Below are 121,896 nucleotides of genomic sequence, written 5' to 3' on the forward strand. Positions count from 1 at the left end.
AGCAGGCCTGGGTTCAATACCAGTCGGCGCCGCCGGGATGTTCTGAGGCATAACATCTCTGATCACGCCTTCCTTCGGATGGGAAGTAAAGCCGTTGGTCCCCGGTTCATGAGTTGATGGGTCGATAGGTAGGGTCCAGGTGTGGGAGCTGCCTTCCTGGCACGTCGGTAGCATTGGAACTCAGCACGGAAAACAAGATCGACTGAAAAAACAAACCAAAGGAAAAAAAAAAAAAAATTCAGAACCAAACGCAAATTCTCCGAGATAACCGCATTCGGTCGTGTGGCTCGCCGTGGCGGTGTCTGACGTATCTCCGGTCTGATTTACGAGGTGTGCTGAAGGTGTTCCTGAAAAATGAGATCCGTGATGCTGCCACCTACACCAAACACGCCAAGCGTAAGCGTCCATGGATGTCATCTACGTTTTGAAGTGACAGAGACGCACTCTGTTTGGTTTCGGAGGTCAAATCATCACCAACTTTGGCAACAAAACGGCTCTTTTCAGGGCCACCAAGCTTATTACAGTAAAGAGTAGGAATAGAATTCTTCTGCCTGTTTGTCCATATTCAGAACCATTGATCACACAAAATGCTCATGTAATCAAACTGGAAGCAGGGGTACAAATTATTTTGATCAACCTTGATCAACTTTGAATCGCCACGGCCGGATATTTCCGATGGAAGAAGCATTAATCTAGCATCTAATTCGACGAAGACGGCAGGAAGCATTTGTGAAGCCGAGTTATTTACGAAAGAGAGTGTCGATGAAGAGAATCGATCAATGTAGATAGGACCTATTGAAAAGTGACGCGAGATTTGTTTTCCGTACTGAGCTCCAATGCTACCGACGCTAGGGAGGCAGCTCCCACATCTGAACCCTACCAATCGACCCATCAACTCAACCGGGGACCAACGGCTTTACTTCCCGAAGGAAGGCGTGATCAGAGATGTTATGCCTTAGAACATGCCTGTGGCGCCAACTGAGAGGGGTGAGAGGTAATCACGCTAACCACCGACGCCGATATCTTTCAAGGTGATATCACGGCGAATGAGATCGACCCAAATTTGAGTTTAGTTATCTCAGAAATAAGAAATAAAGTGCAGGAACTCAGCAATGAGTAAATTTACCTCATGTTTTCCCAGGTTTTTCCAGGATTTTCCAGGGAAAATCTCCAGAATTTGAGAAAAGTAAAGATTGGATTCACTCAGTCTATTGGTAGGACTCCGAGACTAAATAAAATTTTCGTCAATTTCCTCAATTTCTGGCAGATTTTTTAGGTTTTCCACAGGAAACCATGAGACAAATTTAGTCATCGCTGAGTTCCTGCACTTTTGGCGATTATGAGTAAACTAAACTCAAATTTGTGTCGTTCTCATTCGCCGTCTACGCAAAAGGAAAAGAGCCAGTGTGGCTTCTTGATAGCAAACTACTCATAATGGGAGGAGTCTTTGTAGCTTTTATACCACTTGTTTGCACATCATTCTGCTTTAACCTGAAAAGATATAAAAGAGCGCTGCTGTATGGCATTAGCTCATTTTCCTTCGGACGGCGTGGTGAACAGCAATAGCAGCAGTAGGAAGGTGGTGGCTAGTCCACTCCTTCACACCTAACAAGCAACAATTGACTGGTCGAGGCAAAGCAGGAAAAGGTCTGGTAAAGGAGGCGCCAAGCGTCATCGCAAAGTTCTTCGAGATAACCGCCATCGGTCGTCTGGCTCGCCGTGGTGGTGTCAAACGTATCTCCGGTCTGATCTACGAGGTGTGCTGAAGGTGTTCCTGGAAAATGAGGTCCATGATGCCTGGCGTAAGTGGCCATGGATGTCCTCTTCAATAAAACGGCCCTTTTCAGAGCCATCAAGCTTACATCAGTAAAGAGTTGGAATAGAATTTATCTGTGCTTGTTTGTCCATATTCAGAACCACAAGCCCCCAACGACCACACAAAATGCTCTCCAGAGTTGTAATCTTGTAACCAAACTTGGAAGCAGGGGTGCAAGTGATTTTGATTGATTCTCTTAATCAACTTTCTCTTTGAAAAAGATTACTACAAATTTAGTACGCCTACAATTCAAAACCGTAAAGAATTGAGATAATAGATAATTGATCAATTAAAAGAACTAAATGCTCTTCACATATATCCCGTCCACTAGCGGTCCTACGTCAAGCTTCCGTTCGTGCCCCTAGGCACAGACCCTTCTACTTTTTTTTTAAAACAATTCAGCTTTTTACGTTCTTGCCAGACTATAAAAAGGTTTTTAAAACAGCAAACAGCTGAATTACTAAGATGGAATGTTTTACACTTTGAAATGCTTTATTTATACAAAATGGATTGTTCTTTGCCGTTATAAAACCATCATAAATCCGAGTGGATGAAAAATGGTTACTGAATTGTTACTTGGCTTGCTTGGTAAGTTATATTACTTTTTAACTTTATTTTTCACTATTTTGACAAGGTGACAAACCAGAACACAATATCAACAACTCTTTTTAAAGTTTAGACTTTGTATTACAAAGTAGAGAAGGTTTGGTTAGCGCCAATTGATAAATAAGTGAATAGGGTCAAGTTGATTGGTTGCGTGTTTTGCCATTTTCTTATACAAAAACGAGCCAAACTACTAATGCTTAGCAGTTAGTCATTTAAAAACTGTGGCAGTCTTCTAAAGACCACGACCCCGAGAAGATCTGCATTGCTAATTTACTTCAAGCCTCTCAAGATATTACAATGATGTACTTAACGGATAATTCGTTTCATTGGACAGCAAGACTGAAGCCACCTGAGTTTTCCATCAATTTTGCTGGAAATTTCCTATCCAGTTCCCTCGCATTCCATGCAACCGACAAGCAAACCGTACAGCCCCCGTCCAACGGATCTATAAATCTCGCTAAGATAATGACAACATAGTCATCTTCTTTCTTGTCATCCTGGCGTTCTTGTTGCTTCTGCTACTGCCGTGTGCTGACCACTTTGGCGTAATAATGGCCAGATAATGACAAACCATAGAGGTAAGGAAGATGCCTGACTGGGGGAAGATTGATCTCTAACGATTTCGAACAGCAGTGACCTCTCGGCAGCCAGCAGTGCCAGTGTGCTGAAGACGTCGATGATGACGACTGGTACTAGTTTTATGTCGGCACACAAACGGATGTCGCTTCGTGCGAATCTTATAGTCTCGTACGTTTGCGTTACCTAGGCATTAGGAGCTAACGAACAATAAAAGGTCCATTCGTGAATGAAATTAGGAAATAACTTCGGCATATAAACATAGAGAACGATCCCCCTCCACCACGTAACTACCACTTACACGTGATAGGATCAATCAATTATCGCAACAAGGTACCGTTCATTTTCGTTTGAGATTTCATTATTGAGAGCACGGGACTTCTATCTCGTCTGGTGGGCGGGAATTCACTTTCCGAACGGCTCCTTGTTGATCCAATTTCGAGAAGTGTAAAATTACTGCTTTCCGATAATGATCGGCTACGGTTGCCATAGAACGTACCGAAATGTTTTAGTTTAATAAAATAATGATTTCTGCGTGCGTCATTCGTTCTCATCAAGTCGCCACTCAGACAGCAACAGGAATCGATCGATGTTGTTCTGGGTAATATGGAAAGCTTTCTTTGTTGTTTGATTGGGGCGAAAGGACCGCACTAAAATCTGGGCTTTTCTTCGTTCCTTTTCATCCGATGCACAGTGGAGATTTTAGGAACAAAGACATTGCCGCCGAAATCCCAAGTTTGTTATGCATTAAATATAAGCTTACAGTCGAATTTCGCTTGCGCACACTACGGTAAGTTCTGTTTTGGCCCAAACTTCCGAATATTAAAGATTTTAATTTAAACACGTTTAATAATGTAGTTAGTCGATAAACTTTGGGATAATATTGACCAATTATGTTTTAATAGTCAAAAGGTGAGCGTTGAGAAACTATACGAGCATTTCCAGCCCAAAACGCTAACCGGTTGCACATAAGTGTTTTCGATTTGAATGAAACATTACTCATATGTTCGCTGCTACAAAAAAAATTGCATTTTTCAATTAAATGTGATTTTTTTCTTCACAGTAAAATCATAACATGCATTTTTTTTCCTTGATTTGTTTTTCGTCGATCTTATTTTCCGTACTGAGTACCAATGCTACCGACGCCAGGGAGGGGGGACGCCAGGATTGAACCCAGGCCTGCTGAAGTGGGAGGTAATCATGCTTACCACTACACCACCAGCGCCACTATTCTGTAAGTTAATTCCATCTAAATAGCAGCAACATTACACTACTCAAATTTCACTGAGAAGCTAATTTTACGAGCTAATCAGGTTTTCAATGAATATCTAAAGACTGTACTAAAAAAAAGGCAACAGACAAAAATGATCACCAAAAATTCATTTTTGGTCGGATATTTTTGAAACTCTCAGCGGATAAATAAACACATATTAGCTACACACTAAAAAAATCTGAATTTTACTGGTAATGTAAACATCCATGCATGCAAACATTCATGCATGTAAACTTCCTTTTCACGTAAACTAGAAGCTTGCAAGAAATATTGCAAACAATGGTGGAAAGTTGCATACAATATATGGAATATTGCATGACATGTCTCATAAATTTACACGATTTATAATGTAAATTTGTATGATTTATGACGCTCCATTTATGTGCATCATATTAACGGAAATTTACACTACTTTTTTTTAGCTGTGTATATTTTTGCAAAGATGGTTTATTCAACCTTCACTCCTAGGCTAACTACCCGCACCTTGGACTTATCATGCTACTTATCAAATCCTGTGCAACACTTGCGCCATCTTGCTTACACTCTTTTATTCACTCTTTCTTCAAATCCTTGTCGTTTTTGAAGACCTTCCCTGCTTCCCTTCACAAAAGTTATTTATTTAATGCATTTGCATAAGAGAAAAATATAACATTATATGTTCAAAGTGTTTTTATGTTACTTCATAAGCGAAGTTAGCGATTTTCAGAGTTGGTTAGAAATGCTAACATGAAGCTTTAGTGTGATGATTTATTAGCTAGAGAATGATCTTTAGAAGAGGGTAGGGGGATAGTTCCGTTAGAGCACGGCAGTATGAAAATTGAATAGAAGTTGAAAATGAGCGAAGGGCCATTAATGCGACAGTTTTTTGAAGATAGACGCACATCTTTTGCCTAACCCGTACGATGTACGCGGAGACTTGAAGTATGTCTCCAAGTCTACAGGCAAAAAACATAAAAACACTTTGAATGTAACAACTCAAGGCGGGAGTAGCCGTCAACAATGCTGATGATGGTACAGCACGCAACAACCACCCTACTGCTTTCTCTCTGACATGATCACGTTGGTCATGACGAGAGGAGCAACACAATAGTTGGGTAAAGAAGAACTGCATTATAACACACCATCGACTGGAAATGCTCTCGCAACGTGGGGCTTAGGTAGTGATGAAAACGTCGCTAGAACTATTCTACAGCCACAGTCAGTTTATGAGCAAAAGAAGGACGCACATTTTTTGCCTGTAGACTTGGAGACATACTTCAAGTCTCCGCGTGGATGGACCATTATTATGATGAGAAACTTTATCGAAGACACAAAGTCGCGGAAATGCTTCGTTTCGCCCAAGCCCAGGACTAAAAGTCTCCTTACTAAAGATATAGGGGCATTTAGGCCGACATTACATCAATTTCCCCTACATTACATACCCCGATAACCTAGAATCAGGAGAATGTTCAAAGTCCAGAAACTAACAATATATTTACTAACTAAAGCTCTTGTAGCATTCGCCATGATAACAGTTCCAGGTTTTTTAGCATCAGATTTATATATTTTGAGCACGAAAACTTTCATTGGACGCATTTCGCGCCAAATAGAATCGAAGTTGGCAAGATCCTCTCAGATTTCAATGAAATATTCTTGATGGATTTTGCATACTCCGTTTTTCAAAAATTTATCTAGACTATCATTTGAGAAGGGCCAAACTTTTTCTGCCGATTTTTTCAAAAAAACATTATGGAAAAATGACAACTTCTACAAAAATTTGTTGTATCGATGTATTTTAGGAAATTCTCCAAGTTTTCGAAAAAAAAAATACTTAAAAAAAAATCAATTTGAGACCTACACTGAAAAAATTGATTTTTTAAATTTAAAGTTGATTTTAAATCAATGGCCATGTTTGATTTGGATGAAACTTAGGTAATTATGTTTACTACCAAGTGCAAGACGGGCACTTTTAAGGAAAAAAAAATTGTAACAAAAACTTTTTCATGTTTGAACTGATTTTTTTAACGTACCGTAAAACGGGGTATATTTGATAATGCGGGTAACTTTGATAGTATAATGTAAAGATTAAATTTACTCGTTGCGCTTTTTCCAAATTAGAAACCGTGGTTTCATATTGTAGCTTAGGGTATTTCCGTTGATATTGTGTATAGTTTTTATATAGTATGTTCAGATCAACATACACCAACAACACCTTTTTTGAAGCAGGCCGTTTATCGCACAGCTCAAAAATTCAATAGTGTTCTTTTGTTTACGTCTTTGACCTGACAAATTCAAATAATTTCGCTGACCTGAGCAAATCCGAAATAGTAATTTTATAAGTTCACTTGGTAGCAATAGCAAATGAAATTAAATCGTAGTAAATTAGCTTTCACTGATTTGCTTTTCTGTTGACACTTCGACTCCTTTTTCTTCTCCTTTCCTCATCATCGATCCTTGCGGTTTGACAGCTGTCTACCCAGACAACCAGAAGTCGTATAACAATGAACACACAATATTGTAAATGGCTACGGCTTAAGTCAAAATCGCATAAAAGAATGGCATACCTCGCATTATGTTTAAGTTAAATCGTATAGAATACAAATTTTCGACCTATATGCGATGACTCATTTTTCCGTCAAACTGTACCACAAATTAAATCGGATTACATCGTAAGACTTTTCAAAATGAATTTGTTATTACAAATTAAATCGTATATGATGTTAAATCAACTCGTTTAAATTTAAATTAAAATTTGCACGTATATGGCCTCCACTTTTGTACGCATAAGCCATTTATTTGCATTCTATACGAATTGTTTGTTTGCATATATGTTTGTATATCACGAAAACAACTTTGAATATACGTGCATTCTGGTTGTCTAGGTAGGCCGCCCTTGACGTTCGCTTCTTGTTCTCACTTCTTAACACGCAAACCAAAAATTTATTACATTGAATGTTAGTTCCATTTTCTATCATCCTCTGTTCATGAACATCGCAGCGAATGTTAGAAGTTGACCTTGCAGGCGATGTAATGGTTTTTTGTCTTTTTTATTTCGTGTTCTGTCTGTGCTTTCATCTACACAAGCAAGCCAAGTATTATCAGATTTTGCCTCAATAGTAGACAACAGAATGTGGGGATGATGTTTTTTTTTTTGACAAGATCTACATGTCCAGAAAGTTTTATTGAACTCTGAGAGGGTGCTGCCAATTCCGAATACGATTTGGCGAGAAATGCATCATGAGCCCTTTTCATATGAAATGCTCGATTAATCAAAGTGAACTTAAGTGCTGATTAGACAAAATTGAATCGCAAATTGAGCTTTATTGGATTCTGAGATCATTTTGAGTTTCACTTGTTTAGTTTTGTGTGAAAATGTCAAATTAAAAAAATCAGCTCAGCTGCTTCCCCATCACAGTCGTCAGAGAGTAGTAAGTAGACGAAACAAGTCGAAGTGGCATTCGCCTCCGATCCTCGGGCGCGTGCAAATAGGGAGGATGAATATGCGTAATATTTTCCACACTCATCCGAGGGGGACAACTCTATCTACGATGCAGGAAATATTTTGTTTTGCTGTGGCTAGTTGCGCGTACGCTGAGTAGATAGAAAGAAGATTTATCTTGATTTTGAAGATTTCCTGCTAAAAGATGATGCACGATGCAAGTAGATGCGAGAAATGAAAGAAGATTTTTCGAAGATTTATTCGCTAGTGTGAGATTTTTTGAGCATCTAGAATTGAGATTTAGATGTATCGCCCCCCTCGCACTCATCGCCATACTCAGAACTACACGCTCCCAACGACCACACCACTGTGTGGTGGTGTTCGGTCGTCGAAATTAGTAGCAGCAGTAGCAGCAGTAGCAGCAAAGATGAATACTAAGATGAAACTGTCGGAAGAAAAACTTTCTATTTTAGTGTCTTCTTTCACGGTCCCTTTTATCCAATGAGACCCCCCCGTATTCAAGGTAATTTTGTGGTTTTGCTGCCCCCTCGGAAGAGATGAAATTTTGCGCTCATTTTTATCAAAACAATCACACCAAAAACAGAGGTGTCCCATTTTCTAATTACTCGATTAACAACTAATCGATTATTTTTTGTTCGCTGTGCTGCCATTTTTCCTCATTGGTGGAGCACATGTTTGAAACGATCGGTGATGATCCTGTGGAGATGTTAATGCTTATATCGGCATGATCGAACCGATTATAAAAAGTTTACTTTTCGGTTCGTTAATCGATTAAACGATTATTCGAATGAAAATCGGACATCACTAGATGAATGTGAAACGTCATTTCAAATATAATGATACAATTTGAAAGGGACCAATCACAAATTACGTCTCCATGGTAACTGAAATAAACACGAGTGTTCACCGGTTGGTAGCAGTGCTTTCGGCGTGTGGCGTTGAAAATTCTTCTCTCCAGTAACAACGAAAGGCTGCCTGCAAGCAGCGAGCTGCAGAGCCCACATAAGCAACCATCAAAGGAGGAAGATGCTGAAAATCGATATTCGATGCTATTTGTAGGCTATTTGACACGTCTTCTGAAATCGGTAGCCACCATCTTGAATTTTAAGATGGCGTCGGACATCGATTTCTTTGACGGTATTTCACAGTTTTTCTGAACCAAAGCCCCCATATTGGATTTAAAGACGGCGTGACATCAATTTTTGGCATCAACGTCTCATCCCCATCCTGAAAATAACCATATTTTAGGATATTTGACATTTTTCCGCAAATCAGAAGCAGCCGTCTTGGATTACAAAATGGCGTCGGATATCGATTTACGGCTTCTACACGTTACCCTAATTCTAAAAAAAAAAACGTTTGTATGGGTATTTGTTAGAATTTAAAACTTTCTCTCCAGCCGGAAGCCGCCATCATGGATTTCAAAATGGCGTCGGATATAGATTTCCAATCTCCAGACGTGACCCCGATTACAAAAATATCAATATTGATGGAACGGCATCAGCATTTCCCATTTTTTCTGAAACAGGAAGCCGTCATATTGGATTTCAAAATGGCGTCAGATATTGATTTCCGGCCTCTAGACGCCATCCAATTCCAAAAATACCTATATTTATGGATATTAGACAGTATTTCCCACTTAATCTGAAATCGGAAGTCGCCATCATGGATTTCGAAATGGCGTCGGATATCGATGTTCATCCTCTAGACATCATCCCGATTCCAAAAATACCTTTATTGATAAGTATGTGACAGAATTTTCCACTTTTTCTTAAACTGGAAGCCACCACCTTGGATTTTAAAATGTCGTCGCATATCAATTTTCGAAATACCCATATTGATGGGTAAACAAACCACCCGACAGTGATAAATTTGACATCCACGTGCACAAATCTATGCGCATACGCTTAAATGAACCGAGTGAACAAGCAACAAAAGTCATAAAAACTGCACGAATTTGGATCGAACAGCTTCGCTTCAATGCAAAAGTACGTTCATTTGACAATGAAAGAAGAAATGAACACGAGTCAAACCAAAACAAACAGCATGAAAACTGATCGAAAGTGGTTCTGTTGATGTTGACGGGGATCTGCTTGAAGAGAAGACAGAATGACTTTCAATTGAAAGTGATGGTTGACAGCTTCATCGTCGCTTGACGATTTTCGATTGAAAGTGACTTTGTGGGGCCCTGATGCCAAGCGTATCACCCTCGCTCCAAACGACATACAGCTCGACAGCCTCATCCGTGTTGAACACCCAGCTCAGAATTACTCAACCATCACTACAAAACGGTCCTTTTCAGGGCCACCAAAAATTTGTTAAAGAGTATTATTTGGACATTTGTCAAGGTCATCAGTTCCCGCAAGCAGCTAGCTATCAAGGCTCAATCTGTCTATAGAAGGTGTGGAATTGTAGGCCTGAATATATTGGTGCAATTAGTTTTTCCTCGGCTTTCATTCCGCATGATTCGTTTATTTCGTTTAATCAATCACCCTTGTAGTGACGTCGAAAAGATTGTTTCAATCGGCGCTGACATATGAAATTTCATTTGGATTATATAATTTTTTGTATGTTACCAAAATTTATGCATGATTTGCAACTAAATGTTGAGATAATTTATTGATTATTGAATTATCACACTGTATACCATGAAAAGCAGCCTGTTTATGAGTTTTTGCCTGTTTTCAAGTAAGGAGTTATCATAAAAAACAAATCGCCAGCTGGTATTTCCCGGCGAATTTACAAATAAAAAAAAAATCAAACGAAATCATCATGCAGAACTAGCTAGGATTTGTTTTACTTCATATTTCACAAAATTGCTTTCGAGTGTTAAAACATCGTCTCCCGCAAAGTTTACATTTTCCCCTCTACCAACACATACAACAGGGCTAGATACATCTCCACAGGATCTATAGATTCCACGCAATTTCAAAAACCAAAATGCTCAGCATTACGAAAAGAGGTCAGGTTTCGACCAATAGAAGATAGATTTCAATTCTAAACAAGCCAAATGATTGGAAATTTATCTACCAATCTGCTAAAATGAACACTTAGTTAATTTTCAATAGGTCACTTTTGAAAAATACCAAAATTATCACCGAATGTCTGAAAACAGCGCATTCCCTAACACAGACTTAAAAATCGAATTAGATGCGGTCCCACTGAACGGTGCTCATTCAATCACCGTAAGTGGTGGTGTCCAGTCCAGCAGCAGCAGCGGAGTGCTTTCAACAACAACAACAACAACGAAAGGCTGCCTGTAAACAGCGAGCTGCAGAGCTCATATGAGCAACCATATAGAAGGAGGAAGAAGTCCCACCGCTAGTATAGGATCGGAATCAGTAGCTCGTTGTGCTCAGCTCAGCATTACTCAACCATCACTATAAAACGGTCCTTTTCAGGACCACCATAAATTTGTTAAGAGTATTATTTGGACATTGGTCAAGGTCATCAGTTCCCGCAAGCAGCTAGCTATCAAGGCTCAACCTGGTCTCTATAGAAGGTGTGGAATTGTAGGCCCGAATGTATTGGTGAGATTAATCATCGTCCGACTATTTTCCAGAACACGCTGGTAGGAAGTGTTAAAAATCCATATAGAATTTGAGAAAAGTGGGATTAATTCGCTTTGGGTATATTCAGCCCCAGAAAGCCAATAAAATCAAATTTGTGAGAAAATTAGCTCTCACGAGTTCAATCTCTCGAAGTCTCTCCTTTTTTAAATATTCTGCACAAACGATACTTACAGCCCCGCACCATTCATATAATTCGGAAGGAAATCCTGTGAGGGTGACACTTTAATACCAAAATGCACAAAACTTAAAAATTCATAAATAAAAAAAAAAAATCAAAATACACCTTTTACAGTCGGGTAGATGAATCGAAAATACTCAAGTTGACAGTCCCTTGGATTCTCTTCATCAACTTTCTCTTTGAAATAAATACTACAAATTTGATGCGCTTATAAATAAAAAACGGAAAGAGTTAATATAATTGATGATTGATCAATTAAAAGAACTAAATGTTCACATTTGTTCCGTCCACTAGCGGTCCTACGTCAAGCTTCCGTTCATGCCCCTAGAGACAGACCCTTTTACTTTTTTCTCTAAAAGTGCCCATCTTGCGATATATGGACGGTTGGTAGTAAACATAAATACCTAAGTTTCATCAAAATCAAACATGGCCATTTATTTAAAACCAACTTCAAATGTAAAAACCCGAATTTATCCACCTATGGTGTGATCAGACCCTTCTTAATTATTCAAGTTTATTTATTTTATTGTCATTATCAGTGACCAAGCCCCCCACCCCCGTGTCATCCAGTGACGCTACGCCACTGCCTGGGGGTACCCGGAATATATCCGGGTGTAGTCTATTTGGTGAGGCTACCAATCACCTTATCATCGTATTTTAATGTGATTTAATGGGTTTTAATTCAATTCATATTCAAGCAACTTCCTCGGGGTACCCGGAACATGTCCAAGTGTGTCCAATGGGGTCTGAAACACTTAACACGACTTGCATTGATCTTATTTTTGAATTCTGTAGTAATTTGATGTGTCGCATGATGGTTTTGATACGTTTTCCGTTAAATCCAGCGTGAAGGCCCATATTCACCGGATCTTATTCTGGCCATATCTCCGGAACCGGTTCACCGATTCCAAAACCGTTCAATAGCGTTCAATGGGACCCCAAGACCTATCATTTGGCGCCGAGTTTGTCCAAATCGGTTGAGCGGTTGCTGAGAAACGTGAGTGCATTCATTTCGTTACATACACACACATACACACATACACACGTACACACACACACAGACATGTTCCGATCTCGTCGAGCTGAGTCGAATGGTATATGACACTCGGCCCTCCGGGCCTCGGATCGATAGTCGGTTTTTCAAGTGATATCTATACCCTTCTTTGTAAGAAGGGTAAAAATCGATTTTTTTTCATTGTAGGTCTCAGATGGAATTTTTTTTTCAGTATTTTTCAATAATTTGGACGATTTCCTAAAAGTCATCGCTACAACACATTTTTGTAGGAGTTGTCATTTTTCCATAATATTTTTTTTTTTTTGAAAAAGATCGGCTGGAAAAGTTTGGCCCTTCTCAAACGTTAGTCTAGATAAATTTTTGAAAAACTAAGTATATGCAAAGTGGCTTATTCAGTCAAGGTCCACACATCCGGAAACTTTCATTGAAATCTGAGAGGGTGCTGCCAGCTCCGAATACGATTCAGAAATGCGTTATTGGCAGCGCAACAATCTCACTTTCATACCTGCGCCATTTTTTACTTTAGGAAAATTTTGATTAGATTTATTAACCCACAATCTGGATAGATTCTACTAATCAGAACAAAACTAGTTAACCCAGATTTTGACAACTCCTTACTGGCTATAAGACTGGCTGCCATCTACCCAGCTTCTGGGTTGATTCAAGATAGCGTGTAACGCATCATGGCATATTTTGAAAATATAATATTAATGTAATGAATCAATGTACCGAAAATCGCGGTTATTTGGACATGAGACATTATATTTACACCCTACAATTCTAATCATACTGATGCAAAAAAAAAACTTAATCACAGCACTCAGCTCCAGCTGGATTGTGTAGATTATCTGTATAATCTGACAGTTACCCTTTTCCTCTAATTTTAGTGGCATGGTTCGATGTGAAACAAAAAACCGAAAAGTACATCTGGAGCTACAACCGTTGAGCTGCAAGTCCGCCAGGAGCACGTCGTTTTTCGACACGGTTTAACATTTTCCGGATCAAGTAAAATCCAAACTTGTTTCGCTTGTTAATTGAATCATTCATTATTTAGTTGGGCACGTTTGCACAGTTCCACAACAATGATATAATAATGGATTGCCAGAATGGCTCTCAGGTGTACCATTTTCCTAACTGTTCCTGCCTGCCATCTGCCTAGATATCCAACTTTCTGAACAACTTTACAGATGTGCTTTTACGACGATGCTCGTTTGCTTGCTTCCTCGATGATGATAATGATGATGACGATGACAACGAGGGGACTTATCCAAGCAGCGCGCATAAACTATCAATTAAATTTCCGATCCGACAAATCTCCGCGTCCGATCGTTTGTTGGTATAAACGGAAGAGAAGAACATAAATGCGTTAGGAAGAAAAGATAAAAAAAAAAAAACAATAAATGCAAGATCCTGCCGACTCTCCATGGGGTTCTGAGCGAGGAAAGGGGGAGGGGCGGTGTACTGAGGTCATAAATTATACACATCGAATCGGAGGGTTCGTCTTGTAAGCCCAAAGGCGATGACTTGGCTGCTCGCTGAGATCCTATTAAAATCCTCTCGGTCTCAACGACGGCAAACGATCATCGGAATGAAGACTTTGAAGAAGGGCCAGCAAAGGAGGTGTGGTGGGACGACAAGCGCGAAATACGAACGCGGGGCGGGGTGGAATGGTTAGTGTGGAACCTACGGGAAGAAGAGTCTTCATCACCATCCATCGCCACCACCGCCGCCGTCTTGGTCTCGGTGGTCGCTCGTGTGGTGATGATGCCAATGGACTGAAGAGGAATAAATAAGAAGCAAAACGGGCAAAGAACGCACCACAAGCGGAAAAAGCTCTTCAAGAGAACAAACGATCGCGCTTCGCTGCTGCTGTGACCCCCGTCGCCGTCGCCGTTGTCGTTGTCGTAGTATAGGCCAGTACCTACCGTCAACCACGAGCAGCAGAATGGTGGAGGAATAGAACCGAAGAAATGCGCGAAAAAGTGGGAACAAAGAAAGGGGATAATGGACGGAATGCGCGGTAAAATGTTCGGAAGAGATTTGTATGCGTTAGAAATTTGTTGCGTTAAGATAATTAATTGGGTTGTTTAGGGGAATTGAGGTAAGTACATATTCGTTATCTGCATTAAAAATGGAACCAAAATCCAAAATTTCATCAATTTTGGTACACTGGAACTATTTTAAAGTAGGATTACTTTAGCAAAAATCACCATCTTTGCGCCCCTTGGTGGTACTTTGTATGGTAGCGAGCTGTCAACGAATAGATTTAGTGACAACGATCAAAAATTTAAATCTTGATTTATAAATCGAGATGAATGTCTTCGGGATCGATAAAAATATCGTTGTGCTCAGAAAACGAAGCTCTATCAGATGATGTATAAAAATCGGTATATTTTTTGAAGTTAAACAACCCAATTCAATAGTCACATTCAATCAATCAAGAGTGCTGTACGAGCAGTCGATTGAATCGGACGCATTTATAATTGTTCTCAAGGTCAGCGTGCGATAATTTGATATATTTGTTTTATAACATAAGGCAGGGAACTACTTTGCTAAAACAGCATATTATCAATCGGTCAGCACTCGTCGTTTTTTTCAGTAACCGTGTGGACGTCATTTGTGATTAGCCCTGGTCCCTTTCAAATTGTCTCATTATTCATGATTGGCTTTTATATTTAACATTGACGTTGGATGTGCTGATCTGTATTGTGTTGTGTGTTTGGGACACTCATCTAGCTAAGTAGTAGAACAATATGATATTTAAGAAGTTTTTGTTCTACACAGAGCATTCATCATTAGTTTCTCGAGATGTCTATACTTTAAAGGCTTTATAGATGTAGCAAACGACGATTGCGGAAATGTCAACGCACTTACTGTTGGTTTCAGTTAATGGCGTAAACCTATGCAAAACTATCCAGGAACTTTCAGAACTTCGCGGAGAACGCAAGCACGCTAATGTAAACACAACCACAAACACAAGAGTAAAGCCGTCAAACGCAACGTGGTCATCAAAACAACATGGTTACTACACCCAACCGGGGGATGTAAGATTCGCTTACAATTACCTATGTGGGATTCATCATCAGAGGATGTGGAGACCGCATGAACCGAGGATGCGATATACCTAGCTGCGGTCCAATGCAAGAAAATTGGAGACCAAAAAATGTAGAGTGTATTAGTGAGTGAAATTAGTTATCTAATCTAATATAATCTAACATCAACACAGCCAGTTCTTGAAAGCATCATGGAAAATAATGGATATACCTCCATAATTTTTCTTGTCTATTTGATATATGCTTCACACATATCAAAACGGCCAGGCCTACTGTGCAGCATTTAAAGGGCAAGAGGATTCAGAAAACATCGTTCCTATGCACGATGCTTCAGAATCCAATAAAAGAATGAAACGTGGATATCTCGTACCGTACGTTTCGATTTTGGCAATTATATGATTGGTTGGTCGTTGGAAGCATCAAAGCTAAACAGGTTAAGTGATGCTCCATTTTCTTCTGACGGTTGGGACATGAGCACTAACTCTTGTCCTAGCCTTTTATGGCTTATGGCTATAGCGCCATTACTCGCTTTCTGAAAAGAGAAGAGGGAAAGGAAAAGGAGAAGGAACTAATGATGGGACGCTTCGTGGAGGTTCTACTTGTCTTCGGAACAGCTTCTCCGCGGCAGAAATTGTCTCCTGGGCCTGGTTTTGGCCAGATCAGCAACAGCAAAAAAAAAACCTGTGCTTTCTCCATGCTTCTGAATATGGATAGCCTAAAAGCAAACACGAAGCGCTCATTTTCTCTCATACTCGACTTCGTATGCTTTTTCTGCTGGAGAGATTCGAGGCAAGTGTGTTCGTCGTTCTTAGCTCAGTCGGTAAAGGCGCAGCTACAAAGCAAGACCATGCTGGAGGTGGCTGGGTTCGATTCCCGGTTCGGTCTAGGAATTTTTCAAGTTGGAAAATTTCTCGACTTCCGTGGGCATATAGAAGTATGATTGGACTTGCCACACAATTATACCAATGCAAAAATGGTACAGGCATCGAAAGCTCTCAATTAATAACTGTGGAAGTGCATCTAGAACACTAAGTTGAGAGCACGCAATAAGCTAATATGCGATATGCAATAAGCTTGAAATGCGAAGAAGAAGAAGAAGAAGAAGAAGAAGAAGAAGAAGAAGTGTGCGTCGTTCTACAATGTTCTACAATGTGCGTCGTTCTACAAGCTTACTGGTATAGTCGAAAGCGTAGATATAACACGAAATAAAAAAGACAAAAAACCATTACATCGCCTGCATGGTCAATTTCTAACATTCGTTGCAATGTTCATGAGGATGATAGGAAACGGAACTAACATTCATTGTAATAGATTTTTGGTTTGCGTGTATATTTAAAATTAACCGTCAACTGCAGAAACTATATAAATTATCACGTATCTATGTTGCTCATTACATACCAAGTGGTTTTGAGATGCTCAATACCCTGGAGAGATCGTTTTTGCTTTCTGACTAGAACATCATGGGTAGTATTATATTCTTATATTCTATTATTTTCATATTATCATACCCAAGCAACACAGAAAACATCGTCAATGTTTGATTTTTTGACGTAGGACTACGTCTTTGATTTCTAAATGGGGGTACACTTTATGAAAACCGAAAATGGAACATATAACAAATTAAGAAAGATTTTGAACGTTAATAACTCAGCTGACCCTGGTCCAATTTCAATAATTTTATCACCAATCGATCAGAAATATGGCTACGCATCAATAACAATGCAAATGCTGATTTTTAACAAGAAACTATTGAAAAACTGGTAAATGTCCAGCATTGTCCCAAAACTGCTTCATACGTGAGTGACTACCGACTGAGTCGGACGTGTGTGCTGTTTGCTGCTGCGTTCAGGCTGTTGCTGGTTCGAGGAAACTGTTCGACGGAAGGCTGGTTCGGTAATACGGATTAGGAGGCGGATTGGTGGAGTGATACGAAGATAAGGTGGCGGTTAACATCCGCAGGTGATGCGCTATAACTTGCGTGACGGTTTCAATCGGTGGCGGTGATAGAAGAAGAAAGAAAAAGCGTGATTGAGACTGCTTTTGGCAGGATTGCTGCTGAAGGGGCGAAGGGTCTATGCGGAGAGGCCCAGTGTGCATATGTGTGCGAGGGGAGCGCAAGGGTAGCTGCGTTTAAGAGTGGAAATTGTGGATTCCACGCCGAACGGTAGCGATAATTTCGAGTGCGAGAAGGCAGGAAAGGGGAAAAAAGAAGAAGCTGATAGTGCGGGGAAAATAAAAAGCCCAAAACATAGCGGCAAACAGTAGTGTGTGAGTGAGCACCCTAAAGGAATACAGAGTAAAGCGGTGGTGAAATTCTGTGAGACGAAGAGAGTAGAAAGAGAAGCAAAAAGAAAACGGTGAACGAAAGCGGCAGCGGTTTTAATGCAGCGACAACCGATAGTAGGAGAGTGAGTGCCACATAGGTGTTTCATCTTCTCGTAGTAGGGGTTAAAAGAGAAAAAGAAGGAGAAGAACAGTGAAGTCCGACCGCAGCGCGGTCCGCAAGAAAATAGTTTCCCTAGAAGCCCTTCAATTTAGAAAAGAGGAAGAAAGTGCTGAGTGGATGCGATGATGCGCGTTGGTGTCGGCCAAATGTTGTAAAGGATCGTGATCGGATTTACCGGGAAATACCGATTGGAGCTTACGGCCATTAAGGACAGGTAAGTAATTGGTCCATCAAGGTAAGATAAATTAATAAACATATAAAGTATCCGTTCGATTTTGGCAACACGTTCTCAGTGTATTTAAACTAGGAATGGGCGATGTCGATGCGATTTTTACAGAATCGATTTTTTTGCCTCGAAAAATCGATTTTTTTCATCCGATCTTTTTCTGTTCGATGTTTGACAGAATCGATTTTTCAAAGTTGATATCGATTTTTTACTCATTTAAACTTGTTTATAAAGCATTTAAAAAACAAAACGCCTAAATTACCAAAGGAGAAAATAAAATCGCCGAACTCTTTTTATGTTGTTGTTGATTAACAGGGTGGCCAGTGAATTTTCATTTTGAAATTCCCGGTTTTTTCCCGGTTTTCCCGGTTCAAATCTTTAAAAAATCCCGGTTGTTAATATTCAACAACGCGGAGATGAACCAGCGTCTGGCTGAAAATCTCCTTAATAAAGATAACCAACCATTTTCAACAAAAAAAAAAATTAAGAACGTGCTGAAAGGAATTTACTGAAAACATAAAAAAGTGATTTAAGAAGATTCACAAGATTCTGGAGCTTTAAAATTTGTGTAAAGTCTGAAACTAGCACTAGAAATTTGTGATTAATAACAAAATGTGAGATTTAAAAAAAAATCAAGATCACAGATTTAAAAAAAAAATATGAGTCGTGGAGTCATAATTGTCACGCTCTGAGACTTGAAAGCATTTTAAGGGTTATAAAATATTACATAACAATCTATAAAATCTAGCGGGAAAACCCTGGAATTTATAGTAATATTTAAAAGAATTCAAAGTGTTGATTTCAAACAAATATTGAGAAGGACTCCCACACAGTTTTCGATGGAGAAGTTCTGAGCAGATTTCCAGAATTATTCTGACATGAAATCCTTAGAAATTGTTAGATGAATTTCGAAGGATTTCTGTGGAGAAGAATGCAAGTTCTGAATTAAATGGTTAGGTAATTTTAGAAGATTTAAAAAGGAGTTGTGAAAAACAAAACTTTGTGGAAAATCCCTACGTGATTCTGAGGAGATTTGTATGATGTATGATTTTAAGAAGAATTTCAAGAAAATTATGATCATAATTCAACAAGAAACAGAGTTCTAAGAGTGTTCTGGCAATAATTTCAACTCTAGTGTGAAAGATTCATCACAGAACTCCAACAAACTTTATTGCAAAAAAATTTCTGATAATTAGAAAGAAATTCTGTAAAATACTCGAAAGATTTCTGCTGTTTTAAATAGAGTTAAAATAATTTTTTGTAAAGATTTTCAAAGAAATAAAAGCCTCCAGATAGGCTCAAGGAAATTCTAAGAAGGATTCTAATTATATTCTTAGGAGGGGTTGCAAGCAAATTCCAAAAAGAATTAAACGGTAATTATTACGCGGAGTGTTTTTTGGTTATTTCCGAACAATTTCAAGATAATTCAGAGCAGAATTCCAAGTTAATTCTGGAATTGATATCATGAGAATTTTGAACAACGAAAAATTAAAACCCCGAAAAAGATTAATTCAGTTCGGTTATAACAAATATTTGTTACCAAAGTCCAGCATCTTCAAAATTTTCTATTAACGACCATGCACTTTACATCTGAAATTGAGACGACAAAAATCAATTTCCAATATTGCTGAGTGATTAAATTCTAAAAACAATAAGACGAGACACTGAAGAAAATTATACAACAAATAGAGCAAGACATTCATTTGTTAATGGATCACTCTGCTTTAATGGTTTATTCTGAAATTCTGGTGTAAAAATTTGTTCTTATGGTATTATGGTTAATTCATTTTTCCCGGTTCTCTAACTGAATTCCCGGGTTTTTCCCGGTTACTTTTCAAATTCCCGGATATTTCCCGGTATTCCCGGTTTTCCCGGTTTGCTGGTAACCTTGTGATTATGTTGAATCAAATGTTATCATTGAATCCTTGAAAAAAAAATGATAAACAAAATGGTATTTCACTATCCCAAAAATATATTTTTATTAAAAATCAAGCGATTTTAATTTCTTTTTAAATTTAAAGCGATTAATTATTTACAGATATCTGTGAAAAATTTGCAGATAATTGTGAAACATTACAGGAAATCTGCGAAACTGTTAACCGAACGTTCAGCTGTTGAGATTTCGGTAAAATTTTACAGATTTCTTTAAAAAATTTCTAGTGTGTACAGAAGATTTTGAAAGCTCAGATATAGAGTTGAAGTTGAATAACACACTTAGAAAAAATCATGTAAATTTAGGTGCTCTGAGCCTGACATATACGAGCGTCAATTTTGACATAAAATTGTGTCATAATAGACGTGAAATTCAACTCAATAAAACGTATTTTTCGTCGAGTAACGAACTTTTCTGTCTCGGAGCATTTAATTTTACATTACATGTTTGTTTACGTCTCATCTTTTATGTCAAAGATGGATTCCGTCACATGTAAAATTAGGTATTTCTAACTGTGAAGCTAAATATTCGCAATATTTCTTAATAATTCGGTTTCAATATTTAAATAGAGTGCAATTGCTTTTGTGAATTGATTTTATACAAATAAATGCTCACACTCATACACTAAAACAACAGGAAGAGGAATATTTCGTCTAATAGAAGATTATAAAGCATAATTCAAATATTTAAAAAAATCGATTTAACTCGAATCGATTTTTTTTCTTTCGATATTTTAGAGGATCGATTGTATAGTCAGTTTTAGAATCGATTCGACAACATCGATTTTTTGTTTCAAAACGCCCATTCCTAATTTAAACTGCTTGTGCTTTGCAGTTATATTATTAAATTCTGTTTAATAATTTTCTTAGATTTTCAGTAAAATTGTGGAGCTTTAAACGTCACCTGCAGGCCTGTTCTGCGAGTAGTATGGCTCTCGTCGCTAGTAGGGTGGCGGTGGTCGCCTCGTGTGAGGTGACTCTTCATTTGATTGCACGGAGAGTCACCCCACTAGTGCGTGACTTTTGTTGACTCATTGGTGGTGGAGATTCGCACGACTCGCGGAATAGGTCAGATGATAAGATTTGCATTTATTAAAGATTTTGAAAAGCTAACAAGGCAAAATTGTGTTGACAAAATCTAACGGGTAATGCCGATATTAAAAATATATATATTTACACACATTAAATGCAAAGGGGAGGGATGGGACCACCAGGGCACCGGATTGAAGCGATTTGGATGGGGAGAGTGGAATTGCCAACTCCCTGTCATTAACATTTCGTGAATTGACGGCGGGCTCTTCTCCCCACTCATTGGGACGTTCCCTCGTATGATGGCTTGTTCTACATCGGGTTGTAGGATTTTATCATTGGAAGGCGATTCTCCTGATCCCGCGGATTGCGCGTAAGTGTATCTGCTTACGGGTCCGCCCCTCCGTTTTTGGCCCTTCTTACAATGGTAAATTGAATACAACCGGGTATCGTACTTGATCAAGTCATACTTGGAGGATGATCCACTGTCTAATGGCTGTGCCTTGCAACAATGAGTGGTATCCTTTACATACATACATACATAGCATTGTCCCAAAACTGCTTCCCCAGCACAGTCGTCAGAGAGTAGTAGGTAGACGAAACAAGTCGAAGTGGCATTCGCCTCCGATCCTCGGGCGCGTGTGAATAGGGAGGATGGAATTGCGTAATATTTTGCACACTCTTCACTATATTCAGAACCAAACGCAAATTCTTCGAGATAACCACCATCCGTCGTCTGGCTCGCCGTGGCGGTGTCTGACGTATCTCCGGTCTGATTTACGAGGTGTGCTGAAGGTGTTCCTGAAAAATGAGATCCGTGATGCTGTCACCTACACTAAACACGCCAAGCGTAAGCGGCCATGGATGTCATCTACGTTTTGAAGTGACAGAGACGCACTCTGTTTGGTTTCGGAGGTTAAAACATCACCAATTTTGGCAACCAAACGGCTCTTTTCAGGGCCACCAAGCTTATTACAGTAAAGAGTAGGAATAGAATTCATCTGCCTGTTTGTCCATATTCAGAACCAACGATCACACAAAATGCTCATGTAATCAAAGTGGAAGCAGGGGTACAAATTATTTTGATCAACCTTGATCAACTTTGAATCGCCATGGCCGGATATTTTCGATGGAAGAAGCATTAATCTAGCATCTAATTCGAAGAAGACGGCAGGAAGCATTTGTGAAGCCGAGTTATTTACGAAAGAGAGTGTCGATGAAGAGAATCGATCAATGTAGATACGACCTATTGAAAAGTGACGCGAGATTTGTTTTCCGTACTGAGCTCCAATGCTACCGACGCCAGGGAGGCAGCTCCCACACCTGGACCCTACCAATCGACGCATCCACTCAAACGGGGACCAACGGCTTTACTACCCAAAGGAAGGCGTGATCAGAGATGTTATGCCTTAGAACATGCCGGTGGCGCCGACTGAGATTGGACCCAGGCCTGCTGGGGTGAGAGGTAATCACGCTAACCTCCGGCGCCGATATCTTTCAAGGTGATATCACGGCGAATGAGATCGACCCAAATTTGAATTTAGTTACCTCAGAAATAAGAAATAAAGTGCAGGAACTCAGCAATGAGTAAATTTGCCTCATGTTTTCAGAGGATTTTCCAGGGAAAAATTCCCAGAAAAGCAAAGATTGGATTCACCTATTCTATTTGTACTACTCCGAGACTGAATAAAATTTTCGTCAATTTCCTCATTTTCTGGTAGATTTTTTAGGTTTTCCACAGGAAACCATGAGACAAATTTTACTAATCGCTGAGTTCCTGCACTTTTGGCGATTATGAGTGAACTAAACTCAAATTTGGAGCCTTTCTCATTCACCGTGTACGCAAAAGGAAAAGAACCAGTGTCGCTACTTGATAGCAAACTACTCATAATGGGAGGAGTCTTTGTAGCTTTTATACCATTTGGTTGCACATCATTCTGCTTTAACCTGAAAAGATATAAAAGAGCGCTGCTGTATGGCATTAGCTCAAATTAGCTGCTTGAACGTCAAGCAGTACAGTTCGGTCTTTGCTCGCTCTGTCGAGTTGTTCGATTAATCTATAGTTTGTTACAAACGTTCGCAGATATACTGCACGTCGCGTCGTCAGTAGTGTCGGTCGCATCGCGTGATGGGAAGACAGCGCTCTCGTAGCAGACTCCGTGAGCAAGCGGAGAAGAAGAACAGTGGTGAGGGTAGCTCGGTACCTACCTCAAATAGGTACGCTACTCTGCCCACCGATGTTGGAAATACCAACCCAGTCCCGGTGAAGCGGACGAAAAAGAGGAAGAAGAACCTAGGACAGTCCGATGGTACGAGCGGACGCGACGATGTTACCGCGACGAACGCCAGCGACATCGGTGATTTCGGCGACGCCGTCGAAACCGAGAATTCTGCCGGCCCGAGTGCGGCGAAAGTCAAGCTTCCTCCACTGGTGGTGAAGGTAGTGCCACTCAAGACGCTCATTGGCGATTTCGCATCGCTGGGCATCGCAGCTGAGTACAAGATCAGCAGGATCGGTACTAAGGTGATGCTCCGGACGAAAGCGGAATACGAAATCGCAGTCAAATTCCTGAAGGATTCCAATGCGGAATACTTCACGCACGACATCCCCGGTGAAAAGCCCTTCAAGGTAGTCATCAGGGGTCTACCGGATGTTGATCCCAAGGCGATCGAAGAAGAACTCAAGGACCGGTACAAGCTGGCCCCAATCGCTGTCTTTCGGATGACGAGGCGAGACGAAAACGTGAAGACGTACCCGGATTGTCTTTTCCTGGTGCACTTCCAGAAGGGAACGGTGACGCTGAATGCGCTGCAGGCTATCCGTTCAATCTACTCCATAATCGTACGATGGGAGCCATACCGTGGCGGCCATCGCGATGTGACCCAGTGCCAACGATGTCTGAACTTTGGACACGGCACTCGCAACTGCAACATCAAGCCACGCTGTAGCAACTGCGCTCAAGAACACGCCACTTCCAACTGCCCTGCGGATGGAGCCGTGGCGTTAAAATGCGCCAACTGTGGTGGTGCTCATCAAGGTTCCGACAGACAGTGCTCCAAACGCGAGGACTTCAAACGCATCCGAAAACAGGCGGCAACTAACAACCAACCAGGACGCAAGAAGGACAAAGTCCCGGCATTTCGGACGGAGGATTTCCCACCCCTTCGTGCTCCTCAGCAAAGGCAAGTGAATTCGCGGGTGCATTCCGCTCAAGCAACTTCCGGTGATTCTGCTGGCCAAAGCTCTCCATCCCCCCCTGGATTCTGGAGACAACCAACAGCGCAAAACAACAACCCCGATCTGTTCTCAGCGGATGAACTGATGGAAATTTTCGTCAACATGTCCGGTGCTCTTCGTAAGTGCCGCAATAAGCCCGAACAGATCCAAGTGCTCGGTAAGTTCATCATCTAGTATCGCGTCTAAACCGCTAACTATCGTCACCTGGAATGCTTGCTCTGTAAGAGCAAAAGAGATTGAGCTTGCCGACTTCCTCCGCAAGCACAGCATCGACGTGGGTCTTCTAACCGAGACCCATCTAAAGTCCGGCGACAGCTTCTGGTTGCCTGACCACAACATTATCCGGCTTGATCGCACCAGCTCCAGGGGGGGTGGTGTTGCGGTCGTCGTCAAGAAAGGAATAAAATACCACACTCTGTCCCATATCCGCACCACTATCATCGAGGCCCTTGGTGTGGAGGTGGAGTCGTCGACTGGATACGTCCAGTTCATCGCCGTCTACTGCCCTCGACAGTGTGCCGCCAGCAGTGGACTAGCGGCTAAATTCAAAAAGGACCTTTCCACCATCACCCGTAATGGTTCCCGCCTCGTAGTAGGAGGAGATCTAAACGCTCGCCATGAGGCCTGGCTTAACTACAGGCAGAACCAGAACGGTCGTCTGCTGTTCGACCACTCACAGCATGGCCTGTACTCCGTTTGGTTTTTTTTTTTTTTTTGTTTAAATGATCTTTATTTTAGTTTAACTTGGACGATTACCATATAAATTTTTATAAATTTTTACTAAGTGATTTAATTGCTTTCTTCATCTTTAGGTATGGGCAAAATTTAAAATTTGTTTTACAGGATTAGTCCTAGACTTAGTACACGGTCGACCACCTTGGTGGGATTGGTTTGTTTTGTTTTTAGAATTTGAAGAGAAACTACTTAATACTACTATTTACAGCTTAAAACTAACCTACTCTACTATATACACTTAACCTACTATGTACAAATTGCTTATTAAAGCATGTTCAGAAAGATTGCATTTTTGAATAAATTTAGTTGTCATATCATCAATTTTGGAATCTACTTTGGGAATTTCTGCCTCTTGATGGAGGTCTGCTATTTTTGTGTCGAATGGACGATCTAGGATCATCCTCAACACTCTATTCTGTGCAACCTGGATTTTGTTCCTGTGGGTCTGAGCGCACGATTCCCACACCGGGGCGGCATATAAGATCGCGGGGGCTATGATCTGTTTGTAAACAGCCAGTTTGTTTTGCCTTGAGAGGCGGGATCTGCGGCAAATGAGCGGATACAAACACCTAACCAAGGCGGAGCACTTAACTAGGGTTTTCTCTATGTGCGAGCGGAACAGGAGCTTCTCATCGAACAACATCCCGAGATAAGTAACATCAGTGGACCACTCGACCCTTGTACCATCCATTATTACGGTACAGGAGGGAGACGGTTTAAGTTTTGGTGATTGTCTGTGAAGGAACATGATCGCTTGGGTTTTCGAGGCGTTGATTTTGATTTTCCACGAGGTGGCATAATCAGTAAAGGTGTCAAGGCATCGTTGCAGCTTGTTCGTAATTTCACGAGGCATCCTACGTCCGTTTGGTTTTCGGATGAGCCAACATTTATCTCACCGGCGGGCAACCCATCGACGCTAGACCTGTTCCTGACAAATATCGGCTTGTCCAAGCCGGTAGCATTGAACGAACTCAGCTCCGACCACCAACCGGTGGTGGCTGAACTGGGCTGCAACGTGGCTCCTGCTTCAACCCTGCGCAAGGACTACCATCGCGTAAACTGGGCCCAGTTTGGACGCGTGGTAGACAGGCACATCATCGACAACCCGTCGCTTGACACCGTGGAGGACATCGACCGAGCGTTGGAGGGACTCCACCAAGCCATAACCGTGGCTGACGAGGCGTGCGTCCGACGAGTTCCTGTGAGGGGTAAGTTTATTGCTATTGATTCCCACACCCAACTCTTAATTCGCCTGAGAAATGTTCGTAGACGCCAGTTTCAGAGGACTGGAGATCAAGCGGTGAAACGTGAAATGGCCGATCTGAACAAGGAGATTGCTTCCAGAATGGTCTCACTCCGGAACGAAAGTTTCGGGCGGCTTGTCCAGAATCTGGACAACCGCTCCAGACCATTCTGGAAAGTTGCCAAGGTCTTAAAGACGCACCCTAAACCCATTCCGCCACTAAAAGATGAAAATGATGACGATCGGCTCATAATAACCCCTCAGGAGAAAGCAAATGCGATTGGTGAGCATATTGCCAAATCGCACTTGCTTGGCTCCAACATCCAAAGTCCGCTCGAAGGTCAGGTTGAGCAATGCGTACTCAACCTCGATTCCTCCCCTTGTGCCATCCCTCCGGAGGATAGAATCACAGTGGAACAGATTTGCTCAGCGCTGAAATGCACCAAAAACATGAAGGCCCCCGGGTTTGACGGAATATTCAACCTAGTTTTGAAAAATCTCAGCATGAAGGTTCACTCTCTGCTGGCTGCTGTCTTCAACAGATGCTTGGAACTGCACTACTATCCAAGTATCTGGAAGACAGCGAAAATCATACCTATCCGCAAACCCGGGAAGGACCCAACGCTAGCTTCAAGCTACAGACCAATCAGCCTCCTTTCAGCGCTGAGCAAATTGTTCGAGAAACTCATTCTCAATCGTTTGCTCAAGTTTGTCGAGGAAAATAACATTCTCCTTCCGGAACAGTTTGGGTTCAGAAAGGGGCACTCCACCAATCACCAGCTAGTGCGGGTGATGAATAACATCCGAAGTAACAAAGCTGTATCCAAGTCCACAGCCATGGCCTTGTTAGACGTTGAAAAGGCGTTTGACAATGTTTGGCATGATGGACTTGTGTACAAGCTTTGTAACTTCAACTTTCCTTTACATCTTATTAAAATCACCCGTAACTACCTCCAGCAAAGGTCGTTTAAGGTATCGTTGAATGGTTGTCTCTCAGACACGTTTTCGATCCCAGCAGGAGTCCCGCAAGGTAGTCTGCTGGGCCCCTTGCTTTACAGCATTTACACTTCCGACATTCCTCCCCTCGGTGACGGTTGCGTGTTTTTCCTGTTCGCAGATGATACCGCAATAGCCGTCAAAGGAAGGATGCCTCGCGAAATAGCCAACAAACTTCAACGATGCCTTAACGCCTTTGCTGATTATGCCACCACGTGGAAAATCAAAATCAATGCTTCCAAAACACAAACAATCATGTTCCTCCATCGACAATCACCCAAACTAAAACCGGCTCCCTCTTGTACTGTAATCATGGATGGCACAAGGGTTGAGTGGTCCGCCGAAGTAACCTATCTCGGGATGTTGTTTGACGAAAAGCTCCTATTCCGCTCGCATGTGGAGAAAACCGTAGTCAAGTGTTCCGCCTTAGTTAGGTGTCTGTATCCGCTGATTTGCCGCAGATCCCGCCTCACAAGGGTGAACAAACTGGCCGTCTACAAACAAATCATAGCACCTGCGATCCTCTACGCAGCTCCGGTGTGGGAATCATGTGCACAGACTCACAGGAACAAAATTCAGGTAGCTCAGAATAGAGTGCTGAGGATGGTTCTTGATCGTCCTTTCGACACTAGAATAACAAATTTACATGAAGAGGCAGGCATTGCCAAAATAGATTCCAAAATTATCGAAATTAAGACTAAATTTGCACAAAAATGTAATTTATCAGAACATGCTTTGATAAGCAATTTGTATATAGTAGGTTAGGTGTACATAGTAGTTGTAGGTTAGTTGTAGTTGTAAATAGTAGTTATAAGTAGTCTCCTTTTTCCAATTCAAATCAAACCAATCCCACCAAGGTGGTCATACTTTAAAATAGACCTGATAGGACTAGGAACTGTAAATAATAATTAAAATCTGAAATGTACTAAAGTTGAAAAGACGCATCTGTGTCACTTAAAAAATTCATACATGTAAACCACACAATCACAAGAAATAAAGATCATTTAAATGGCAAAAAAAAAATGGCATTAGCTCAACACCACAGTCGATCGTTTGCACTTCACTCATTCAGTCCAGTTGATGTACATTTATGGTTCCAACTGAGGCTCGAATAGTGTAGTAGTCAAGCAGTTTAGTCCGGTTTTGGCTCGCTCAGTCGAGTTGTTCGAGTTGCGCGTTCGTGTCGTAGTGCCGGTTGCATCGTGTGATGGGAAGGCAGCGCTCCCGGAGCAAGCTCCGTGAGAAAGTGGAGAATAATGGTGAAGGTAGCTCGTGCGTACCTATCACAAATAGGTACGCTACTCTTTCCACCGATGTTGGGAATGCCCTACCAGCGGAAGTGAAGCGGACGAAGAAAAGGAAGAAGAATCAGGGCCAGTCCGATGGTGCGAGTGGCCGTGACACCATGACGAACGTCAGCGACATCGGTGAATTCGGCGGTACCGTCGATCATGAAAATTCTGCCGTCCCGAGTACGGCAAAAGTCAAGCTTCCTCCACTGGTGGTGATGAAAGTGCCACTCAACACGCTCATTAGCGATCTCACATCGCTGGGCGTTGCAGCTGAATTCAAGCTGAGCAGGATCGGCACCAAGGTGATGCTGCGTACCAAAGCGGAGTACGAAGCAACCGTGAAGTACCTGAAGGAATCCAGGGCGGAATACTTCACACATGCCATCCCCGGTGAGAAGCCCTTCAAGGTAGTCATCAGGGGCTTACCGAATTTCAACCCCAAGTCGATCGAAGAAGAACTTAAGGACCGTTACAAGCTAGCCCCAATCGCAGTCTTCCGGATGACGAGGAGAGACGAAAACGTGAAAACGTACCCGGATTGCCTTTTCCTGGTTCATTTCCAGAAGGGAACGGTGACGCTCAATGCGTTGAAGGCCATCCGCTCCATCAACTTCATCATTGTTCAATGGGAGCCATACCGTGGCGGCCGTCACGACGTCACCCAGTGTCAGCGTTGCCTGAATTTCGGGCATGGCACCCGAAACTGCTACATCAATCCGCGCTGTGGCAAATGCGCCCAAAATCATGTTTCCTCCGAGTGCGTTGTCGACGAGTCGGAAACGTGCAAATGCGCCAACTGTGGTGGAGCTCATCAAGGGTCCGACAAACAGTGTCCCAAACGCGAGGATTTCAAGCGGATCCGAAAGCAAGCGTCCACAAGAAGCCAACCAGGACGGAAGAAGGAAAACACTCCGGCATTCAGGGTGGAGGATTTCCCGCCTCTTCGTGGTACGCAACACGGTCAAGCAAATCCACGGGTGCAATCCGGCCCCCGTCAAGAAACGTCTGGTGCCTCAGCTGGACAAAGCTCTCCATCCCCCCCTGGATTCTGGAGACAACCAGAAGCACAAAACGCCAATCCCGATCTCTTCTCTGCGGATGAGCTGATGAAGATTTTCGTCGACATGACCAGCGCTCTTCGTCAGTGCCGCAACAAACCCGAACAGATCCAAGTGCTCGGTAAGTTTATCATTCGGTATGGCGTCTAAACCGTTAACTATAGTCACGTGGAACGCTTGCTCTGTACGAGCCAAAAAGTTCGAGCTTGCTGACTTCCTCCGCAAGCATAGTATCGACGTGGGCCTCCTATCAGAGACCCATCTAAAGTCCGGCGACAGCTTCTGGTTGCCTGACCACAACATTATTCGGCTTGATCGCACCAGCTCCAGGGGGGGTGGTGTTGCGGTCGTCGTCAAGAAAGGAATAAAATACCACACTCTGTCTCATATCCGCACCTCTATCATCGAGGCCCTTGGTGTGGAGGTGGAGTCGTCGACTGGATACGTCCAGTTCATCGCCGTCTACTGCCCTCGACAGTGTGCCGCCAACAGTGGACTAGCGGCTAAATTCAAAAAAGATCTGTCCACCATCACCCGTACCGGTTCCCGCTTCGTAGTTGGAGGAGATCTGAATGCTCGCCATGAGGCCTGGCGGAACTACCAGCAGAACCAGAACGGTCGTCTGCTGTTCGACCACTCACAGCATGGGCTGTACTCCGTTTGGTTTTCGGATGAACCAACATTTATCTCACCGGCTGGCAACCCATCGACGCTAGACCTGTTCCTGACAAATATCGGCTTGTCCAAGCCGGTGGCATTGAACGAACTCAGCTCCGACCACCAACCGGTGGTGGCTGAACTGGGCTGCAACGTGGCTCCTGCTTCAAGCCTGCGCAAGGACTACCATCGCGTAAACTGGGCCCAGTTTGGACGCGTGGTAGACAGGCACATCATCGACAACCCGTCGCTTGACACCGTGGAGGACATCGACCGAGCGTTGGAGGGACTCCACCAAGCCATAACCGTGGCTTACGAGGCGTGTGTCCGACGAGTTCCTGTGAGGGGTAAGTTTATTGCCATTGATTCCCACACCCAATTACTGATTCGCTTGAGAAATGTGCGTAGACGCCAGTTCCAGAGAACCGGAGATCTAGCGAGGAGACGTGAAATGGCCGATCTGAACAAGGAGATTGCTTCCAGAATGGTCTCACTCCAGAACGAAAGTTTCGGGCGGCTTGTCCAGAATCTGGACGACCGCTCCAGACCATTCTGGAAGGTAGCTAAGTTCCTAAAGACGCACCCCAAACCCATTCCTCCACTCAAAGATGAAAATGATGACGATCGGCTCATAATCACCCCTCAGGAGAAAGCAAATGCGATTGGTGAGCATATTGCCAACTCGCACTTGCTTGGCTTCAACATCCAAAGTCCGGTTGAAGTTCAGGTTGAGCAATGCGTACTCAACCTTGATTCCTCCCCTTGTGCCATCCCTGCGGAGGATAGAATCACAGTGGAACAGATTTGCTCAACGCTGAAATGCACCAAAAACATGAAGGCTCCCGGGTTTGACGGAATATTCAACCTAGTATTGAAAAATCTCAGCATGCAGGTTCACTCTCTGCTGGTTGCTGTCTTCAACAGATGCTTGGAACTGCACTACTTTCCAAGTATCTGGAAGACAGCGAAAATCATACCTATCCGCAAACCCGGGAAGGACCCAACGCTAGCTTCAAGCTACAGACCAATCAGCCTCCTTTCAGCGCTGAGCAAATTGTTCGAGAAACTTATTCTCAATCGTTTGCTCAAGTTTGTCGAGGAACACAACATTCTCCTTCCGGAACAGTTTGGGTTCAGAAAGGGGCACTCCACCAATCACCAGCTAGTGCGGGTGATGAATAACATCCGAAGTAACAAAGCTGTATCCAAGTCCACAGCCATGGCCTTGTTAGACGTTGAGAAAGCGTTTGATAATGTCTGGCACAATGGGCTTGTATACAAGCTTTGTAACTTCAACTTTCCTTTGCATCTTGTTAAAATCACCCGTAACTACCTTCAGCAAAGGTCGTTCAGGGTATTGTTGAATGGTTGAAATTCAAGCACATTTTCCATCCCAGCAGGTGTTCCCCAAGGAAGTCTGTTGGGCCCTTTCCTATACAGCATCTACACTTCCGACATTCCTCCCTTGGGTAACGGTTGCGTGTTATTTCTGTTCGCAGATGATACTGCTATAACCGTCAAGGGAAGGCTGCCTCGTGAAATAACAAACAAGCTTCAACGATGCCTTGACGCCTTTGCTGATTATGCCACCACATGGAAAATCAAAATCAATGCTTCCAAAACCCAAACAATAATGTTCCTCCATCGGCAATCTCCCAAACTAAAACCAGCTCCCTCTTGTACTGTAATCATGGATGGCACAAGGGTTGAGTGGTCCGCCGAAGTAACCTATCTCGGGATGTTGTTTGACGAAAAGCTCCTATTCCGCTCGCATGTGGAGAAAACCGTAGTCAAGTGTTCCGCCTTAGTTAGGTGTCTGTATCCGCTGATTTGCCGCAGATCCCGCCTCACAAGGGTGAACAAACTGGCCGTCTACAAACAAATCATAGCACCTGCGATCCTCTACGCAGCTCCGGTGTGGGAATCATGTGCACAGACTCACAGGAACAAAATTCAGGTAGCTCAGAATAGAGTGCTGAGGATGGTTCTTGATCGTCCTTTCGACACTAGAATAACAAATTTACATGAAGAGGCAGGCATTGCCAAAATAGATTCCAAAATTATCGAAATTAAGACTAAATTTGCATAAAAATGTAATTTATCAGAACATGCTTTGATAAGCAATTTGTATATAGTAGGTTAGGTGTACATAGTAGTTGTAGGTTAGTTGTAGTTGTAAATAGTAGTTATAAGTAGTCTCCTTTTTCCAATTTAAATCAAACCAATCCCACCAAGGTGGTCATACTTTAAAATAGACCTGATAGGACTAGGAACTGTAAATAATAATTAAAATCTGAAATGTACTAAAGTTGAAAAGACGCATCTGTGTCACTTAAAAAATTCATACATGTAAACCACACAATCACAAGAAATAAAGATCATTTAAATGGCAAAATGGCATTAGCTCATTTTCGCTTCGGATGGCATGGTGAACAGCCGTGGGAAGTGCACTCCTTCAACCTAACAAGCAACAATTGACTGGTCGTGGCAAAGGAGGAAAAGGTCTGGTAAAGGAGGCGCCAAGCGTCATCGCAAAGTTCTTCGAGATAACCGCCATCGGTCATCTGGTCCGCCGTGGTGGTGTCAAACGTATCTCCGGTCTGATTTACGAGGTGTGCTGAAGGTGTTCCTGGAAAATGAGGTCCATGATGCTGTCACCTACACTAAACACGCCAAGCATAATTGGCCATGTATGTCCTCTTCAATAAAACGGCCCTTTTCAGAGCCATCAAGCTTACATCAGTAAAGAGTTGGAATAGAATTTATCTGTGCTTGTTTGTCCATATTCAGAACCACAAGCCCCCAACGACCACACAAAATGCTCTCCAGAGTTGTAATCTTGTAACCAAACTTGGAAGCAGGGGTGCAAGTGATTTTGATTGATTCTCTTAATCAACTTTCTCTTTGAAAAAAAAAAAAATACTACAAATTTGGTACGCCTACTATTCAAAAACGGAAAGAGTTGAGATAAAAGATAATCGATCAATTAAAAGAACTAAATGCTCTTCACATTTATTCCGTCGGCGTCCACTAGCGGTCTTACGTCAAGCTTCCGTTCGTGCCTCTAGGCACAGACCCTTCTACTTTTTTTTAGATAAATTTACGTCGAGATGGACTCAAAACCCACAGAAAATTGACAGGTTGTTTTTTATGTAATCTATGGAAAACTTGATTTTTTTGGATTTATATATCTTTTTCCAACTTTTGGGGTGATCCATAAATTATCTAACAGACAGTGGAGAGCGGGAGTCATTTGACATTTTCGTACATACAATTTAGTAGGAAGGAAAATCACATTAAATACATTAAATGAGCCAAACGATGTGAAAATGGAACTGGTTGTTAACTGAAAACTTTACAGAGTCTAACAAGGGAGGGAAAAGATTTCATTTTCGCTCAAAAATCCTTACATAATTTGTGGATGGCCTCTTTTTAGAAAAATCAAAACGCACCGAAACAAATAATTCAGACCGGTAAGCTTCAGTTTGCTTTTCAATCTCCTAACGTTAAAAAAAAAACATTTTAATTCAAATGAATGATACGACTTTTTTTAATTCTACAATGCGCATCAACAATTTGCGTTCTCTGTTCCTTTGCAATGGATAGATAAAAAATCTGGTCGAAAATTACGTAATTATGAAATTTTTAACATGCAACAGACATTGAGGGCTCGAGTGTTGTAGTGATTGTTTGCGTTGATTTAATTTTTTTGCTTATTAGTTCCATATATTTATTTTCCTATTGCTTTTTTGTTTGACAGATTTTATTTAATTAAAAAAAATGAAATTTATTTTAAATTTGAATAAAAGGTAAGGTAACCTTATCTAGTTTCTAAGTGAAAATGTACCTGTGTTAATATATATTCGGTAAATGCGATGTTTTTCGTCAGTCGAGTATTAGTGCAAGACACTGAAGAAGTCTGCACATTGTAGACGAAATACGCGTATCTAAGACGCTCACTTTCATCAGGAAAAAAAAAAAAAAAAAAAAAAAAAAATGTCACTCTTTGCTCGACTGTTGAGCTGTTCAGTTCGTTTTCTTTTTCGATCGAGTTCTCGCTTCGATTCGGTTTGTGCTGTCGCGTTGCGCCGTGGAAGCGTCGCCACCTTCGCGCGTTCTGGCAAGTTTACTGCAACTTGCCAACACGAAACAAATGGTGCGTAAACGTACCAATGATTCAGCAGCGGGCCCTTCAAAGAAGGTGGTAATCCAGCACAGCGCGTCGCAGGATGACGCCGGAAAACGGGTACTGCAAGCCAACCAGTTTGCGGTGCTCCCCGAAGAAAATGGCGATGGTGACGTCGTTCCCATCGCTGCAAGAGAGCGGATTCCCCCGCTTTTCACGCCGGAGAAGGATGTTGCCAAGCTGCGTGCCGAGCTGGCAAAACACAAGCTGCTGCCTCGCTTCAAGCTTTGCAGCATCGGCACCAAAATCATGTGCTCCAGCCTGGAGGAGTACAATCAAACAGGATGTTTCCTAAAGGAAAACAACGTTGACTTCTTCACGCACGATCTGCCATCGAGCAAGCCACTGAAGCTGGTATTGCGTGGATTACCGTCGTTCGAGGCGGCTGTGGTTAAGTCCGAGCTGGAGCGGCTTGGGCTCAAACCTGAGGCGGTGTTCCCAATAAACCGGCGTTCCAACCACAACACCAGCTTCCGTGACCAGTTGTTCCTGGTGCACTTCACGAAAGGATCCACCAGTCTAGCGGCTCTGAGATCCAAAATCCGGGACCTGTTTCAGGTCATCATCAGTTGGGAACATTACAAATCCCAACATCGTGATGTTACGCAGTGTATGAACTGCCTCTCCTACGGCCATGGCACCAAAAACTGCCATATGAAGACTATCTGCGACAAGTGTGCTGGAACTCACTCGACTGCGTCCTGTGAGCAAGATGATGACATCGAGCCAACGTGTGTCAACTGCGGTGGTAACCACCAAGCCTCCAATCGCGGATGTCCCAAGCGAGTGGAGTTCATCAATATCCGTCGGAAGGCTACGATCAATAATCAGCCCGGTAATCGCCTCCGTAATCATCGTTCGCCTCCTGCACGCACGGAAGTCCAGTACCCAGCTCTCCAGCCCCGTCGACATGTTCCGAACTTAGAACCACTTCCGCTCAACAACCAACAAGTCAAGCATGTGAGTATTCCTAACAATCGAACAGTCCAGCATCGTCTCGCTGCTGCTGCTGCCCAGCCAATGCCAGGTCCCTCCACCGCCCCTGGTTTATCATACGCTGGTGTTGTCTCAGGTGAGCCTGTCGACGATTCTCCGTTCACCTCGGAGGAACTTGTGACGCTCGTGGCCGAGGTCATCATCATCTTGCGCACCTGCAAGACTCGATCTGAACAGCTACATGCTGCCCTGTCCCTTGTCACTAAGTATGGACCGTGAAGCCATCAAGATCGTAAATTGGAACGCTTGCTCCTTGAAGAGCAAAAACATCGAGTTTGTTGAGTTTCTCAATGAACGAAACATCGACATTGCCATCATAACTGAAACCCACCTGAAGCCTGAAACAAACGTCTACCTTCCCGATTTCCGGCTCGTGAGGCTAGATCGAACCAACTCTGGAGGAGGAGGAGTGGCTATTGCAATAAGGAGAAACATCTGCTGTCGACTGATGCCCAGCTTTCAGCTGAAGATCATCGAAGCCGTAGGGGTGGAAGTTTCTACTCCTATCGGCCCCATCACCATCGTCGCGGCTTACTGCCCCAAACAAGTTAACATCAGGGACGGATCGGCAGCAGATCTGCGACGAGATATTATCAAGCTAACACGACGACGGGAAAACTTTATCATCGCTGGCGACCTGAACGCCAAACATCAAGCTTGGGGCAACAATCGGCGCAATCAAAACGGCACCATCCTGAACAACGACCTGCAGGAAGCGCAGTACAACATCTTGAGTCCGGAAACTCCCACCCGGTTGAGTCGGTCCGGTGTTCATGCTACCATCGATATCTTCATCAGCAACATGGGCAACAACATCGCTCAAGCTATCACCTATCAGGAACTCAGCTCGGACCACTACCCGGTGGTGACTGAGGTGGGATCCTCCGTAAATCGATTTGAAGCTTTCCGGCGCAACTATCATCGTGTTGACTGGGGTCAGTTCCAACATTGCGTCGACACCGCTGTAGACTACGATGTCCAGCCGGAATCGTCCGAAGATGTTGACCGGTGTCTGCGCTCCATCGATCAAGCAATTTCCCGGGCCAGGGAGCTACATGTGCCAGTATCCAGACAGGTGAGTAATACTCTGAACCATGACAGGCCTACTAAAGACCTCATTAGACTCCGCAACACGATTCGTAGGCAGTACCAGCGTACTGGGCTGCCTAACCTGAAGACCAATTGCAACCGTTTGAACAAAATCATCCAAGCCAGGATGGTGGATCTCAGAAATATCGATTTTGCAAACAAGATTCGCTCTCTCCCAGATTGTGCTAAGCCATTCTGGAAAATGGCAAAGATTTTGAAGAATAAGCCGAGGCCCATTCCTCCCCTTTCCTCTCCTAACCAAAATTCGGACCCATCTTTACTAATAACCCCATTTGAAAAGGCCAATGCTCTTGGACAACACTTTGTAAATTCACATAACCTTGGCCACGCCATGGTGAGTCCCCACGAGCCTGCAGTATCACAGGCAATGGCTAGTGTCGCTGCCACCCCCGTAGTTGTCCCTGACGAAAGTAGAATATCGGCTGATGAGGTGATAGCAGCGATTAAATCAACAAAGAACATGAAGGCCGCTGGTGTCGATGGAGTGGTCAACCTCGAGCTGAAAAACTTTTGTGTTGACTTCTTCAAGCACCTTGCAGTGGTCTTCAACAAGTGTTTAATGCTTGGCTACTTCCCTGCATGCTGGAAGTTAGCCAAAGTTATTCCAATTCACAAACCAGGCAAAGACCCTACCAGTGCCAAAAGCTATCGCCCCATCAGCCTCTTGTCCTCCATTTCGAAGCTATTCGAAAAGTTGATACTCAGCCGTCTGCTGGTGTTTTCAAATAACAATAACATCTTTCTCAAAGAGCAATTTGGGTTTAGGAAAGGGCACTCTACCATCCACCAACTCGCACGGGTTACTAACATCATCAAGCGGAACAAGTCCGTTTCCAATACATCTGCCATGGCATTGTTGGACGTCGAGAAGGCGTTCGACAATGTCTGGCATGATGGTCTAGTGTACAAGCTGCATCGATACAACTTTCCGAACTACCTCGTGAAGATCATCAAAAACTACTTGTCGGGCAGATCATTCCAGGTCTACTTGAACAATGTCTCCTCTGATACGTTCAACGTTGATGCAGGGGTCCCTCAAGGTAGCCTGCTTGGGCCTATCCTATTCAACATTTTCACGTCAGACGTTCCTCCCCTGCCGGGTGGTGGTATCCTGTCAATGTTCGCAGATGACACCTCCATCATCTATAAGGGTCGAGTGATCCGTGCTCTGGCGAGTAAACTACAATCAGGCCTGGATGTTTTGTCCGACTATTTTAAGAGCTGGAAGATTTGTATCAATGCGCAGCTAAAACACAAACCATTCTGTTTCCACATTCGTATTCACCTCGGCTTGTTCCGCCTGCTAACGTCAAGATCCATCTTGATAGCACTCTCATTGAATGGTCGAGTGAAGTAGTCTACCTTGGTCTCACCCTCGATAGCAAATTGCTATTCCGATCCCATGTGGACAAGACATCCACCAAGTGTAACATCTTGATCAGGTCGCTCTACCCTCTGATCAACAGGAAGTCCACCCTGTCCCTCAAAAACAAGCTTGCTGTCCACAAGCAAATCATTCTGCCGGCTATTGAGTATGGTATGCCAATCTGGGAGAGTTGTGCTAAGTGCCACCACTTAAAGCTTCAGAGGATCCAAAACAAGATCCTCAGAATGATCCTTAACAGTCCACCGCGAACTCGTAATTCTGAGATTCACCACCTGGCCGGTCTTCAAACACTCGAGGAGCGAAAGACTTCCACGCTGGAAAGGTTCAGAGTCGCCTGTCTGCGATCAAACCACCAGATCATTCGTGATTTGGCAACCTAGTATAAGTAGTTAGGTGCTCAAGTAGGTAGGTTATCAAATTTTTAAATTCAAACCAAAACAATCCCACAAAGGGTATCCTGTAAATTAGCGCTAAACGCAATCATCACATTAGAATAACCAATTAACTAGAACAAAGCTGAAGAGCCAAAGGCTAACCAATTGAAATGTTAAATCAAATGTTGAAACATAAAACCCAGAAAATAAACGTAAATTTTACTACTTACATCAGGAAAAATAGCTGAATTGGTTTAAAAAATCTACACAAGCATTGTAGGCCTTAGTTACTACTTGGTAAGTATTTATTTTAAATTTGATGTGTTGATTATAATTAAGGTTTGTGGCTTAGGGTTGGACTATTAATGAAATAAGGTGCTGGTAGATGTGTTTTAGAAATCCACTGATGTAACGACGGTGTGGCATCTACCAGCCTTTCAAAACATCTTTTCGGTGATCGTCTCACAACAGTGAGCACCCCACCTTAGAGCTTAGCATAGCTTAGCTTAGACTGACTGCACATATCAATGGTTGCTACTCCGTGATTGATCAGAAAATCAGTGAAATTGTACAATGAATAAACTGAATGCTGCTGGGAGTGACCGTCCATTCTCATTGTACAAGTTTCAGTGACTCCATATTTTGTAAATCATTAACGGTGCCGGCCACGTCCTTGCAATCAGGTGGGAGTAGGGAAGGAATATTAGAGTGACCTTTATTGTTTGTGGGCCGTGTTTACCTCTGCCCCCAACAAAAGACACAGGAAAGGAGATTTTGTTAGTAAGTTGGGTTCGTTGGATCAGGATTCACCTTGATAAGTGATTGCGACCATGGTTTTAAATGAATCAGTGTTATCATGCATTATACTTGGATTTGCCTGAAGCCTAAACCATTATAATATAAATCTGAAGACGTTCCATCATCGAAAAGCTGAAAATAAACTTAGAGCATGAGCATGAGCGAAATTGACCGCCCGAGACTGCCAACACCAAAGCTGAAAACCAATTCAAACAAATCAAATCAACAAACAAAACCAGGGTGAAAGCTGTAAGATTGATTCATTACAGTATAAATCTAATGATGCTCCGTTATTGAAAAATAACAGTCTGATGCGCGGAGGGATTGACAGGATCGGGTCATAACTGTAATGTGAATATTAGGAAGATTTATTATCATCAAACTATTCTTGAATTTACCGGGAAGAATGCTTGTAAATAATTGTTATACAGATACTAAATGGTTTAAACAACAACCCCAGCCTGTAGAAAAGCTGAAAATAGAGAATCTTTACAATGTGGATCCTACGCTTTTCCACTATCGATGGGCTGAAAGTATTCAGTCTACATTAATAGATTTAGCTATTTGAACCAAATTTCCGGCTTTGGTTCAAATAGAAAGAAAAAATATACGAATCACTTACATCGTGGTAAATATGTACCACGTACCAAGCCATATGTTCGTCATATAAACGTTAAACATACACTAGAGAAAATCAAATGAGGACCAATGTTGAAAACGAAAGCAATGGCTTCTTTCGTAAATTTTTCGTAGTTTAAAGTCAATCCATGTAAAACGCTGTACAGACTGGAGAGTTATAACATGTTATAACGGTTGTCCAATAATCGCAATACAGAAACCACCATCAAGATAGCGCTATAACATGTTGTAACTCTAGTTTTAGTTTAAATGATCTTTATTTCAGTTTAACTTGGACGATTACCATATAAATTTTTTACTAAGTGATTTAATTGCTTTCTTCATCTTTAGGTATGGGCAAAATTCAAAATTTGTTTTACAGAATTAGTCCTAGACTTAGTACACGGTCGACCACCTTGGTGGGATTGGTTTGTTTTGTTTTTAGAATTTGAAGAGAAACTACTTAATACTACTATTTACAGCTTAAAACTAACCTACTCTACTATATACACTTAACCTACTATGTACAAATTGCTTATTAAAGCATGTTCAGAAAGATTGCATTTTTGAATAAATTTGGTTGTCATATCATCAATTTTGGAATCTACTTTGGGAATTTCTGCCTCTTGATGGAGGTCTGCTATTCTTGTGTCGAATGGACTATCTAGGATCATCCTCAACACTCTATTCTGTGCAACCTGGATTTTGTTCCTGTGGGTCTGAGCGCACGATTCCCACACCGGGGCGGCATAGAAGATCGCGGGGGCTATGATCTGTTTGTAAACAGCCAGTTTGTTTTGCCTTGAGAGGCGGGATCTGCGGCAAATGAGCGGATACAAACACCTAACCAAGGCGGAGCACTTAACTAGGGTTTTCTCTATGTGCGAGCGGAACAGGAGCTTCTCATCGAACAACATCCCGAGATAAGTAACATCAGTGGACCACTCGACCCTTGTACCATCCATTATTACGGTACAGGAGGGAGACGGTTTAAGTTTTGGTGATTGTCTGTGAAGGAACATGATCGCTTGGGTTTTCGAGGCGTTGATTTTGATTTTCCACGTGGTGGCATAATCAGTAAAGGTGTCAAGGCATCGTTGGAGCTTGTTCGTAATTTCACGAGGCATCCTACCCTTGACGGCTATCGCGGTGTCATCTGCAAACAGAAAGAACACGCAACCGTCTCCTAGAGGAGGGATGTCCGACGTGTAGATGCTGTAAAGCAGTGGTCCCAGCAGACTCCCTTGCGGAACACCTGCTGGGATCGGAAATTGTCCCGAAAGGGAACTATTCAACGACACCCTGAACGACCTTTGCTGGAGATAGTTACGGGTGATTTTCACAAGGTATGGTGGAAAGTTGGAGTTACAAAGCTTGTATATAAGTCCGTCGTGCCAGACATTGTCAAACGCCTTTTCGACGTCTAACAAGGCCATGGCTGTGGACTTGGATACAGCTTTGTTACTTCGGATGTTATTCATCACCCGCACTAGCTGATGATTGGTGGAATGCCCCTTGCGGAACCCGAACTGTTCCGGAAGAAGAATGTCATGTTCCTCCACAAACTTGTTTAGTCGGCTGAGGATCAATTTTTCGAACAGCTTGCTCAGCGCTGAGAGCAGGCTAATCGGTCTGTAGCTTGACGGTAGTGAAGGGTCTTTCCCAGGTTTGCGGATCGGGATGATTTTTGCCACCTTCCAGATGCTTGGAAAGTAGTGCAGCTCCAAGCATCTGTTGAGGATGGCAGCCAGCAGCGAGTGGACCCTCGGGCTGAGATTTTTCAACGCTAGGTTGAATATTCCGTCAAACCCGGGAGCCTTCATGTTTTTACTATATTTCAGCGCTGAGCAAATTTGTTCCTCTATAATCCGTTCTTCTGGAGGTACGGCACAAGGGGAGGTATCTAACGTCTGGACGCACTGCACAACCTGGTTCTCGAGTGGACTTGGGATTGTAGAGCCAAGCAAATGCGACTGGGCAATGTGCTCCCCAATTGCATTGGCCTTCTCTTCGTTGGTGATAAGCCGTTCGTCATTGACTCTAAGTGGTGGAATGGGCTTGGGGTGAGACTTCAGCACCTTGGCAACCTTCCAGAATGGTCTGGAACGGTCGTCCAGGTTCTGAACGAGCCGCCCGAAACTCTCGTTCCGGATTGAGATCATTCTGGAAGCGATCTGCCGATTCAGATCGACCATTTCGCATTTACACTGCAGATCCCCAGTCCGCTGAAACTGGCGTCTACGAACATTTCTGAGCCGAATCAAGAGTTTGGTGTGGGAATCAATTGCTTGAAACTTACCCCTCACAGGAACTCGTCGAACGCACTCTTCGTCAGCCATGGATATGGCTTGATGGAGACCCTCCAGGGCCCGGTCGATGTCCTCCACTGTGTCGAGCGGTGGGTTGTCGTCGATGTGGCGGTCGACCACGCGTCGAAACTGGACCCAGTTGACTCGATGGTAGTCCTTCCGCTGGCACGGTGCAGGGGCCACGTTGTAGCCCAGCTCGGTCAGCACCGGTTGGTGGTCCGAACTCAGGTCGTTGACGGCAACCGGCTTGGCTAATCTGGTGTTTGCCAAGAACAGGTCCAGCGTCGATGGGTTGCCCGTCGATGATGTGAAGGTTGGCAGGCTTGCTTCCACTCACTTGCTATAAAAACATGATTTTCTGAATTTTTAAAATAATTTGATGTTATAATCATATTTTGTATTTGTTACATACAAGAAAAGGTTGAAAGGCAAGTGTTTGACTCATGAAACCTGTCAAATTCGCTTTCAGATAGTCACAATCAGCGATTTTACGACTCGCGAGCGCTCACTCTGAGTGAACGCTCACGAATCATAAGATCGCTGATTGTAACACTCTGGTAGCGAAATTGACAGGTTTTATGAGTCAAACACTTGCCTTTCAACCTCTTCTTGTATCTAACAAGTGCAAAATATCATTATAACATCCAATGATTTCAAAATTCAGGAAATCATTTTTTTATAGCAAGTGAGTGGAAGCAACCCTGAAGGTTGGTTCGTCCGGAAACCAGACGGAATAGAGACCATGCTGGGAATGGTCGAATAGCAGGCGGCCGTTCTGGTTCTGCTGGTAGTTCCGCCAGGCCTCGTGCCGGGCGTTCAGGTCCCCTCCGATTACGAAGCGGGCATTGGTGCGGGTTATGATGGCAAGGTCGTTCTTGAACTGCTGTGCTGTACCATTGCTAACGGTACATTGCCGGGGGCAGTAGACAACGATGAACCGGACGTATCCGGTCGATGTTTCCACCTCAACGCCGACGGCCTCGATGATGGAAGTGCGGTAGTGGGGTAGGGTGCAGTACTTGATGCCTTTCTTGATGATGACCGCGACACCGCCCCCCCTGGAGCTGGTGCGATCAAGCCGGACAGAAGCTGTCACCGGTCTTGAGGTGGGTCTCGGTGAGAAGGCCCACGTCGATGTCGTGCTTGCGGAGGAAGTCTGCAAGCTCAATGTTTTTCGCCCCTACGGAGCGAGCGTTCCAGTTGGCGATCTTTATGGATTCACGGTCCATAATTAGCGACGAAGGAGATGATAGCTTGGAGCTGTTGTGTTCTTGTTGCGCAGGTGCGCTTGATGATGATGGCCTGGGCCAACAGTGTGACGATCTCATCCGTTGACAGCGGAGAATCGTCTGTAGCTTCACCGGTTGTACCGGCCAATCCCGGAGCAGGGGGATCCGTCGATGGCCCGGAGGCTTGACCGGGTACTGCAGCGGCAGCCAACTGGGCAGCAGCCAACTGTTGGTTGAGCGGGAGCGGCGACAACACTGGAATTGGCCGTGATTGGACCGGTGATAACGGAGGAAAGTTCTGCGCGTTGTTTTCTGGAACCTTCTTGCGACCGGGCTGGCTGTTGGACGAGGGCTTCTTCCGGATCTCGGCGTATTCGGCCCGCTTCGGACAGGCCTTACTCGTGGCCTTGTGGGCGGCACCGCAGTTGGCGCATGTGGGAGTGGCTTCCTCGATGCTGTCGCAGTTGTCGATCTTGTGGTTTTTGCCGCATTTGATGCAGCGGCTGGCCATGCGGCAATTCCTGGTGCCGTGCCCGAACAATAGGCAGTTCGAGCACTGAGTGACGCCACGGTGGGTCGGCTTATACCGCTCCCACTTCACTACGATGTGGAACAGTGTGCGTGTCGTCTGGAGATCCTTCACGGTTGTGGAGTTCTTCTCCAGATGGACCAGGTAGAGCTGGTCACGATACTTGATGGCCTTGCTGCGGGTCATCTTGTGGACTTCGACCGGCTTGAGGCCGTTCGCCTTAATCGCGTCCATTAAGGTGGTGGTGTCCATGTCGTGGAGCCCGCGCAGCACCACTTTCAGCGGCTTGGTGGCCTCGATGTCGTGGGAGAAGTACTCCAGCTTCATCCTGTCCAAGAGGGCCTGAACTGCGTTGAAGTGTTTTTCGGCCGGGACCATCAGTTTGTAGCCTTCCGTGCACCGTTGAATGGTGCAGCGAAGGCCCTGCTTAATGTAGAAATCCAGCTGCTCCCATAGCCCGGGAGGGAAGCCCTTCACATAGAAGGGTGGCAACTTAACTTTTTTCGGCACCGTCTCAGGGTCCGACTGCGGCTGGGCTCCGTTCTGCAGGGCCGAGAACGGATTGTTGCTCAGCAGCTTTTTTGCTGCTGATGCGGTGGCGCTGCTGTCTTCAGGTCTGGGTCGTTTAGTTCCGGGAGGCCCCGGCTGCGGGTCCGCAACGCCTGTCGGGATGGGCAATGGGGTTTTATTCTGCTTCTTCTGGGCTGGCTCGGTGGTCGCGCCGTCTCCTGGGAGAGTCTGTTTTCCCGGTAAACCGGCACTCGCGTTACCGCGCGATTTCTTACCCATGGCTGGGTCAGCGAGAGCGTCACTACACAACGCGGAGCTAATTCGACTTGCGAACGAACGAACGAAACTAGAGAGAATTCAAATCGACTGAACTGCTCAACAGTCTGGCAGCGAATGTTATAACTCTGTAGTCTGAACGTACTATAAGCCACCAATTCTATTAGATAGGAAGACTCTCCCTCTATACATAATCATCGTGGTGATTTACTTGAGTGGTTTTCCATTCTCGAGAAATTCGCGGAATTAGTCATTGTTTACGTTTGCGACATTGGCTCTTATGACAGAGAAGCAGATATATGGTTGCATGCTCAGTAAAGCTGGGTTTAGACAGGGCAAGTCAATTGATCAAGTCAGTTGAATTCAACTGACTTGAACGCGAATTGAACGTGTAAACCATGCCATTCAACTGACTTGATCAACTCACTTGAATTGAAAAAAGTTGAACCACGCTCAACTTTGCAAGCCAATTGAATTCAACTGAGTTGATCATTTGAGTTGCCTAGTCTAAACCCAGCTTAAGCATTGACGATTTTCGACGACTCTGCATTGCAACTCTTTACTCCTATGGTAAAATCCCACAAACATCTGTGCATGACATCTACACGCTAACTTGAAAGTACTCATTAATGAGTAAAAAAAAGACCCATTTTGAAGAAAAGTGGCTTAACTCATTAATGATTAAACAATTCTACCCATTAATGAGTATCTGTTACCCATTAATGATTAACAATTACTCATTAATGGGTAACAGATACTCATTAATGGGTAAAAAATTTACTCATTTAATGAGTTACGCCACTTTTCTTCAAAATGGGTCTTTTTCAACCATTAATGGGTACTTTCAAGTTAGCGTGTAGCGAACTTTGCATTATTTCTCTTCACTCCACCACACGGTAACCGAAAAATACCCAATAATGACTATATAAGACTCGATATTGACTACAAAGTAAGCATTTTCGAGGGAGACTGGGGCTACCCCTTAAATGAGTAAAAAGATTACCCATATACAGTGGGGGAAATTCGTTTAAACGCAATGTCATTTTTGCGTTTATTTTCAACACAAAAGATCGAGACAAAAAATCAAATATAGTTTGTCATAGCCCATCAGAAGTCTCGTATTTGAGAACACAATTTGATTGGAAGTTCATAATGACTTTTGAAAAAATCCCAAAAAAGGTGATTTTGGGGGGGAAATTCGTTTAAACGCACTTTTAGTTTTATTAATCAAATCGAGTTCACAGTTCAAAAATCAACAATAAACAATAGTTAATACTTCGTTTGCTTTCCGTTTTTCTGAATAGTTTCGAAAATTCTGTTCGGCATTGATTTCACCAGCTTCTGCAGAGTTGTATCAGGTATCAAGCTCCAGGCTTCTCTTAGGGCTGACTCAAGTTCACGAACTGTTTTAAACTGCCTTCCGCCTTTGTAAACCTGTCGTGCCAGGATGCCCCACAAGTTCTCGATAGGATTTAGATCCGGACTACGAGCTGGCCAATCCAAAAGACTGATGTCTCGTTCAGAAAACCATTTCAAAGATTGCTTGCTGACATGAATTGCTGCATTATCCTGTTGAAATACGAAATTTTCCGGCATAACGTCTTCAGTAAACGGGATCAAAACATCTTCCAGAAGCTCCAAGTACTTTCCCGAATTCATCCTGGTTGAAATGGTGGCAATAGGGGTCTTTCCATGGATCGAAAAAGCGGCCCAACACATTAGAGTACCACCTCCAAAGTTCCTGCTCAACTTAACCTGCGGAGATTTCCTCAAATCGTGCCAATAATATGCGGTGCAGTCTGGGCCGTCCAAATTGAATTTCTTCTCGTCAGAAAAAATAACATTGTCCCATTCCGTAGTCCAAGACATGTATTTTTTAGCGAAATTCAATCTGGCGCTAATGTGGGCCGGTTGAAGATTGGGTTTTTTTGCTTTTTTGGTGTACTTTAAGTGGCCACTTCCATGTAGAATCTGCCGTACACGCCTCTTAGAAATGGAAAGCCCCATTTCTTGCTTGATTTGCGCAGCAGAGAAGTTTCCAGAGTCTCCCATTTGTATGATTTGGTTTCGGACACGGTTGGTGATCTTCGAATTTCCCTTTGTTTTCTTTTTTACGCCATACGTCTTGCCTTTTTTCAGCAGGTTCCTGATTGCTGCTTCCGATCTGTGGATCACACGTGCAATTTTGCGATTGCTCTCACCGCGACTTTTGAGTTCTCGAACCAGTATTTGCTCCGACTGGCTTAAATACTTTCCTTTACCCATTTTGCCGAAAACAAGCAACAACTACCGCGCAACGCAAATTTAAACTCCTGTTAATGGCGAACGAGGGCTATACAGTGTAAATATGACAGATGCGCAAGATAACAGGAGCATAGGTACGCTCAATGCGGCTTTACGTTAGTGTGCGTTTAAACGAATTTCCCCTCTAAAATCACCTTTATTGGATTTTTTCAGAGACCACAATGAACTTCCGTTCAAATTGTGTTCTCAAATACGAGACTTCTGATGGGCTATGACAAACTATATTTGATTTTTTGTCTCGATCTTTTGTGTTGAAAATAAACGCAAAAATGACATTGCGTTTAAACGAATTTCCCCCACTGTATAAGTGTTTGTTACTCACAAATGAATACTTACTACTTATTTTTGTAGTTGTAATTTCTCATAAATGGGTAAAATTTTACTCATTTAATGGGTAGTCCTAGTTTCCCTCGAAAATGCTTACTTTGTAGTCATTATTGGGTATTTTGCGGTTACCGTACATGGTACCAGTGAATGAGACCCTTTAGCCCATTCTATTCGATAATAAAAAAAAAAATCCCCATTTTCAAATTTTGTAAATGCTCTGGATAATCAGAAAAGCTAAATTACAGTGTTAGTATTTTATTCATAACTCAACAACGGTAGATGTCACCACTTTGAAAATTTCACCAGTAAAAGAAAAAAGGATGTTGAACAAGAAAAAAATAATTTGAAAATTTTTTATAACTCAGAAAATGTTTTTTTTCTCAATTTTATTGCTATTTTTCATTGCCGTGAAAAGTTTTGAGAAAAAACATATCCAGGACATATTTTAAATCGATTACTGAGAAAATTTACTTGATTTTTTACCAGACAATGCTATTCCTACAATGTATGGTTTGAAAGTTATGAATTTTCAAAGTATGTCACATCCGGAAAAATCAGAAAACTTAAATTAAAATTTTCCGAGAAAATTAACCCCCTAGAATTTTTTAGATTTTTTTTTCGTTTTAAGAACCATGAAATCTACCAGTGAAATATTTGTTAAATAAAAATCTGAGACCTTCGGCCCATTTCGTCCGATAATAAAAAATAAAAAAAAACCCCAGTGACTTGAGGCAATGGATGTCGGAGAAAGGGATGGGATTGGACCATCAGGGTACCTGATTGAAGCGATTTGGTTAGAAAGAGTGAAATGGTCAACTTCCTGTTGTGAACATTGCGTGAATTGAAGGTGGGTTCTTCTCCCCACTCGTTGGGACATCCCCTCGTATGATGGCTTGTTCTGTATCCGGTTGGAACATTTTTACTATTGGAAGGAGATTCTTCTTGCTCCCGTGGATCACGCGTAAGTGTCTCTGCTGTTTTGCCAGAGATCATCTATCTTGTCTGATATGGTTGACTGGTAATATTGTCTGGGATGTTCACTGGTCTACTACGGATTTCGGTTCCGCACGATACTACTTCAACGCATTGCCCTCATACAGGCAAATCAACGCTTCTTCCCATCTCCTCGCGGTAGGCATTTGTGCATGGTAAGAACGCTTACGGCGCATAAGGATAAATCTTATGCTTTTACTCACTGCTCGATCGGTTGGATAATACCGAAGAACTACGCTACGACCATCGACGACGACGACGACGACGACGACGGCGATATGTTTGGACTATCGTTCGATCGTTGGTTTGTTCGCTCGCGCGAAAGACGATAGAATCGATTGAAGGAAGCACTTCACCAACGACAACAACGACGACGCCACAGAAGAAGAAACACCGCCGCGCGAAAGAAAGCACCAGAAAGGCACGGCGACGTCGGTGGAGAGAGAACTGAAGGCGAAAGAAAGAAGATCTCCGGTGCAAGATTTATGCTCGCTCGGTGGCATGCAGGGTGGGTGGCACACAGGGAAGGCTCTCGGCCGTGGCTATGCGGGTATATTGGCTGTGTGTGTATGTGTGGATGAGCTGCATTCCCACCGCCTGGGAGCAAGCGAGACGGGATGATCGCTGGAGAAGGCTCGGAGGTTCCCGTAGGATCGTTTTGTTCGTTTCGCGCACCGATCCGGGCACTTGGCCAGGTCCAGAGGAAGAGCTGATCGTCACTGGCGGCCCGGGTCGTCGATCAGTTGTGCAAGATCGCTCGAAGAAATATGTTGGATTTGGTTTAGCTGCCGAGTGGGTTCAATATTCTTTCTTTTTTTTTTGCCTGTACAAAAGAGATTGTGTGTTGAATTTGAGAAGTTTGAGCAGAAACTGTGTGAAATTGGTGAATTTGCGCGAACGTGGAATTCAGTGATTTAAGGAAAAGTTCCTGAAGCGTCCCCCAAGGGGGGCTGTTCGGTTGAACTTTTTTCAAATCATTTGGCATATTTTTTTGAATTTTGTGTTATTTTTTTTTTTTGGTTAGAAAAGGAAAAGTTTCGAAGTGTGATAGCTTTGGGAATTCGATCCTGACCGAGGAATAAAAGTGTGTATTCAGTGTCAGCGGGAAGAGAATCGCGAAGCAGAACCGTCAAGTTTCCATCTGAGGAGAAATTCAAGTCACTTGCGACCAACAGCGACCAAAAGAGGCGTCCGGACGGAAAGCAGTGAGATGAAGTCGATAATTTTATGTGTCTCGTTTGTGCTGGCGTGCGTTGCAGGTACGTGTGTGCTTCTTTCTTGTAATGTTTGAACGAGCTGTTTATAGGTAGTATCTTCTGATGCATATGGTTTCAAGGGAATCATCGGATCCTAAGCTAATATTTGAACTGTTTTCGTCTTTCGGGGAAGGTGCCAGGTGGTGAGGCAACAAGACAAGTGTGTGGGGAAGGTGTTCTTTTCGTCGACTGACGACACCCACGATGATGACGCTTGTGGTTGCACGCTCGAGGGATGGAACTTTGAGGTGGTGTTTTTTTTTTGTTTTGCTCGAGGCTCCTTTACGTTTGAAGGTACATATTAGATGGTATCGTTAGCCGGGGTGATGTTTGCTGAAAATATTATCGCACCACAGTGAGATGAAGCTGTTCCTCGTGTGGATTGTGGTTGAGCATGGGGAATTATCCTTTGGAATAGCTTGGCTGGATATTTCGTAGGAGACGTGAGAAAATAAACGAATTCTGGTTGAGAATTGCCGGTTTTGTAATTACCTTGTAAGCTAGGTTTAATGGGATTTGCTAGGAAAATGTAGGAATTATCGTTGCAGACACATTTTTAGACCAGTGTGGACGTCATCGATCAATTGGTAAAGCGACGAACCTCTGTTATGCAGAAAATGAGAAGTCATGTGGTAACATTTGCCATACTGTTGCATATCCACTATGGGGCATTTTCATACAACCAGGCGGTCAAAAATATTTCTATAATTTTTTCACAATTTCTGCTATTATTCTTGCTTTGTTTCATCAATATAAGGTGTGCGTTATCACTTTTCAACATTTTCACTACCAACTTTTGAAAAGGGCCTAACTTTTGATTAATTAAAATTTAATTTTAACGATTTTATAACGGTTACAGTTTCAAGCTTGTTTTCAGAGAATAAAATCTATTGAACAAAGACAACCTACCATGGTTTTATTGGGGGGAACACCGTAAAAAATAAAAAAAAACCTTTTTTTTTGGAAATATGTTTATTTTTTTCAACAAATCTTCTGTAAAAAAATACAAAAAGCCATGATACAATAATCAAAATCAAATATGTTTCAACAAATTTCTTTTCATTCCTCTGTTACAATATCATCATTAACAAATTCTTCTTCAATTTCATCGACTGCTTTCATAAGTTCCTCCAAGGCATTGAAGTTATTAGTATCGACTACTGAATCACTTACAGAATTTTCAAATATCATGAAACTTTTCACGATGTCGGGATAATCCAGGGGTACTTTTTTCTGTCGTCTTTTTGCCATTCAAATGGAACTGATCAGTGGGTCCGATTCATTAATGGCACGAATAAAGACATCATGTAAATTTTCTACTCTTGATCGTTTTCTTGCATTATGGGTTCGATATTTTTTCAATTGTTTATGTTGACTTTCTGCTGCCTTTTCCGCTAATGAACCAAGTGGTGCTGGTGAATGTATGATTATTTCTCCGGCATGAGCGAGAACTTTATGCACGGTTGCAGGAATTTTGTACCAATCATACAATTTAAGATAGAGCCTATATGTTTCCTTGCAATATGCATCAAATTTTTCCGGGTTTATTGGCTCTTGGCAGTTAATAGCAATTAATATATTCCGGAATCTGAAAATTAACTCTTTATCAATGTTCAGCACGGAGCTTAAAAGCTTGGGATTTCCAAATGCTCTTCGACAAACGTTTCCTGTAGTACTGGTACCTGCTCCACCCGATCGTGGTTGATCTACTCTTACTCCAAATTTTTCGTAAAGCTGTGTCGTCACATGTTTTTTTCTTTGTTCATATAGTTCTTTGAACAGTTTCGTTACCTTCCATTTTTTTAAATCCATTCTGTATGCAATATGCAGAAGGCATTCGAAAAATCTTATCCAAGCATCAAGTGGAGATATGCCGTAATGCAAGGCTTCTTCGTTTGATATAAATCCTTCCTCGAATTTCTCTGCATCATTCATTACATTTGGTGTTGCCCCACATATTGGACAATTCTGCATCGACGAATTTCCAGTGATATAAGTTAAGACTTTTCCGTCTATCATACTGAGGACAAAATCAAAATCAACAAGTATAAACTTGTCGTTTGAGAGTTCAATTTTCACTGGCGTTAGTTCACTCATTTCTTTTTCTACATCCTGTTTTGTAGCCAGAATAACTTCTTTACTATCTTTAATGAATTCAAGGATGAATGGCCTACAAAATCGAATACTTTGAGGCATGGGATTAAACCACATAATTTCCTTTCGATCATTGTACATGAACAACTGAATTGGTGTTAAAGTGGACGAAAATACATCTGAATCGTCCTGATATCCTTCTGGTTGCACTTGATGATATTGCGAATATCCAGTTGATCCGTCCATACCCCAGCTACATAGATGAACCAGTTCCGTAGAAACTAGATCGTTGCTATCCATATACTCGTTGAGCTCTGCATCAATTATTTGGACGATTCGTTTCACTGTAATTTTCCATCAGCGCCTGGAGTTTCACTCTTATTTTCAATGCACTTTCTTCGATCAATTCACTAGGAGGGGCGCATATTTTTTTCACTGCTCCGATCACATAGTAAGGTGGAAATCTTGAAGGTGATTCACTATGTATTACTTCGTATTGAAATCTACTCAATCCAGCCTCGATAAGTACACTAAAAGCCTCTTCTGGTGACATCATTCCTCGTTGATCAGTTAGTTGAGCCAGCATGGTTTTAGAGCTTTTTTGGTTTTTTTTTAAATATGCCCAATAACTTTAACTAAATTAAAATCCTTTCGATTATAAGCGGTCCGTCTTGCATATAACAAAGCTTTCTCGATGGTATCGAATTTTGGATCAACTGCTTCTTTATCAATGACGCGACGTTTTCCTCTTTCACTCAAATTTAAGAAAGGTTTTGAAGGTCGTCCACGTTTTGTTCCCGAGGACGAGGTTGAGGCAACACATTGCTCCTGTTCGATGAATTCCTCGATGCCAAATTCTCCGTCAAGCCAATTCCGAAAATACGACTCAAATCGCTCTTTCGTGCGATTAGCTTCATGCCATTTGTTGATGTATTTAGTAGCGATTTTATGGATCTTTTCATCGAGACGTTTACGTTTTTCCACCGAGATGTTATAATTTTCACAAATGAATTCAATGGCTCTGTGAACATTGTCACTATGGCTTAATTTTGCGTCTAATAGATTAATAATGGTTCTATTATCCATGCTCACACTTGGTCTCAACCGTAAATTTGAATTAAAGGGTGTCCACGATGAAATTGCCACGCTATGAAATTGCTCTAACTTTTTAACCGTTGGGTAGAATTTAATGAAAATTTTTGTGGATTTAGTTCATAGTGCATTATTTACATCCTGCAAGTTTTAAAGTCCTGTGATCAAAACTCGCGGAAATGGAGTCGAAAGAACAGCTCGTGCGTGATAAAATCTTGCGAATTCATCACGAGAACAAGGATCTCTCGCATCGTTCCATCGCTAAAACGTTGGGAATCGCGAATTCCACGGTGTCGCGAGTGATTAAGCGGTTCGAGGAACGGTTGACCACCGATCGGAAGCCCAGAAGTGAAGGAAAAAGTATTCCGTACAACACCAAAAATCACAACCGCGTAGTTGGGGCCTTCAACCGAAATCCGAACGCCTCCGTTAGGGATGTGGCTAAGAAGCTGCACCTAAGCCGAAGTTTTGTCCAGAAGGCCAAAACTAAGGCTGGGCTTCGAACGTTCAAGGTACAAAAGGCCCCTAATCGCGACGAGAAGCAGAACAAGTCCGCCAAAACCCGTGCCAGGAAGTTGTACCTCAACATGCTGACGAAAGTTGAATGCTGCATCATGGACGACGAAACATATGTGAAGGCCGACTTCAAACAGATCCCCGGCAACCTGTTTTTCACGGCCAAGGATAAGTTCAGCGTTCCGGAGCATGTCCGCACTCAGAAGATGTCCAAATTTGCGAAGAAATTCCTGGTTTGGCAAGCCATCTGCACGTGCGGGAAGCGGAGTGCACCTTTCGTGACCCAGGACACGATGAACGGACAGGTGTACATAAAAGAGTGCCTCCAGAAGCGGCTGCTTCCTCTCCTGAAGGCCCACAACGTCCCAACAATCTTCTGGCCGGATTTGGCCTCATGCCACTACTCCAAGGACGTGCTGAAGTGGTATGCGGACAATAAGATCAATTTCGTGCCGAAAATGTTCAACCCTCCCAACACTCCGGAGCTCCGCCCCATCGAGAAGTACTGGGCGATTATGAAGCAGCACCTTCTTAAACGACCTAAGGTAGTGAAGACAGTCGAGGAACTGAAGAAAGTATGGGTTTACATGCAAAAAACGGTTGATTCACAGGTTGTGCAGAATCTTATGGCCGGGGTTAAGGCCAAGGTGCGGGCATTTGCGTATGGACTGTAAATAAAATACGAGTAAAATGGTAAAATGAAGTTTAATAGTTATTTCTCAATCCCTGAAAATTTGATGGCAATCGGATGAAAACTCGAATTTTGCGAATCAATTTTGTGTGTGGCAATTTCATCGTGGACACCCTTTACACTGTAGTAGTTTAAATAAAAGCTACACAAAATACACTATGGCTTCAAATTGACACTACAGCAGGTTAAGTACAGACTCAGGTATAAATTAAACTCATCCGCGCATATGCGTAGGTACATACTTACGCATATGCTTCTATAATCGTCATAGCCCAGGTACTTACTTTAGAATAAAGCATAAACGAATGTAGTTTTACGTTCATCCAACAGTGAACTTTATGATAATGATGACTTCTATTTGTACAAAAGCTTAAGCCCTTTTTAAAAGTTGGTCATGAAATATTAGAAAATGTTCTTTAACAATATATTTCGACTATACCAACCGAATATAACTCCAAAAGTTGCAAAATAATTGTTGAAAAAGTTTGTTTCCAAGCCGGCTCTTGTACAATTTGAAATCTCCCATAATAACCGAAAATTTTCAAATCGCTTATATTTCCAATGAGGCAGGTTGGGGCAGGCAAACTCTTCAGTACTTGTTAGAGTACACTCAAAACTTCATTCAAAGCTGAGAATTAGCCTGGGAATGTACGAGACTCGAAAGTTTGTGATCAATAAAGTTAAATTTTCATTAATTTTCAATTTTTTTTTTCTATTTAAATTTTTAATTTTTTTTGTCTCCATCAAATTTCCAAATGGATTTTATTTTCGGAAAGCTTATTAAATTACCTTTCCAACGATGTATAATAATGTGGTAGTTATATGATAAATAGTGGATGAAATTTTATTTGAGTGGTAGTGTATTTTTGCTGCAAAATTTGTACTTTTCTTACTCTTTTTTGACTTCGACCACACCAATTAAGACTAATGACTGACAAGAATATCCGAGGAAAAACGCAGGAGAAAATGTGAAAATTTCCCTCCCGAAGATACTCGGCAAGATCGAGAGCCAAATCTGGCCACCCCTAGGATAAGCTTTTTTTCTTCTTTATTGTTCATTAGGTATAACAACATTGTTGATGTATCACAACTCTCGCAGAAGATATTGCTCTGATCCTTCGTTGTACGCTTCGAGATTGGATACACACGACAGTTTCAAATGATATGTTCAAAAATAAGAAGTGTGTTCTGGAATAAAGCCTCCAGTGGGACAGCATGTGGGCTAGAAAGTGAGCAGCATTGGAAAAATTTTCACGATATTTCACTAAGTTCATCATGGGAAAAGTTCGTCCTTGTGCGTTTTGGTGAACTTTGCCAATAGTGAATATGAAGATTCATCAAACTATAGATGCCTGATGCTCATCGTTCCACAATTAAATCCGATCTTCGTAGGATGCATGGTACTCTTATTTTCATACGAATAACATCATAGTTTAGGTGTTCTGCCATCCCTGTTGTATAGTTTGTTGGGATCCATTTGCTTGATATTGATAAAATTGTTGGTGTGGCCGTTCGAATTTATCATCGAAGGCAACCATCGGGCATTTTTCACAATGATTTCATCCTCAATCGAAAACGAATCGTCGAGGAAACCCGTTTCAACCGTCTTGACTGCCGCATCGAAAAGACGTTCTGGACCGGCCATGGTATACATAGATGAACTCGACTGAAGTGAGGCCCCGATAAAAGCTGTTCTAGATGAGCTAAGTAAAAAAGTCGACAATTTCTCTGCTAAGCCACAACGCAACCCGTCACTGAGTGCTACACCAGTTTGGCCCAAACCTGATATTGACGTGCCAACCGTAAATGGAACGAAAACAATTGACTTGAGTGGTCTTTCCGTTCCCTCTATTGCTCCTAGTGCACCTCCGGAGAAATTCTGGATATATCTTTCTCGCCTGAACCCGCTCATCACCGATAACGACGTGCAGAGTATTGTGTCACGCTGCTTGAGCTTAACTGAACCTGTCGATGTGGTGCGTTTGGTTCCCAGAGGAAAAGTCGTATCCAGTATGACATTTGTGTCATTCAAGATCGGTTTGGATCCTTGTTTGAAAGATGCTGCACTCGATCCGGATTCCTGGCCTGCCGGATTACAGTTTCGCGAGTTTATTGATTAGGCAAAAAACTAGCGTGCTACGTTTCTCCAGCTGTTGACACCATCGCCACAACTTCATCGGATCCGGGACACCCTAAAACAGGCACTAAGGAAGCTCCCGAGCCCCCCGACCCAGTCGCGCTTGCTGCTGACATCCGCCATCGTCATCGTCCCGGTCCTGCGGTCGGTGGTGGTATCGGGGGCTTCCGACCTGCAACTCCATGCGAGTATAATTGCGATTTCGAACTTTCGGTACCTGATTTCCCTTCAACTTCCAGTTCGCGTAGTGGCATCTTGAGTGGTCACCGGATTTACTACCAAAATGTGCGTGGGCTGCGGACTAAAATCGACCCGTTTTTCCTGGCTGTCTCGGAGGCTGAGTACGATTCGATTGTTCTGACAGAAACGTGGCTGGATGACCGGATTTACTCACCGCAGCTGTTTGGATCGCATTATTCCGTCTTAAGAACCGACCGCTCTCCCCTAAACAGCCATAAATTGCGTGGTGGTGGGGTTCTGATCGCCGTCACAACGAAACTGACCAACTATGTAAGTACCTCGCCCATTTCAAGTCTGCTAGAGCAAATCTGGATTGTTGTGGATCTGCCAAGAACCAAGCTCAGTGTAGGCGCAGTCTACCTACCAACCGACCGAAAAAACGACTGCACGATCATCCATGAGCACGTTAATTCGTTGGGCTCGATTTCGTCTCAATTGTGCCCCAATTCGCCCGCTCTCCTATTTGGCGACTACAACCAAGCTGGTTTACAGTGGCGTTTCTCTGACAGTGGCACACCATTCATTGATCCTCTGCTATCACATATGCCGGTTGCTTGCTGTGAACTTCTGGACGGATTTAACAGCACATTTTTCCCAACCGTAATGGACGTTTGTTAGATCTTGTTCTGGCAAATGACTCAGCATTACCAGACACTTCTATTTCTCTACCGGTCGAGCCACTGATCGATCTAGATGCCGACCATCCCGCTCTCGTCGTGTCACTAAGTTTATCCACTCCAATTGAATATATACCGTTTTCCGAGTGCTGCTTTCTGGACTTTCGCCGGGCCGATTACACTGCATTGAATAATGCGCTTGCGGAAATTGATTGGCACTGTATCGAAACGGCCGCTAGTGTCAATGATGCTGTGGATTGTTTCAGCTCTGCGCTGGAAGAAGTTATTTTCCGCACTGTCCCAGCAAGACGTCCCCCGCAGAAGCCTCCATGGTCGAACCCACGCCTACGGAAACTAAAACGTCAGCGCTCCGCCGCACTCCGAAGGTACTGCAGCTCTCGCTCACCGTTCTACAAGCAACAGTTTAATTTCGCAAGTCGTCGCTATCGAAACTACAACCACTTCCACTATAATCGGCACGTGAGACGCACGGAAGCGAACCTTCGGTCGAACCCGAAAGGTTTTTGGTCGTTTGTAAATTCAAAACGGAAAGAATCCGGGCTGCCTTGTTCCATGTTCCTCGGAGTTGATACGGCCTGCAGCGAAAGTGAAAAATGCAGCTTGTTTGCTCGTCAATTCAAACAAGTCTTCCACGATTTTTCCGCTTCACCGACACAGGTGTTGGTCGCAACCTCCGGGATGCCACGTGATGTTTTTAGTTTTGACATACCTCACATCACTGAAGACATGGTGATAGCCGCAACACGCAAAATGAAGAACTCATTCGCCGCTGGTCCTGACGGAATTCCCTCGTCAGTTTTAAAACGATGTGCAGTCAACCTCTGCCTTCCACTTGCGCGACTTTTTAATTTCTCGGCACAGCAAAGGAAGCCTTCCTATCTGTTTCCAATTCACAAAAAAGGAGACAAACGGAATGTCGCTAATTATCGTGGGATTTCCTCCATGTGCGCCTGCTCTAAACTTTTCGAGATTATTGTAAATGATGCTCTGTTTATGTGCTGTAAAAATTATATCGATACGGACCAACATGGTTTTTACCCCAAGCGATCGGTTTCCACGAACCTGGTGCAGTTTACCTCTGACTGTCTGCGAAGCTTGGATGCTGGATGGCAAGTTGATGCTGCATACATGGACTTAAAAGCCGCTTTTGACAGGGTGGATCATGAAATCCTGCTTGCTAAGTTGGAGATACTAGGTGTCTCGTCTACGGCTGTGAAATGGTTCAGATCGTGCTTAGTGAATCGCTCTGTACGAGTCAAGATTGGCGCGACGGATTCAAATGTTTTCTCAAACAACTCGGGAGTCCCGCAAGGCAGCAACCTGGGACCTCTGCTGTTTTCGATCTTTTTAAACGACATCGCTCTGTTGTTACCAGCTGGATGTCGTCTTTTCTACGCAGATGACGCCAAAATCTACAAAATTATCAAAAGCCTCTCGGACTGTTGGGATCTCCAGCGTATGCTATGTATTTTCGCTGACTGGTACTCGAGAAATTTGATGGGCCTGAGCATCGAAAAATGCAACGTCATCTCCTATCACCGTAAAAACGAACCAATTATGTTTGACTATGTGCTCTTTGGACGTTGCATTGCCCGTGTAGAACAAATAAAGGATCTCGGTGTTACTCTGGACTGCGGGCTCACCTTCAAAATCCATTAAATATAACGACATCATTTCCCGAGCCAATCGCCGACTGGGTTTTATTTTCAAAATTGCCGATGAGTTCCGGGACCCGTTATGCCTCAGATCACTTTACTGCTCACTTGTGCGGTCTATATTAGAATCAAGTGCAGTTGTATGGTGCCCTTTCCAAGCCCCTTGGATCGCTAGAATCGAATCTGTTCAACGAAAGTTTGTGAGGTATGCTCTTCGTTTCTTGACCTGGCGTGACTCATCGAACCTGCCACCGTACGAGGAGCGTTGCCGTCTTCTGGGCATCGAACCGCTAGTGGTGCGACGGACGGTCGCTCAAGCTATGTTTGCTGGAAAGCTTCTCACGGGTGACATCGACTGTCCAACGTTGCTGGCCCAGCTAAATATGTATGCTCCTGAGAGACCTCTTCGTCAACGCGAATTTCTGTTTTTGGAGCCACGAGGCAGAAATTATACGCAGAATGAGCCAATTCGTGCAATCAGCCGACAATTCAACTACTTTTATTGTGAATTTGACTTTATCGTATCAGCAAATGTGTTTCGTCACCGGTTACTTGACCGTTTTCGTTTCGTTGACCATAACTGTTTAGATTAAGTTTTATTCATTAAGGCATTAATTGTCAGTTGAATTATTAAATAAACAAATCAATAAATCAGCAAATCAGTTGAAAACACGATCCGCTGTGATTTTTGCTATGATTCGGAAGAGACGGACTTAGTTTTGCTAGGTTTGAAGAGATTCACGATTCAGACAATTCTTGCAGATTTTTTCGAATGATCCCCAACACCAGTGGGTATCCGTTTGTCGTTTACAACTTCTTGATTGAATACTTGTATCACCAGTTTTATGTATGACATTCTCTCACTAGTTTCGTTTGTTAGTAAACAAAGTATTGACCCGAGTAGTAAACCTTAGAAACGATTGACAAAATGTCAACACTCAACAGTGGTGCCGTTTTCTATTATATTGTTTGTGTCTTCCTTGTCAAAGTGTGCCTTAGTGTGCCGAACAATGGATCATGCTGTGTTTCGGCACAGTGTGCAGATTTGATTGCCCCTTGCAATATTCTTTATTTCTGAAATTTTGTTAATCAAATATCAATATACCCAGTTGACTCTTCGACAAATAGAAAGGGAAACTACCTTTTTTTCCAACGAGGAATCAAAGCATCTGAACATCAGATCCATGCAAAAGATTCCAAGTCCATTCGAAGCTAAAATAATGATAATTTAATTAGTGAAAAAGACGATTTGTGTTTGATGCTCAGATTGAATTCAAGCTGTTCAAATGAAAGAAAAGATTATAATTCGGAACTAAAAAATATAAAAAAAAATAGTATAACATATTTTCCCCTTATTAGAAAAATCTGAAAAATCTGTATATTTTTGAAAAATCTGTAATCTGTATATACAGATATCTGTATCAAAATTTTGACGAAAATCTGTATGATTACAGATAAATCTGTATATGTGGCATCACTGGTTGTATTTATGCTGCGATCTGACAGGAGCTGGCGTAAAACAAGGTCTCTGCGTACGAAAGGTACGCATCGGCAGGTGCGGATGTTAACTGGCGCAAGGTACAGTGAAGAGGTGTCGAATTGCACCGTTCCACATCCAAGTGTCACAATTCGAACCAGGCATGTTGAGGTATGTTTCACAGCATAAGATTCACACATGGAATGGATGTGTTTCACAATAAGTGTGACACATGAAGATGCCTTAAACTTTGGATTGTGTTTATGCTTTTTGTGTCACAAATGGAAGCAGGTTCTAATAGGCACACACGGTGCCTTTTATCTGTTATCTTCAACTGCATAGACAGAAGAGCAAATTGAAATGTTTTTAATTGGATCAAATTATGACAACCGGTGCAGAATTTCCTCTCCGTTCGTTTATGTTAGCATACGTGCATAAGCCAGAAGAGCTGTCGTTCAACAACTCCCGTTTGCCACTTTCTCCGCCCGTGGAAACTGAACGAGAAAAGAATCGTAGCTAAGAATAAATTTAATTTCCGATACATCATCTCCGCTGCCGAAGCAGAAGCAGCATGAAAACGGCAAGAACAATGCTCGGGAGTGAAATAAAAATGCACTGTCAGGTGTGAGATGCCCATTATTTAAACACCCGTACAGCGATATGATGATAGCAAAGCGAAAATTAAATTTCCATCCTTCCATTTGAAGGCATCCAGCGAAGCGAGAAATTCTATTGGATGGAAAAATTGTTCTCGGCTGTCTGTTTGGTTGTTTTCCCGTTCCCACGACGCAGTTGTCATTTTCCGGTACACAAGTCTTGTTTTGAACGGTTTTTTTTTCGTACCGTGTAACTTACTACACCGTCAAAGACAAAAGACGGCACCCAAGTGGTTGAGTAACAATCTCCTCAAGCGAGCGGAAATGGAATTTACTGTCCTCGTTGACGATCACACACAGATAATGGGGGGGGGGGGGAAGCAGAGCGACGATAATGCTGACAGAGCAGGATTATTGAATTCATTTGTGTCGCGAGATTTTCAATTTTAAATAGAAATGAGACGTTGATAGACATTTTCCCTGGAGTTGGCTGTTTATAGGAAAATGTAATTAAACTGCCGGAGATTTTTAATACAAAATAAGCAAGGTGGGGCTTCTAACGATGACAACGCAAGTAATTACCTACCGTGATCGAAAACCGCGTTGAGAAGGATTTTGACCCAGGTGAGAGATGCGAAAGCGATTAAGCGTGTTGTGGGGCTTATCTACCTACACTTCCTTTTACTAGTCTCAACCCCCCCAACATAATTTTGCTTAATATTTCTCACGTTTGGTGTTGATGGAGGTCGGTAAGGTTGCAAATCGGTTGATTTGGGTGTTTCTTGTTTAAATTATGCAGTAAAGTAATTGAGGGATCTTTCCTCGGCGTCGCCATCGTTGCTCGGGCATTCGACGGTATCGATTAGTGGGAAATTGAATTATTCGAAGACAAGTCAGATTGAGTGTTTATTGGTTGTAATCGATATCTGAGAGACGTTTAATATCCATCAATATTTATGATAATTTATTTTTTATGGCATGCATCCCCGGTGCCCAGGGGAAGTGGCCAATTCTCAACAAGAACCAAAACCCCTTCATGCGACATATCGAACTACATGATTTGACAAATTTTGGTAATGGCCTTATTGAGAGTCCACAGTAACACTAGCCCTTCCGAACATGTTCCGGTGCCCCCGGGGAAGTGGCCAATTCTCGACAAGAACCAAAACATGTTATGTGACGTATCAAACTTTATGATTTTGCTGACCTTGGCCGGTAATTCCTTGCGAAGAAGGCAAGAATGTCAACAGTATCAAAACCGAATACTTCATCATTTCTCAATAGTGATGGAGTAATACGACACTAGTATACCTCCTACAATAGATCCCCTATTATATATCCCGTACATTTGATCAAATTACTGGTCGCAGTGGTGTTATGTCCCGAACAGAGGAAAACAAAAGCTTATTGGAAGATCTGTGAACCTGTCGGAAGTTCCATCAACCATTTGGAAAGTCAGTGAACCTGGTGAAAATTCTGTGAAATTGTCGGAAGTTCGAAGTTCAATGATCCTGAAATCATGTCCATCAGATATTCTCCCAAATTGTCAGGTTGAACATGAATTATTCCGAAGACCTTCAGTCGATAAAAAATTTCATAAAATCCTTCCAAGACTACAGGTTGGTCAGAAAATTTTCCGAAGATCATCAATAGTCCAACAAGTCAAGTCAAGACTCTCAGATTTTTTTTTCATAGAAATCAGGTTGATCAGGAACTATTCCAAAGACATTCAGTTGATCAAAGATCTCCGTAAAGTATTTGGATATTTTTTCAAGACTTCAACTGTCCAACAGATCAAGTCACGTCTCTCGTATTTATTTTTTATAGATCCATTCATTCATGTATATCAGGAATTATTACCAAGACCATCAGTTGACCAAAAATCTCCACAAAATTCTTTGAATATTTTCTTGAAGTTTTCAGGTTGATCAGGTGTTATTCTGAAGATCTCAATTCATGTTTCTCAGATATTCTCTCAAGATATAAGGTCGACCAGGAATTAGTCCAAAGACCTTCAGTTGATCAATAATCTCCATAAAGTCCTTTGGATATTTTTCCAAGACTTCAGGTTGGTCGGATATTGTTTTGAAGAGCTTCAAAAGTCCAACAATTTAATGAGTAGCCTAGGCTTTTAGAAATTTCTCCTTACCCTCCGAGTAAGATTCGTTTTCAGTGTATGTACTTCCTCTCACTTCACTGTAAACATTGTTTTTCTAAATTATGGAATCAGATACAAGAAGAAGATCAAAAGTATGTGTTTGACACATAATACCCGCTTTCAGAGCGTCACAATCAGTGATTTTATGATTCGTGAGCATTCACTCGGAGTGAGTGGCGGTGGGTGGTGGCGCACAGGTCTACTCGAGCCATCTATTCTGTAAACCTGAGGCGGTATGAAAATGCAAACCCTTCAACAGAGAGCAAGTCGATTAAGTATTTACAACTGCTTCATCTCTGACAACTTTGAGACTCTTCCTCCACCACCCGGTCTCACGAAACGTTATTTCAAAAGCAATGAGCATACCCCCTCCCTCAGGGATCTGTTTGTTGTTTCAATTTAATGTTTCCATCCTCTCCTATGCCTCCAAAGCGAAGAACGGCTCCTCTTGCAACCGCGTTTCACCAAATGAGCACACACACACAGTTTTGCAGGCCATCGCTTCGCTGTTGATTCAGCTGCCTGAACCTTGGCCCACGGTGTGACCTGCCTGATCCGAAGAATACAATTAGGTATGGCTTTATGGCAGCCAAGACCACGAACCACTCCCGCTCCGTTCCGAGTGCTGGGTTGTACCGTTTCTGGTGGCAATGTTTTCAGAATTTTAAACAACATGTCCCACCGTTAGTTCTCCTCCTTCTCCTCCTCCAACCGATACATTCTGTTACCACCATTATCAAGCGAAATTGCGCGAGAAAGGTTTCGGGCGATTCAGCTGGTTAGTAACCTGTTTGTGTCTTATTCAGTGCAGTGCTGGCAGACAGTAGGTCATTGCGGGAGAGGGGGGGGGGGGGTGAGGGATTGCTGGCTGCACGATGTCGCACTGAACGGTAAGGTAACGGTTTCAGTGGTCGACACCTGCCCGTAGCTGTTGTTTGCAGATGATAAGCAGCGAAGCCCTGGAGAATCGCCCGGTTGACACCGAATGGGGTCATCCGGGTGAGTTGTATTTATCGCGGCTGCTGTTAATGCGTTCCGTTGCGTATGGAACGGGTTTCCCATTTACAGGTACTACAGGACGATTGTTTCCGCAACCAAAAGTGTCAAATTATGTCTTTCGCTCCCAAATGGAATTACGATGATTTAAGTACTCTGGAAATTAATGGGATTGTGCAGCTGATGGATCGTAAAGTCAGAGTAACATTAATTACGATAATGAATAATGGATTCGAGGAATTGAACTCGATGATGGCCGATGTGGAAAAATATTTTAAATCAAGCGTAATGAATTTGAGATCAACAATGATTGATAATTGATTTTTGTTAAACCCACATTTCTCACTTCTGAAAGTTATGATTCATATGATATAATCATATCAAGAACACTACCAATTGCAGGAAGTTCTCCTGTTGCGAATTAATGGCACATCCTTTTGGATTTTAATTATATTATTGTTCTACCAACTACCGCAAGCAATACGAAACGGTGGGAAAGACGAACGTGGCGTTAATAGAATTCAACAGAAACCGTTTGTTGCTAGAAGAGCTTCAAGACAAACCCCCCCCCCACACACCACCCTCTTCATTGCATTCATGGGCAGTGGGGATTCGATAAAAGAATAGCAAAATCGGAAAGTGGTGGTGAATGGCCGGTCAACACCCCCCGACGATCCCAACTGCAGCGTCGGTGTGATAGAAGAGAACGGTGTGAGGAATAGAAAAGGCGCAAAGTTTCCATAATTTAATGAATAATGTTCAGCAACAGCTTTTGCTTTTTTTTTCCATGAAAGCGGTAGTCGTATTAATTGATGGCCTTCCATCGTCGGAGGATGGTATGGAGGTGATTTCTGATGAAGTGCAAGTATAGGTACCGTTCAGAGCCGGATACGAATGTCTCGTGTCTCGGAAATAAAGCGTAACCTCATGCAGACCGGACAGCTGACAGGAGTTAGAAAAGGTGACAGGCTTTGAGCTTGAATGGTTCTTTAAAAACGAGTACGTGTTCCTTCATATATATTGAATTGCGTGCGATCAGCGACCGATGGAATTTAATTAAATCTAGTTGACAAACCGGAAGCAACTCGGAGGACGGAAGGTGACTCAACTTCCCTCCATGTCATTGTCATGATTGGCATTTCGAATGTTAAATTGGTTTTCTGTGGATTTGATAAGATGCTTGGATGGCGCCGGTAGTGTAGGGGTAAGCGTGGCTGCTTTCTTCTTCAATTCCAGCCGAGGTCGTAGAAATTTTTCCGAAAAAAAAAACTAAAACTGAAATCTCAGGGCACGAAATCAAACTAAATAAGTATCGCTGGATCCTTCACCAGTGATGGGCAAAACACCGGTACGTTACCGGTACGGATTTCTAAATCATAACCAATGTGCTGATCTGTTGTACCGAGTGTTTGGTGCTCATGTGTCTCACACTTAATTTTGCACTTATTGTGAAACACATCCATTTCATGTGTGAATCTTATGCTATCAACCATGCCTGAACACTATGGATTTGAATTGTGACACACTTGGATTCTATGTGCCTCATATGGTGATATCAATAGCTTTGCACATCATAGTTCAATATCCTACAATATTCTACTTTATCGACTTCTACTTTACCGACTCTAACAATTAATCGACAAATATATAAACAAAACTTCCAGAGGCCACAGCTTTCACATATTATTTTAATGGGTCTGATTTGGTCGATCATGGACTGTTGAAGTGTGCTGCTGCAGGAGTCTTCGTTCAATCTCACTGTGCCACGGCTGTTCTCATATATGAGGCGGGTTGATAGCAGGGTTGCTTCCACTCACCTGCTGTAAAAAAAATAATTTCGGAGCTATGCAATCATTAGACGGTATAATGCTATGTTGTACTTATAAGTAACAAGAAAAGGGTGTAAAGTATGTGTTTGACTTATAAAACCTGTCAATTTCGCTTTGAGAGCGTCACAATCAGCGATCTTATGATTCGTGAGCGTTCACTCAGAGTGAGCGCTCACGAGTCGTAAAATGACTGATTGTGACGCACTGAAAGCAATACTGACAGATTTTATGTGTCAAACATATACTTTGTGACCTCTTCTTGTAACTTACAAGCAGGCATGGAAAATCATTTACGTTCATTTCATACATTAATTTACATTCATTTGCCTCTAACTTTTTTCATCAACAGCATTCCGCAAAATGATGTATGTAGCTTTTGTAGGTTTTGTTATTAGCTACAACTTTTAGTCATAGCTCAAATCTGTATCTCTTATGCATCACGAACTAGATCGGGCAGAACTTGTTACTGTTTTTCAGTTAATGGAAAATACATTCACTGAAAAACAGTAGTGGCTTCTGTTCGCTCTGGTTCGTCATGCATCAGAGATACGGACTTAACTTGTTAACAAAAGTTGTAGCTAATAACAAAAGCTACAAAAGCTATTTCCATCATTTTGCGGAATGCTGTTGATGAAAAAAGTTAGAGGCAAATGAATGTAAATGAATGTACGAAATGAATGCAAATGATTTTCCATGCCTGCCTACAAGTACTAATTAGCATTGTACTATATCATGATTTCATAATTCCGGAAAACATTTTTTTATGGCGAGTGAGTGGAAGTAACCTTGGTTGATAGGATAAAGTCACAACTCTTATTTTCGATGTTTATCTTTCTGAGCAAGCAATTCACATCGTATTGAAATGCAAAACAATGAACAGTGGTGTGATTCAATGTGCAATACACTTGAATAGATAGTGAAAGATTTTCAACATTTCAAAGTTTGAAACACCAGAAATTAACGTGTATAACACATTAAACCAAGGTTAAATACATTTAAAGTAAATGTAATTGTCCATTTATAAAATCAAGTGTTTATGCACTTCGATCAAACGTGTGGAATTTTTTGAGTGTAGTTGCAAGCAACGCCGCACCGTGTTCACCAGTTTACTGAACACGGTGCGGTTCTGATTTTCCAGTACACTGTACCAAACCACCGCCCTCTGTTCGAATGAAACCGCCTTTTCGAATGATAGCTGCAACCGGATGACGGTTGTTTTGAAATCAGATGATTTTCCTCTCGAATACAGGATAAACATCAGGCTCCGCAAAGCTACAGCAAATGAGCCTGGAAAAATAAACGCATTATAAAAAAAAAAAAACAGGATGAACATCGTTATGAAAAGGGATAGGGCCTTCAGTTGGAATGCGTAATGCTCTCTGCAGAATGGTAGTCATCTTAAATTGAAATTAATTTGGTATTGGCTCAGCCCCTTAACACAAATCATTCAAAACGATGATGTAAATAATTCTATCGAATGTCATTTGTTGCTCTGAGCAGACAAACGAGGTGGAAGCATAGCCATCGCTATCAGAGGTGGTACGAGCATTGGTAAAGCGTGGAAACTGTTAATTGTCTTTTTCGCATTAGCTGCTTGAACGTCAAGCAGTACAGTTCGGTCTTTGCTCGCTCTGTCGAGTTGTTCGATTAACCTATAGTTTGTTACAAACGTTCGCAGATATACTGCACGTCGCGTCGTCAGTAGTGTCGGTCGCATAGCGTGATGGGAAGACAGCGCTCTCGGAGCAGACTTCGTGACCAAGAGGAGAAGAAGAACAGTGGTGAGGGTAGCTCGGTACCTACCTCAAATAGGTACGCTACTCTGCCCACCGATGTTGGAAATACCAACCCAGTCCCGGTGAAGCGGACGAAAAAGAGGAAGAAGAATCAAGGACACTCTGATGGTACGAGCGGACGCGACGATGTTACCGCGACGAACGCCAGCGACATCGGTGATTTCGGCGACGCCGTCGAAACCGAGAATTCTGCCGGCCCGAGTGCGGTGAAAATCAAGCTTCCTCCACTGGTGGTGAAGCAAGTACCGCTCAACACGCTGATTGGCGATCTCTCATCGCTGGGCGTTGCCGCTGAATTTAAGCTCGGCAGGATCGGCACCAAGGTGATGCTGCGAACAAAAGCGGAGTACGAAGTGGCCGTGAAATATCTGAAGGATTCCAAGGCGGAATTCTTCACGCACGACATCCCCGGTGAGAAGCCCTTCAAGGTAGTCATCAGGGGTCTACCAAATTTCGACCCCAAGATGGTCGAAGCTGAAATCAACCGGTACAAGCTAGCCCCAATCGCTGTATTCCGAATGACAAGGAGAGACGAAAACGTGAAGACGTACCCGGATTGCCTCTTCCTGGTGCACTTCCAGAAAGGGACGGTGACTCTCAATGCGCTGCAAGCCATCCGATCGATCTACTCCATCATCGTACGATGGGAGCCATACCGTGGCGGCCATCGTGACGTAACGCAGTGCCAGCGGTGCCTCAATTTTGGTCACGGTACCCGCAACTGCAACATCAAGCCACGCTGCAGCAACTGCGCTCAAGAACACGCCACTTCCAACTGCCCTGCGGATGGAGCCGTGGCGTTAAAATGCGCCAACTGTGGTGGTGCACATCAAGGTTCCGACAGACAGTGCTCCAAACGCGAGGACTTCAAACGCATCCGAAAGCAGGCGACAAGCAACAATCAACCAGGACGCAAGAAGGACAAAACCCCAGCATTCAGGACGGAGGATTTTCCGCCTCTTCGTGCTCCCCAGCAAAGGCAAGCGAATTCGCGGGTGCAACCCACCCCCCCTCAAGAAGCTTCCGGTGATTCTGCTGGCCAAAGCTCTCCATCCCCCCCTGGATTCTGGAGACAACCAACAACGCAAAACAACAACCCCGATCTGTTCTCAGCGGATGAACTGATGGAAATTTTCGTCAACATGTCCGGTGCTCTTCGTAAGTGCCGCAATAAGCCCGAACAGATCCAAGTGCTCGGTAAGTTCATCATCCAGTATGGCGTCTAAACCGCTAACTATCGTCACCTGGAATGCTTGCTCCGTAAGAGCAAAAAGGATTGAGCTTGCCGACTTCCTCCGCAAGCACAGCATCGACGTGGGCCTTCTAACCGAGACCCATCTAAAGTCCGGCGACAGCTTCTGGTTGCCTGACCACAACATTATCCGGCTTGATCGCACCAGCTCCAGGGGGGGTGGTGTTGCGGTCGTCGTCAAGAAAGGAATAAAATACCACACTCTGTCCCATATCCGCACCTCTATCATCGAGGCCCTTGGTGTGGAGGTGGAGTCGTCGACTGGATACGTCCAGTTCATCGCCGTCTACTGCCCTCGACAGTGTGCCGCCAGCAGTGGACTAGCGGCTAAATTTAAGAAGGACCTGTCCACCATCACCCGTACCGGTTCCCGCTTCGTAGTTGGAGGAGATCTGAATGCTCGCCATGAGGCCTGGCGGAACTACCAGCAGAACCAGAACGGTCGTCTCCTGTTCGACCACTCACAGCATGGGCTGTACTCCGTTTGGTTTTCGGATGAACCAACATTCATCTCACCGGCGGGCAACCCATCGACGCTAGACCTGTTCCTGACAAATATCGGCTTGTCCAAGCCGGTAGCCTTGAACGAACTCAGCTCCGACCACCAACCGGTGGTGTCTGAGCTGGGCTGCAACGTGGCTCCTGCTTCAAGCCTGCGCAAGGACTACCATCACGTAAACTGGGCCCAGTTTGGACGCGTGGTAGACAGGCACATCATCGACAACCCGCCGCTTGACACCGTGGAGGACATCGACCGAGCGTTGGAGGGACTCCACCAAGCCATAACCGTGGCTGACGAGACGTGCGTCCGACGAGTTCCTGTGAGGGGTAAGTTTATTGCTATTGATTCCCACACCCAACTCTTAATTCGCCTGAGAAATGTTCGTAGACGCCAGTTTCAGAGGACTGGAGATCAAGCGAGGAAACGTGAAATGGCCGATCTGAACAAGGAGATTGCTTCCAGAATGGTCTCACTCCGGAACAAAAGTTTCGGGCGGCTTGTCCAGAATCTGGACGACCGCTCCAGACCATTCTGGAAAGTTGCCAAGGTCTTAAAGACGCACCCTAAACCCATTCCGCCACTAAAAGATGAAAATGATGACGATCGGCTCATAATTACCCCTCAGGAGAAAGCAAATGCGATTGGTGAGCATATTGCCAAATCGCACATGCTTGGCTCCAACATCCAAAGTCCGCTCGAAGTTCAGGTTGAGCAATGCGTACTCAACCTTGATTCCTCCCCTTGTGCCATCCCTCCGGAGGATAAAATCACAGTGGAACAGATTTGCTCAGCGCTGAAATGCACCAAAAACATGAAGGCCCCCGGGTTTGACGGAATATTCAACCTAGTGTTGAAAAATCTCAGCATGAAGGTTCACTCTCTGCTGGCTGCTGTCTTCAACAGATGCTTGGAACTGCACTACTTTCCAAGTATCTGGAAGACAGCGAAAATCATACCTATCCGCAAACCCGGGAAGGACCCAACGCTAGCTTCAAGCTACAGACCAATCAGCCTCCTTTCAGCGCTGAGCAAATTGTTCGAGAAACTCATTCTCAATCGTTTGCTCAAGTTTGTCGAGGAAAATAACATTCTCCTTCCGGAACAGTTTGGGTTCAGGAAGGGGCACTCCACAAATCATCAGCTAGTACGGGTGATGAATAACATCCGAAGTAACAAGGCTGTATCCAAGTCCACAGCCATGGCCTTGTTAGACGTTGAGAAAGCGTTTGATAATGTCTGGCACAATGGGCTTGTATACAAGCTTTGTAACTTCAACTTTCCATTACATCTGGTTAAAATCACCCGTAGCTACCTCCAGCAAAGGTCGTTTAAGGTATCGTTGAATGGTTGTCTTTCAGACACGTTTTCCATCCCAGCAGGAGTCCCGCAAGGCAGTCTGCTGGGCCCCTTGCTTTACAGCATTTACACTTCCGACATTCCTCCCCTTGGAGACGGTTGCGTGTTTTTCCTGTTCGCAGATGATACCGCAATAGCCGTCAAAGGAAGGATGCCTCGCGAAATAACGAACAAACTTCAACGATGCCTTAACGCCTTTGCTGATTATGCCACCACGTGGAAAATCAAAATCAATGCCTCCAAAACACAAACAATCATGTTCCTCCATCGGCAATCACCCAAACTAAAACCGGCTCCCTCTTGTACTGTAATCATGGATGGCACAAGGGTTGAGTGGTCCGCCGAAGTAACCTATCTCGGGATGTTGTTCGATGAAAAGCTCCTCTTCCGTTCGCATGTAGAGAAAACAGTAGTCAAGTGTTCTGCCTTGGTTAGGTGTCTGTTTCCGCTGATTTGCCGCAGATCCCGCCTCTCAAGGGTGAACAAACTGGCCGTCTACAAACAAATCATAGCACCTGCGATCCTCTACGCAGCTCAGGTGTGGGAATCATGTGCACAGACTCACAGGAACAAAATCCAGGTCGCTCAGAATAGAGTGCTGAGGATGGTTCTAGATCGTCCTTTCGACACTAGAATAACAAATTTACATGAAGAGGCAGGCATTGCCAAAATAGATTCCAAAATTAACGAAATTAAGACTAAATTTGCAAAAAATGTAATTTATCAGAACATGCTTTGATAAGCAATTTGTATATAGTAGGTTAGGTGTACATAGTAGTTGTAGGTTAGTTGTAGTTGTAAATAGTAGTTATAAGTAGTCTCCTTTTTCCAATTCAAATCAAACCAATCCCACCAAGGTGGTCATACTTTAAAATAGGCCTGATAGGACTAGGAACTGTAAATAATAATTAAAATATCAAATGTACTAAAGTTGAAAAGACGCATCTGTGTCACTTAACAAATTCATACATGTAAACCACACAATCACAAGAAATAAAGATCATTTAAATAAATTGTCTTTTTCGTGGTGGAGGAAGTTTGCTCTACCAACCAACAAGGAATTTTTGTATCCACGATGAATGGCTGTTCATGGCTATTTAATATAGAAATGTAAACAATCTAATTAATAATCTAATCTAAAGCATTTACAAGTCATCCTATCCTTTATTTGTTGTCCTCTGAGCCCTGTATATTTTACAGCCAATTTTCAAATAAATATCATCCTTTATTTGGAGGACAGTCATATGGATGCTCATCAGTGGATGACGAATTCAACCATAAGGAAATCATCCGAAATTCGACAGCATATTGTTAAAGGGCTCGAGCAATACAATAATCAGTCGAAGTATTGCGGATGTTTTCGTTCAGTGTACCGGTGTTCGTGTTCACAAGGATGATGTTTTGAATTCAAGAACCGATCCGGTACTGTTGTATATTTATCTAAAGTCGTTTTCGTTTTTGCGGTGTAGCTACACCGGTGCTACACTGCCGTACTCCGAAATATTTTAGGGTGTAGATATAGGATGCACCTTTGTTTACAAGCGAATGATGTTGAGCTGTCAAAGACTCGCGTTTATTCCTGCTTTCACTACACCAGTGCTACACCGCAAAAACGAAAACGACATAAGAGAAGAGGTGACAATACGGGGGCAAAAATGAACCACTTTTCTGTCAAACGTGAACCAGCTCGTGATTGGCTAATTTGATGTGCGTAAGATAGAGATAGACATAGATAAAGATAGAGATAGAGATAGAAATTAAAGAGTAAGAAGCCAATTGTCACCTCTTCCTCTTAGATATTTATGTGCGTGGTGCGCATCCCACGTAACATTGCAAGTTTTATAGAGGTTTTATAGCATTCTACAAGTCTGAGTCTGAACCCTCATAAAACCAAAATTGTTATTTGGGATTATTGAGAATTGCCAGTGATGGCAGATAACTAAACAGAATTTGTATTTCATGAATGAAATTATGCAGTGTCAAGTCGAAATAGCGGTTTTTGAATACAGAAAAACTGTGAATTCAAATGATGTATTACGCAATGTGGGTATTTCCAGAATCGGGGTGACGTGGAGATCGGAAATCGTCGACCAACGTCATCTTGAAATCCGTGATGGCGGCTTCCGGTTATAGAAAAAAATTGAAACAATGTCAAATATCTTTCAATATGGGTATTTCCGGAATCAGGGTGACGTCTTGAGACCGAAAATCAACGTCAGACGCCATCTTGATATCCAATATGGCGCCTTCCGGTTGCAGAAAACTGGGAAATAATGTCAAATATCCTTCAATAGGGTATTTTTGGAATCATGATGACGTATATGTACCGGAAATCAATGTCTGACACAATTTTGAAATCCAAGATGGCGGATTCTTACTATAGAAAAACTGGGAAATAATGCCAAATATCCTTTAATATGGGTATTTCTGTAGTCAGGGTGATGTCTAGAGACCAGAAGTCAATTTCTGACGCCATTTTGAAATCCAAGATGGTGGCTTCCGCTTATAGAAAAACTGGAGGTTATGTCAAATATCCTTCAATATTAGTATTTTTGGAATCAGGATGACGTATATATACCGGAAATCAATGTCTGGCGCCATTTTGAAATCCAAGATGGCGACTTCCTGTTAAAGAAAACACTGGGAAATACAGTCAAATACCCTTCAATATGGATATTTGCGAAATTGGGGTGATATCTAGAGACCGGAAATCAATGTCAAACGCCATCTTGAAATCCAATATGGCAGCTTCTGGTTGTAGAAAAACTAGAAAATGCTGTCAAATGCCCTTCAATATGGGTTTTTTTTCGGAATCGGAATGACGTATAGAGACTGGAAATGGATTTCCGAAGTAATCCTGAAATACAGGATGGCTGCTTCTGGTTGCAGAAAAACTGGGAAATACTGTCAAATACCCTTCAGTATGGGTATTTTTAGAATCGGAACGACGTAAAGCAGGGTTGAAAAAATCACCAACATTCACTATGAAATGAATGTTTCATCCATAGTGAACTTTGATGAATTTAAGTGATTTTTTTCAGCCCTGACGTAGAGACCGGAAATATAGAAAGTTGTATTTTTGGAATCGGAACGACGTAGGGATCGAAAATATAAGGAAATGCTGTCCAACACCCTTTGACATGGGTATTTTCGGAATTGGAGTGTCATATTGACTTAAAGTTCTCTACTTGTGGATGTATTGTTAATTGATGAAGGATATTTGGCATTATTTACCAGTTTTTCTATATCCGAAAGCCGCCATCTTGGATTTCAAAATGGCATCAGACATTGATTTCTGGTCTCTATACATCACCCCGGTCCCGGAAATACCCATATTGAAGGGTATTTGACAGTATTTCCAAGTTTTTTCTATAACCGGAAGCTGCCATCTTGGATTTCAAAATTACGTCAGGCATTGATTTTCAGTATATATACGTCATCCTGATTTCAAAAATACCCATATTGAAGAATATTTGGCATTATTTCCCAGTTTTTCTATAACTGGAAGCCGTCATCTTGGATTTCAAAATGGCGTCAGACATTGATTTCCGGTCTTAATACGCCACCCAGATGCCGGAGATACCCATATTGAAGGGTATTTGACAGAATTTCCAAAAATATCCATTTCGAAGGGTATTTGTCAGACTTCAAAATGATTTCCAGTTCCTTCGCTACCAATATTTCTATCAAAATATTTGACAATTAATCATTTTGTGCGACCATTTTCCACAGAGATGGTCCTTTGGTGGGAAGTGATAGAAATCCCTACATAGAAATTGAGAGAAATGGGAAAAATTCGCTTTCGGTGCATATTCAGGTGACAACCTAAAGAAATTAATCAGGGACTTTGTCGACAATTAATTAAAAATGATTTTTCCCCATACAGTTTTACCTGCTTCACTACTAGTTCCCAGAGAGCCAAACAATTCAAATTTGAGAGAGAAAATTTGTACTCACGACCTCAATCTCTCAACATGCCATGTATTTTGTTGACACTCGATTTGTGATTTCCCTTTCACAGATTACAAAATAAAGTACTTGACACTACAAATCATGTCTGGTACCTCTATATATGCATTTACTTTAACATTTGAAATCCCTCCTTTTTTACATATTCTGCGCAAAATATAATTTATACCCCGCACATACATAAAAATCGTCGGGAAATTCTGTGAGGGGTGAGATATTTTGTGTGCAAAATGTGTAAAAAAGGAAGGACTTTGAATAATAATCTAAATGCATATATAGAGGTACCAGACATGTTTTGCAGTGCAGTGTCCTCTGTGAACAATTATAGGAAAACAGATTATGTGTAGTTTCCGATAGATGTCACCGCAAACAACAGCAGTGACATCTGATGGAACATGAATGCAGAAGCTTGACAAAATGATTAATTGAATTAACAACTGTCGCTTGGTACAGATATGTTACTCACCGTTTTGGGAGCACTGCTATTTAATTCTTTCCAAAGAACGGTATACCCGGTTTCGGTTACTTATAATTGAACCCCAGGCTGAAAGCCTCCTTAATAAAGATAAATCAATCAATTATAATTGAACCATGCACACGGTTCAGATCTCGTGAATCAAAACCGAAATTCTAGCACACCGGTTTTCGGTTTTCAAGCTGCGGTTCTGAACATCAACTCGAAAACCGGCAGCCGGTTTTGATTTAGAACACACTGCTACACGAAAACTCAACCGAACCAGGGTACACGCTTACATAAACACAGGACTTTTGTTTTTGAACACGAACTAGCACCTGTTTGAAAATAATCATCCTAGAGTTCGCGAACATTTTTTTATTATTTTCAATACTACAAATCGTACAGGGAATTGTAAATAGGATTATTGCAATAATTAAAAAACATTAATCAGAGAAAATAAACAATATTCAGGGTGATTACTTATACATATATTAGAAAGATTGAAATGGCACCCAGCAGAAAATTTCAGGCGAATATTAACGGAATTAAGGGCATTTTTGACGTAGGATTTCGTCTTCTGGCAACATATTGGGGATCAATTTAAAAAAAAAAACAAAAAACGACCGCGTTACGAAAAGTGGTTAGGCTTTGACAACTTACAAATTTGCCAATAGTGGATGGATTTCAATTCTAAACAAGCCAATCGATTGGACATATTTCTACCAATCTGCTTAAATCAACAATTCACCAATTTTCAATACTTCACTATTGAAAATTACAAAAATGTCCATCTGTTGCAATGTTGACCAAAATTATCACCGATGGCCAGAAAAAAGCGCTTTCCTTAAAACAGATTTCAAAATCGAATGCCATCCTGTCTCGCCGAACGGTGCTTTTTCAATCACCGTATGTGGTGGTGTCCAGTTGGTCGTCATCAGCAGCAGCAGTGCTTTCGGCGCGTGGCGTTGTACATTTTTCTCGAGTACACAACAAAATGCTCCAAGCAAGCAGCCCTCAAGAGCTCTCGATTCACCGAAGAAGGAGGAAGAAGCCGCACCGCTACTGATTGGATTCAGTAGCTCTTCCTGAGTAGCTGTGGGCCATCTATGCCAAGTGCGACACCCTCGTTCCACACAACGTACAGTTTACCAGCCTCATCAGCTCAGCATTCACGACAAAACTGTTCTTTTCAGGAACTCCTTAAGTTTTTGCTGTTTAAGAGTTTTTTTTCGTGTTGGGTATATTCATCACTGCGACCAGTGCTTTGATCTATTGTGATATTCCCCGTTTTTATATTGCTTTATCAGTTATGTCGTATCACTATTTTGTGAAGTGACCGACATAGACTGACCAAAAGCATTTTCCCAGCCAGGTATTACATTTCGAATGAAATGTACTACTTGACTGGGTCCTGCTTTCCAAATATCAAAGGGTTCTGCCAGCCCCCTATCCAGAAAAATACGCCTTTTATTGAAGATTGCTGCACAAGAGCATAGCAGGTGTTCAGAGTCTTCCTTTTCTATGCCATCGACACATATTCTCTTGAAGTTTTCCTATTAACTTCAAATGATATTTACATGGACAATGTCCTGTTATCAAACCAGAATAGACACTAGATTTTTCTTTGATAGTTCAAGAATTTTGCTAGTCATTGAAATGTTCGGAATTATGAACCGTTTCGACTGACTAGCAATCGATGTGTTGTTCCAATTGGTCTCCACTTTCATTTCTTTCCATTTCTTGATCTCCATTTTAAGAGAACAAGCAGAAACTCCATAGAATGGTTCTGGTCCTATGAATTGCTGAGATGATCCTAGCCTGGCTAACGTGTCGGCTTTTTCATTCCCTTCAATTCCACAGTGGCCAGGAACCCAATATAGGTTTACTTGGTTTTGACAGGCCAATTTCTGAAGTGACAATGCACATTTCCATACGAGTTTTGAATTGCATGTTGCTGATTTTCAAGCATTTAATGCTGCTTGACTATCAGACATAATGCAGATATTTGAATGTTTATAATTTCTGCGCATGCATATTACAGAGCATTCAAGAATTGCTTGAATTTCTGCTTGGAACACGGTTGGCCAGTAACCCATAGATATTGAGATATCTATCCCTGAACCAGCTACCCCTAAAGCCCTACAGTAAAAGTATGGACGACTGTCACCACAAAACTGAAAAAAAGCTGTTCCAATCGAGCAAAGCGGTGCATTTTGACGGTTCGATTGGAACAACTTTTGACATACGTCCATACTTTTACTGTAGGGCTTTAGCTACCCCTGCTCCCACACGGTTGTTCAATCTTGAACCGTCTGTATAAAAAACAGTTGAACCTGGTCTGATGTTTGGTCCCCCACTTTTCCAAACATTACGATCAAATTCTGCTGCATTGTATAAACGATCGAAATTATATTTTTTTCTCCATCCAGTCTTCATTTTTTAATACGAGAGAATCAATATCAAACATTTTCAAAATACTAAGGTGTCCTGTAAGATCACCTTCAAGGAAGTACTTTGTTCGTTGAACCCTTAAAGCACTCCTTTCAGCTTCTAATTGGATAAATTGATGCAACGGAAACAGATAAAGTAGAGCATCTAGTGCCATACTCGGTATGCTGTTCATCGCCCCAGTTATTGAGAGAGTAGCAAGTCTTTGCAGCCTCCCTAGCTTGTTCTGAGCCGATTTGTCATTAGTTTTCGGCCACCAAACCAATGATGCGTAGGATATTCTAGGTCTTACAATCGTTAAATAAATCTAGTGGATCATTTTTGGTTTTAGGACCCATTTCCTACCAAAAGTTTTCTTACTTATCCTTATTAACAACCTGCTCTATATGTGAATTCCAGTTAAGTTTACTGTCAAGAATGACTCCCAGATACTTGACTGTTCATGAAAGTTGTAAGGAAATTTCTTTAAATTTTAAGTTATTTATAGAAAATTTCCTTTTCCGTGAAAATAGTGGTCTTGGAAGGGTTTTGTGAAAATCCGCAGATATTAATTATGGGCAAATCACCCACGACGCAGCTTATCAATATCTAACCTACCCGTGCAGGAGCTTGAATCCAAAATGACCTTTCACCAACTGTCAGGAAATGTGTATGAAAGGTCATGACCTACCTAGTTATTATCCATCTCATATCTTCCCTCTCCTTCGGTATAAAAGTTATAAAAGTTTTTTTTATGTACAACATTCATTCCTCTTGCTTTAACGATGATAAGATTGGTAAGCGCGAGATCGTCGGCCACTGCTGGAACTGTTAGCCAGTATACGCTGACCGTTGCCATTAAGTTCAACTCCCCCACGAGAAGGAGAAGGGTGAGTGATGGCAGAAGCTATCCATCCAGGACAAGAAATTCTTTACCGTGTTTCATTCTGGTAGACGTTTGCCGAAACTTGTACTTATGACCCACCCGGCTAGTGGAAAATGTACCTCTACATTATCATCATGGTACCTGGACAATGATACAACCTAGAAATCAAAAAGGATTCGACCTAAAATTCCCACTGGCGATAGTCGAAGCAGCAATAGACCTTCAGTTACTTCCTAGTGTTAGCCTTAACTTTAGGGTACTGAATTCATCTATGTTTGCTAAACATGTTTGGGAGAGTCAATCGACTGCGTCTATAGTTTTGAACTTTTGAACAGCTCAATAAATAAACAGGAGATCATGGAAATCACTGAGATTGTTAAACAATAACACAAAAATAAAAAGTGCTGCTCTTCTTCATTCTCATGGCTCTCAACTATTTACTTTTAATCCGTTTATCCTCATCGTCCATCAAATAATTTCCAGCAGCATGCAAATGCGTATCTAGGCGCTAGATACCGGTTGTCAACGTTTGATTACTACCTTCTCTTTGCATTTGCTTGTTGTTCCTTCATAACTTTCCTCCTTACTTGGTTTTGCCGGAATTGCATACTTATCCCCAGCTGGTGGTTCCAATCGCGTTTATAAATACCGCGATTCAGATTGGCTCCGTCGAGGGTTTCGTTACCTCCGGTGTGGTTACCTTCACAATTATGTTAGCAGCATTATTTATTTATTTTATTTATTCATTTATTTATTAGTCGTCAATCAGTGTAGACCGTTTTACAGTTTTACTTAAACGCTAATTGTTACAATTTTACTTCAATTACTTGCATAGCATTTATATTTTATTATTGATGCCTAGCTAACCTCGTGAAGAAAGTTTTTTTAAGCGTACTTTTATTCATTGTTATGTCAATATATTCACAGTATGTATTATAGCAAGACATCATTCTATTCAATGGGCTGTTTTTGGCATAGTCTGTTCTTTGATTGTTGATGCTAAACAAATTTCTATTCCGCAGTGAGCGAGTGGGAGCATAAAAATTGATATTTTCCAAAATCTCTGGACTGTTAACTCTTTGCGAAATCACATCGTTTATAAAAGCAATCATTGCGAACTCTCTTCGCTTTTTGAGCTCATCTAAATTAATTATCATACAACGCGATTCATAAGATGGAAGTGGAAAACTCGTCCAACCCAACTTTCTTAGAGCGAACAACAAGAACTGCTTTTGAACTGATTCAATGCGGTTTACATGTGTATCATGATATGGAGCCCAAACTATGCTACAATATTCGAGAAGAGGCCTCACATATGCTACGTAAAGTGTTTTGATTGTGTAGGGATCATTGAAGTGCAAACTAAATCTTTTAATGAACCCGAGCATGTTGCTTGCTTTGTAGATAATGTTATTGTAGTGATCAGCAAAAGTTAACTTGGAGTCGAGGATAACACCTAAGTCTCTGACTTGATAGGATCTTTGGATTGTTTTCTGGCCAAGAGTAATTGTGTCGTGTATTACAGCTTGCTTTCTTGTGAACGATATAGAATTGCATTTATTAATATTTAGTTCTAACAAATTTTTCTTACACCATGTGTAAAAAACGTCAATTTCTTTAAGAAGAACTCACTCGTTTTCTCAGAACGGCCGTCCCGGTCGCGTTCTCTCCTGTGGCTTTGCCACGGCGAGGAGACGATTTTTGTAAATCCGTCCTCACTCGCATTCAGAACGGCCGTCCCGGTCGCGTTCTTGTCCTATTTTCCTTGTAAGTGGGTGATTTGCCCTTTTATTTCCTATCGGGGGTCTTCAAGATTCCAGGTTCGTCTCCTGGCAGGATCGCCAGAAATGTGAAAATCCGCCGATATTAGTTATGGGCAAATCACCCACGACGCAGCTTATCAATGTCTAACTTACCCGTGCAGCAGCTTGAATCCAATATGACCTTTCACCAACTGTCAGGAAATGTGTATGAAAGGTCATGACCTACCTAGTTATTATCCATCTCATAGGTTTAAGAGTTAGTTTTCATTGAACGTTCGCATGCCCCCAATGCTCTTTGATAATGTTCCCAGCAACCAAACGTTTGTGGTCTCGCTATGACTGAATACCTTGTCAATTAACCAGAAACACTTCGAATTAAGATAAGGTTTTCCTCAGGACTCTAGATCAAAAAAAAAAACTCGAATTTTCGTCTTATGATAGTGACAGAGCCTGCTCTGTAAATATCGCGTGGAATTTTTCAATGACAATAATATTTTCCAACACTGCTTGCGTATTAGCTTGGGGCATGCACTTTCTCAATGTAGCAATAATTTTTATAAATCACTGACACCAATAATTCCGATTTGATCTTCATATAACAGGTTTGAAGAGAACTCACAGCTCTTTAAATCAAAACATGTCACCTCATGTCATTTGCTACAATCCAATCTAATTCTCGTTTTCTCTTCTCCTTACAGGTAACATCACAATCATCACCATCATCGTTGAGAACACCTGTTTAATTGATGATTTCCAATCTAACCACTTCCTTCCTCATCCTGCACAGTCCGTTACTTTCTCCGTGTTTTAAAATCCTTCAAATCGATGCGAAAGTCCGTTGAAACACCCATCTCTTTCACCGGCTCGGTAAACTGCAAGCTCACGGTTCGTAATTGAATCCTCGGTTCACGTGGCATGAAAGCTTATATTGTTCCAACGTGCCATCCCTCTCTTCATTCCATCGTCACCGTAATCCTCACCAGCAGCGTCGCGGCGTCGTCATCCTTCGTTCAGGTTAATGTTTACCCTCAAATGCGACGATATCGAGTGGGTATCGCCTTCTGTATGTATGTATGTATTTATAGAGGTAGTTTTCTTCTTCTTCTTCTTTTCGATCACACGAGGCGATCAGTATTCCTCCTACAACTGTCGGATTCCATTATTGGCTGATGGGTGGAATAGATATGATGGATAACGAAGCTTGGAATGAGATAAAAATCACTGACCAGAACCGGTTACCAACCACGGCACACCGGTCTGGAAAGATGTAAACAGATCGAAATTATCCGCTTGAGTCGGCAGGAATCGTGTGCTACTTCTTTGAACCGATAATTAATATGCAACCAGGATGGCTTCGATTAGCAGACGACCAGATTGATGATGGGAAAAGGAAGCCATATGGCTCGGAAGAAACGGGACAAGAGTGAACTCCGGGAGGGAAACCGGCCGCAGTTACTCTCATAATGGTGGAATTAATTAGAATTACCGTTGTTGGAATATTGACAGAGCTGCAGTTAGCAATGGAGGAGAAATGATTTCCATGAAATATAAAATAAATAACAGAACAGATCTCCTCGGAAGGGTGCCATGATTTTGCCCAGGCATGGATGCTAAAGGACGACTTTTTTTCCCGTTAGCCAGTCACAGTACTCTCTGATGATGGATTATTCATCGGGTGAAACAGATTTATGGAGGTTTTCTTTTTTTAAATGATAGCAGCCAGCGTTTGCGAAGAAGATCCTGACAGCTGATAGGGGATAGATGAATCGAACTGGCCGTCGTTTGGTTGACCACCAACAAATCAACCAACCAACGACGACGAGACTGGATGCGTGCTGATATGGAATAGAAAATAGTGGTCTGTGGCAATGACACGGAACAAGTGCATTCGGAATGATACAAGAGAACTAGCAAACAATTTGTGATTCATTGCAAGTCCGAACCGCTGCGAGCGCGCTGGAGTATTTCCGTTTGGTTCTTTTCACGCTCGAACAATGCTTTTAGGTCTGCCACAGACCCTCCGGGTCAGCTGATTTTCTGTTTGTTGAACTGGGGTGGTTCCGGAAGGTGTTTGAGTTTAATAGTAGGTTCAGACTAGACTGGCTGGTTTTGAGCCAAACGAACTGTCAAAGCCAAAGCCAATCAAGCACCGCCTATCTTTATGTCACTGGCAGTGTTGCCAGAAACCACCTAGGCATAGGTTGCCAAGGCAGTTTGTTTGGAATCCACTCCTCTCTTATACTAGACCCTCCCTAGTTCAGACTACAGAGTTATAAAGGCTGACTAAAAGTAAATTGGTACGCACAAAACAGACCTGTAATTCATGATTCAATAAGTTTAAAAAGTTCATTAATGGTTGCTTTACAGTACTTTTTATTAAAAATTCAAAGTTACAGCATTCGATGGTTACATTTCTCCAGTTCGAACGAAATCTCGAACCTTCCTCTTGATGGAGCCCATCAGCGCCCGCACAGGGGAAACGGACACGGAATCAGCGCATTTCTTCCATTTTGCCCGCATTTGACTGCCCCGACGATTCAAAGCCGCTGCTTTGAAATTTCCCAGTATTTTTCCGGTTGGTCTAAATTCCGGGCAATTTGGAGGATTATTAGCTTGGGGACAAAATCGATCTTGTTGGCAGCATACCACTCCAGAACCACCTTGGAGTAGTGGCAGCTGGCCAAATTGGGCCAAAATATGACTTTGCCCCTATGCTTGCGGATGAACGACAATACCCGCTTTTTCAGGCATTCTTCGATGTAAACTCGGGATTTCATCGTCGAGGATGTGAAGAATGGTTCCGTTTTCAGGCCACAACTGCAATTCGCTTGCCAAATCATGGCCTTCTTCGCGAACCTCAACACCTTGCTGACGATCCCTGATTCCAGTTTTTTCGCAGGTCCGCTGATTCCTTTCCACACTCAGGGTTTCCTTGTAGGTTTTGAGCACTCTACAAACTGTTGTTCTCGGCATTTTCAGCACTTTAGCCAGCTTGGAACCGGATCACTCCGGAATTTTCCAGGTGTTTGTGCACAATATGTTTTCTTCTTTCGAGTTCCATTTGACGTTATTTCTGAACGCGATCGACTACTTTGATCAAACTTGCACCAGTTGTTGTCTATAGAAGTGCGAACAAACCACTGTCAAAGATTTTCGATTCTCAGCACTAGAGGCGTGCTAGCGGTGTGCGAGGGGCGTACCAAATTACTTTTAGTCAGCCTTTAACATGTTATAGCGCTATCTAGATGGTGGTTTCTGTGTTGCAATTATTTGACAGCCATTATAACATGTTATAACTACTCAGTCTGAACAGCGCTTAATGCAGAGTAATCAGAATAACTATTTATACTGTACCAAAAGTACATCCTCTGTTTGAATGAAGCCTCAGACCATTCAAATCGAAACATCGAAATCGCTTTTTCGAATGTTATCACTGCACCCAGATGACGGTTGTTTTGTAATCAGATGAGGCTCCTCTCGAATACAGGATGAACATTGATACGAGAAGCATTTTTTGCATTAAATTCAAACAGCTTTTCAGTCTTCAGGCTAATATTGTTATTCTACATGTTGTAAATTATCCCGTCTTATCGGTTGGGTTAACAGTTTTTACATTATTATTTTGCTCTGATTTTTTACTATTCTAACTAACCTAATTTAAGCAAACTATTTAAATCCTCTAATCTAGGAATATAAATGCCTAATCGTATGCCATTCTGAGACTACGGCTCTGGCTCGGTGACTCCTTTATATAGCTCTATCCTGTTTGTTAGTGAGTCAAAACCTGCTAGCCGATGGATTTCGAATGTCCGTGCGTGTGATGGGGAATTTAAGATCAGTTTCAAGAACTTATTTTGAATGATTTGGAGTTTTCTGAGATGCGTTCTGGAGTACCCTCTCCACACTGGAGATCCATATTCTAGCATAAGAGACACTACCCAAGTAATCAAAAGTTCCGCACTGACCGATAAAACTCACTTCCTAGTTCCATAAAGTTCACATAAAGTTCCAACAGAACTTTCTTCCCAAGCAACCAAAAGTTCCGCATTCAACGATAAAACCCACTTTCAAGTTTCATAAAGTGCATATTAAGTTCTAGCACAACATTCTGGCTACTTTAGAAGCTATAGAAAGCACACGAGGAACTTCAGGCTCCAAAAAGTTCCGATGCGTACTCCTAGCAACTTGAAGTTCAAAAAACAAAGTTCCGAACAAGTTCCCAGCGGAACTTTTTAGCAACTTTAAAGTATCTCAAAAAATCACTGCGGTAAGGGGTAAGTCACTCAGCACATTGTGCCGGAATTATATTCTACACAGCTTGGGCACATCCATCGGCACATTATCGGCATACCTTCGGCACAATCTCGTAGGCATTAGATTGGTGTAAATAAAATGAGAGCACTGCTGGATAACTGTCATTGAAGTTGTTCACAACATTACGTGTTGTTTGACGGTATATTCAGCAACATCCTCTAATTGAATATACCAGAGAAACTCAGACCAGCAGTTCACTTATAGATCTAAATACGAAATGAAGGTTCTAGAGTGGACTCATGAGGAAGAGGCAGTTAATCAGACCTCATTAGTACCCTTAATTCAAATACTGCTGCAACTCACACAAAACAAACTAAAGAAGTCTATTACCCTCATGAGTCGGTCTCCAACAATACTCTCCACCGGTTCCAACTCTTTCCGGCTGAAAGGCTAGGTTTCTGGTCTGGCTTTGAGAGCATTATAAAACACTAAAACACAGGACTTTTATTATCCTATGGATCACAAAACATCGAAATTTCGCACACCCGCGTCATCCTCAATCCGATTTATCCTTGCGGTTTCAAACCAAAACATTCAAGGTGTCAGAAATACCGGGTTGCCAGGATGGGTATTTTACAAACAATCGCAGCTTGCTCTATGACCGGCACACTGACATTAAAGATGACCCAAAATTGGTGTGCGGAGTGACCTACCCCTTGCTGCGTGCCTTCTTAGGAACTTGAAAGTTTCTAAAAAGGTATGTCACAGCCCACGTGAAGCAATCCGCACAAGTCTTTATTATTAACAAAATTTGTTAAAAAGTTCCGCCAGAAGCTGCTTAGAATGCTCTTCAATTTAGGTATCGGAACTTTCAAGTTATTATAACGAGTTAAAAATGAGGCTGCTTAGAATTCTTTAGACCAACTTCAACCAAGCTGCTTAAGCCACAAATAGACTTTTATTAGAATTTTTTGTTACTTGAGTACCTGCTTGAATACAGCAAGTATGTTCGTTGTGGAAGTTTTTGACCGGCGAGCAATGACGGAGTACAGTTTTTTTAAGCATCACAATACTTTTGATGACTCGCTCATCTACGTGTGACCGAAATAGTAATTTGCTGTCCAGGATCAAACCGAGGTAGCGTACCTCGGGCAACCATTCAATCTCACGGTTCAAAACCCTGACCTTTGTCATCGGCTTCAAACGGTCGGTATTGCGATGCTGAAACACAATGGGTTGTGTTTTGGAAGCAATAACGCATGTTTTCCAAGTGCTGAGATAGTCGATGTAAGCATCAAGTCCAGCTTGAAGTTTGGAGACACGGATGACTCACCCTTTATAGCTGATTGCCGAGTCATCAGCAAATAGCGACAGTGGTATGAAGTGTACAGATTGTATAGTATCGGGCCTAATATTTATGCTCCCCTGGGGAACTCCAGCATATGGCTCCGAAAGTGCACTGGCAACCATGCTTGGCATACACAGTTGTACTCACCAACTGCTCATTTGCTAATAACTTCGCACACAGTTGACGTAACATAGTTCTGTTTGAAGCAGTAGATAGAATAGAGTTTATAGTTTAAGCTTGTTATAGATACGTTAAAACAAGTAGATTTTAATTCTAGTAATAAACTGTATTTGTTTTTGGCGTTATTGGCGTTGATTCAAATGTTAAGATTTACCTACTCTTTGCATATCTATAGTAAACTATGATCCTAATCTATCAATTACTATAAAGAAAACCAAATTTCAACAACTGAGTGAAAAGTTATTACCAAATGAGCAGACCTTTGATATTCTTTTTAGGCGGTAGTTTGCGATAATTTTTACCAGATAGACTGGGAAGTTGAAACGGAGTAACTTGTACGTCAGTCCGTCGTCCCGGACATTATCGAAAGCCTTTTCTACGTCCATCAGTCTCATGACAGTGGTTTTGGATATCCCTTTGAACCTCTTGACCAGGTTGGTCACCCTTTGTAGCTGGTGAACTGTCGAGTGTCCACGTCGAAATCCAAATTGCTCTTCAAGGAAGATGCTATTCTCCTCAGTGTGCTTGAGGAGCCTGGTGTAGATAACTCTCTCAAACAACTTGCTTGTTGACGAGAGGAGGCTGATTGCCCGGTTCAAGATGGGTAGCTTAGATGTGGATCGGGGGTCTTCCAACTTGTATAAACACGTTTTTGAACTATCGCTGCCTGATGTCGGTTCAAATTTCAGCACTCTGGATGTCGCCAATCGTGGAAACGTTTCGTTAACACCTGTTACTTGGAACCCGGAACACGCCGTGTGGAAGCCCCCAATCCCTCCGACCCAGTTCTGCCGTCTGCCGCCTACGATCTTCATAGTCGTTCCGGGCCTGTGGTTGGATGTGGAGAAGGGGTCTTCCAACCCACTCACTATGGCGAGTATCCGCATGGTAATGTTAATGTTCGTTCGCTGCCTGATGTTTCCGTGATTTTCAGAAATAACGTCCAACCTCGTGCTACCATATGTCATAAACAAGACGTCATCATTTATTACCAGAACATCGGTGGAATGAATTCTGGTGTCAACGACTACCGCTTAGCTGTATCGGACCGTTGCTATTATGTCATCGTTCTAACCGAGACTTGGCTCGATTCTCGAACGCTCTCCAGCCAGGCGTTTAGACGCGAGTATGAAGTCTTTCACTGCGACCGAAATCCTAAAAACAGTCGAAAATCTAATGGAGGTGGCACAGACAAACAGACATAACACTCGCAAGATGTTCATCGAACAAGCATTTATCGGTCAATTTAAAAGTATCTTGGTTGGTAGTACCGCCACCTGTGGCGCGCATAGTCAATTCCCTGGCGTTTGACGTTTCCACACTACCGCCATCTGTTCAGCGTACTACCTACCACAGTGTACTCAACAGATGGCGGATATTTTTTAACGACGATGTTTTACAGTGAGAAATATTCAATGTGTTATGTCTGTTTGTCTGTGGAGGTGGTGTTCTTGTGGCAGTCCGTTCCGGTTTGAAGGCGAGAGCTTTAGAAAATGACGCGTGGGACTGTGTGGAACAAGTGATCGCACACTGTACTTATGTGTGGTGTACATTGCTCCTGACCGTGTTCGTGACAACGAACTTATCGAAACCCATTGTCGTGCCGTTTTCGCCGTAATGGAAACTGCAACTCCAGTTGATGAGATAATTGTTCTGGGTGTCTTCAATCTAGCTGGTGTTTCGTGGAAACCAACTCACAGTGGCTTTCTCTATCCAGACCCTGTACGCTTCATACAGGATCAGTTAGCCTTCCCGATAGCTACAGTGCAGCAACGCTATCTCAAATCAATGACGTAGTTAACGAGAACAATCGAAGCTTAGACCTCTGTTTCGTTAGCATTGGAGGCGAACCAGCCCAAGGCTGAAAGCCTCCCTAATAAAGTTAAATAATAATAATAATAATGTTTCGTTAGCGCTCAGGACACTGCTCCAGTTATCTCCACGGCACCTGCTCCACTAGTAAAGCAAGTTCCTCATCATCCTCCTTTGCTTGTCACTGTCCAAGATAGTCACTTTCGAGATTTTGAAGACATTTCCACAAACGTGTCATACGATTTTCGGAAAGCTGATCAAAGTAGTATCATCGACGTGCATAGACTGGGGAAGCGTCCTGGACCATGATAACGTTGAAACCGCTGCGCAAACTTTTTCACATGTCTTGGCGTATGTCATTGACAGACACGTTCCAAAGAGAGTTCACCGAAAAGGGTCACACCTTCCTTGGCAGACGAGCCAATTGCGAAAGTTGAAATCGACCAAGCGAGCGACACTAAGGAAATTCACCAAGTATCGTACGCTGTTGCTGAAACATCATTACGTTAGGCTCAATCATGAGTTCAAGCGAGTTAGCCATCGATGCTATTCGTGATATCAACGTGAGTAAACTCAATTCACACCCGAAGTCCTTGTGGAATTACGCAGCGTAAAGAGTCTGGCCTACCATCGTCAATGCTGTTCAACGGAGAAGTTGCTTCCACCTCTCAGAAGATCTGTCGCTTGTTTTCAGACAAGTTTGCCAGCGTATTCTCTGATGAGATATTAACCGACGACCACGTTATATGATAATTACCGTGGAATCACATCGTTGAGTTCAGTTTCGAAGTTATTCGAGTTAGTCATCATGGAGCCCCTGCTCTCTCATTGTAAGCAGTATCTAAGTAGTGATCAACACGGCTTCGTTTCCGGTCGCTCTACTACCACTAGTCTAGTTTGTCTGTCATCGTATGTCACGGAAAGCATGACAGAACGGGCTCAAACAGACGAAATTTACACCGACTTGTCGGCTGCATTCGATAAACTGAACCAGTTAGATAGACTCGGGGTAAATGGCAACCTCCTGCGATGGTTCCGCTCTTATCTCAGTGATCGCCAGCTGATGGTAACCGTTGGTGAATGTCAGTCTGCTACTTACCCAGCCACGTCAGGGATACCTCAAGGAAGTCACCTAGGCCTGTTGTACTTTAACGACGTGAATCTGGTCCTCGAAGGCCCTCGTCTATCGTATGCAGATGATCTTAAAATCTATATCCGGATCCGTTCTATCAATGACTGTCACTTCATCCAATGCCAGCTCGAAGCGATTGCTAACTGGTGCAACTTGAACCGAATGGAGGTCAACCCCGCGAAGTGTTCAGTTATCACCTTCTCTCGCTAGAAGTAATCGACCATGTTCAATTATGTACTTCAGGAAACAACTATCAGCCATGTCAACCACGTAAAAGACCTGGGAGTTATTCTGGATTCCCAGTTAACGTCTAAGCAACACATCTCGTTCATTGTCGACAAGGCGTCAAGATCGTTGGGATTCATTTTCAGGATTGCAAAGAAAAAAAATCGCTATACTGTACCCTGGTGCGGTCCACCCTGGAATATTGCTCTGCAGTATGGAACCCAAGCTATAACAATGGTGCTGAAAGAGTTGAGTCCGTTCAGCGTCGATTTCTTCGATTTGCTCTAAGGAAGCTGCCTTGGAGAAACCCTTTTCGTCTGCCCAGTTATGAAAGTCGATGTCAACTGATTGATCTGTAGCTTCTACGTACTCGGAGAGACACTTCGCGGGCCCTGCTCATCGCAGATAGTTTACAGGGTAGAATTGATTGTTCTACAATCCTGGAGATGATCAACGTCAACATCCAACCCCGAGCGCTGCGAAATAACACTATGTTAAGATTGCCTCAGCATCGCACTAACTATAGCATGAACGGTGCTATAGACGGCCTTCAATGTGTGTTCAATCGAGTTTCTTCAGTGTTCGATTTCAACCTGACACGAGAGATGCTACGCCGGCGCTTTTCCCATATTTTCTCTGACGCAGTAAACCGTTGAATGACCCTGTATGTTTTGACCCAATTGAACTGGTTGGAAATAGCATTTGCCTTTTCAGTGGATGTTGAGCTGACTTCGACAGTGAGCATGCATAAGGGCCTATACGCGATGATCGATTCTCTTCGTCGATTTTCTCTTTTGTTAATAACTCGCTAGATTTAACGTTTCTCGATGCGTTTGCTGTTGCTTTTGATAGCCAATACAACCTGTTACTACTCTGCATTGAACAAATTCTAGAAAATTGTTTCGCCTAGCTGTAGCAATGCAAAGAGAAAATCGATGAAGAGAATCGATCATCCCGTATTCGCCCTTATGAATGCTCACTGTCGACTTCATCATTTACCCTAAGTGGATGCACAGGGGGCTTTTGGTTTTTGCATTTCAAAACTTTCATAAGTCGCCAGAAGGGCCTAGAATAATTCGGTAGGTTCTTGAGATCTTTATCGAATTGCCTATTTTTAATTTTTTGCCCTCTTACAGCAATGATATTGTGAATTTTCCACCTTATCGAACGCGACGAATTGAAATCGTCGCGGGTGTATAAATGACATGGGTTGTGTCAAGTCGACTGACAGCTGATGAAGCTATCTGCATGCCAAACAAAATAAATAAATATTATTGCGCATTTTGCACCTTACTGGACTCCGCACTTTGAAAGTGCGGGGATGAAATAAGTGCGGGCCATGCGTATGACGTCTGTTCGAGTCACAAAACACGATTTTTTCTACGAACTTAATATTTAGTCAAATATTTGTCGTAAATTATACTTGTTTACTCCCTGCCGGTAAGTAAATACGTTATCTACAAATAGCTGCATTCTGGAACGTCTTCAGGGAACGAAAACGTCTTGTTCTTTGACTCCTCCTCGTCTGCATCCATGGTAGATTCTGCAAAGAGGATACACAAAACTATAAATTCTTAAGTCTTAAGATATTTCCGATAATTTAAGGGGTAAAACTTACATATGATGATTGCTCCGATAATAATTTCACTTCTTCTGATCGAAATCGTAGCTCGCAACTGATTTTTGTTCGGAATCAAAACAACAACAAAGTGTCTGTTTTGATTTTTGTTGTTGTTTTGATTTCAAGATCTTACACTCTCATTGCATTCTACTCGAAACACGTGTAAAAATAATTTTGCAAAATATTTGCAATTTTGCAAACAATTCTAAATTACTTATTTGTGAGCAATTATATGGTTTTCCAAGTATGAATTAGATTGACTATGATTTTGAGACGTGTTTAAATTCAAATGGTACACCTTTTTTGTTCCCAAATGTGTTAAACTCAATAGCGTTCTAGGCGTGAAATAACCAAAAAGTTCGTTGTTTTTCGTCAGCGTTCCATCAAAGTGCGACTCAACATATTCCCAAAAATCCAGTCACCACTGCAACAGACAATATAAACATTATTCACATCTTGCAAGGAAAATTGTGACGAATTACATTAATGACGTTATTGTTTCAGAAAATGTCCAACATTATTTGGCATAATGTACGACGACAACGTGCCAGTCTCAATACTAAATATCATTGCATTTATGGATTCTTTTTTCTGGGACTATCAAGACAACGACTCTGCGAATTTTACGGTAAAAGCAAATCTACAATAAGTGCCTGGATTACATCGTACAAGAAACGGCGCCGGTGGTGTAGTGGTAAGCGTGATTACCTCTCACCCCAGCAGGCCTGGGTTCAATCCCAGTCGGCGCCGCCGGGATGTTCTGAGGCATAACATCTCTGATCACGCCTTCCTTCGGATGGGAAGTAAAGCCGTTGGTCCCCGGTTCATGAGTTGATGGGTCGATAGGTAGGGTCCAGGTGTGGGAGCTGCCTTCCTGGCACGTCGGTAGCATTGGTGCTCAGCACGGAAAACAAGATCGACGGAAAAAACAAACCAAAGGAAAAAAAAAAAATACGTACAAGAAAAACGGCGTCCTTTCGGAAAAGGAACGGAAATTGGTATACAGAAAGTTTGGGGTGGCAAAACGACAGTGGCTTGTAAAGTTGTATATGACCGAACCAACCTTGTTTCTCGATGAGGCACAGAAACGAGTTTTTTCATAGATTCGGAACATCAATTAGTAGATCTTCGATAGTAAGGATCCTGCACGCGGAGGGTATGAGCTGGAAGAAACTGGAACGTCGCACCATGCAGATCCGTAATGCTGATATCTCAAAATATTGCGAGGAGTTATCATTTCAGTGGGATTTACCTAATTTAGTTTTTCTGGATGAAGTAGCTTTTGATAGCCGCGATATGCTACGCAATAGGGGATATGGGTTTGTTGGGAAAAAAGCTAATTTTCCGTGTCGAATTTCGTCGCCGTCCGAGAGTTTCAGCTCTTTGTTTTCTAGGGCAAGGTGGCCTTCTTGATTCATTCATGACGAAAGGGACATTTACACGGAAGAAATTTTTCGAGTGTTGTCGTACGTTTGCCCTTGAATCTGGTAATGTAGAGACATACCCGGGTTTCTATTCGGTCTGGATAATAGACGGAGCTCGAATACATGGCGATAGACACATTGTTATGTACCTAAGGTCTATCGGCATTGTTCCAATATTTTTGCCTCCGACTTGTCTCTTCTACAACCCCATTGAAATTGTTTTTGGAATTATCAAGCGATACTTACGACGGCACTACGAAGAAAACAGTTCTAAAGACCTCAAGACAGTTGTGGGCGATGCTTTACTCAGCTTCAAAAATTATGACTGCACAAAAATCATGAGAAAGTGTGGTTATAAAGAAGGAGGAAAATTTGACCCTAAAGTTGGGCTGAATCAACCTATTGAAGACTTCGATTTTTGTGAGGAACTCGAATCAAAAGATGTGATCTGAGGAAGGACTCTCTGTAGGACATCATTCTAGTTATTTCTATCACAGATACACGAAATAAATGAAATTTGTATCAACAGCTTTTATTTTACAACATCAACATAACAAACATGACAATCACATCCGGTTCTTTCGAATGCCATTTTATCTTTCTACACATATGATCAACATCTTCTGCGTCTGTTACAGAGTTCGCCAGTGCTCGACTGAGCTCGTTTTCCACAGGTGCAAGCGAACGTTGCATTCAAGTCAGCATTTCGTTGTAGCTTTTAAGCTGTATTTCCATTCCCGATACCCGTTCTTCAATTGTTTTGGCTGCGGCTGATAGGTGTACATACTGTTCTCTGAGCTCTTGAATGTGAACTTCCATGGCACGAATTATAGTTTTAGCGAAAAATAGTCCTTGACGGTTTTCTTCCAGAATTGCCGAATCATCATTCGGTGCAGGTCTCAAGTGCGATTGAATGTCGTCTGGCGGATTCAGCTTCACATCGTCACGTCTGTATCCCGGTGCTGCTTCCACATGTTCCGCCCAGTTGTTCCACACGAATGAATCTGCTGATACTTCTGGATGCATTCTCTTTAGCTCGTTTATTAACCCTTGAAATGATTTGTTACTGCATGCTCCTGCTCTGTCCGGGTCATCTGGGGCTTCTAGTTTCTTCACTAGATCGTACTGTTTTTGATTTGCCACCGCCAACGAATACACATGAAGGTAAACATCAATAACCTTGCTTCTCCATCTTATCATTACATCCGGTTTTTCCTGCAAATCAGATACTCGATATCTGAGTGCTGCGAACTAACTCCAAATGCTTGTCACTCTTGCTCAGAAGTCACGTAGGAAGTTACCACAAGTAAAGGTATTGCCACCTACTGAAAACAAATTAAGAATTATAATTATGAAACTGTTGAAACATCAACCTTAGTAGGCGGATAATGTAAATCATCGAGCGTGATGCTCGAAAAAATGTTTTTATTTGATATTAATAATGCCAAAACTGGGTTGCTGAAACAAGAATGTAATCAAACTTTATAAGAGTCATGTGAGCTTTGTGGGCAGGTGCACTCCCATCACCATGTATACGTTATTTCTGGAGCAGAGGAAGAGGAGCCAAGAGTTCATTTGACAGCATGTATATACAATTTCGTGAGCTGTTTAGCAAAACAATTTGAAACTTCGGAAGATTTTCAGGATGTTTTCTAGCTCACTTGAAAAATAAAATCGGCTGAATTCGCACTACTCAGTTCGATACGTGCGTTTACGTTGAAGGTCCTTGAACAGCTCAAATTTATCCATGTCTTTAAACTCAGGATCCGCTCCTTCAGTCCATTTAACTCGTTTCAAACTTTGGTCATCATAAACAGTTACCTCCCGGCGAAAGTGACTCCTAATAGCCTCCCAAATTTGCTCCAACACCTCCTCGGGTGAATTGCCAAAAACATGACATTCCCTGGTAATCACCTTCACATCCACTTTACCTTTGTCGTGATGTTGTCCTCGAAAATCCTTCTTGTAGCAGGAAATCATGAAATGAAACGTAGCTTCCTCCAATCGTTTACGTTTCTGTACTGGCAAAACACTTGAAGGATGGTCAGCTTCCGGCTCTTGCTCAGGTTCTGCAGGTTCTGTCTCGTCGTAGTCCGGAAATTTATCAATGTTCCCAATAGGATCGTCTTCGTCAAGGAACTCAGCTGCATAATCGGCATCGGAAGCATCCAGCTCCAGGTTTATACTGCAGTAACTGTAACCGACTAACAAAAAAAATATATCCATAAATACGAATGAAAACAAACACACTAACTCCAAAGAACCCATAACTAGAAAATTTTCACCCATTTATGAAAAGAGGTTTAACTCATTAAAAATGTTTTATGTTATACCCTTTTAATGAGTGCCTTTTACCAATTTATGAATAACTGTTACCTGTACATTTTACGAGTAACAGCTACTCATTGAATTGGTAAAATTTTGTTTATTTTATGAGCAAAGCCACTTTTTTAATTGCTGTAATTTTATCCATTAATGGGTTCTTTCGAGTTTACGTTAGGAGAAAAAAACCTTCTGTTTATTTATCAATCAGTTCAGTGCCAAGATTTCAAAGGGGCGTAAATGCTTTTGTAAACAATGGCTTTAGCCGTCGATTTCTCGCAAATCAAAGCCCACCTCTCCAAATTACCAATACTAAACATTCCTATACCTGCTGGTGTCATTCATTTTCATGAGTGAGCTTTCATTCGCGAGAAATCGAAGACGAAAGTCATTGTTTACAAATGCAATTACGCCCCTTTGAAATGTTGGCACTGAGTTGTTGGAATATGACGTTTCACTAACACAAAGATAAAAACTCGTGCGCATTTTCATGCGACGTTTCTAAAACTGTCAAAAAGTGAGCGTCGCGTTTTGTTATCAATGAAACAGACAATATTGATAAGTTTTTTTTTTTAAAAGAGCTTTCCTAGCTTGATTTTGTGTTCTTTGAAACTGACGCCTGATATAATTTCTAAAAGCTGGCGCACAATGCATAAGTTTGCGGGTTTTTTGACAGATAATTCATGGGTTAACCACCGACAAACCGACATTACACTTAATTCTGACTTATGCCCGAAAATCGTAAACGGCCGTTTTAAATGTACAGTGATCCGAACTGTCAAAACCATAGGATTTTTTGATCTAGATAAACATAATTTGTCCAGAATAGATCAGACACGAACCAATTCATAACTTTTGCATGCAGGTTCATGCCTTACTTAAATATTTCTCGCAAACACGGAGCCAGATGTCAGTAGTGTGCTTTGGTCAGAAATTTTATTGTTTTTGCTATGGACATTCATGTCGGTTTGTCGGTTGGTTAACTGTCAAAAAACCAGAAAACATATCCATTGTGCGCCGGCCTTAAAAGGGCATTATGCGTTTGGGCCGGCGCCGGTGGTGTTGTGGTAAGCGTGACAGCTTTCTAACACCCCAATGGGTCTGAGTTCAATCCCAGCCGAGGTCGGTGGGATTTTTCAGAGGCATGAAAATCTCTGGTCACGTCTTCCTTCGGAAGGGAAGTAAAGCCGTTGGTCCCGGCCCATGTGTGTTGTGAATGGGTGCAATATCCTACGCAAGTGTGGAAGCTGCCTTCCTGCACATTCGATTGCAGTTAATGGATGGCAATCGATGTCCGTCGGTGATTGGCACTAGATTGCGGAACAGAGACCGACGTTAAATAAAGGAAAGAAGACGCAGAAGAAGAAGATTATGCGTTTGGTTTCTTCGTCCAATATTGTAAACTTACTCGTCACAAGCGTTGTCGGGATGAATCGGTTTTCCGCATTGTCGATGTTGAGGGAAAATGCGTGCAGCACCCTGTCGATATCCTCCGTTATCACCAGTGAGGTTTCCTCGTCCACACGATCTTCCACGAACCGTTGGAATCGCGGCCATTTAGCCCGATGATAGTTGCGCTTCCGATACTGTTTGCGTTGCTTGATGGCTTGATCCAATTAGAAAACCACCGGTAGGTGGTCAGAGGACAGGTCGGTTATAGCACAGGGCTTGGAACAACCGGTGGAAACTAACGATTTTAAATTGGCTTACACTTGACCAGTCTACTGGTCCCAAGCAAATCGATTAACGTACCCCATTCTAGTCGAAATTCTAGTACTACACTATGTTTGTTATGATTCGCTATGCAAGTTTGACGGATAAAATAAGGGGTTCGTGGATTTTCCTATGTTTCGAGGGGTGCATCGATTAGCTTGGGATCAAAGATCCCAGGATCACATTTCTTCGGGACCTTCTGGTCTTAGAGTTGGGGCACGTTAATCGATTTGCTTGGGACCAATAGGCTCCCAAGTAGTGAGCCAATTTAACTGGTATTGGTCGTCTTTTCAGAAGCATATGGAAATTCGGGAAGTGGGCCATATTGTTAATTTATAATATTTGCTATTTGGCTAACTAATTCACGATCACAGTTCGCTTTGGAAAATTCGTCTCATTTTAAAGACTTTCTCACACCCCTCGGATTTGATCATAAAATATCCAATATTTAAGATCCACCCTCCAATATGATGCACGAGTTTTAAAGCACCCTGCAGCGCTACATTTGTCATCCGTTTACCGAAACACCCAACCATGCTCCAACAGAGTGTACACTGTACTCCGAGCATCAATATCGTTCGTCTTCTTTACAGAACCTCTAATTTCCATTCAGCAATATTCACGTATCCCTCCCGGTGCTGCACAGAAACCACCTACATCTCTTACGCTCATCCGTCCTGTATTCACACTGACCTCTGCGCTATTCAAATTCGCCTTTACACCGACCGACCATGGACGTCGCAAACAGAAATGCAGCGCACAAACAAAATGCAATTATTTACAACCCAAAGGGCAAAACTCGTTCCATCATCAACTGTACCGTGAAACCGCATCATCTCACTGTGCAGTGATCACAGCTTCCGGAAACGAGGCTGCCCCCGTTACCACCCCTCTTCTGGACCGGACGGGAACCACACAATGTGTCAAAGTCAATTTGGACGAGGATTACTCTCGCGCTGTTAAAACGGATGTGTGGCACGTCGCACCTTCTAAGAGCATCTCCATCATCATCATCATCACAACTCGCAAGGTACCATAAAATCTTGCTTAATTATCCGTTTAACCATTGGAGCAACATACATGCATGTGCACCTTCCACATGAGCTCCAACTTTGCTTTCGAATGTACTAAAAACTGCGAGCGGTATCCTAACCAAAAGAAAACATCATCTCCAACGACATCGTCGGCTTGAGGGGGTTGAGGGAAAACTTTCAGCATGAACCTCAAAGAAAAACTCGTTATCGGAGTAGGTGGCGTTGAGAGAAGCTCTTTTGCATAAAAAACTGCTGCAGCAGTGAAATAATAATAAAATAAAAAGTTGCTGGATGCTCACCTAAGCGAAAATAAATCAAAAGTGCTGATAAAGTGACATTAAGTATGCAAAATAAAAACGGGAGAAAAAAGGGATGAAAGATGCAAAGCTGCAGTGGCACAACATGGAGCGCATAATTTGCGCTTCCTTATGACTTGTTTAATAGGGTTGCTTGAGAGGGAGCTAATTTCGGTTTTTGTTGGAAATTACTGCTTGTAAGCTTTTAAGAATGTGCAGTCTTCGTGGAAGCTTGGTTTGTTAATGCAAACATGAAATAATTAGGAGTTATTGCTTTCTCTGCTTTATCAAGCTGCATCCCTATACGGAGTAAACAAAATGAATATATTCTTTCGATAGCCGGCTATCGAGAGATTAAATGAACAACAAATAAACAATACATACTTTTGGTTGCATCGACAACTTGCGGTGAATCCTAACCGAATACCCTACCCAACCCTCCAACTCCGTAGCACTTATGAGGGTGTCGCTATTCGAAAGTGGTCAACTGATCATCAAATTTCACAGTTAGCGTTGAAATCAGTCATAGATGAACTCAATACTCGGTTAATGTGAACATCAACGGTTTACCCATCTACAAAAGCACAACGAAGAGTTTCTGGCCAATCTTATGCAATATCCACGAGTTTACTAGCATTCAGCCAATCGTCGTAGGAATATTCTATGGCACTGGAAAACCGAAACATAATAATGAATTATTAAATCCCTTTATTGACAAACTCGTTCCGCTGTTGGAACCCGGAATCGCCATAAATGGATACAAAATAACGGTTAACATTCGTTCCTTCATATGGGACGGGGTAGCCAGATCATTCATCAAAGGAGTAATAAACTTCAATGGGAAATATGGTTGTATAAAATGTACTACAAAAGGCCGATACAGCCACATTACAAATGTATTATATAAGATCATGTAGTCCTACGTCACCATTGCGTACAACCCCATAGGCCTGTCCCTTGTAGTTTTATACCATATCACGTAACTTCTAACTTAAAATACGTTTGTATCAACCTAGTTTATTTTTGTGGCCAGAACAAACTGAGTTTACGTTTATATTTACCTCAAATATTTTTATTTCGATGATAGTTTTTTCTGCGTGTCATCATGAAAAAAATTTGGACCCCCAGCAAAGGCGAAAGTTTGATTTTTTGGGGTTCTTAGAGTCTAACTTTATGCCATGATGATCCAACTCTAGCTTGGTGCTTCAAGAAATTTATGTTTGTAGTTCAGTAAAACATATATGGGCGTATTTCGGGGAGATTAAAAGAGTTTTTGAATAAATTGATTCATTCAATTATGTGTTGAGGGTTTCCTTAATTTTTTTATAAATAGTTCGTGAATAAGAATTAGGGTACGTTTTAAATTACATTTGTGTAACTTTAATTACATTAATTACAGAAAATACATTTTTATTAACATTAATTACGTAATCAAATCGAAGTACGTGTTTTAATTACAGTAATTACACTGACACTGCTTTGATTACACGAAATTAAATTTAATTACATGAAATACTTAATTTTCATTTTCAATTACTTAATTACATAGTTGAACACCTTGTACTTTAAATCCAACGCAGTCAAAAAGGCAATTGCGTGCCCTTCGACAGCGCCATCAATGAGAAAAAATAGCCTTGACTTAATGGTGAAAACTATTTTTGTAATTCTTTAAAAATTCTACTCTTTAAAAATTCTTTTCTTAAATGAACTTGGTGGCCCTGAAAAGGGCCGTTTTGTTACTTGGTTGTTGGTGATAATGATGGCGACTCCTTTTCCAAATCCTTGCCACCCTTGCCACGACCAGTCATGCCTCCTGGTTGTTTGCCGTTGAACTGAAGCATCGCAACTAATGCGAACGCGCAGTTAGCTACCTTTTAGATAGACAACCAGCTCTACCGGTACCATATTTTCTCACTTCTCATTGGTTACTGTGTATAGCCAATAGGAAGCGAGAAAATATGGTACCGGCAGAGCTGGTTGTCTACACTGAAAAAAGTTTTCACTTAGTTTCGATTAGGAACGCACATAATATTTTTTCAAAACTAAAATAATGGTTTTTATCTGAATTTCACATAGCATAAAAAAAATTCTACATGAGAAATCATATAGATTTCATTGGACACATAGAGTTCATGTGATTTAGTGGTGCAATTTCCAATTATGGGATCAAATGAAAGTTATGTGAAATTCACATGGATATTTTCCACTAGTTATGTGATTTATTTTATGAGTGTATATAACAGGTAGCTAACTGCGCCTTCGCATTAGGATCAGATTCAACTGCGGAGTGCGGACGCAAATTTTTCCCGATTGAATTTTCAAGCGGGCTTTTGATTTTTGTTTCCGTTCGTAAAGCGTGCGTGTGAAAGACTTTTTCGGCGGCGGTTTTTTTGCTGCTGAGTTTATCGGAAACTTTTTAGTAAACTGTTTAGTGAATAAATCAGAAAAACAGTGACTGTTAGTGAACCAGCTTAAGAATGGCTAGAAATTCGGGATGGGACCCTGGAGTGTCGCCTGGACCGGACTATGGCAAACCTACGGTTCCGGATTGGATGCGCGGTGTCGGTATCGGCCAGCTGCAGATTCTCTCGCTGCAGGCGGTGGAAGCCGATAAGAAGCTCAGCCCTTTCATCGTGGGGAAATCGATGAAGGATCTGGTTGGTGAAATCGAAGGTACGACAACGGAAGCGAATGGAATGAAGGCAGGCGACTAAGTGGTTCTCCACCCCATCTTGAACAAGCGGCGATGCGTTATTTCGTGTCGCGAAATCCAAGACGAACCCGAAGACGAGCTGCTCAAATGGATGGCTAAGGAAGGTGTTAAGCGGATCACTCGGATGCAAGAGGGCAAACGAATGAATACTCCAACGGTCATTCTGACGCTCAATGGAACAACAGTGCCGGACTACCTCAAAGTCGGGGCGCTACGGATCAAGACACGGATTTACATACCGGACCCGATGATCTGCTACAAATGCTACACACACGAAGTTCCGTTGTAAGGGAGTAGCTAAAGGCAGGAACTGCTCGGAAGTTCACAACCTTGACGATGAATGCAAGGCAACGCCATTCTGCTTTCACTGCCAAGGTCAACATGGCCCAGCCAATCGAATCTGTCCCACCTACGTGATGGAGAAGGAGATTGTGAGACTGCGTTTCACCAAAGGAATCTCCTATGACGAAGCAGTTAAGCAAATCAAGGCTGGCGGCGGTTCATATGCGGCTGTCAGTAAACTCCAACAGCGTCTTACGCCAGAATTCCAGCAGATCAAGGAGAAGGACGACCTCATCAAACAACTAACGGACACCATCGCCAAGCTGACCACAAGGATCGAAGAACTGGAAAAGAAACAGAAGGACAAGAAGGATAAGAAACGGGCCAAGCGACAATCCAAGCAGGACGGAACTGAATCCGGAACAGAAATGGAAACTGACTCGAGCATCCAGGCTGCAGCGGCTTCTGGCAAGGCGAGTGGAACTTCCTCTCAGGTAGGTGATAGTGATGTTAAGTCAAACGTTCCCAAGGTCCATAAACGGCACTACACCACGGAAATCCAACCCCCCAATACGAAGAAAACACCCGAACCAAACAATGTTAACCCCAACAATGGCTTTACTCAACCCCCCTACCCTGCCCAACCCCCCTACTCTACACTACCCCCCAACCCTACCCTTACTCTTCTTCTGGACCCACTCCGTACTCAACCTCACAATGGCCAATACACCACAACAATCAACCGCTAGTCAAATTCCCCAATACAATCTTCTCCCCTAACTCTTGCCTTACAGTGGAATTTACTGGGTCTTCGAGGAAGACTTTCTGAATTACAAATTCTCATTTCACAATACAACCCCATAGCAATAGCCCTACAAGAAACCAATGTCCCTGAATCCACCATTCCATCAAATTACATTGAAGGATACAATTTGTACATCAAAGAAAATCCCGATAACCCCCAAAGAACCGGTACAGCATTGGCAATCAACTCTGAAATCCCTCATCGCCGTATCGATCTCTCCTCTTCTCTTCTTGCAATAGCTATTTAAATTGATTTTCCATTCAAAGTAACACTAGTCACCATTTATATTTCGCCTGTTTCGCAATCCAATAAACGAATTGAATCTCGACTTACTAAAATAATGGATAACATTTCATCACCTGTTCTTTTAATGGGTGATTTTAACGGACACTCTACTCTTTGGGGAGGAAATTCTAACAATTCCCGAGGACTTATGTTAGAACAGTTCATCGACGAACAGGGTTTAACTCTGCTTAACGATGGTCATCACACTAGAATTGATCCCTCATCCGGTGAATCATTGGCTCTTGATCTGTCCATTTCCTCACACAATCTCATTTCCCAACTGTCCTGGAAGGTGCACGATGATTGCTGCGGTAGCGATCACCTTCCTATTGTCATTCCATTGAATAGAACTACTCCTGTTACCACTTGTCGTCCTAGATGGAAATATGAATTGGCAGATTGGGACAAGTATCAGAACGAAGTGTTCGATCATTTTACCTCTAACCCTCCCACATCTCCGGAGGAGTTCGTCAAAACTCTGTTTGATATTGCCAAACATCATATTCCCCGAACAAGTGGTTCTCCTGGGAAAAATCGGTACCATGGTGGAACCCTGAAGTGCGGGCTGCTATAAAACTTCGTCGTAAGAAACTCCGTGTCCTCCAGAAAATGACAAAAGGTGATCGTAAAAACTTCGTAACACATTTAGAATTCAAAACAGCCAGAAATGCAGCTAGAGATAATATCCGTCAGGCCAAACATGACAGTTGGGAAAAATTTATCTCCGCTATCAATCCAGAAAGTACATCAAAGGAACTTTGGGATAAAGTAAACCGTTTGAGTGGTAGTAAAAGTCGACCCCCAATAAAAATACGTATAAATAATAATATCACTGATAACCTATCCACCATAACCGAACAGCTCGCAGATCACTTTTCCCTGGCCTCATCTTCCTCCATATTTTCTGAACAGTTCTTGTCCCATAAAACAACCACTGAGGCTTCTCCACCATGCTTTGATACTGATCTTGTCCTGGAATACAACAAAGACTTCACTTTCGAGGAACTAGCGTGGGCTCTGAGTAGGGTAAGTGGTTCATCCGCTGGACCAGACGACGTAGGCTATCCTCTTCTCAAAAATCTTCCCCTAATCGGTAAAACTATACTTTTGTCTATGTTCAACCAAATATGGGATCAGGGAGAAATTCCCACTGACTGGAAAGAAGGTCTAGTTGTTCCCATCCCTAAACCCGGAAAAGACAGGAATAATGCAGACAGCTACCGGCCTATCACTCTATTGAACTGTATTGGGAAGGTTTTTGAGAAGATGGTAAATAGACGAGTAAATGGAGTCCCAAGGCTTACTCGACAATCGCCAGTTTGCTTTCCGTCCAGAAAAGTCCGCGGATGATTACCTTACGGAGCTAGAGGATCTCATTGATGGATACCTTGAAAGAGGTATGCATGGTGACTGTGTTTCTCTGGATCTGTCGAAGGCTTATGATCGCATGGCGTTTTCCCATCCTAAAGTCACTCGAAGAATGGGGAATCAAGGGCCGCATGCGTCACAACGTTCAAAGTTTTCTTGACGATAGGAGATTCAGAGTCATCATAGGAAACAACCGATCTGAGGTCAGGTCTCAAGAGAACGGTATCCCCCAAGGTTCAGTAAAGGGTGATACGGTCAAAATTTGGTCAATATCAACTTGACGTATTTCTTTCAATTTTGCATTTAAAAAACCTGAACACCCCTCATTTTGAAGGTGTGTGTGTGTAGAATGTTGCTCCTATTTTGATTTTGGAATTCACTCTTCAGTTGTCAAAATGCCGTCCAAGCAAGAAGAGCAGCGTATCAAAATTTTGCTCGCGCATCGCGAAAATCCGAGCTACTCGCACGCAAAGTTGGCAAAATCGCTAAAAGTTGCCAAATCAACCGTTACAAATGTAATTAAAGTGTTTGGGGAACGTTTGTCGACAGCCAGGAAGTCTGGATCGGGGGGAAATCGAAAACCGGAAGCCGCTGAGACGACAAAGAGAGTTGCCGGTAGTTTCAAGCGAAACCCTAACCTCTCTCTCCGAGATGCCGCAAATAAGCTGGGTGTATCGTCTACAACCGTGCATCGAGCCAAAAAACGAGCCGGACTATCGACTTACAAGAAGGTAGTGACTCCAAATCGCGATGATAAACAAAATACGACGGCCAAAGCGCGATCCTGGAGGCTGTACACGACGATGCTGACGAAGTTTAACTGCGTGGTAATGGACGACGAAACCTACGTCAAAGCCGACTACAAGCAGTTTCCGGGACAGGAGTTTTATACGGCAAAAGGAAGAGGAAAGGTAGCAGATGTTTTCAAGCACATGCAACTGTCAAAGTTCGCAAAGAAATATCTGGTTTGGCAAGCCATCTGTACCTGTGGCTTGAAAAGCAGCATTTTCATAGCTTCCGGGACTGTCAACCAAGAAATTTACGTGAAAGAGTGTTTGAATAAACGTCTGCTGCCTTTCCTGAAGAAACACGGTTGTTCCGTACTGTTTTGGTCGGATTTGGCATCTTGCCATTACGGTAAAAAGGCCATGGAGTGGTACGCCGCCAACAACGTGCAGGTGGTTCCCAAGGACAAGAACCCTCCCAACACGCCAGAGCTCCGCCCAATTGAGAAATACTGGGCTATTGTCAAGCGAAACCTAAAGAAGACCAAAAAAACTGCTAAGGGCGAGCAGCAGTTCAAGGCAAACTGGCTTTCTGCGGCGAAGAAGGTGGACAAGGTGGCTGTACAAAATCTGATGGCAGGGGTCAAGCGTAAGGCCCGGCAATTCGGATTTGGAAAAGCGGAAGCCTAACTGAATATTTTTCCTGAATTTTATACTAATTGAACTTGAAAAAGAAATTTAATTTGATTTTTTAAATAAACGATTTCACCGATTTACACGCGTTTTCCCTTGACCAAATTTTGACCGTATCACCCTTTAATCGCACCCACACTCTTTCTCATCTGTATGCAATCCCTTTTTGATAATATTCCCCCCAATGTCCATATACTGGTTTATGCAGACGACATTACCATCATCACTTTCAATATTTTCAAATCGTTAGCCAGAAAAAGGATTCAATCCGCAGTCAATAGTGTTGCCAAATGGGCTGATGAAAGAGGTTTCATCATATCCCCTGAAAAATCCCAACTCCTCCATATTAGTAGCAATAGGAAAAAGCATAGCAAACTACCCCAACTTACCTTAAACCAGACCACAATAGAAGCAGGACAGACTCTGAAAATCCTTGGAGTTTACCTTGACCGGAGTCTCAGCTTTAGACACCACGCAGACGTTGTTCGGAAAATCACCGAGCGGCGGCTACAGGTCATTAGGACGATTGGGACAAGAATTCCATGTGCACATAGAACATCCATCATGCAAATAGTTAACGACTGGCTTCTGCCCAAAATCTTCTACGGTGCAGGTTTTTTCAGCATAGGTGGCGATATCATAACCAAAAAGCTACGTCCGTTGTACAACAAGGCTTTCCGATCAGCTTCCGGAGTTTTCATCACTAGTCCCATATCCGCTATAATGGCCAAATGTGGTCAGCTCCCCTTCGAACATTATATAACAGTCTGCGTGGTGACTAAATCTATTCGATGGTTAAGTCTGAAAGGTAGTCAAGAAGCCCCCTTAGTAGCAAGAGCAAACGATCTGTTCAACTCCCTTACCAAACTAAATCTCCCTCCAGTTGCAGTGTTACACAAAACCAAAAACAGACCTTGGAACCGACCACCTCCTAAGATAGATCTCTCTCTTCTCCGAAAAGTAAAAGCAGGTGATCCCCCGTTAAAAATACAACAACACTTTAACAATCTCCGTTCAGAAAAATACAATAATTACTTCCACATCTACACCGACGGTTCCGTTTCTAATGGAAAGGTTGACTATGGTATCACTAGCGCATTAACCAGTATTAGTTCCTCCCTCTTTACATCTTGTTCCATCTTCAGTGCCGAAGCTTATGCCCTCATGAAAGCTTCCAACTTGAACCCTCCACAGTCTGAGAATCCAACTGTTATCTTTAGCGATTCAGCGAGCTGTCTCCGCGAAATGGACTCCAGTTCCATGAAACATCCTTGGCTCATGTCAGCAGAAACATCCTCCATAGCTAATCACGTCTCCTTCTGTTGGGTCCCCGGTCACTCTGGTATCCGAGGCAATGAGGAGCCTCCAAACTAAATCACATGCGGTGTCCCACTGTCCATACCCCACCTTTTGTTAGATTGTAGAGCCTACAGTACCGAACGTTTGACTTATAATCTAGATACAACCATAGAGGAAGTTTTATCACCACCCACTGAACAGAAGCTGCTGGAGTTCTTGAAAGCAACCAAATTTAATTGAAGCAAACAGGGACGAATGACCGTTTACGGTTAAAGTCCCGTTAAAACAAAGACACACACGCCTTCGCATTAGTTGCGATTCACCCATTCAACGGTAAACAACCAGGAGGCATGACTGGTCGTGGCAAGGGTGTCAAAGGATTTGGTAAAGGAGTTGCCAAGTGCCATCGTGTGATAAAATCCATCATCTTTTTGCAAGAAATCTTCAGAATCGTCACCAATCTTCTTTGTATCTACTCAGCGTGTGTGCAGCTAACCACACCAAAACAAAATATTTCCTGCATCGTAGATAGAGTCACCTCCCTCTCTTGATATTGTGCTTCCAGAGATTAATTTCAGTTTAACGGATTCATTCCAGGAAGAAAAAGTTCCACCTCAGCCTTCAAACAAACAAGGCTTCAAAGAATCGCCAGCAAAAATACTTCAAATTAGTCAATGCTCAATTTCATACTGGCGGTAGAAATGTGACAGCTGCGGTTTAAGATTCGCAATATCTATCAATGAAAATTTTCTACGTGACAACTAAAACCGCCACTCATAATGATCAATCTCACCCCGGTCATCAATTTGCCCCCAGATTGCGGTACTACAATTATGGAACCACGCTAATGGAGTCCACGTCCTACATCTCTCCAGCCCGTATGCCGTTGCATAAATAATAAAGTGTGCTGCAGAATTTAATTCGGACAACAACCCTTGAACCAAACACGTGGGCTTGAATGGTGTGAACTCCCAACCAATTATTGGAATTTCTAGAGAACAATACTATTGAAAACCGCCCCAAATGAAACCGCCCTATTGGCGGTTGGCATACTATTTTGCACATACATATTTAATATCGCATCACGGCCACTCTGCTAATCCTTCCGGAAAATTCCAGTCACGAACTGTGTGGGCCACTGTAGAGGGTGTCCAATCGTGTGCGTGGGAGTGAATGTCGTTTCATATGCATTGAAATTTCGAGAATGTAAACACCAAGCTGCTTAGCGGAGTATGTTTCCGACAAACAAAAAACAGTGACAAATGGACCGCACGGGCCCACGTGGCTCGACGAATATTTATGTTTCACCACCGAAATGCATTTACTTATTCCGCGAGTGGGCTTTTCGGCTTCCACAAGAACCACAGTAAAATTTCAGTACCTAGGGTAAATAACAGCTTCGGCTCCCATTGACTGTTTTCGGCATCTACAATGTATACGCTAATTTCACTGCATTTTCTCACCAAAACACTTCGCGGAATGAGTTCAAACAATTCCTTAGACTTTCAACTTCAATCTGATTATATTTTTTCGACTGAGAAAACGCATTTTATCAGATTTTTCTTGAAATAGAACATATACACTACAAAATGTTGCTGATTTCGAGTTGCCGATAATAGAATAGCAAATCAACAGGCAGTTCGAATGGATCGGTTGCCGACAACAGTCCCACTTACCTCAGAAGTTTGGACGCTGCTTGGATTTACGAGAATACATAAATTCCCCCACATATGGATTATTGATTGTTCTATTTTCTCTTCGCTTACTTTCAGGCCAACGTATCACCACAATCCAGCTGGATGGCGTCCAGTACTTTGTAAGCCGGATGAATCCCTACTCGCCGGAGTTGAATTACTTCCTTGCCTACCAGTACTGCCGTTCGCTTGGCCTGCAGCTGGCGTCGTTTGAAACCAAGGAGAAGGTCGAATCCATGTCCCAGTACTTGACGAATGCTGGTAAGTGACACTATTTTGTATCATTGAGAGGACGCAGTTTTCGGTGCAGCGATTAAAGAGCCAGTAGTGGAGGAACTAAGATATATTTTTTTTAAATAAATAAACGATGTACCGTAAAACGAGGTATCTTTGATAATGTGGGTAACTTTGATAGTAGAATATAATGATTAAATTTACGCTCTGCACTATTTCCGGATAGAAAAAATTGGTTCCATTTTGTAGCTTAGGGTATTACCAAATATATCATATTAACAATATGATCCAATGATGCCTTTTTCATACATTGCAATGGCGACCCGAAAAATATTGCTTCACGCACCATCTAGCATTGGAAAAGGTCATCAACAATCATTCAATTACAATCAAGGGGCACGAATTCAGCACTTATTACAAAAATAAATGTCAAATTATTTTCTTAATTACATTTAGTATATTACATGAAAATTTTTCTGACATGTCACTGTTGTAGATTTGTAGAAAAAATTCCAATCGATTGGCTTGTTTAGAATTATAATCCATCCGCTATTGACAGAGTTCTAAGTGGCCAAAACCTGACCACTTTTCGTAACGCTTTCGATTTTGTTTTTTTTTAATCCAATATGTTGCCGAAAGACGTAATCCCAATATGCTGAGTTATATACACTTTTTTTTTCCTCTGTTCGGGACATAAAACTACTGCGACCAGTTATTTGATCTATTGTAGTATATCCCGTGTCCTTAGTTTAGTGCATGTTGTATTACTTCATCACTATTGAGAAATAATGAGGTATTCGGTTTTGATACAGTTGTCATTCTTGCCTTCATCGCAAGGAATCGATTCTAATTAAAAGGTCCCGCTATTTATACGCTTCAGAGTGTTGAAACACCCTCCAAAGGCGCGCCCCTTTGTCAGTCAAAATTGGGTTCCTTAGCAACAAAATTAAAAAATGACACTGATAGTGACCATGCATCAGAACCCTAGTCTTAACCACTTCAAACTAGAGAACAACGAATAGAAGATTAGGAATGACATAGATGAAGAATAACTAACTCGTTTTTTCCTTGTTTCAAGATCATCCTCGGTCCAGGCAACCCAACGACTTATCACTATCAACAAGGCATAATAAGTAACAAGGACTAAAATGTGTTTCTTTGATTACTGAAAAATTCTGTTCCCCTAGTTTGAAGTAGTCACGACTAGGAATCGGTGGTAGATCTTACATCCCGTAACGTACCACGAAAAGGTGATCTACCCACGTTACATACACTTAAAATAATATACAAATTTTCATTTGGCTTACCCCTCGTGAAGATATACAATGCCGTCTTCTTGTTGCTTGTGATGGTTTTGATTATATACTCATTCAAAGCTTCATATTTCTTGAGCTAATTGTTTGAGATTCTTGCATGTTTTTCTACATTCATCGAGTAACACCAAAACAAAACAAAAAACTGGTGGCAAAAAAAAAATTGTGCAAATGCTATAATTTCCGGTAGACATTTTTTTAACAAATTTGACAGAACTACAAATATGCTGCATTTTGCGTGTACGTAAAGACTGGAGCGCGCAAAAATTGGTCGACAAAAAATTGTTTCTTTCAGTCAAAATTCATATTACAAAAATCTTCTCATTTTTCTTTTGGTAGTTCAATTCATATATTTAAAGGAAAAAATGTTCGTTTATTTTTTTTTTTTGGTTTGCCAAATCCAAACTGCCATGCCTTTTCGCTTAACCACTTCCATTAAATTTAGCAAAGTAGTCTCATCGACCTTATTCGCCGCCGAACGCCAGTTAGATTTAAACTACTGCTCGTTTTCCATGGATTTATTAGTTTTTTTTTTTATATTCCGTTTGACCAAGGCCCAATACCGTTCGATAGGGCGGAGTTCTGGGCTGTTGGGAGGGTTGTGGTCATTGGGTACCACAACCACGTTGTTCGTATCGTACCACTCGATTGCCTTTTTCCCATAGTGACAGCTCGCCAAGTCCAGCCAGAACAGCACAGGTCTATTATGTTGCATTAGGAATGGTAGCAGCCGCTTTTCCAGACACTCCTGGATGACGTAGATCTCTTGATTGATGGATCCCGTAGTAATGAAAATGCAGCTTTTTAGACCACACATTCATATGGCCTGCCAGACGAGATATTTTTTTCGCGAACTTCTATAGTTTGATAATTTTGAAAATTTCAGCCACCTTCATTTTTCCTGATGCGGTATAAAACTCCTGTCCTGGAAGCTGCTTGAAATCCGCTTTCACATAAGTTTCGAACTTTGTGAGCAGATTCGTATACAGCTTTGGGGACCGCTGTTTTGCCGATGTGTTTTGTTTGCAATCTCGGTTCGCCACCTTCACCTTCTTAAACGTCGACAACCCAGTGACCATGCTTGGCATACACAGTTTTGGTCACAAACTGCTCATTTGCTAATAACTTTGCACACAGTTGACGGAACATAGTTCTTTTTGAAGCAGTAGATAGAATAGAGTGTAAGCTTGTTAAAGATATGTAAAAAAAAAGTAGATTTTAATGCTAGTAGTAAACTGTATTTGTTTTTGCGTTGTAAAAATGAGGTGAGAAATGCTCACTACACATCTCGGAATTTAAGTGTTAAATTGATTAGTGTTGATTCAAATATTAAGCTTTAATAATCTTCGCATATCTATAGTAAACTATGAGCCTAATCTATCAATTACTTCAAAGAAAAATAAATTTCAACATCTGAGTGAAAAGTCATTACCAAATGAGCAGTTGGTGTGTACAACTGTGCATGCCAAGCATGCCAGCGACGTCCATGATGGAGAGGTTAGGATTCCGCTTATATTTCACCGCCACCTTCTTGCCGCCGCGTCCAGGCTTCCTGGTGGTCAACAGATGTTCCTCAATCACTTTTAAAACGTTTGTCACGGTCGATTTGGCCACATCCAGCAAATTTTGCCAACTTGGCGTGTGAGAACGTCAGATTCTTTTGCTGCGCGAGCAAAATTTTGACACGCTGCTCCTCTTGCTAGGACATCATTTTGAAAACTGGAGAGCAAACGGTGAAAACTCATCATAGCAACCATTGTATGTACACTCAACTACCAAATGCAGCATTTCAGGTTTTTTTTTAAATGCATTTTTAACAGAAATACACAAATTTGAAGTTGACCAATTTTTGCGCGTTCCAGACTTTAATACCAAATTATTGGAAGTGCTTGCCGGAAATTGACGGACTAGTTAAAAATGGGCAACTAAATAGCACATTTATAATTCGAAATTTCCTAAATGCCCCTAATTTGGGCCCATACATAAATTCAGCAATCGTCTAAATTTTCAATAGCAATCAAAAATATCCATTAGTACCGTCCCAATGACGCGTTCATCTAGATAAAATTGATAAATAGCAGATTTTTAGGCCCAATCTTAGATCCATAGGCCAACATTAAAGCCAGGGATCGGGTGCTACTCAATTTTTTGCGAGTAAAACACACGCTGTTGCGAGACTGCACTTTCATTTCCAAAGAGAGGTGAAAGAGCATTTTAAATCGTGCAGCACATTTCATTCTTCTTGTGCTGGAGAGCTGCCGCTCCAACGGTGTTAAGTCTCTTTCTCTATCTCTTTGTTTCTCCGACAGTGTAGGGCTTTTGATCTAATTTCCGTCCTACTAAGCACAAACCGCGCTTTATCTCTCTTTTCTGAACGAGTTTAAACAAAAAATGGAATAGGGTAGAGAACTACTTCGGCCTAATCGCCCATTTTGGGCCTATCGAGCAGAAAACTTCAAATAAATCCATGATTTCAGAGTTAACAAGTCAATTATGCGTTTGGTACGATACTTCAGTTAATAAGCTACCGAACGAAGTCAATGAGAATGCGTGGTATAAAGGTTTGCACCCATTATACCCAAAAACAAAAGAAGCGCTCCGACCGAATCAAATTTTATCTTCATCCGATAGGCCGAAGTGAATTCAGTGGCGTTTCAATGGCGTTTCAATGCGTTAGGTCGAGTTTAGAATCCGTAGGCCGAGTTTGGCGTCAAGAAGCAGTGTTAGATTTTGGACAATATCTCAACGATTGTTTTCTCTTTATCAAATCTACGGAAAGGTAAATAAATTTGGAAGCCATCAGTAATAATAACATTCCGTTTGGTGCTAAACTGCGTTATATTAAGAAAGACTAAGTGCGGGTTGTGCTTAATAGGGCGGAAATGGGGTAGTTAACCCTATGTCTGTCAAAGATGACTTGCAAATTTATTCACCTTTCCATACGTACCGTTGGATTTGATATAGAGTCATACATTGTTGAGATATTGTCTAAAATCTAACACTGCTTCTCGATTCTAAATTCGTTCTACGAGTTTCAATTCCGTCCTAACGCCATTGGATTTTCTTCGTCCTACGGATAAACGTAGAAAAAGGGGATTAGCTAGGAGCGCTTCTTTTGTTTTGAGAACAATGGGCGTAAATATTCATACAATGCACTCTAAAAGGATTTATGTTGTAACTAATGAACTAACGCATCGGAACAAACCTATTATTGATTTGTGCACGGTTAAATAATTGATATTATTGATCTTTTCTGATCGATAGAACGGAAATGGGCGATTACGACGAAGTAACGCTCTACCCTACTTTCTCTACACAGAAAAAAAATCTGAATTTTAACTATGGCGTAAAATCCCCCTTCGTTTAATTTTGAGCTATACTTGGCATAAACAGCAAAACCGTTTATAAGCTTGCATACAGTATTGATAATTTATGCGATATTGCGCTTAAATTTACACGAAAAATCGCGTAGATTTATGCCCAATCTAGCTTTAATTTTATGTACGCTATATCTCGCAGTAATTTACATGAATTTTTCGAACGGTGTATAATTGTAGCGTTGTAGGATAGCTAGCATCAGTGCTGTTAATTTTATTGAAGATGAACCAATACAACTTTTCTATCGATTATGTGAAAAAGAATTCTCTAGTGCCCATCATTTCAAGAGCCCCTTTCACATTCGAGCCTCATCGTCACTGTCAATTGAGTCACTCACTTTCAGTTGATATTCGACAGTGGAGTTTGGAAAAATCACAGCAAAATGGTCCTGAACAGACATGTCGACCCGATGTCGGATCAATGTGAGGTAAATTTAAGGTAGATGTCAACCCGATGTCGGGTTGATGTCGGGTCAATTTTGGGTATATGTCGAGTCAATGTCGGGTCAAAATCGGGTTGGGGTTTGATAGAAGTTAGGTTGGTGTCGGGTTGGCTTAGATTTTTCGCCGGAATGTCGAACAGAGCTTCTTCCTTTATCAAGAAAATTACACATCGATCTTAAAAAAACCTCTTTAGGAAAAGCATCAAAATTTGCATTTTCCTACGCTTTTGAATACCATACAATCACTGCAAAATATCAGGCGTAACATTTGATAACGGCACAAAAGCATTTGTAAACAACTTTCTAAGGCTTTTCAAAACTTTTTAACTTTCAACATCATCGGATAGGGGCAACTATTACCTTTCCGAAAGTGGTATTGGTTTGCGTGGGCGTACTTTGGTTCGCGTGTTAAGGGCCTTAGAAGGTTTGTTTACAAATGTTTCTGTGCCGTTATCAAATGTTATGCCTGATATATTATAAGAGTGTCAAAATATTATGCACCCAGCCTAAAATATGCTGTCATTCCTGTAAATCTCTAAGCCACGGCTCTCCCGACTGAAAAGTGCTACTCCCGTCATAACACCGTGCACTACTCGATTGTGCAAGTAGCACCTGAGTTGTCCAACTACTCTCTCGTAAATATGAAATCTTTCTCTCCTTTGTCTCTTTCTCCTTCCAAATATAAGGGACACGCTATCTTATTTTAGAGTAGCACCAGTGTTTTTTGCACCACTCTGAGTTTTTAGTCGATCTCTGATTAGAGCCATTTCCCCCATCATGCAACATGTAAAATCATTCCAAATAGGTAGAATCAAGCAAATGAAAACCTTTTGAGGTTTATCCGGTGACATTCGGCCAATTTAACATCTGTCTGGTTCTGCAATTCGGTTCCGTGAATTCCAAAATAGGATTTGTTGAAACATTATTACGTTCAAGGTAGCCCTATCCTGGTACATGCCAAATCATGCCAAACTGACAATGGGGTCTCTGAAATCAGTTATCTGGCAACATTGACATCGGTTCTGAGGGTCCCGGAATTCTTTTCATATCAGTATAATGAGTGGTGTCAATGAAGACTATTTGAGGTGATTCCTTTGACATTAGTCCAACATTGACATCGGAGAAAACCATATCATGCAGCACTTCAAATCATAATAACATGTGAATATTAGGTAATTACTAAATACCTAATTATTATGGTAATTCCAACGAAAATTCAAAGAAAATTTAATTCTGAATTCCGCGGTTAGTTGTAACAAAATTTTGAGGAAAGTTTCTAAGGAATTCTGACGAGTATTCCAAGGATATGGTAGCAATAATTTTTAAATTCAAAGAGATTTCCAAAAAAAGCAGCATTTTAAAGAATTCATGGGAATTCTGAGCAAAATTAGAAAGAAATTCTTGTGGTGGCGTGCACTTATTATACGCTTTACTTAACTTTAAGTGATTGTTTCAGGGAATTACTAGAATTATTAACAATATCAAAAGCATTGCAGAGTTAATTCAGAAAGTGTTTTGCAAAAGATTTTCAAGCGTATTTCGACCGAAATAATAAAAGAATTCATTTTTACGGTTTGGGAAAAAATGAAAATCCTTGGGCTTGGATTTTTAAAGATTTTATGTTTAGAAAATTATATGATCGTGGATTTAGTAAAATCTTTCTGGTACTTGGTGTTTAATTTAAAATTAAATATTCCGGACATGGAGGGGGATTAAAGAGAAGATTAGGGATCGTGAGTAGTTTTCAAGTTCCAAAACTATCAAAAATATTTGAAACGCCAAACTTTGAAATTTAAGGCTGCGAACTTGAAATTAATCAAATGGCTGAGACTTCATTCTTATAATTCTGGGATTTTAGAACTTTGAAAAGTTTCTTGATCTCAAGGTGACCAGTGCATTCCGATTAGAAATTTTCCGGGTTTTTTCCGATGTTTGCTCTTAAATTCTGGACATTTTTCCGGTTGTGCGATATACGATGATTAAGCGTAAAATCGAAAACAGAAAGAATCTTCAGGTTAAATGGGTCATTACTAAGACATCTCGCATTTTTCCTGGGTCAAATTAGGAGCTGTGTTCGAATTCTTCAAAATTTGTCTATATTTCAAGTTCCCTGACTAAGTTTGACTAATATTCGAAAATCATTGCAGAATTTTATTAGAATATTCTCAAACATTTCATTTTGAATCTTTTCCCAGCGTTTATTTCAGAATTATCTCTGAGAATTCATTAAAAAAATATTTATAACAGTCTTGAAATTCTCTGCAGATCCATTCAAAAAAACATGAAATTAATCCTTAGATTTTCTTCGAATTGTAAAGCTTTTTCTAGGAATTCGCTAATCTTGCTATAGTTCTATTCAAAATTCGTTTTAATTCTCTTTTGAATTCCCAAACAATTCACTTCAGAAATGTCTTGAAATTTTGTTCAGAATTTTCTTGGACTCCTCCTCCTAAATTATTTTGCAATTTTGCTTAGAAATTTCCAAACTTTGGAGTCTAAAAAAATATGAAAGTAACATTTAATTGATCATTTGCATTGATCAAGTTTCACAAATTCGTAGCAAGTTGTACGAGTGTTGTCATAGGCAGCAATTTGGGACTAACCACTGACTCTTAGTTTGAGCCTTCAACGATCGAGAGTGGTCCTGACCACGTCCTTACAACTGGGGAGGATAGGAAGGATTGTTAGTACGACACACTTGAGGGATATGTAAAGGACCCATCATAAGTGTCAAGGGAAGGGTGGAATTTGTTAGTAGGGAGGGTATGAATCAATGGATGTTTGATAAACGTTACTGGCAATTAATGGAAGCTACAAATGTTTCAATAGAACGTGCCAGAGATTGAACCTACGACCTTCTGCGCACTGAGCAGATACTCGGTACACTCAACCACCAAGTCCGTCACAAGCAGGCTTTGGGTAGTGAACCAAGCACTTCGAGCGATAAATGTTGATCACGGTTCACTGAAATTAATATTCGATTCATGATTCCGATGTTTATTCAACTGATACAACTGATAAATGTTCAAGAGCTAACTTGTAGAAACATTTTAACTATTTACCCGAACCACTCCTCAAAAAACCATGGTGAACCGCACTGGTTTACGAAGCCACGTGGTTCACCAAGGTTGTCCAAAACACGGTTTACCGTATGCGTGATAATGTTTGCACCATTGAGCCATGTCAAAATTTAAAAAATTCTCAAAAATTTCGTTTTCGCGTTTTTTTTTATTTTTCAAAGGGAGGATGTTTCTGAGAGTCTTAAACTATGTTGATCATCGCTCGAGTTTCCACTTGCTGCAATTATGGCCTCCATAAGCGTCCGGAATGCACAGTAGGTTCTAATCATGTAGTCTGGATCAATTTCTCTCCAGGTACCAACGGGTCAATGTTTGTCTGAGGCTTGCTGTACTCGGGTGGCGTTTAGAACAGGCTTTGGCCTTCATGACGCGCCATATTGAGTAATCCAGCGGATTAAGATCGGGGCTGGATGGCGGCCACATATCCTTCGCCCAGAACGGAAGATGTTCCTGCAACCACTTCTGAGTGCGGTTCGAAGTGTGGCACGGAGCCCCATCTTGTTGAAATACAACATTTGGCTTCGGACAGTACTGTTCTTTGATCCACGGAAGAACATACTTACTTAAAATCCCGATGTAGACCTCCGTGTTGACCTTGTCGCCTTCTGGAATAAACACCGGGTCCATTTTTTTGCCATCGGAAGCCACCAATCCAAACACCATAACGCTAGCAGGATGCTTGGTCAGATACACGTTCTTGTGCTCGTCGGCCACGTCTTTTACCGGAAGAGAATTAATATACCGGTCGGTTCTGGAATTTGATAAGGGATCGACGGTAAACATGCTCTCGTCGGTGAACAGGATTACCGGATTTTTTCGCTTTCATGTGAGTTTTTTTTCCGTGCCCTCGACTTCGCCCCGCAATCTTCCTTTACGATCTTCCCAAAGTCACTGATCCCATGTTCCTTTGCCCTTTTGCTTATTGAACGCACTGGATTCACCCGAATCTTCCTTTTGATAGCAGCGATAACCCTCGGAACCCGAACTGACCTCGGACGACCTGTGGCCACCTTCGCGGATAGTTGTCCTTTCTTTTCTCGGTCTAAAACCCTTTTGACGGTCCACTGGGACACTCCCACGGCGATTGAAATGTCTTTTTGCGACATTTGCGCGTGGGACAAATCACGAATACGCTGCCACTTCGTCATGGTGCAACTGTCAAACTAAGTAATTTATTTTCTTTTATACACAGCCTACTATGGTATGTGGTTATGTGCATGCAAAGAAAATCAAAGCATTCTATGTACAGGTGAAACGGGAACCTTATTTGTACGATGATGCAAACATTATCACGCATACGTTAGGTTAAATCAAGCTGAACATTGCATTAGGTCCTAAGTAAACATTGATCGATTCTCTTCGTCGACTTTTTCTTTCGTTAATAACTTGAGCACATAACCGTTTCTTGTTGTGTTTGTCATATTAGATCCTAGATAAAAGCTTCTTTTATCGATCTGTGTGCTGAAAATACCTGGGAATGTCTTTTCATGGCCGTGAGGTTACAAAGAGAAAGTCGAGGAAGAGAATCTGTCAATGTTACTTAGGACCTAACGTAATGTTCAGCTTGAAATGTTCTAATCTCTTTGTCACGTTGGTTCTTGAACATCTATCAGTATAATAAACATTTGATTCCTGAAAAAATCACACATTTAAGTGGACCGCGATAAAAACTTTCCAGAGCAGCTTCGGTTCACTACACGGTAAGAAAAAAATACTCAAAATTAGGTTTAAAAAAACTCACCGTTGGGTTCTATCAGAATGAAGAAGTGAATCAGAAAAGCGACGATGGGTAAAATTTACTCATCTCTTGAGTAATAATAGATGAACTCAAATTTAAGGTAATTTTCTGTTAATCATCGTTTAGCTCAAAACGTAGTATTTGTCATTATTGATTGAATTAGTATTCTCCGTAGTTGTTTAAAATGTACATGTTAGTAAGTTGTATTGCGTAAAGTAATTTACGAAGAATATCCTGAAATATCGATCGATTCATTCCGTTAAACTAAAACACGCTGCGATTCAAAGTAGAAATGAACTCAATTTTCAGTTAATAGTACTCAACCGTTATGTTTTCACCGTTGGGTAGTTTTAACTTAATTTTGGATGAAAATCATAGCAACCTGCACTGCCATCGACGCTGTCATTTGTTTGTGCTCCATCGCCTCCGTTCCTGCTCAATTAGTCCTCGCATTAGTCTTCGTTAGTGTTTGGTATATATCCCGCATAAACATAAGAAACGCCTAACCACCAATTCAGGATATTATCACAACTCTATGCGGTATGGTCATACCATCTATGATATCGTTTGTGTATGGTATCCGTAGCGGGTAGTGACAAAAAAAGTTGCAATGAAAACCGGTTGGATGCTGGTACGTTGGGTATTTTTCACCTATTCCAGTCGATTGATCGTTAGGTAATTTTTACTCAATGGATTCTTCATCAGGATTACTCAAAATTGAGTTTTCTTGTTTAACTTAATTTTACCAAGCCCCACTGAAGCCACGTGGTGTTGAGTGAAAGGAACTTAATTTTGGGTACTTTTTTCCAACCGTGTACCCAAGTCTGGTCCTTTCTCCTGCAGGATTGGCTCCAAGTTAGCCATGAAAAGTTCCCACAGGAAGGGAGAAAAGGGAATTTCCCTTTGGGGCTCCTTTCGTCTGCTGGTAGAAGTTATCTCGGAAAGAGAAGTACAGTCAAGTTCCTATAGTACAGTTAATAGGGACCACACAATGAGAACCGGCATTAACAAATACACGTAGAATATGGGATTAGAGCTAACTGGGGACAAACAGTTCAAGATAGAGCTAGAATCAGGGCGTAACAGCTTTTGTAAACAATGCCTTCTATCTATGATTTCTAGATAAAGGGCGAACACGAAATTATTGCGACATCGAAAATGTCATGCCAATTTTCTCATAATGTTTAGAATCAAACCAAAATTTTAGGGTAGTTTTATACATATATTTACTTCAAAAATCAAAAGAAAAGTTAATCGATGGAGCCTTGAGTGTAAAATTGAACGCATTTTCGCTTGATGCCCTCCATCAAAGTCTTTACAGTGTCATCCGGTACCAGTTTCTCAGTTTTTTTTTCCATTTTCTTAACATGTCTTTCTCGTCTTTGACTGTCTTCTTGCTCTTCCGAAGTTCCCGCTTCATTATTGCCCAGTACTGCTCCACCGGGCGCAGCTCCGGACAGTTTGGCGGATTCATGTCCTTTGGAACAAAATGGACAGAATTGGCCTCATACCACTCCAGGACACTTTTAGAATAGTGGCATGATGCCAAATCTGGCCAAAATAGCGGAGCTTCGTCGTGCTGCTGCAAGAACGGCAAAAGGCGCTTCTCGAGGCACTCAGATTTGTAGATCTCGCCATTTACTGTGCCCTTTGTCACGAAAGGCTCACTTCTCAGTCCGCAAGAGCAGATGGCCTGCCAAATGAGATATTTGGAGGCGAACTTCGACATTTTCTTCTTCTTAAATTTGTCGTCCACATCGAACTTGCTCTTGCCGGTGAAAAACTCCAACCCCGGAATTTGCTTAAAATCGGCTTCTATATACGTTTCGTCGTCCATCACACAGCAGCCATATTTTGTCAGCATCTTCTCGTAGAGCTTCCGTGCCCGAGTTTTAGCCGTCGATTGTTGCCGCTCATCGCGGTTTGGGAAGTTCTGTACCTTGTATGTATGTAGTCCAGCTCTCTTCTTTGCATTCTGGACGTAGCTCTGCGACATGCCGATCTTTTTAGCCAAATCACGGCTTGAGACGTTGGGATTTGCTTTAATCATCCGCTTCACCTTTCCCTCCGTCTTTTGTTCTCCGGTCCCGGTTTTCTTCCAGCTCCTTTGCCGTGGTCCAACGTCAACCGCTCCTGGAACCGCTTCAACACTCTGGAGATGGTTGAATGGTGAATGTTCAACATTTTTCCCAACTGCCGGTGCGACAGGTCAGGAAATTCCAGGTGTTCCTCTCAACTCGCGTTGGTTCACCTCCATTTTCGTTGAATCGAAAAACACGACTTCGAGTTTGACACATCAATGAGAATGTGTGCAAAATTTGGTTGATTTTTACCCAATGGTAAAAAAGTTATGCCCTGTTGAATGTGTCGCAATAATTTCGTGTTCGCCCTTTATTCAAGGCACGCCCACGCAAACCAACATAACCATCGGATAGGGGATTAGGATGTTGTTTTGCGTGTTGTGTTGATGTTGAATTTCTAGAAATTATCGAAAGAAGTCATTGTTTACAAAAGCTGTTACGCCCTAATTCCAGCTCTATCTAGACTTATTGTTGGATAATTTGAAGTGATAACTTCCTGGTGTCTTCTGGAAAGTTATTGAGAAGATAGATGACTCACAAGTAACATGTAACTACTCATTGGCTGTTCATGAAAACTGTGTCAAATTTGTTTCCATTTCAACAATCCCTTATCTACACAACTCTACAACTTACCCATCAAAACTCTTTCCTTCGCAGGTTACAGCAAATACAACTTCTGGACGTCCGGCAACCGACTGGGCACGGGAATGTTCCTCTGGATGAGCACTGGACTGCCGTTCAATGCCACCTTCGACTATTTCGAAAAGTCTTCGGACGCCACGACGGGACTGGACCCCCTGGATCACAACAGCAACACCTCCCCTCAGCGCACCGCCCGCGACAGGTACTTTGATATTTTTGTTTTGGCAGTGAGGACATCGTTCCGATTGAAATTTGACTAACGAAATACCAAAATCCATTCAAACTTGCAGCAGCAGCGGTATCGAGCGGGGCTGCGTGCACCTGAAGGCACCCACCCTTCGGTGGGAACCCGAGGACTGTCTAGCGGTGAAAGATTTCATCTGCGAACAAACCAGATGCTACTACTACAACTACGGTAGCATTCCCGTCTCGTCGGCGCAGGGGTAAATATAGTTCCAATTAAAAATATAAATCTCAACACCGAGAAAAGCAAAAATATCAAATCGAAGCAATTAAAAATCAGCAAATAGATCCACACCATTCGACAAACACAAATAAAAAAAAATCAGAAAGAAAATCAAGAAACAAATAGACTATCAAGCCACCGGACACGAATCGGTATTGTTGTTGATGTCGTGTGCAAAACCAGGATTTCCAATCGCGCAATCCTGCCAGCAATGAATGTGTGAAAAGAGAGAGAGACAGAAACAGTAAAAAGTATCTTTTGCATCAATGCATACAAATCAATAAAAAAAAAACAAATAGTTGAACGATTTCAATCAAATCCCGGTAGAAGAACAAATTCCGATAGCGAACTCGAAATGATGAACCCATAGGTGAGCTAACGCCATTTCCACCATCTATATGTTATAATTAATTGTTGTTTTTGTTTTTCGTTTATTCGTTCACCATCTCTTCATCCTCTCACTCTAATGGATTAAATCTAAGTTGGATTCTACCGCCTCATCTTATGTTTACTTTCCAATGTTCTTCGCACACTAACGATCTTCTCCTCATTTCTCGCTACATCGAGTATTAACACCCGACCGACCGACCGACCGACCAACCAACCACCCACGACGGCCCACGGATTGATGATATCACGCTCTAGATTTTGCAGGATGTACGATGGGAAGATGATTCTTTCAAATTGAATTGCTCTCTGTAGCTGTTTCCGACAATTACGGGGAAAATTGGATTAAATCCCTCACGGAAGCCAAGTCCCATCTGTGTAATCACTTCGTCCGGTTGTTATTGTTCAACGAGCGGGTCGATGAACGTGCTGATTGCTGATTGTACTTTTTTCAGTGGGTGATTATCAGTAATTTGGCAGTTGAATTGTTACAAGAGGGGATATGAGCGGAGTTGGAAATCGTCGAGTAATTTTGGTTTGCTAAATAGAGCCACTAGTAGGGTAACGACCCCATAAATCGGCCATCTTTCGCCCACTTAGTTCCTTATCGTTTTTAACGAAATTCAAGCAAACTGATGCACAGTAGTCCAGAACTGTGAAAAGACGGTCATTGTCTCGTGAATCATACATTTTTGACTAGTGGTATGTTGGGGAAAATTTCAGTATATGAAAAGTCCCTTCTTTTGACACTGACAGATCAATGATTAATTAATTGCTATCAAACGGCAAAAAATTATATTT

At 42.1% G+C, this 121,896-nt stretch overlaps 1 protein-coding gene and 1 pseudogene across 2 annotated transcripts; one reads left to right on the forward strand and one right to left on the reverse strand.

Moving 5' to 3' along the window:
- The first annotated feature begins 49,346 nt into the window (after nt 1-49,346).
- Nucleotides 49,347-120,934, forward strand: LOC135702508 (uncharacterized). Of its 2 annotated transcripts, none has more exons than XM_065223578.1 (4): nt 49,347-49,585; nt 107,413-107,595; nt 120,258-120,444; nt 120,533-120,934. In XM_065223578.1, exons 1-4 carry the CDS (start codon nt 49,537-49,539, stop codon nt 120,687-120,689), a joined length of 576 nt encoding a protein of 191 aa, XP_065079650.1. In that variant the 5' UTR covers nt 49,347-49,536; the 3' UTR covers nt 120,690-120,934. The 2 variants fall into 2 exon arrangements, with proteins under 2 accessions (XP_065079650.1, XP_065079652.1); XM_065223580.1 differs by having other exon boundaries at nt 120,536-120,934.
- Nucleotides 92,643-99,311, reverse strand: LOC135702547 (uncharacterized; annotated as a pseudogene).
- Nucleotides 120,935-121,896: the final 962 nt, after the last annotated feature.

This window comes from Ochlerotatus camptorhynchus, unplaced genomic scaffold, assembly GCF_037179485.1.
Source record: "Ochlerotatus camptorhynchus isolate MF236.1 unplaced genomic scaffold, CSIRO-AGI_Acam_v1.1 ptg000193l, whole genome shotgun sequence".
Lineage (NCBI taxonomy): Eukaryota > Metazoa > Arthropoda > Insecta > Diptera > Culicidae > Ochlerotatus > Ochlerotatus camptorhynchus.

Bases quoted from the DNA above. Each gene is read 5' to 3' on its own strand.
- LOC135702508 (XM_065223578.1), top strand. From the start codon at position 49,537: ATGAAGTCGATAATTTTATGTGTCTCGTTTGTGCTGGCGTGCGTTGCA. The intron at 107,596-120,257 runs GTAAGTGACACT...TTTCCTTCGCAG, and splicing joins CCAGTACTTGACGAATGCTG to GTTACAGCAAATACAACTTC. The intron at 120,445-120,532 runs GTACTTTGATAT...TCAAACTTGCAG, and splicing joins CAGCGCACCGCCCGCGACAG to CAGCAGCGGTATCGAGCGGG.